General features: G+C 51.1%; 16 protein-coding genes and 14 pseudogenes across 16 annotated transcripts; 16 read left to right on the plus strand and 14 right to left on the minus strand.

The window, feature by feature from the left end:
* The first annotated feature begins 16,763 nt into the window (after positions 1-16,763).
* On the plus strand, positions 16,764-17,069 carry LOC129132177 (feather beta keratin-like). The gene has a single exon (XM_054651204.2). The coding sequence runs from the start codon at positions 16,764-16,766 to the stop codon at positions 17,067-17,069; it is 306 nt and encodes a 101-aa protein (XP_054507179.1).
* A 1,773-nt stretch (positions 17,070-18,842) lies between these two features.
* Positions 18,843-19,722, minus strand: LOC129132176 (feather keratin 1). The gene is made up of 2 exons (XM_077191944.1): positions 19,637-19,722; positions 18,843-19,202 (listed from the first exon to the last, which is right to left on the minus strand). Exon 2 carries the CDS (start codon positions 19,180-19,182, stop codon positions 18,877-18,879), a length of 306 nt encoding a protein of 101 aa, XP_077048059.1. The 5' UTR covers positions 19,183-19,202; positions 19,637-19,722; the 3' UTR covers positions 18,843-18,876.
* Positions 19,723-22,150: 2,428 nt separating this feature from the next.
* LOC129132181 (feather beta keratin-like) lies at positions 22,151-22,990 on the minus strand (annotated as a pseudogene).
* Positions 22,991-25,190: 2,200 nt separating this feature from the next.
* LOC129132215 (feather keratin 1-like) lies at positions 25,191-25,961 on the minus strand. Its single transcript, XM_054651248.2, has 2 exons — positions 25,814-25,961; positions 25,191-25,516 (listed from the first exon to the last, which is right to left on the minus strand). Exons 1-2 carry the CDS (start codon positions 25,959-25,961, stop codon positions 25,191-25,193), a joined length of 474 nt encoding a protein of 157 aa, XP_054507223.2.
* A 1,395-nt stretch (positions 25,962-27,356) lies between these two features.
* LOC129132165 (feather keratin 1) lies at positions 27,357-27,665 on the plus strand. Its single transcript, XM_054651190.2, has one exon. The coding sequence runs from the start codon at positions 27,360-27,362 to the stop codon at positions 27,663-27,665; it is 306 nt and encodes a 101-aa protein (XP_054507165.1). The 5' UTR covers positions 27,357-27,359.
* A 5,029-nt stretch (positions 27,666-32,694) lies between these two features.
* Positions 32,695-33,060, plus strand: LOC129132213 (feather beta keratin-like). Its single transcript, XM_054651246.2, has one exon. The coding sequence runs from the start codon at positions 32,695-32,697 to the stop codon at positions 33,058-33,060; it is 366 nt and encodes a 121-aa protein (XP_054507221.2).
* A 5,737-nt stretch (positions 33,061-38,797) lies between these two features.
* Positions 38,798-39,160, plus strand: KRTAP13-1 (keratin associated protein 13-1). Its single transcript, XM_054651228.2, has one exon. It carries the CDS (start codon positions 38,798-38,800, stop codon positions 39,158-39,160), a length of 363 nt encoding a protein of 120 aa, XP_054507203.1.
* A 5,292-nt stretch (positions 39,161-44,452) lies between these two features.
* LOC143696225 (feather beta keratin-like) lies at positions 44,453-44,909 on the plus strand. The gene has a single exon (XM_077191943.1). It carries the CDS (start codon positions 44,466-44,468, stop codon positions 44,796-44,798), a length of 333 nt encoding a protein of 110 aa, XP_077048058.1. The 5' UTR covers positions 44,453-44,465; the 3' UTR covers positions 44,799-44,909.
* Positions 44,910-46,407: 1,498 nt separating this feature from the next.
* Positions 46,408-47,864, minus strand: LOC143696203 (uncharacterized). Its single transcript, XM_077191898.1, has 3 exons — positions 47,792-47,864; positions 47,016-47,297; positions 46,408-46,826 (listed from the first exon to the last, which is right to left on the minus strand). The coding sequence occupies exons 1-3, from the start codon at positions 47,862-47,864 to the stop codon at positions 46,408-46,410; spliced, it is 774 nt and encodes a 257-aa protein (XP_077048013.1).
* Positions 47,865-50,329: 2,465 nt separating this feature from the next.
* LOC129132153 (uncharacterized) lies at positions 50,330-51,112 on the plus strand. Its single transcript, XM_077191899.1, has 2 exons — positions 50,330-50,594; positions 50,658-51,112. Exons 1-2 carry the CDS (start codon positions 50,330-50,332, stop codon positions 51,110-51,112), a joined length of 720 nt encoding a protein of 239 aa, XP_077048014.1.
* Positions 51,113-51,827: 715 nt separating this feature from the next.
* LOC129132154 (scale keratin-like) lies at positions 51,828-52,193 on the minus strand. Its single transcript, XM_054651167.2, has one exon. The coding sequence runs from the start codon at positions 52,191-52,193 to the stop codon at positions 51,828-51,830; it is 366 nt and encodes a 121-aa protein (XP_054507142.1).
* Positions 52,194-56,050: 3,857 nt separating this feature from the next.
* Positions 56,051-56,702, minus strand: LOC129132124 (feather keratin pseudogene; annotated as a pseudogene).
* Positions 56,703-57,500: 798 nt separating this feature from the next.
* On the plus strand, positions 57,501-57,937 carry LOC129132122 (feather keratin pseudogene; annotated as a pseudogene).
* Positions 57,938-59,278: 1,341 nt separating this feature from the next.
* LOC129132121 (feather keratin pseudogene) lies at positions 59,279-59,715 on the minus strand (annotated as a pseudogene).
* Positions 59,716-60,740: 1,025 nt separating this feature from the next.
* On the plus strand, positions 60,741-61,177 carry LOC129132282 (feather keratin pseudogene; annotated as a pseudogene).
* A 1,747-nt stretch (positions 61,178-62,924) lies between these two features.
* On the minus strand, positions 62,925-63,361 carry LOC129132120 (feather keratin pseudogene; annotated as a pseudogene).
* A 1,029-nt stretch (positions 63,362-64,390) lies between these two features.
* LOC129132119 (feather keratin pseudogene) lies at positions 64,391-64,827 on the plus strand (annotated as a pseudogene).
* A 1,341-nt stretch (positions 64,828-66,168) lies between these two features.
* On the minus strand, positions 66,169-66,605 carry LOC129132118 (feather keratin pseudogene; annotated as a pseudogene).
* A 1,021-nt stretch (positions 66,606-67,626) lies between these two features.
* LOC129132117 (feather keratin pseudogene) lies at positions 67,627-68,063 on the plus strand (annotated as a pseudogene).
* Positions 68,064-69,504: 1,441 nt separating this feature from the next.
* Positions 69,505-69,870, minus strand: LOC129132281 (scale keratin-like). Its single transcript, XM_054651327.2, has one exon. The coding sequence runs from the start codon at positions 69,868-69,870 to the stop codon at positions 69,505-69,507; it is 366 nt and encodes a 121-aa protein (XP_054507302.1).
* Positions 69,871-70,974: 1,104 nt separating this feature from the next.
* On the plus strand, positions 70,975-71,367 carry LOC129132305 (feather keratin 4-like). Its single transcript, XM_054651361.2, has one exon. It carries the CDS (start codon positions 70,975-70,977, stop codon positions 71,365-71,367), a length of 393 nt encoding a protein of 130 aa, XP_054507336.2.
* Positions 71,368-72,784: 1,417 nt separating this feature from the next.
* On the minus strand, positions 72,785-73,150 carry LOC129132307 (scale keratin-like). Its single transcript, XM_077192049.1, has one exon. It carries the CDS (start codon positions 73,148-73,150, stop codon positions 72,785-72,787), a length of 366 nt encoding a protein of 121 aa, XP_077048164.1.
* Positions 73,151-73,999: 849 nt separating this feature from the next.
* On the plus strand, positions 74,000-74,656 carry LOC129132116 (feather keratin pseudogene; annotated as a pseudogene).
* Positions 74,657-76,024: 1,368 nt separating this feature from the next.
* On the minus strand, positions 76,025-76,461 carry LOC129132265 (feather keratin pseudogene; annotated as a pseudogene).
* Positions 76,462-77,465: 1,004 nt separating this feature from the next.
* LOC129132115 (feather keratin pseudogene) lies at positions 77,466-77,902 on the plus strand (annotated as a pseudogene).
* A 1,566-nt stretch (positions 77,903-79,468) lies between these two features.
* LOC129132114 (feather keratin 3-like) lies at positions 79,469-79,905 on the minus strand (annotated as a pseudogene).
* Positions 79,906-80,344: 439 nt separating this feature from the next.
* On the plus strand, positions 80,345-81,359 carry LOC129132113 (feather keratin 3-like; annotated as a pseudogene).
* An 11,145-nt stretch (positions 81,360-92,504) lies between these two features.
* Positions 92,505-92,996, minus strand: LOC129132254 (scale keratin-like). Its single transcript, XM_054651294.2, has one exon. It carries the CDS (start codon positions 92,994-92,996, stop codon positions 92,505-92,507), a length of 492 nt encoding a protein of 163 aa, XP_054507269.1.
* Positions 92,997-96,829: 3,833 nt separating this feature from the next.
* Positions 96,830-97,321, plus strand: LOC129132246 (scale keratin-like). Its single transcript, XM_054651287.2, has one exon. The coding sequence runs from the start codon at positions 96,830-96,832 to the stop codon at positions 97,319-97,321; it is 492 nt and encodes a 163-aa protein (XP_054507262.1).
* Positions 97,322-100,789: 3,468 nt separating this feature from the next.
* On the plus strand, positions 100,790-102,832 carry LOC129132283 (uncharacterized). The gene is made up of 2 exons (XM_054651329.2): positions 100,790-100,910; positions 102,041-102,832. The coding sequence occupies exon 2, from the start codon at positions 102,064-102,066 to the stop codon at positions 102,430-102,432; it is 369 nt and encodes a 122-aa protein (XP_054507304.1). The 5' UTR covers positions 100,790-100,910; positions 102,041-102,063; the 3' UTR covers positions 102,433-102,832.
* Positions 102,833-136,112: the final 33,280 nt, after the last annotated feature.

Below are 136,112 nucleotides of genomic sequence, written 5' to 3' on the forward strand. Positions count from 1 at the left end.
TAGTACCGGTTAATTCGGTTTTTGTGCCCGAACCGGTTCGGCGGGGCTGCAGAGCCGCGGGGTTCGCTGCTGAGGCTGAGTCGGGAGGCTCTGCCTGACCGAGGAATCATCAAAGAGAGGATTTGGGGTGGGAGCGGCGCTGCCGGAGCTTCGCAGCCCTCGCTGCCCCCGCTTCAAAGCGTCTCCGCCCGCTGACATCAGCGGCACCAAGCTCGCATCAGCAACAATTCCGCCCATCGGGTAATTAACGGCAATTAACGCCTCGCTCCCCGCGCGTTCTGCTCTATCAGGAGTTCTGATTTCGCAGGGAAAGCCCGAGAATCCCAGAATCCAGGCGGTGACCCCCGGTCCGCTCAGGGCAGGGAGTGACCTCGGTTGCTCTTGGGTGGTTGCCCAAGAGGCGGCGGCTCCTGGGTGGGGAAAAATTCCCAAATCCGCCCAGGGAAGGATTCTGGGATTGGTGGGACCCGGAGAACACCCAGGGAAGGGTTCTGGGGTTGGTGGGACCCGGAGAACACTCTGAGAAGGGTTCCGGGGTTGGAGGAGTCCAGAGCACGCTGGGGAAGGGGTTTTGGGGTTGGTGGAACACGGAGAACACCCGGGGAAGGGGTTTTGGGATTGGTGGAACCCAGAGCACGTCCTGGGAAGAGTTTTGGGGTTGGAGGAACCCACAGAACGCTCAGGGAAGGGTTCTGGGGTTAGAGGAACCTGGAGAACACCCAGGGAAGGGGTTCTGGGGTTGGTGGAACCCGGAGAACACCCTGGGAAGGGTTCTGGGGTTAGAGGAACCTGGAGAACACCCAGGGAAGGGTTCTGGGGTTGGAGGAACCCACAGAACGCTCAGGGAAGGGTTTTGGGGTTGGTGGAACCCAGAGAACTCTTAGGGAAGGGTTCTGGGGTTGGAGGAATCCAGAGCACGCTGGGGAAGGGGTTTTGGGGTTGGTGGAACTCGGAGAACCCTCAGGAAAGGGTTCTGGGGTTAGAGGAACCTGGAGAACACTCAGGGAAAGGTTCTGGGGTTGGTGGAACCCAGAGAACTCTTAGGGAAGGGTTTCTGGTGTTGGAGGAACCCAGGTCCTGCCCAGGGAAAGGTTCTGGTGTTGGAGGAACCCAGGTCCTGCCAGGGAAGGGTTCTGGGGTTGGTGGAACCCGGAGCATGCTGTGTTTTGGTGTTTTGTTTTTATTTTTTTTTTAATTTATCCAGGCTTTTGGTATTTTTGTTTTTATTTTTTTGATTAATCCGGGTTTTTGGTGCTTGGGTGGAGCCCCAGATCCGAGTTCCCTCAGTGACTCCGTGTCTCCCTCTGCTTGTCCCGGGTGGCATTGCACAACCTGCCTCAGTTTCCCCATAAAGCCCGGGATTTTTCCGCTCGATTTTAGAATTATTCCCACTCGATTCTGGAATTTTTCCCACTCGGTTTTGGAGTTATTGTCCCTTGATTTTGGAATTATTCCCACTTGATTTTGGGGTTATTCCCACTTGATTTTGGAATTATTCCCACTCGATTTTGGGATTATTCCCACTTGATTTTGAGGTTATTCCCACTTGATTTTGGAATTATTCCCACTCGATTTTGGGATTATTCCCACTCGATTTTGGAATTTTACCCACTCAATTTTGGGATTATTCTCACTCGATTTTGGAATATTTCCTGCTCCATTTTGGGATTTTTCCCACTCCATTTTGGGATTTTCCCCACTCCATTTTATGATTTTTCCCACTCCATTTTGGGGTTATTTCCACCCGCCTCCCAGCAGGATGGATCCCTCCATCCCCCCCGGAGGAAAATCCCACATTTTCAGGAGGGTTTAGGGCAGGGAATTGTTTAATGGGAGCAAACCACAGGAATGTAAACATGCGGGAGCAGGAGGAGCCGGGTATTTTTAGCAACCCCTGGGCGCGGCAGATGCTCGGAGTCACCTTGGTCCTCCCGGGGTGGCTCCAGGGTGACAAATTCCGGCCAGCACCGGCCTCAGCTGCCACCAACCTGCCCCGGGGGCTGAATTTAATGGGAATCCGATCCCTCGGGGGCTGGAGTATTAACGAAGCGTCATTAATGAAGTTTTGTGCTTAATTGAGTGATGTTATCACCGGATATCCGAACATTTGAGGCTGATAAGATGCGGTTTGATTCATCCTTTTTAGTTCCGATGTTTAGCGTAGGAAAAGCAAAAATAGCTTAAAGATGAGGATTTGGGATTCGTTTGTTCTAAACACCTGTAAATGTCCCTGCTAGGAAGTTCCTTGAGTCTGTCCAAGGCACTCAAAATTCCCAAATATCCCAAATATTCACCCCGGAATTAATTTCTGCCAATTCCTTCGCCCTGCCCCGGGGCGCGCTGGAGCTGATTCACCGAAAATCCAAACCAGCTCCTGCCCCAAAAAATACTGAAATAACGATCCCGAAAAATGCCGCTCCCAACTCCCATCCTCGGGTTGCTAAAGTGCAGCTGTTGCCCAACATCTGGATGTCCAAATCCGAATCTTCGTGTCGCAAGGCTTGTGTACAAAGATAATTAATGTTTGTGGAGCGCTCCCAACGCCTGTCATTAGGGGAAGGATCACCCGGGAGCCGATTTGTGGAAAAAGCAGATTTGCAGATTTCCTTTGCGGATTAGACGAAATTAAAGTGGATTGGTGTGGACAGAAAACCTCCGGCGAGGGGGAGTGGGGGAGGATTTTGGAAATGAGATTCCCCGGAAATTCCAGCTCGTTAATTCCCAGCTTGATCACTCATTACTTCAAGCTATTACCAAATATTGGCTAATATATACATAATATTTACATTTATTTCTTTTATACATTTTAGGCTGCACGTCCCCACGTTGCAGATAGTCCTTGCCTATAATATTTATATTTATATGTATATTTATATGTATATTTATATTTATATGTATATGTATATCTATACGTATATTGTTTATATTTATATTTATATTTATATTTATATTTATATTTATATTTATTTCACACATTGCAGATTGTCCTTGCCCAGAATATATAATATTTATGTTTATTTATTTCGCATGTTGCAAATGGTCCTGGCCCACAATATATATTTATATTTATTTCTTTCACATTTTAAGCTGCATGTCCCCCTGCTGCAGATCGTCCTTGCTCATAATATATAGTATTTATATAATATTTATATTTATTTCTTTCACACGTTGCGTATTGTCCTTGCCTATAATATATAATATTTATATTTATTTCTTTCACATTTTAAACTGCACATCCCCATGTTCAGATTGGGCCTTGCCCACAATATATAATATTCATATTTATTTCTTTCACACGTTGCAGATCATCCTTGCCCAACTTGTCCTAGCCTGGTGCCCCAGGGAGTGTGACAGTGCCCAGCTCCTGCCTGAACACGCTTGGCCCAGGATTTTTGTCCTATTTTTGGGGAGCAGCCTCACGAGTCAGCTGGAAAATTCATTCCAGGGCTTCAATTAATTAAACAAACAAAAAAAATCTGCATTTTTGTGCTGGGCCCAGCCAGCACCCACAGGCAGCAGAATTTCACCCCAAAATCCAGGCTGGATGAACTCTGGGAAAAGGCAAAATCTCCTCAGTTTTGTGTGGTGGTTCGGTTAATGCTGATGTGGGGGGTGTTGAGCCTCAGGAAAAGTCCCAAAGTCACTTCTGGGACCAAAAAGGGTCAAAATTAAATGTAGAGGAGAGTTTTCCATCAGAATGGGAGTGACTGGACAGAGGAGGGGGTTCAGACTGAAAAACGGGAAATTTTCTTGGGATTTGGGTTGGAATTGTTCCTTGTGAGGGTCCCAGGTTATTCCATGGATTTCCCATCCTTGGAAGTGCCCAAAGCCAGGTTGGACCCACCTGGGATAGGGGAAGGTCCCTGCCCATGGAATTGGGGTGGGATTTTTTGGGATTTCAGGTTCCTTTCCATCCCAAACCATTCCAGAATTCCCTTGGATGGGATTTTAGGGATAAATCCTGCCCTGGCCCAGGTGATTCCATGGATTCTCCGTCCCTGGGAGTGCCCAAGGCCAGGTTGGACCCACCTGGGGTAGGGGAATGTCCCTGCCCATGGCAGGCGTTGGCGCTGGATGATTTCTTGGGGTCCCTTCCACCCCAAACCATCCTAAAAAAGCAAAACCCAAAAGTGCATCTGCATGACAGCATTTAATGGGAACGAGAAGCTCAATTCACAAGTGCAAAACTCACTGGAAAGGATAAAATCAAAGAATTCCAGGAGGGTCCACAACAAATCCCCACTCCCATGATTTTCATAGATTTTAGCAGAAGGATTTTGCAAAGAGATTTGCTCTTACAATTGCTGTAAATATTTTGATTTTGGCTTTTTTTTCCTTGCATTAAATGAGACGAAGGCAGGAAAAGAAGCTGGGAGAGCGTTACATGGTGAGGCTAAGCAGAAATAAAGCACAGCAAGGAACTACAAATTCCTAATTTTCAGAAATGCCAAGTAGAACCGATTTATTTCTTTCTTTTTTTTTTTTTTTTTTTTTTAATGCTGGTTCAGCAAAATTTGCAAATGAAGAGGAATTTGGGAAAATTTTCATTTTGGAACCCAAGATTTTCAGTCATATCGTTTGGGTGGATTTTGTAATTTTTTATTTTGAGAGAAATTGATAATAAAACGTCCGTGTTGGCATAAAAACGAATTTATTGACACACAGCTTTTAGCAAACCAAAAAAAAAAAAAAAAAGAAAAAAAAAAAGGAGATCTGTATTTTTTTAAAATCTGGTTTCTTGGAAAATTCTGGGCTTTGGTTTGTCCTAATTTGGAATGAGGTAAATAGAGAAATTTCAGTTTTTTCGTAGTTTGGAAATTCTAGTCCTCAGGCAGGTCTAGTGCCAGGAATCCCTGGATTTATGGACTCCATGGGAACCTCGGGAGCTCGGCACTTCTACAATCCATTATCCATAAACTTTAGTCGGGCTCTGTCTGACTGCTCAGTTGTGCTTTTTCAGTCTATCCACAGATATCCAGGCAGGGTTTAGGTTGGCCTGCAAGTTCCACAAAAATACTGGGTTGAGTGAGAAGGAAAAGGATTAAAAATCCCCAAAGCGCCCCGGAGAGAGGCGCCCACACCTGAGCCCAAAGCGCACCTACCCCCAAACCCAAGGAATCCCTGGGAGCCCAGGAAGTTCCTGATGTCCAGCAGGGCCGTGGAGCCCACCAGGGTCTGCTGGGGGAAGGTGGTCAGCGTGGGCCCGGGGTAGATGACGGAGTAGGGGGGAAAGTCGGGCTCCACGATGTCCACCACGGTGTCGGGGTACTTGATGACGCAGGTGTCGCTGCGGGTCACGGCGAAGGGCTCGGGGCACGCCAGGCCCGGGGGCAGGCAGCACTCGTGGAAAGGAGACATGGGACAGGGCAGAGCTGGAAAGGAGCAGGGAAAGAGGGAAAAATGAGAAAAAAAAAACCCCAATCCTTGGTGTGGCGGGAAATATCCGGGATAAATAGCGGGTTTGGGTGATGCGGTGATGGGGGTTTACAGAAAATTGGGAATTACAAAGAACTCAGGTGGGAGTTGAATTTGGCAGGGCAGACCTGGAAATGAGCAGAAAAAGAGGGAAAAATGAGAAAAAATAATCCTTGGTGTGGTGGGAGATAGCTGGGATAAATAGCGGGTTTCTGGTAATGTGGTTATGGGGATTTACAGGAAATTGGGAATTACAAAGAACTCAGATGGCAGTTGAATTTGGCAGGGCAGACCTGGAAATGAGCAGAAAAAGAGGGAAAAATGAGAAAAAAATCCTTGGTGTGACGGGAAATATCTGGGATAAATAGCGGGTTTGGGTGACGCGGTTATGGGGATTTATGGGAAATTGGGAGCTCAGGTGGGAGCTGAGTTTGGCAGGGCAGACCTGGAAATGAGCAGAAAAAGAGGGAAAAATGAGAAAAAATAATCCTTGGTGTGACGGGAAATATCTGGGATAAATAGCGGGTTTGGGTGACGTGGTTATGGGGGTTTATGGGAAATTGGGAATTACAAAGAACTCAGGTGGGAGTTGAATTTGGCAGGGCAAAGCCGGAAAGGAGTAGGGAAAGAGGGAAAAATGAGAAAAAGCATCCTCGGTGTGGTGGGAAATATCCGGGATAAATAGCGGCGTTTTGGCAACGTGGTTATGGGGATTTACGGGAAATTGGGAATTCCAAAGAGCTCAGGTTGGAGCTGAATTTGTCCAGTTTAGTTTTCCAACCAGGAGCTCTTTTCCTTCCTCGTTGAACTTCCTGCTTTTCAATATAATGATATTTTTCAGACCATCACCATTTTAACCCCAAGAATCTTTTATCCCATTGCTTTTCTTCCTGGGATTTTCGCTGTGTCCGTCCCACTCCTTTTTCCAGCAGAAAACCACGACTCCCAATTCAATCCCAGATTTCAAACTCGGGTTTTAATCCTCATTTAAATCCCCAGTGTGGAGGTTGGAGCCTGTGTCCTCCTCCCACCTTGTTCCAAGTGGAACAGTGAGATCCAGGCTGGAGATCCACCCATTTTTTATGGGTCTCATTAGGGATCAGCTGAATATTTGAAATCCCAGAGCACTTTAAACCCAGCCTGATATCGAGGCCAGATTTTCCCTGGGCATGGTTTAATTATGGATTGAAGGCCATGCTTGCCCTGGATTGTGCCCACACGGATTGGGCAAGGAAAACACGGAGGGAGAAGGGATAATTTTCCTCATTTTCCTCATTTTAGCTCTGTGGAGCTGCTGGGGGAGAAATTAAGGGCTGGCAAAGGGGGGCTTGAAGTGATTTCCTAAATAAATCCCCACTTCACCCCAGGAATCTGTGGGGGAGACAAAATCCAGGGGGGATTTCTCACGTCTCCACCTGAACATCCCATTTTAACCTTCCCGAGTTCAAAATTCTGAGTTTTTTCCCAATTAATTCAAATCCACTCTCCTTAGACTTGAAGGTGAGGAGAAGGCAACCACAGGGTATTTTTCCAGCTGAAAAGCTGGATCTGGAATAGCTGATTTCGGCTTTAGGAAAAGAAGATTGGTCTGGGGATCTTCAGTGGTTCCACATGATTTGTAAAAGCTCATCCCAGAACTCCTGAAAGGAGGTTGAAAAAACTGGGATGCTCCTGCTACGTTTGGAATTCAAAACTAGAAATACATTTTAACCGAAGCCGGCAGTAAAGTGGATTTTGAGCAAGGAAAATCTGTGTTCTGCTCTCTGCAGGACTGGGAAAATATTTAGGGCGAGTTCTCCAACTTAAAAGACACCGGAGCCTCCTGGAAGACAGCTGAGGGTGAGAACATCGTAGAAATTAAATTTTAAATGATAATTTCTTTAATGACACCGACTCTTTGGAATATGAAAAGAGCACCATGGAATTATTGAGGCTCTTCAGGATTCAGAGGGAGTTTTCTGTGCCCTCCCTGCTTTCCTGAGCTCTCCCCTCTGAAATGTAAAACTTCAATTAACTCCAAACTAAAGGATAATAAAAAGGCTCTTTCTGCTAAAACACCCCCTTGTCCTTTCACGAGCTCGCCCTGTCATTTGAGATTCAGATAGCGACAATAACAATAGCAATAATAAAAATAATAATTGATTTAAAATTCAATAATTGATTCAAAATTGACTTACCAGGATCACCCAAGGAGGAGAGGAAAAGAAAAGTGATTAGGGAGGCTTCTACGTAGCAAATGCTTTTATACACGTCCCCGAAGCGCCTGGAGGATGTGACACCCTCTTTGCATGAAGTCTTAATTAGTTGCAAAACAAACTTTGCTGCCTGCATAACTTCTGCGAGTAATGAAACTGTTTTGCTCCCTGTTTGTGTTTGTTCCCTCCCGGAGCTTCCCAGAGCGTGCTACGCCCTCCGGGCAGGATTCACTTTGCCCTTTCAAGGGCCAAAAATAGGGCTCGATCTGCTTCTAATTAACCACATTTCAGTTATTTCGGGGCCTGATCAAGGGTTCTTTTGTTGGCATTGGGTTTTCCCTCTCGGGTTCTGTGAAAGGGAGCTGCAGTGGCATCATTGCCCAGCAGGGAACTGAATTATTTTTATAATTTCCCGGTGCGGGTGGGATTCTTTTTATTCCCGAAACCACTCCCGAGGGCATCAATTGTACCCCTACATCCACGGATAAGGAGAAAAAAATAAATTCGCCATTCCAGAATTCTCAAGAAATCCCACGAATTCTCAAGAAATCTTTAATTTCACGGTGTCAGTGACCCCGTGGAGAAAGCTCGGCCTTATCTCCCATCCTTTCCTTGCAAATCTTGGGATGGGGTTTAAGTGGAGCAGGTGGATTTGCTCCTGGGCTTTGTGGGGTTTGACCCCAGTGCAATTAAAGGCACCCAAATCCCACCCACGGTTCTGGCTCCTGACTCAAGGTGAAGTCACTGAGCCTTACATGGCCTTGGTTTTGTTTGTTGTTTTTTTTTTTTTTTCCTCCCTTTTCCCCCAGTTTTTGGGTTGGAAGGGATAAAACTGTGGGAAAGGGAAGGTTGGAACCATCCAGGTTTTCTGGGACAGAATTAAGCGGGGGTAAAGTAGGCGAGAAATTGTTCTGTCCTGATGAAAACTTAGTTTAGCACAAATTATATAGAACCATTAAAATATTGGTTGGTAGAAAATGATGGTGGGTAGTTGTAGAAATTTATCAACATTTTTGAGCGAGCCAGACATGGATTGAAAATGTTTTTATTGAGATTTTAAAGAGGAAATCAACAACAGAATAATCATAATAAAGACACAAATCAGGATTCCCTCAAAAAGAGATTTGTGAGGGAGCCACCAGTTGGGTAGACTGGAATGTTTTGGGATAACAGTCCCCAGACAATTTCATTTATTTACTACATAAAAACTGTCCTTAATTGAAATCCTATTGGAATACTGGGATGGGGCTCATTTTAATATTCGGGAACACCCTTAAAAGCAGAATTCCACCTCCGTGTTTCATCCCTGATGCCCAAATCTGCATAAATCCCTTGGGATCAACCCAAACCCTTTTGTTCCCGAGTGCCCACAAATGCTTTTGCCTTAGGACCCCTCTCAGGCTGCAGGTAATTTATGCTGGGAGGGAAAATTGAGAGTAAATAATAATTAGGAACAAAGGGAGGCAGCTCAACTTCCTGGCACCTCGCTTGGGATGTGAATCCTGGGAAAGAGGAATGAGAATTGTGGATATCCCATCCCTGGAAGTGTCCGAGGCAGGTGGGAACGTCCCAAGATTAACTTCTAATTAACCAGCCTAAGGTTATATGAAAGCTGTTCCATAGGATTAATTCAGCTGAAATTTCATTTATGAAGATATAAAAGGACACTAATGCATATTTTTGTTTTCATATTTATGTCTATATTTTAAAATATCTATATTTATATTTTTATATTAATATATTAATTTATTATATTTTATAGTTATATTTTATGTATATATGTGTGTATTTATATATTTACATTTATTACTATATTTATATATCTATATATTTATATTTCTATATGTTTATTTCTGTATTCCTTTATTTTTGCTTTTTTATATTTTTATATTTGATTTTCTTTCAGAATCCACATACTAAGATTTGCTTCTTGCCATTTAACCACTTGACACTCTTTTTAAAGACATTAATTAATTGTATTTATATAAAATTCACACAATGTGCTGCCAAGTGCAGATAAACCTTAAACCTGAAGGTTTATCCATCAGAGGTTGGATTTGATGATCTTGGAGCTGGGATTCTATGAACACTCCCCTTTTCCCAGCCTCTTGTGCTGCAGAACATTCTGGAACTCGCGGGGATTTCTGCTCCCTCTGCATTTCTGGTCCCTCTATAAAAAAATCTCCTGGGCCCTTCCCTCTCAGGCGGATTTTCCGTTGCCTTTGGCAGATTTTAATTCCAGTTATTATCTGGGTGTAGGGAAGCACAGGAGGCAAATGAATCCTCCGAGGTCACCCCGGGAGCAGCCGGAGGAACCCGCAGTGAACCGGGCTGCCATTTATTTCAATTTATTTCAATTCCAGATTTGAATTCCCGTGGCTCCTCCAGGCCTCAGCTGCGGTTCCAGGGATCCGTGGGGGGAAGGAGAACCCCCAAATTCCGGGATCAGCTGGGAATGAAGGACTGGGAGCTCCAAACCCTGGAAGGGATTTAGGGAAGGGCTGGGAGCGCTTTTGGACATGTCCTGAAACGGCTTTTCCAGTTGGGGCCTGGAAACCTGCGCCAGTAAACACAGCCCTGGGTTTTATTTTAATAAATTATTCCCTTTTCAAGGTGCTCTGCATAGTCACGTTCTCCTGGTGTGTTGTTTTGTGGAGTCATGAAATGGTTTAAAGGAGGAGCTTTAAAAGTTATTTAATTCCAAGCCCTCCCAGGAGCACAGGCCGCATCCAGCCAGGTCTTGGGCGCTTCCAGGGATGGGGAATCCATAATTCCCTACAAAACCTCCCCACAGAAAATTTTATCCTGAATTTCTCCCTCAGAATGAGCAGTGAATTTTGATTTTTTTTCCATTTTCCCCTCATAAAAGGTGCTGAGTTTCCCGAAGCTGCATAAGGCCTTCAAGGCCTGATCCCTAATTAAAACCCTGGCCTTTGTTTATGTCTTTCGAAACCTGAAGCTGCCACTTAAGAAATCTGCAATTAGTGGGGCCTTCAAATTGCTGCCTTGGATGGGGTAATGATCCCCAGGCAGAAAATAATTCCTTTTTAATGAAAATCCCGCCTCAAAAATCACCCCTTAGGAAACGCCGCGCTGCCAAGGAATTATCGTATCAGCACGGGTTTATCGGCTTTTAACAGTTAAAGAGGGGCGAAACCATGCAAATAAATAATAATAATAATAATAATAATAACAATAATAACAAACACGAGGGTGAAGCTGTTGGAATTTTCTCCAAGTAGTTGAAATATTAACAAAGCCTTTTGTGTGTATGTGTGAGGTGTTAATTAATTCCAGGTTAATTTTTCAGGGCTGAGTTCTGCATTCTCTCCTTGTGGGTCACACTGGCCCTGTTTGCATTTATGACCTTCCTGTTCCTTCCTTAGGGCTGTTTTTTATCCCAGAATTCCAGAAGATTTGGGGGGTTTTGGTTTTTTTGGTCTTTTTTAGTTTTTTGAGGTTTTTTTGTTTGGTTGGTTTTGTTGTTTTGTTTTTTTTTTTCCTGAGACTGCGAGGCTCAGAATTAAACTGAAAAATAAATTGTTTTTCTCAATTCCTTCCCCGGACAAGCCCCACATTTTTATTAAATCTTAATCAAAGTTCTTTACTTGTTATTCCTTTATCAATACAAAAAATTCAGCTCTGAGCCCCTTCCCCTAAATCCAAAATTAACCAGGAATGATCTCCACATTTTGATTTAACAATTATTCCCTGCTTGTGTAATTCCTGAGGAATCAGTGTTGTCCAATGTCAAGGTTTTCTCTGCAACAAATTCCAGCATTTGCCTGTTCTGAGAAATCTGGCAGAAGTAAAAAACCAAAGTTTTTAAAACAAAAACAAACCAGAGAAAATATTTATAATTATTAATATGATAATTATAACAAGAAACATGATTATATATTGATTTATGAATTTATAATAAAGTAATATTTATGATAAATATAATGAATATTTATACTTTATTATATGTATAACATTATAACATTAATTATAAATATACAATAGATTTAATGTTTATTTATATGTGTATAATTATATATATAAACATTTAAATATATTAATATACAATATACAATATATTTAATACTTTTATCTTTATTTTATATTTTATTATAGATTTATTTTGCTATTATATATTTAGACAATATATTTTATATATTGTATTATTTTATTTAATTAATTAATTAATTAATTAATTTATTTGTTTTATTATGTATTTTAAAAATGTCTATTTATGACCAGAGAATGCGCATTTCCAACATTGCCACGTCCTTCCGGGTGACTTTGCGACTCTCTTTGTGATCCTGCAATCCTGCTGCATCCCTAAAAGCTGCTAATGAGTGTTTTACATGAATAAATCATTCATGAGAGTTTGCAAAGGGCTTTGAAATCCTTTAATCTGAAACTTCCCGGGCTGTTCCCGGGGGCTGGCGTTGCCTTGGGAACTTTGCAGAGTCACCCATTTTTGCAGGAATAATTCCAGAGAGGAATGGGATGAATTATTAAAAAAAGGGGAAATAGGAATAAAAATGGGAAATTTAATGATTGTCAGGGAGGGAGCATGAGCCCTTTTCCTACTGAAATCTTGGGTCCCAATATTCCAATTATTTCGGATATATATATTTTATATATAATAAATTATATATATTTTTTCACATCTATATAGTTGCATATATAATTTTATATATAATTTATAGATATATTTATTATATAAAAAATATATACGCATATATATATAAATATATACACATACATATATGTGTATATATGTATATAAATATATAACGATAACAATAACTATAAATATAAATATAAATATGTATATATTTTTATATATAAATATATTCCCCAAGAGGATGGAGGAAAGGCTGAGGGAATTGTTCTGCCCACACAGAAATTGAGATTTTATTCCTTTTTCTTTAATAAAGGACATTTCTGGGCACCCTCGTTGTGCTCTGTGACTCTTTGAGCATCACCCCTATTCAAGGGCCAAGGGCCCGGGGGCTGACAAAAAACCTCATTCCCGACCTCATTTTGGGGTCATTTTACCAAAACCTGCAGCTTTCAGCCCAGGGAACGAGGCAGGGAAAGTGCCCGGTGTCCCCTGAGCTCTGCCCTTCCCTACAGCCAGATTTGTGTTTTACCTGCTCCTTGTTTGCTCCTTTAATACAGCAGCAATTTTTATTTTTTTTTTCCCTCTTTAAATCCCTCTTAAATGACGAGGTGGGATGGGGAGAGCCCCGAGGCAGCGACTCTGATCCCCAAAGTGCCCTCCCAGGTGCTCATTAATGGTTTGCACATCCCTGTGTCATTATCCCCAGCACGGAATTGGCTTCAGCCACCCATGGGTTGAGCAATAAAAGCCCTCAAAGATAAACAGATCAGAGCTCAGCTGTCATTCCAGTCATCGGCTCCTAATCAGGTCAGGATTCTTCGCCTTGTAAGGCTTTTTAAAATTTTATTATTTCCTATGCTGCGTGCATTTTAAAGCCTAATAGTGGAATAAATGAAATCCCAACAGTGGAATAAATTAAATACCAGTAGTGGAATAAAGGAAATCCCAATAGTGGAATAAAGTAAATCCCAATAATGGTGTAAATTAAATCCCAGTAGTGGAATAAATTAAATCCCAATAGTGGAATAAATTAAATCCCAAAAGTGGAATAATTAAATCCCAAGAATGGAATAAATTAAACCCCATGAAGGGAGTAAATTCAATGGAATAAATTCCATTATAATAAATGGAATAACCTGGATCCAGGGAGAAGCAAATAAACTCCTTTCCCTGGGTTTCACAAATCCATTCCCTGGGTTTGTGTTGTGATTCCCTGTCGGTTTCCCAGGAAATCATGGAATGCTTTGGGATGGAAAGCATTCATTCCCTGCCATGGACAGGGACATTCCCACCATCCCTGCCTGCTCCAGACTGGCCTTGGACACTTCCAAGGATGGAGAATCCATGGGATAACCCCTGCTGGGACCTCCCCACCCTCCCAGGGAGTAATTCCTCCCCAAAATCCCACCTAAATTTCCTTTCTGTTTGTGTGAACCTTCCCAAAATCCCACCTAAATTTCCTTTCTGTTTGTGTGAACCTTCCCAAAATCCCATCTAAATTTCCACCCTGTCAGTCTGAACCCTTTCCCCCTTGTCCTGGCACGCCATCCCTTGGGAATTTTCTCTCCCCCTGTTCCTTGTTGCCCCTTCAGGTCCTGCAAGTCCATGACTGGGTCACCGCAAAGCTTCTCCAGGCTGAGCATCCCCAGTTCTCCCAGCAGAGCTGCTCCATCCCTCTGCTCCCATCCTGGAGCCTCCTCTGGGCTCTCTCCAGCAGCTCCAGGGCAGCTCTGCAGGTGAGGTCTCACCTGAGCAGGGCCCTGCTGGACCCCCTTTCCCCATCCCCACCTCGTTTTGTTCCCAGTGCTGCTGCCTGAAATTTGTCACAAGAATCCCAAGCAGCCTTGGATCCGCTCCAGAGGCTCCGTGGGAGGTTATTATGACACGCAAAATGACTTTTTAATGAAAAAATTAATAACCCTGGGTTCTGACGCTGTCAAATGCTGTCTGCCCGGGGAGTAACCAAATTTCGGGTGACGTTGTTGCCCAAGTGACAAAACCATCCCAATTTTGCATGGTAGCTGCAATATTTCCATGGCTGATGCACTCTGTGTGTCTCAACCATTTAATGAATATTTGGGATTGGCTTTGAAGTTCTTCCCTTTCAAGAAGCTGAAGAGCTTCAGTTGTTCTGCAGACAGACACCTCCGAGGCTTTGGGATGTGGGACGAAGGTAAATGAGAGATGGAGGTTCTGATACTGCTGGGAGGGAGCTTCCAGTGAAATGTCCTTTTTTTTTTTTTGTTTAATTAAAAAAATGCTTCCTAAAAAAAATTCCTTTTTTTTTTTAAATTAAAAAAATACTTCCTTTTGAAGTATTGAAATGTCCTTTTTTTTAAATTAAAAAAAATACTTCCTAATAATTACACTTCGAGTGAAATGTCCTTTTTTTTTGATTAAAAAAATACTTCCTAAAATAATTCATGTTTTTAAATTTAAAAAAAAAACAAAAAACAAACTCTTAAAGAAATTCCCATCAGTTGTGGAGTCACAGAATGGTTTGGGGTGGAAGGGACCTTAAAGATCACCTTGTCCCAACCCCTTCCATGGGCAGGGCCACCTCCCACTGGGTCAGGTTGCTCAATACCCCATCCAGCCCGGCCTGGAATGGATCACATCCTGGAATTGATCATTTCTTCAGCCTCAATCACCACAGGAAGCATTCCCAAGTAATTTGGTCCTTCTCTGAACTGAAATCTTCAAATAATTCTAAAAATAAAACCCCCAGTCTGGGGATTGAATAATTTTATCCCTTCACGGTCAGTTTAATTCTTGTTTTGCTGCAATCATGATGTGGAAAGCTTTTTTTTAATGAATAAAATGAAACTTTACTCTCCTCACAAATGTTTTGGGGAGGAAAAATTGAAGCTGGAGACGTCCTCCCCTTGGTTAGCCAAAATTACCTGCTCAAATTATCCGAGTTGAGCTGAAATGATTGTTGGCTGCACCACCTGAATGAAGCGTTTGGGGTTCTGGCTTTGGGGATGGCCATAAATAAACCAAAATTAGGTGTCCCAGCAATTGCAGGGATGCCACCAGCCCTGTGTTCCCAATTGCTCCCATTCCTGTCCTGCAGCAGGGCTGTCAGGATGTCACCAGTGGCCACCCTGGCCTCCAAACTCTGGTGCCAGGACATCAAACCTGAGCTCATTCCAGCCCTAATTAGGCCAGGGAGGCAACTTGCCCAGTAGCCCATAGCCAACACCAGCTGCTGAATGTTTTATTTCCACTGAAAAACAGAATTCAGCTCCTTGTTGGAAAAAGGGAAAGAAAAACTACTCCTGGAGACTTTGCAGAAGTTGCTCTGAGGATCAAGGGGGAATTATTCCCCCTTAAAGTGTGAAGTTTACTTGGAAAAAAACCACATTTTAAAAAATTCAGATTTTGGTTCTTAAATACACTTGGAGGTTCTACACAAAATGAAGGTAGTGACACAATAAACTACAAACCATGAAGTGATTTCTGGAATAAAATGCTGAATGTTGACCGAAAAACTAAAAAAAAAAAATTAGTGCCAAGCCAGGTTTGTGACCTAATTAGGCTCTCACCTAAAGCAGGGCTTCATTCTCAATGAGAGATTCAAACCAGACATGTGGCACAATCGGAAAACACAGGGAAAAATAGCTGCAATTACATTTATGCAAAACATGCAAATGCTGTGTGAATCTGGAGCTATCTGGGATGAGTCTGGCATGGTTTTAATTTGGAAATGGCCATGAGACAGGCGAGGCAGTGACTAAACTGCCAGACAGAGGAGGAAAAACATGTTGCTTTCCAAGGAGATGGCCACAAAGGCCTGAATTGTCTGAATCAACAATGCTGGCCAGGAGAGGCCTTTGATCTCTAATTAAGTCACATAAAACGAGGATCCAGCGTGGAATGGGGATGCCAGCAGCAAGGAAACGGGGAAGGAGCGTTGCAGCCCCAAATCAAAGGTTGGTGCTGGAGGAAGGGAGTGTTTTCCATGCAGGATGAGCTTGGGAAACACATCCCATGAGCAAAGGCTGGCCCTGGGGCTGTCCAGGATGGTATAAAACCCACTCTGAGCACAGGATCCCTCATCCACCTCTCCTGCCTTCTCCTCAGTGACACAGGTGAGCTGAAAAGGTCTTTGCCGTCCTCTTCTCCTTCTCCTTCTCCTTCTCCTTCTCCTTCTCCTTCTCCTTCTCCTTCTCCTTCTCCTTCTCCTTCTCCTTCTCCTTCTCCTTCTCCTTCTCCTTCTCCTTCTCCTTCTCCTTCTCCTTCTCCTTCTCCTTCTCCTTCTCCTTCTCCTTCTCCTCTTTGTCTCTGCCTCCATCCCTGGCCTTGCTGCTGTGCTGCTCAGAACTTTGCTCCCAGATCCTGCTCCCAGCCTCTGCTCACTGCGAGGAGCTGGGAGAAGCTCTTGGGCTCTTTGCAGGAGGCCCTGGGGATGGAGCTCCTGATCCTTTCTTCCTCCCTGTTCCCCGTCCCTTCCCTCGGCCTCTTCTCCTCCTGCTGCTGAGGCCGTGCCTGACGTTCTGCCCGTGCCTTCTGCAGGTTCTCCTCCAGCCCCAGCCATGTCCTGCTACGACCTGTGCCGGCCCTGCGGCCCCACCCCGCTGGCCAACAGCTGCAACGAGCCCTGTGTGCGCCAGTGCCAGGACTCGCGGGTCATCATCGAGCCGTCCCCCGTGGTGGTCACCCTGCCCGGGCCCATCCTCAGCTCCTTCCCCCAGAACACCGCCGTGGGATCCTCCACCTCCGCTGCCGTGGGCAGCATCCTCAGCGAGTCCGGGGTCCCCATCAACTCGGGGGGCTTTGGGCTCTCGGGGCTCTCCGGCCTCGGTGGCCGCTACTGCGGCCGCAGGTGCCTGCCCTGCTAGAGCCGGGCCACGCGTCCAGCGAGTGCCTCCCCAGGCCAAGTGTCCCCTGGAGCTGCTGGCCAGCCTTTCCAGAGGCCTCGGGGCCCCTCCTGCCAAGGCGGGAGGCAAACGTGCCCACCTGAGGCTTCTGCTTGTCCTGCTTTCTCCTGCGCCTCCCCGGGCCCTGCCGTGCCCTGCTCTGCTGGCCCAGGGGCTCAGCCCCGGCCCAGCCCGGCCCCGGGGTCCTGCTGCTCCCGCTGGCCCCGTGCCCAGGCCAGGCAGACCCGTGTGCCACTGCTGGCCAGGCCTGCCTGCCCACCCCTGCTTTGGTTCTGTCTTCACACTCAATAAAGTTCACTCTGCATTGGAACTGGAGTCTCCTGGACTTCCTTCCGCTTTGGGATCCCCAGCTCAAGCTGCTCCATGGGTGGGGGTGATACCCTGCGGGTGTTTGGGTGGTTAAAGGCCATGGATGGACCTTTCTCACACCTGGGCAAGGTGAGAACCTCCAAGGCTGCAGTCACTGGAAGGGCCATGGTGCAGTGGAGGGTGTGTGGCCTGGTGTGAGTGTGCACAGGGTGACCAGGAGATGCCCCAGGGGACATCTGAACCAGGTTGAGGTTGGGGACGAGCTGAGGGTGCGTGTGTGACGTGGACATGGAACGGGATGGGCACACAGGGACCATGATCCCTCCTCTGAGGGTGTGTGGCCTGGTGTGAGTGTGCACAGGGTGACCAGGAGATGCCCCAGAGGACATCTGAGGTTGGGGACATGCTGAGGTGGGTGTGTAACATGGACATGGGACAGGGATGGACACACAGGGACCATGATCCCTCCTCTGAGCGAGGGCAGCAGTGATGGTGACAAGGCCTGGGCCTGTACCCAGGCCTAGAAGGGAGCTGTGGATCCATCTTATCCCCCACCCAAGCTGTCCTGTGGTCGGGAGCTGTAATTGCTGTGGGCTCATTCCGTGTGTCACCGTGTCCTGAAGGAGCAGGAGTCTGGAGCAGACCTGCAGAACTCTGCTGTCTACACTGGCCACTTGATCTTGGAACTTTTTTCCATCCTTGAGGACTCTGGGATTCCTCCACAAGAGTGACCCATCCTCAGTCCATTTCCACTGTGCCAACACCTGGCACAGGACTCACATTTCTCTTTGCACACCTGCCCTGGGTGCCACATGTCACCTCAGAACCTAGGGTTCTCCCTGTGCCCCAGGGTTTGGATGCTGTGCTTGGATGCAGGCAAGGAAAACAACCACTCATAGCTAGAAATGCACAATAAAGGCTTTGTGAAGGTGCCGCACACAAATCTCTTTGTAAATCCGCACACAAATCTCTTCTGGAAGGTCAATGTTTTGCTGGAACGCAAGGTCCAACCTCCCTCCTGAGTCAAATGTCCTCTGGAGCACCTCCTGTGACCAATGACGAGGCCACACTCCCTCCAATCCCACCCAAACACCCCCAGGGCATCACTCCCACCCATGGAGCAGCTTTAGCTGGGGATCCTAAACGAAAGGAACTCCAGGAGACTCCAGTTCCAATGCAGAGTGAACTTTATTGAGTGTGAAGACAGAACCAAAGCAGGGGTGGGCAGGCCCTGGGCCAGGCTGGCCCAGCAGCAGGGCCGGGCACGGGGCCCTGGCCAGCAGTGGGACAAACGCCTGCCTGGCCCGGGCACAGAGGAAAGCAGGACAAGCAGAAGCCTCAGGTGGGCACCCTCCTTGTCAGGAGGGCAGGAGGGGCCCCGAGGCCTCTGGAAAGGCTGGCCAGCAGCTCCAGGGGACACTTGGCCTGCGGAGGCACTCGCTGGACGCGCGGCCCGGCTCTAGCAGGGCAGGCACCTGCGGCCGCAGTAGCGGCCACCGAGGCCGGAGAGCCCCGAGAGGCCAAAGCCCCCCGAGTTGATGGGCACTCCCTCCTCGCTGAGGATGCTGCCCACGGCGGCGGAGGTGGAGGATCCCACGGCGGTGTTCTGCGGGAAGGAGCTGAGGATGGGCCCGGGCAGGGTGACCACCACGGGCGAGGGCTGGATGACCACGCGGGAGTCCTGGCACTGGCGCACACAGGGCTCGTTGCAGCTGTTGGCCAGCGGGGTGGGGCCGCAGGGCCGGCACAGGTCGTAGCAGGACATGGCTGGGGCTGGAGGAGAACCTGCAGAAGGTAGGGAAAGCACCCACGGGCTGTGAGACACACAGGGAGATGCTGCTCACAGGAGGAAACACAGCCTGGGCAGAAGGGACAGCCTGGAGAGGGAGCAAGGGAGGAACCCAACGGCCCTGAGCCCAAAGAGTTCCCTGCAAAGAAATCCCAACATCTCCCACCTCTCCCCAGCAAAAAACAACCACAAAAACCTGCGGAGAGCAGGATCAAGGAGAAAGACTCTCAGAGAGCACTGTGGAGAGGCAAAGATTCCATTGAGGGTCAAGGCAGAAGAGAAGAGAAGAGAAGAGAAGAGAAGAGAAGAGAAGAGAAGAGAAGAGAAGAGAAGAGAAGAGAAGAGAAGAGAAGAGAAGAGAAGAGAAGAGAAGAGAAGAGAAGAGAAGAGAAGAGAAGAGAAGAGGGAGGCAAAGGCCCTTGCAGCTCACCTGTGTCACAGAGGAGGACAAGGCAGGAGAGGTGGATGAGGGATCCTCACTTGCTCTGCCTTTTATACTGTCCCACACAGCCCCGGGCCCGACGCGCCCCTGCACAGGGAATGTGTTTACCAACAAGCTCATATTTTATGCAAAGCATCCCCAATTAAGTAAACTGGAGGTTGTTTACGCTCCCTTCGAGGCTGCCTTTTCATTTCCCTGTGCAGGACATGCCCATTCAGCCAAACTGGCTCCTTTCAAGTGCCAGCATTAGAGGACAAAATGTTTTTAGGGTATTTTTCAGCCAGAACCAGGCTGATGTTTCAGCCAGCTGGGTGGAGTGGTGCTGTATTTCCAGGTGATGTCAGCATCTTCCCCTCCTGAGGCAGCTCTGAGCCTTTGGAGTGATAAATGCAGTTTTTTTTATTATGAACTCAGGATTAAAGGGCTGGCTTTGGCGGGGACTGGCCGTAGACATTGCTCCCTGTGACTCCAAGGCCTTTCAAGCCTTCTTTAGACATCATTTATTCATCAGAGAGACTACATGGGTTGGTTTTGAACTTTCTTTGGGATCTCACATTGCCTTTGGAAAAAATTATCTCGTTTCTCCTGCCTTTCACCTCTTTCAGCATTGCCTGGAGGTCTCCGATCAGCAGAACAGGACAGTTCCAGAAGGAAGGACGCTGCTTTCCCAACAAATATTATTTCCTAACAAATATTAGTCAGGGTCATTGTCTTGCAGAAAACACTCCCTAATGAGAACATCTGACTTCAAAACTCTTCCTTCTCCCATTCCTCACGGCCATCCCTCCACTCCTTTTTCCTCCCTGCCTCTGACCAGACCCTACACCCTGTCCCAAACACTCAGGAATGTTTCCAAGCAGGACACAGGGAGCAGCTGAGGGCTGGCAGTGCCCACAAACCCAGCCTGGGCAGCAACAGGGGCCAGGATGTCCCCGGAGATGGGCAGGGGAAGGATTCCTCACTCTGAGCTGCATTTCCTGGGGCAAGGGCAGAGCTGGTGTCCCCAGGAGTGGTGACAGCCCTGCCCGGGCACCACCGTGACACCCCTTGGGGCAAATGGGGCAAAACTCCTGTCCCAGCAAGGCTGGGGCTCTATCAGAGACAGAAAAATCTTAAATCCCAGAGGTCCAAGCCGGATTCCTCATCCAGGAGGATGAAGGGAGCTCTCAGGTTGACAGGAGAAGCTTCTCGAAACAAACACATTCAGGAGAGAACCCCAGGTGTGACAGGGCAGATCTAACAGAGAGATTTCCTTCAAAACTCACACACACCATGTTTCCATCTGGGCATTTCCACTTAAATCCCTTCTAGAGGCAAAACACTGAGTGCAACAAAGGCATTTGCAGCCCTCTCTCCTTCTCCCTCACCCAGCCCTCCTCACTGAGGGGCTCCATGAAGCCCTGGGTGTCCTCACCCACCCCAGTCTCTCAGGGGTGTCCTGGGGCTGTTGTCTCCCTTCCCTGGTTCCCATTTTGTCGCTCCAATGTCCCCTCCTGGCTCAGGCAAGGACAGGAGGGCATTTCCACAGCAGATAAAGAGACAGAGGATTTGGCAGGATGGATTTATTTCAGACACTGAAGCCCCCAATAGGGCAGAGGAGCAGCCTTTGACTGTCACCAGATGGCTGCAGGGCCAGGAACACCCAATTCCCTGGGGAGAAGAACTCCACAGAATGCAGGAAAACAAAACTGGGCATCACGTTGACTTTGGCAGTTGGGCACATGTCCCTTCAACTCGTTTGGGACTCCCTCTGCATCCAGGACTAGGGAGAAGGGCTGGAGGAGGGAAGGCAAAGGCCTAGGGGTAGGTGGCAAAAAACAACCATGGCCTTGGGCAGGTGGGTGAAACTGGCACAGAAAATCGGGTCAGTGGCTTGACGCATCAGCTGGAAGTTGTCCAACCTCAAGCTGGCTCAGATGTCCCCTGGGGCACCTCCTGGTCACCCTGTGCACACTCACACCAGGCCACACACACCCTCCACTGCCCCATGGCCCTTCCAGTGACTGCGGCCTTGGAGGTTCTCACCTTGCCCAGGTGTGAGAAAGGTCCATCCATGGCCTTTAACCACCCAAACACCCGCCGGGCATCACCCCCACCCATGGAGCAGCTTGAGCTGGGGATCCCAAAGCGGAAGGAACTCCAGGAGACTCCAGTTCCAATGCAGAGTGAACTTTATTGCGTGTGAAGACAGAACCAAAGCAGGGGTGGGCAGGCAGGCCTGGCCAGCAGTGGCACACGGGTCTGCCTGGCCCGGGCACGGGGCCAGAGGGAGCAGCAGGACCCCGGGGCCGGGCTGGGCCGGGGCTGAGCCCCTGGGCCAGCAGAGCAGGGCACGGCAGGGCCCGGGGAGGCGCAGGAGAAAGCAGGACAAGCAGAAGCCTCAGGTGGGCACGTTTGCCTCCCGCCTTGGCAGGAGGGGCCCCGAGGCCTCTGGAAAGGCTGGCCAGCAGCTCCAGGGGACACTTGGCCTGGGGAGGCACTCGCTGGACGCGTGGCCCGGCTCTAGCAGGGCAGGCACCTGCGGCCACAGTAGCGGCCACCGAGGCCGGAGAGCCCCGAGAGGCCAAAGCCCCCCGAGTTGATGGGGACCCCGGACTCGCTGAGGATGCTGCCCACGGCGGCGGAGGTGGAGGATCCCACGGCGGTGTTCTGGGGGAAGGAGCTGAGGATGGGCCCGGGCAGGGTGACCACCACGGGGGACGGCTCGATGATGACCCGCGAGTCCTGGCACTGGCGCACACAGGGCTCGTTGCAGCTGTTGGCCAGCGGGGTGGGGCCGCAGGGCCGGCACAGGTCGTAGCAGGACATGGCTGGGGCTGGAGGAGAACCTGCAGAAGGCACGGGCAGAACGTCAGGCACGGCCTCAGCAGCAGGAGGAACAGAGACCGAGGGAAGGGCCAGGGAACAGGGAGGAAGAAAGGATCAGGAGCTCCATCCCCAGGGCCTCCTGCAAAGAGCCCAAGAGCTTCTCCCAGCTCCTCGCAGTGAGCAGAGGCTGGGAGCAAAGTTCTCAGCAGCACAGCAGCAAGGCCAGGGATGGAGGCAGAGACAAAGAGGAGAAGGAGGAGAAGGAGAAGGAGAAGGAGAAGGAGAAGGAGAAGGAGAAGGAGAAGGAGAAGGAGAAGGAGAAGGAGAAGGAGAAGGAGAAGGAGAAGGAGAAGGAGAAGGAGTGAGGCAAAGGCCCTTGCAGCTCACCTGTGTCACCGAGAAGGACAAGGCAGGAGAAGTGGATGAGGGATCCTCACTTGCTCTGCCTTTTATACTGTCCCACATAGCCCCAGGCCCACGGGCACCCTCGGCACATGGAACGTGTTTACCAAGCTCATATTTTATGCAAAACATCCCCATTAGAGAAATGGGGACACTGCAATGCTGCTTTTTCATTTCCCTGTGCAGGACATGCCCAGTCAGCCTCCCAGGCTCCTTTCAAGTGCCAGCATTAGAGGCCAAAACGTGTCTGGGGGCAGTGCCACGTCAGCAGGGCCGGGTGATGCAGCCGCGGTTGGGGACTGTCCTATTTCACCAGGGCACTCCAGGCCCTTTGCCCTCCAGGGCCTCACTTTAGGACTCCCAGAATGGTCAGGGCACTTTTTCTGGCATCCCTAAAATAACAAGCCATGCTTTAAAATGTGTTTTCTGTGTCAGGAGTCACCTCATCTGCTGGGTAACCAAATACTCGAGTCCAGCAGGGCTGGGTGTAAACTTCCCTGCCACCTTGGACACTCTGAAGAACCAGGGATTTCACATCCTGACAAATCCATGTGCTCTTTGCCCTTCCGTGCCTTTGTGGAGAGCCCCCAGCATCCTCGAGTCAACAGGAGGATGTTTGAAAAGCAGAAAATCCTCTCCAACACACCCTAACTCTGCTCCCACCAGTTCCACCCAGCAACAAGCGTCCACGTTGGGCCTTTCCCACTGCTCCTTCTCCATCCCCAAATCTCCAAAACCCTTCCGGGAGCCTACACCCGAATGGTGGAAAGAGCCTGCAGAGCTCTCCAAGGAGACATCAAAAAACATCAGAAGGAGTCATGGTCTGGGAATGTCAGCAGGAAAACACTGGAGGCAAGCAGACAGCAAGATCATGGGCTCCTCTTCCATCCTATCAGCACACTCAGCACACTGGCCTGGCCTCGTCCCGTGGTCAGCACTGAGGGGTTGCCCTTAATGGTCTTTGAGACCTCCATTCCCTGCCCTCCATCCCTGGAATGGTCTCTGACCCCTCCATTCTTCTGCTCCAGGTGGAGTGAAGGTCACTTGTGTTTGGACAACGCTCTCAGGCACAGGATGGGATTTTGGGGTGTCAGTGCAGGGCCAGGAGTTGGATTTGATGATTTCTGGGTCCCTTACAATCTGGATATTCCACGATTCTGTGATTCCCTGAATGACAGGGAGTAGAGGATGTGGGAGGAAGCAGGAGCACCTTGTCCTCCTCTGCATCACCACTCACACAATTCAACACCCCAGCAATGTTCTCCCCATGTCCAATGTGTCCCTGTGGCCTCCTGAGCTGTGCCTGCAGCCCTGAGCCCTCCGGGAGGGACAGGAGGGAGCAGGGGATGCTGTGGTGGCAGAAGAGAAGGGTGACAACTCCTTGGGATTCTGTTGCATGAAGGACATTGTAGATGAGATGGTCACGACACAAAGCAACCCTCCATTTTCAGAAGGCTTCAAACCTGGTTTTATTATAGCATGAATGCGTTTTTAGACATTCTTACAAAGCTCATAAATTTACCCATTGGTTAGGAAAGACAAAGTGTTTATTGCAATAGGCAGTTGCAGGTTTCTCTTATTTCTCCTTGTTTCTTTCTTGGTTTCTGTGTCAAGGACCTTGGTAGGAAATTCTTTCAGGGGTGAACATGGCTCCTCTTCTCAAACTTCTCTCTGGCTCACAGAAGTCACTGTAAAACCTCTCCCACAGGACACGAACCATGGAAGGTGTCCCAGGAAATGTTTTCTACTGACTGATGGAACACATGGACCAGGAAGGTTATTATGGGGTGTCCATCCTTGGAGAGATCGAGAAGCCATTGGCATCTAAAGCAACTCCCTCAAGGCTATCCCACCTGAGCAAGGGTTGGGCCACGTAACCTCTGGAAGGGTATTCCAACCCCAAAAACTGTGACTTTGTGACCTCCCCCATGAAACAGCTTTATCTGGGGATCCCAAAAGGGAAGGAACTCCAGGAGACTCCAGTTCCAATGCAGAGTGAACTTTATTGCGTGTGAAGACAGAACCAAAGCAGGGGTGGGCAGGCAGGCCTGGCCAGCAGTGGCACACGGGTCTGCCTGGCCCGGGCACGGGGCCAGCAGGAGCAGCAGGACCCCGGGGCCGGGCTGGGCCGGGGCTGAGCCCCTGGGCCATCAGAGCAGGGCACGGCAGGGCCCGGGGAGGCGCAGGAGAAAGCAGGACAAGCAGAAGCCTCAGGTGGGCACGTTTGCCTCCCGCCTTGGCAGGAGGGGCCCCGAGGCCTCTGGAAAGGCTGGCCAGCAGCTCCAGGGGACACTTGGCCTGGGGAGGCACTCGCTGGACGCGCGGCCCGGCTCTAGCAGGGCAGGCACCTGCGGCCGCAGTAGCGGCCACCGAGGCCGGAGAGCCCCGAGAGGCCAAAGCCCCCCGAGTTGATGGGGACCCCGGACTCGCTGAGGATGCTGCCCACGGCGGCGGAGGTGGAGGATCCCACGGCGGTGTTCTGGGGGAAGGAGCTGAGGATGGGCCCAGGCAGGGTGACCACCACGGGCGAGGGCTGGATGACCACGCGGGAGTCCTGGCACTGGCGCACACAGGGCTCGTTGCAGCTGTTGGCCAGCGGGGTGGGGCCGCAGGGCCGGCACAGGTCGTAGCAGGACATGGCTGGGGCTGGAGGAGAACCTGAGGAAGGCAGGGAAAGCACCCACGGGCTGTGAGACACACAGGGAGATGCTGCTGGGCAGGAGAAAGAGCAGAGAGTGGGCAGAAAGGACAGCCTGGAGAGGGTGATAGAAAGGACAAGGAATTGCAGTCCCCAAGAGGGGCCTAAAAACACAGACAAGACCTTCTCCCACCTCCCTCCAGTGTGGCACAGAGAGTGGAGATGTCCACCAACTGTCCCAACAAAACTGAGGCGAAGCCCCAGTGGGAGCCAGAAGAGACAGAGGAAAAGAAATGGAAACAGAGGAAAGCACTCACCTGTGTCACTGAGGAGGAGAAGGCAGGAGAAGTGGATGAGGGATCCCGCACTTGCTCTGCCTTTTATAGTGTCCCACACAGCCCCGGGCCCAGGGACAGTCTTTGCACAGGGAATGTGTTTACCAAGCTCATCTCGCATGCAAAACATCCCAATTACAAAAATTAGTGTTTTTATTTTTGCCCTGCAACGCTGCCTTTTCATTTCCCTGTGCTGGACGTGCCCAGTCAGCCTCCCAGGCTCCTTTCAAGTGCCAAGATTAGAGGCCAAAATATTTCCAGGGAAAATGATTTGTCAGCAGGGCCAGGTGAAGCAGCCAGGGCTGAGAAGTGTCCCACTGACCATCTGGTGGCAGCCCCTGGCCCTCCAGGGCAGGACTTTCAAGTGCAGAGGCAGCCCCATATCCCCTGCTGGACATTGGCATCACGGGGCTGGACTGGGGCTGGTCCCTCACCTGAGGGGACCCCTGGGATTGGAAAAGCTCTCCCAGAACATCAAGTCCCACCTGGGATCCATCTCCACTTTGTCACAGAGCCCAGAGCACACAGTGCCATGTCCAGTTTCCCCTTGGACACATCCAGGGATGGCGACCCCAAACCCCCCTGGGCCACCCCGGCCAAGGCCAGAACAGCAGTGCCCAGCCTGGACAGGGACAGACATGAGGGACAGAGCTGACCCTTGCAGGGGAATGGCCAGGCTGGAGCCTCAGGGCCCTGAGGAGCCCAGCCCCATCATCAGGAAACACTTTAAAGTCCTGCCCTGGAGGGCCAGGACTGGAATTATTTGGGATGTCGGACACTCCTCAGCACCAGCTGCATCACCTGGCCCTGCTGACGTGGCACTGCCCCCAGACACGTTTTGGCCTCTAATGCTGGCACTTGAAAGGAGCCTGGGAGGCTGACTGGGCATGTCCTGCACAGGGAAATGAAAAAGCAGCATTGCAGTGTCCCCATTTCTCTAATGGGGATGTTTTGCATAAAATATGAGCTTGGTAAACACGTTCCATGTGCCGAGGGTGCCCGTGGGCCTGGGGCTGTGTGGGACAGTATAAAAGGCAGAGCAAGTGAGGATCCCTCATCCACTTCTCCTGCCTTCTCCTCCTTGGTGACACAGGTGAGCTGCAAGGGCCTTTGCCTCCTTCTCTTCTCTTCTCTTCTCTTCTCTTCTCTTCTCTTCTCTTCTCTTCTCTTCTCTTCTCTTCTCTTCTCTTCTCTTCTCTTCTCTTCTCTTCTCTTCTCTTCTCTTCTCTTCTCTTCTCTTCTCCTTGACCCTCAATGGAATCCACAGGGCTCTCTGAGAGTCTTTCTCCTTGATCCTGCTCTCCGCAGGTTTTTGTGGTTGTTTTTTGCTGGGGAGAGGTGGGAGATGTTGGGATTTCTTTGCAGGGAACTCTTTGGGCTCAGGGCTGTTGGGTTCCTCCCTTGCTCCCTCTCCAGGCTGTCCCTTCTGCCCAGGCTGTGTTTCCTCCTGTGAGCAGCATCTCCGTGTGTGCCTCACAGCCCGTGGGTGCTTTCCCTGCCTTCCGCAGGTTCTCCTCCAGCCCCAGCCATGTCCTGCTACGACCTGTGCCGGCCCTGCGGCCCCACCCCGCTGGCCAACAGCTGCAACGAGCCCTGTGTGCGCCAGTGCCAGGACTCCCGCGTGGTCATCCAGCCCTCGCCCGTGGTGGTCACCCTGCCCGGGCCCATCCTCAGCTCCTTCCCCCAGAACACCGCCGTGGGATCCTCCACCTCTGCCGCCGTGGGCAGCATCCTCAGCGAGGAGGGAGTGCCCATCAACTCGGGGGGCTTTGGGCTCTCGGGGCTCTCCGGCCTCGGTGGCCGCTACTGCGGCCGCAGGTGCCTGCCCTGCTAGAGCCGGGCCGCGCGTCCAGCGAGTGCCTCCCCAGGCCAAGTGTCCCCTGGAGCTGCTGGCCAGCCTTTCCAGAGGCCTCGGGGCCCCTCCTGCCCTCCTGACAAGGAGGGAAGGAGGGAGGTGCTGTCTGGTCTCGTGGCCAGCCTGTTTCAGCCTTGAAAATCCTGCTTTGGAAGAGTTTCCTTGTCTCTGATTTTGCATTTCACGGTGGTTTGATGCTGTGATTGCCAACAGTCAGTGGAGGGGTTTTATTCAGGAATTAAGGAAAGGTGGAGTCTTGCTTTCTGTCTCTCAGTTGGAATGGTTTCTTTTCCCTTCATAAATATATATTTTCCCTTTGTTTTTGCTGAATGCTACTTGACTGTTTGTCAGTAAACTGATGTTGCATCTGATTTTGAGTTTCGTTGTGGTTTTTCTCTCCTTTTTACCTCCCCTTGGGGCAGAATTATGTGAAAATCTATGCAAGGATTTCACAGAGGAAAATGTGCGTCCAAAAGTCACCACAACTCATCTGATAAAAATAATTTCATTGGTTTTTATACTCTTGAGAAGCACTGAACAGGTTCTCAAATCTATTTCTCCTTCTAGGATGTTTTCCCCCAGTTTGTTTATCCCACCTCTGTATTTAAAAGTACAATTGTGGTGTTTAAGCTTGAGAGATTTTAGATCTTGTCCCCTATTTGGCATCTCTGAAACTCCTGAGAATCTGAATGAATATTAATATGGCAGAAGCAACACTTGCCACTGTGGCAACCAAAAAAGATCCAAGAAAAATAAAACCACCAAATAAAATCTATTTGAAAATTAAATAATCCTGGAGCTGAGATATAAATATTTGAGGAGCTCAAGGGAATGTTCTTGACATTCAGGTGTGGAGCCAGTCCAAATGTCCACACAACAGGCAAAAGAGGTGGGGTTTTATATTAAAATGTTTTATGCTTTGTTTAAAGTTTATTAAAAATTATTTACTTGCAAATTTACAAATTTGGGAGGAGAAGAGTTCAGCAAAAAGATGGAATGGAATCCTAAAATATCCTCATTGGAAGGGGATCTAATCCAGCTCCTGGTCCTGCACAGTCACCTCAAAATCCCAAAACATCCCTGGGAGCGCCACCCAAACACTCCTGGAGCAGCCCCGGTGCCGTGCCCATTCCCTGGGGAGCCTGGGCAGTGTCCAGCACCCTCTGGGGGAGGAATTTTCCAGAAGAATCCAGCCCAAACCTCCCTGGCACGGCTCCAGCCATTCCCTGGTCATGAGGGGCAGAGGAGCTTTGCTGGGGCCCCTTCCTGCCTGCGGCTCAAGGCAGAAACGCCAAAAAAATGAAAGCTGGGGAATGAAAATGTCCCAGACCGAGAGGAGCCTGGGCTGGAAAAGAGGTTTCCATGGGTAAATTTTCCAAACAATTAACCAGAGAGACTGGTGGGATAAGCTGTTCCCTGGGATCCGTGAGGAACCCAAGGGCGGCGGCATTCCGCGCCGCAGAACAGCTGCAGTTGTATTTATGATCAGACTGATTTTTCTAGTTTTTTTAATATAAAAATGACCTCGTGGTCAGCTTAAGTGACACCCCAGATATGGCACTTGCTGATAAAAATGTTACGTATAATGTTTCTGTGCTATCACAATTTTATTATGGTGTGAAATTGATGCAATATCAATTAAAAATATGGGGTTTAAAAGCCAGTTAAAAACTGTTTTTATTGAAACATATGTAAGGCATTTGTATTCTGTATCTACCATCAACAGACTATGTAATCTATTCAATCTATTTAATCCATTTAATCTATTTAAAGTATTCAATCTATTCAATCTATTTTATCTATACTATCTATTTTATCTATTCTATCTATTTTATCTATTCAATCTATTCTATCTATTCAATCTATTTTATCTATTCTATCTATTTTATCTTTTAATCCTGCAATGCAAATGGACACGGAGCAGGAGGGGTGGAGGAAGGGAATTTGGGAGAGTGAAGAGTCTGGGAAAGGGGAAATAAACCCCAAAATTTCCCCTTGCTAACCTAAAGGGAAAAAAAAAGGGAAAAAAGCCACATTCCAGAACCTTCCCAGCCCAGCACAGCAGGGCAGTTGTGCAGGATGTTGAAGTTTTTATTAAATGGAGACGCTCAGCTCAATTTCAAGCAGAATTTTGTACCTTTGATGGTCTGATCCATCACTTGCAATAACTGAAATCACTGGAGAAACAATTTCTGAAGAATGTGAACGTGGTTTGGAAGCCATGTCCCCCTTGGATGTTCAGGTTGAAAAATGGGCGTGATAACTCCATAGATATTTTTGACTTTATGGGGTTATTGAAGCATCTTTAATTAGTTCCCACACATATTTTTGCAAGTGGGACCTTTCCTTTCCCTGATAAAGGAATTGTCCTGCTTTTGTTTCCCAGTCTAAGTTTAGGCTGGCATTGCGTGAGAAGCATCATCCACCCATTAAAAAATTCTTTCATCTTCCCAAATTATGGGTACTTTTAATTTCTGGTACTTTTAGACCGACTCTAATAATGTCAACCTGAAATTACTTCAAGCACAGTCTAATAAAGACAATTTTTTTTCCAGCTCCTCAGCAATTTGTTCACTTGTGGCCACCTTGGGATCCAAGATCAAATCCAAGAGGAGCCAAAACTCTTTGTGTGCCAAAATTCCCAGTCTGACCCAGTTACAAACAATTGTCAATTAAAACGTTCACATCTCCTAAAAAAACCTCTGAGGACCTTTCCAAGCTTGGTGAAGCTTTGGGGTGACCTCATTGTGGCCTTCCAGGACCTGAGGGAGCCAACAAGAAACATGAGGAGTGGATTTCCAAAGGGCCTTGAATGACAGGACAAAGGGGAAAAGTGGTAAAACTGAAAGAGGGGAAATTTAGGTTGGATTTGGGAAGGAATTCTTCCCTGTGGGGGTGGTGAGCCCCTGGCACAGGTGGTTCCAAGGATTTCCCACCTCTGGAAGTGTCCCAGGACAGGTTGGACGAGGCTTGGAGCAGCCTGGGATCATGGGAGGTGTCCCTGCACATGGATTGGCACAGGATGAGCTTTGAGGTCCCTTCCCACCCAAACCATTCCATGATTCCATGGTTCTGACTGGTGTTTGTGAGCTGAGGTGGAACAGGAGGGGTTTAGAGGTCTCCTTTGCAGAAGAACTGATAAATCAGGATTAAATGTCCCCTTGTTCTTCCAGCTGTGCCTCAAACTGTGTTACCCAGATTTAACGCCATAAGACCACCTGAAATCAATGTGATAAAGTGGCAATTTGTCTCTGAATTCCACAATTCTGGCACTTCCTTCCTTCTGTGGGATTTCAGGGCTGGATGTACTCTTGAGGCAGGGCCTTGCCCAAACCTGGAATTGAGATTGTTCCGGCGCCCGGCTGGAGGCAGAACTTGGTGAGCATTGCTGGAGACAGGAATTTATTAAAGATTTACACTCATACCCTTAATAAAAGAACGCCTTGGAATGATGAATTATGTATTATAGACATTCTTAGTATTTTTCTTTATGACTAAAGTCAAACGTACGCCGGAGTCTGGATTTTGTTGTGACTGAAAGGTGGCCCTGGAATAAATTTGATCCCTAATTCCCGAGATGAGAGAAACCTGCGGGACGGAATCTGTCTGTCAGAAGATAAGGAGGAAACAAAAACAAAGTAAATAAGCAGTGAGGAAAGGAACATTTAATCAGGTGGAACATTTGACATTCAGGACATACTCGTTGGGAATTAATTCCAGGTACAAAGGCTGTCTGTGGTCCCCAGGCCATCAGGGCTGAGGTATAAAAACCAACTCAGCCCAACTCCTTCCTACCACTTCTCTTTCCTCTTTTGTGAGCAAGGTTAGTTCAAATCCACTTCTCTTTCTCTGTTTGTTGAGTCCTTGCCTTTTAATAATCTGGGATTTTTTTTTCCCCACAGTGTTCTGCTGCTTGCTGGATTCTTTTTTTTTTGGGGGAGGGAGATTTTTTCTGTTTAAAAAGTTGGGGTTTGATGTTGGAATCGTGGAATTTCTGGAGTCCCAACTTGGCTATAGAGATCCTTGAATTGGTGATAGAAATTTATTCAAACGCGGGGTTTCAGACATGTTAAGTGACATAGAAAATATTAGAACTAATAAAGATTAATGAATTACATGGGTGGAGTAACTCTGCAAGGGGTTGGAATTCTCGGATCTTTAAACTCCAACTATTTATTAAAACAGAAAATTCAGGAGCTCAATTGTTGTATTTCAGCAGCATTTTATATCTTGGAGCGTCTTTTCCATCCTGGAATGTCAGCTGGGTCACCAAGTGTGGAAATTTTGTTCCAGAGTGCAAAGGCATCTCCTGGAATGTTGGGGAGTGGGATCAGGGATTGTGGAGCGGAAGGGAAAGAAGGGGGAAAACTGGAGCTGAGCTGAGCGCCCCGTAGAAATCAGAGAATTTTGGTTTTATTGCTGTGGTGTAGATAGAACCCCTGGAATTCCTGCTTCTTCTCCCATCCATGGACGAGTTGCCTGGGAAAAAATTCCAAAGACCTCTTCTTCAAGGCTGCTTAATGACGCTGAAATTTGTCATTGAAATTTGTACCTCTTTGTAGGCAAAGCTGGAGCCTTGAAATGAATCCTCCCTTTTCATTTTTCCAGCTGCCTGTGGACCTCTCTCCACAGGTACATTTGTGGTTGGGTTTCACTCCTAATTGCTGCTCCCCCAATGCTCTGGGTGCGTGGAGCTGGGTCTCTCCAGACATGCAATCAAAATCCTACAATTAAATTAATGACACAGGTTTGTTTCTTTTGTTCTGCTGCCAGTTCTTGCCCGGATCACCGACAGCCCAGAGGACATTTCAGCCTCTGTCTCTCTTTATTTAAGAGTTTGGTTTCCTCCTCAGCTCCTGGCTCTGTTCCTAAAAGGCCCCTTGGAAAGTCTCTGTCCCGATAACCGAACTAAAATGAGTAAATGAACTAAGCTGAGTAAACGCGGGTGTGACGCAGCTCCTGCCTTGCCCTCAGGTGTGCTCCTGTATTCCAGACCTCATCCCGAGCCATGTCCTGCTACGAGCGATGTCCCCCCACCTCCTGCGGCCCCACTCCGCTGGCCAACAGCTGCAACGAGCCCTGCGTCCGGCAGTGCCAGGACTCCACCGTGGTCATCCAGCCCTCGCCCGTGGTGGTCACCCTGCCCGGGCCCATCCTCAGCTCCTTCCCCCAGAACACCACCGTGGGATCCTCGGCGTCCGCGGCCGTCGGGAGCGCTCTGAGCACCGAGGGCGTCCCCATCAACTCGGGGGGCAGCTCCTTGGGTTTTGGGGGCTTTGGGGGCTTTGGCTCAGTTCCTGGGCTGGGCAGTGGCTACAGCCGGCCCTACCGGCGCTACAACGCCTCCCGCAGCGGCTTCTATGGGCCCTGCTAAGGAGGGAGGAGAAGACCAGGAATGCTGAGCCCCGACCCTTCCCTGGAGCAGGACTGAGCTCACGGTGTCCAAAGCGGGGTCAGATCCCCATGGCTCCGCCTGAATGGAGTCCATCAGGCCCTGGAATGAGGCCACTGCTCCTGTTTTACTCCTGGGTGTTTCTGGTCCTGTTTGTAGCTCTGCTGCTCAGTGTATTTGGTACTACCCGGTGTAAAGTTTTAAATTTAGGTTGTAGGCGGGACGTGGCTCTCAGGGTGCTCTGGAAGAAGAGCTCTGCCTTGGGAACACGTCCCCCTGAGCTGAGCCTTTCCTCCCACACCAACCCCCGGTGCTTTGCAGGGCTTTAATCCTCTTGTTGGGATTAATAAAATGATGCTTTTATCATAATCTCCTGAGTCTCCTGTTGGTTTTTTCCCTCCCCTCCTGTTCTTATTTGAAACTTTTTCAGTTTCATTTTTTTAGGTGAAATTTATCACTGATTAGCTCATCAATTGTCTGGGAGAGTTGGGAATGTGGGGAATGTTCAGCCTGGAGAGTGGAGAACTCAGAGCACCTCCAGGATCTGATTTAGATTTACAACAGCCACCGAAGGCACTAAACCAGTCCATTTTGGGGGGAAAAAAGGGAAGAAATTCTCTTGTTGGGAAGGTTTGGGGCATTCCAATAAACCAGTTATACAAATAATGTCTGCAGCAGGTTGAGCTGTCCCCAGGAGTTAAACTGCTCATGGTTTATGTCCCAGCCTGGCATGAGATGAAAAACCTCCCTCAAAGAGCTTCTTTCGTCTCCGGGACCCGGCGTTCATTTCAACCCTTTGTTCCATCACACCCAGGGCTCCAGAGCCAGCACAACACTACAAATTTCAATTCACGCAGTAATTTGTCAACCCTTTGGTGCCTCACCTGTCCCGGGAGCTCCAAAGGCGTTAATTGAGTGTGGGGAGTGCCAAACTCCACCAGCCGGGGTTGGTGTGTCCTGGTTCTCCATCCAAGGGCTCCCAACCTCTTGGATGAACTCCGGGGGTTAATTAGGGAGCTGGAATCCCTGCCAGGCTGTTAATGAGGCTGTTCCCAAAATGGGATCTCCCCTCCAAGAGCAGAAGTTTCTGTGCCTGGAGGGGAGGATGAGGAGGAAGAAGCGTTCCTGGGTTATCTCAGTTTTACCGATGAAAAGGAAGTGAATTTTCCTTGGGAGGGATCTCTACTAGAAGGAGTGGATTTTGTAACATATTGAAAAAGATTCTGGGCTGTTGGATTGTGGAGAGTTTGAGGAGAAGGAGGAGAAAGACTCTCCTTTTCTCCTTTTCTCCTTTTCTCCTTTTCTCCTTTTCTCCTTTTCTCCTTTTGTAGAAAAACCTTTCTGTAGAACAGACTCTAAAAAGAAGAGAATCTTCTTGTGGCGAAAATAGGAGGAGTTAAAGAATTTTAAGGAGATGAAGATTTGTCTTAATTTTATTTTTTTAAATATAAATGATAGAAAAGTTTAATAAAATAATTAAAGTTTTTGAAGGTGTTTAACTTGAATTAGGTGAAGTCCTTTGAGTTCTCCTGACTCACCGATTTTGATTGAAGTTTTTACCCAGGGGTTGCAGGCGCCCAGATCCCCCACAACCTCGGGGGAGCCAAAACTTTGCATATTTGAGCCATTAGCAAGAAATGGCAACTTTGAAGTCCTTTATTCCTCTGAAGTCCAAGCCCAGTCTTTGTACAAAGCCTCCTCATTTGGAGTTAATTCCTATCTTTTGCTGACTTCTCCCCATCCCTGTTTTTTGCATCCTTTTCGTGCAGGAATTTCCAGCAGGGACAAATCGAGCTGTGATAAATGGGATGAAGACTCGGGTGCAGCTTCTCCTGACACCGCACAGCCTCTAACCCTCAAAATTTGAATTAATCTCCAACATCCAGATTTGTGTTTAATTTGTCGTGAAAATTGCTGCACATCCTGGTGACTTCCTGGGATTTCGGGCAGAAACAGGGGTGACTCGGGCATGGAAATTATACTAAAAATTTATGTTTGGGTAAAGAAAATGCAGGATTGTGGGCGTTTGGATTGGCTGTGGCTTGGAGAGGGACTTTGGGCAAGGGCAGGGGGTGACAGGACAAGAGGAGGTGGGTCCAGAATGACAGAAAGGGCGTTCAGATGGAAAAAAAACCCACTTTGTGCATGGGGTTTATTGTGAACTATTCCTGGCAAATCCTGGCTCCCAGAGGATGGATCAGAACACCCAATTCACCAGCCTGGGTGGCACCAAACCTTGTTCTGTGAGGAAGGTGGAGCTGGAACCCAGGGCAGCGCTAATTGCACTCGTCCAATTTGAAACGTAATTAAAATCTGCATTTGAAAGCTTACGCAAAAAACAGGTCTGAAAAACAAACAAAACCCTCCCATTCTGGGTGTGTTGTTTTGCAGAGGTTCTGGTGAGTAAATAATTTCTACCCTCGAGTGTGAATTAATTTTTGGAGCTGTTTTGTGCTGTTCCCAGCAGAATTCCAGCTGGGAATTCCACGCTGCCCCGGCTCCCTGCAGGAATTCTCCGCAGATCCATCCAGGAGTGAGTGACATTAATTTTTGGACAAAACCAGAAATCAAAACAGAAATTGTTGAAGTTTATTAGCCCAGAGTAAGACGCCAAAGCAAACCCCAAACCTGAGTGATTTTAAAGTTGTTCGTGACAGAATCTGAATAAAATTAACAAGGAAATGAGCTCCAGTCGGGTGTGAAAATGGAGGATTTCACATCTCCCTGTGCCTTCAGGGGGGTTCTTCGAGGAGGGGTGAGGTCCCAGGTTCTGCCTACCCCAAAAACCATCTCAGATCACACATCCACAGCTTCATCTGCCTGGGCAGGGCAGTAAATTCCAGCCAGGAACAGGGGGTGGCTGCAAAAACCCCAAAATTCCAGGCAGACATGGCCAGAGGGGCTGAATGAAGCACCTTAAACCACAGGAACACCTTGAGGTTCAAACAATTCCCAATCCATGGGGAGCTGGACAGGCTGGAGGGGCAGGACTTGGCCAAACCCAAGGGTGAAGTCCAAACCCAGGTCGGGGCAACCCCAAGAATCCAGGGAGGGGATTCTGCCCCTCTGCTCTGCTCTGCTCTGGGGAGATTCCACCTGAAATTCTGCCCAGCTTTGGAATCATGTCCAGTTCTGGAATTGTGTCCACAATTTTAGAACCATGTCCAGTTCTGGAATCGTGTCCAATTCTGGAATCATGTCCAGTTCTAGAACCGTGTCCAGCTCTGGAATCATGTCCAGTTCTTGAACTGACCTGAATTGTGGTGGGAACCTCAAATGGCTCCACAGAGTCCTCATGAGCTCTGTCCAGAATTACTGAGAGAAAAGCAAAACCCAGCACAGGAGGGAACTCAGGAGCTGCAAGGATTTTACACAGGCTCCAAACCTTTGAGGAACTAATTCTTCATAATGAGCTAATTAATTACAATTCAAAACGAATTGCAGATGCTGCTCTTGCCAGGGAAATTCCCTCTGTTTCTCCATGGATTTTGGGGTCACCTCTGTGCCCAGAGACTTTACCCAGGGATGACTGTGAGTAACCTCCCAGTTCCATTTTGATTAAAGATCTCTTTTTTCAGAGGTTCAGTCACTCACAGGTGTCTCAGGAGGATGTTCTCACATTATGCAAAAAGTCTTAATTATAATCTGAATATTTAGGTCTGGCCTTGATGACAAAAATCTGTGAACTCTTAATTTGCTCACTTTAATTCATCTCAAAATCAGGCCATTAAGTCATTCTGAGAGTACAATAAAATAAAGGCTTTAGTTGGAACAATATTTATTGTAATTGCTTACAAGGAAGTCTCCAAACAGATCTGAAGTGTTGCCAGATCTGTTTTTAAATTCACAACTGGATTTAAAACATGCTTTGTGTTTTCCAAGCAAAGCTTGGATGAAGGAGGAATAAAAAGAATGAAGAAAATTTTTTAAAAGATGAAAGAAACTGTGGATGGTGTTATGCAAGTTAATTCCTCAACTAACTCCTGGAAATATTGGGAATAATAGGAAATATTTTTAAATACAGCCGCTAATTCCTTAAAATATGGACAAATAGTGGGGAACGCACTGCTAAAAACAGCCAAGGAATTTTTTTTGAGAATCCTCCTGAAATATGAGATGGCGCGAGCCGAACTTTGAACTTTTCCTTTTTGATCTAAAATAAAGCAGCTGTAATTCCTGCAGATAGAAACAATGGCATCAATTTCACAGCCCAATTACTGCCCTGCACCCCCAAATCTTCGTAACATCTTATTAAATAAAATACAAGAATTCAGATCTAGGTCAGGGATCTGAAATGTGCCCAGGATGGGACATTTGCATGGTGGCACTCCAATAAAGCTGCTGATAAACTTTGAAGTCCCCAGGAAGCTCTGCCCAAGCCAAACGAGTTTCTGTTCCCAGGGGATCCCCACAGAGACAGCCCTAATTTAAATGTGATTTGCGTGTCTCGGGAGTGGATGTGCCAGCAGAGCGAGAACCTCAGGGTTATTCCCTGCATCCAGGACTGCTCATGGATTTGGGGTTGGAAAAGATCTCCAGGATCACCAATCCCAACCTGTGATGGATCCCCTGATGTCCCCTCATTCCTGGGACACCTCCAGGGATGGGGACTCCAAACCTCCCTGGGCAGCCTCTTCCATGGAAAAATTCCTTCTTCCATTCCCAGAGAGCCTCTCCACGCCCAGAGGTGCCCAAGGAATGAGCGGACCTTGGGCTGGTGACCAGGCTGGGGTTGGGAACGCCTTGGATTCGATGGTCCTGGAGGTCTTCTCCAACCTCATGGATCCTGTGGAAAGCAGCTGGAAATACTCATGGCCTGCCTTCCAAAACCTGCAATTCTCCGTGAATTCCCCCAGGATTTACCTTGCAGAGGAGGGCGCTGCATTATGCAAATGAGGCCTAATCTCCTTTAATGACACCAAGCAGATCCCAAAGGGGTTTGAAGGCTGAATAAATCCCGCTGAATTAATCCCTGCAGTGTTCCCAGAAATGAACCCGGCCTGGAATATTTTAAGATGAAAGCACCCTGTGGTCAGATAGACAAACCACAAGATAAGGAAGTGAAGCAAGTAAAAAACACAAATACTGAGGCAAAAAACCCTGTAATCAGTCGTGGCCCATAAATCACGTCTTGCACAAAGAGTGGCCCAAGTCGTTGGGCAACTCAAAACTCGGTATAAAAACCTGAGCAACTCCTGGCTCTCCCAGCCACTTCTCTTCCCTCCTTTGCCTTCGTGAGTAAGGTGAGTTTGAACCTATTTATTCTCTTTCTAAAGCCTTGATTTTGTAGCTTTTCCCTCACTCCTCTTGCCGCAGTTTCTTCTCAGAGGGAAGAAGGGGTTTTATACCAGAGAGGGAGTTTTGTGTTGGTGGCGACTTATAAAAATCATTAATTAGCCACATTAGCTAAATGGCTATGGGTTATTTATTAAATGGGTTATTTATTAAAGGGGTTATTTATTCAGTTTTGGGATCCAAGACAGTTTTAAGGTTGTACAGCTGCACTTTAATATCAGCAGTGAATTCTCGGGCCTGATGAGTCGCATGACTGCGTCCCACCACAGCCCAAGCAGGGAATTCACCTGAGGCCAGAACACGAACCACACTAAAAATCCAATTTCCTTCCCAATTCCCAACCCTGAAAGGACCCCTGGAAAGCTGCTGATAAATGTGGGTGTAACTCAGCTCCTGTATTCCAGAACTCCCTCCGGCCACAGCCATGTCCTGCTACGACCTCTGTGCCCCCACCTCCTGCGGCCCCACCCCGCTGGCCAACAGCTGCAACGAGCCCTGTGTGCGGCAGTGCCAGGACTCCACCGTGGTCATCCAGCCCTCGCCCGTGGTGGTCACCCTGCCCGGGCCCATCCTCAGCTCCTTCCCCCAGAACACCACCGTGGGATCCTCGGCGTCCGCGGCCGTCGGGAGCGCTCTGAGCGCCGGGGGCGTCCCCATCAACTCGGGGGGCAGCTCCTTGGGTTTTGGGGGCTTTGGGGGCTTTGGCTACCCCGGGCTGGGCAGTGGCTACAGCCGGCCCTACCGGCGCTACAACGCCTCCCGCAGCGGCTTCTACGGGCCCTGCTAAGGAGGGAGGAGAAGACCAGGAATGCTGAGCCCCGACCCGTCCCTGGAGCAGGACTGAGCTCAAGGCCACGGTTTTTGGATGCCACGTGAGATGCCCCCAGCCTGGAGTTAAAGGAGCTGTGGGAGTTTGGCATCTCCCCAAACCAGGCCTTTGCTTGTCTTTTGTTGTGCTTTACTTCATGTTTCTGATCAAATGTCTTGTCCTGCTTTTTTTTGGTTTGGTTTGGTTTTTTTTTTTGTATTTGATAATAGGCAAAATATTAATTGCTGGCAACTGTTGTGCATGGCTGGATTTTCACGGGTCGTTCATCGATGAAGAAGGAAGGTTTCCACTAAATGAGTGTGTCTGAGTGGGTTCTGTCCTTAGTGAACCATGGAAATGTATTCCTGACTTTTTCGTTGCTTCCTTCCCTTCCTCAACCCATTAAATTCGTGCTGCATCACCCTCCGAGTCTGCCTGGCCTTCTTTGCTCTCCCAGCCCCTTTTCCAGTGCCTTTGGAAGTCCTCACTTCCAGAAAACACCATGCAAATAATTTCAAAGGAGAAGGAGTCAGATTCCGGTGGTGGAAAATGTTTGAACCCGAGCCTGAGACCCCTTATTAAAGGCAGAAAGGGACCCTGCAATGGGTGCCTCCTGCTGGGACATAAACAGGGAATTTTTAAAGATGTGATACTTGGGAAAAGTGTTTTAAAAGAAGGGAGCTCAGCTGAGGTTTCTCAGGGAAATGTGGAGGGAGAGAAGCAGCAATTGGGGCATCCTTTTTTGGGGTGCAGCATCTCCTGGCAGCTGAGCTCAGCCCCTGGTGAGTCGGGGAGGGGAAGCACAGAAGGATGGGGAGTGTTTCTCCCTTTGGAATTTGCTGGGTTGGGAAGCAAGTCTGGGACAGAGAGATTAAAGGACTAAAATTTAAAGAATTTTTAGTTCCAACCCTCTCTTTAGGGTGTTTTAAGACAAAGCTGAGCTTTATCAGGCACGGCTTTGCTCCTCCTGGATTGGGACGAAGGTGTGGTTTAGACACCCTGAAGGAAGAAGGTTTGGAAAACTTCCCCTGAGGGCTCCAGATGACTCAACCTCCTGTCACCCCTTAAAACTCCTGACATCTCTGAAAAGTCTCGCTTGGAGTCTTTGTCTGCCTGTCCAGAATGAGGCTGAGCTGTAATTAAAGATGCTGATGAGGTTCTGCCGACTGCAGTCATTAGTGGAATGAAATTAAAGGAGGTAAATGAAAGAATTAATAATTTTAAAGAGGAGGGTTTTTTTTAATAAACACCAGAAGACAGTGGAAAGCTGGCAGTTTGATGTTCTATTACAGGACGAGCTTGGTCTGGATTAAATGTTCAATTTAATATTTTTTGCCATCTCAACTGAAGCTATTCCCTGATCAAAGGTGATGAATTCCAAAAAGTCCAATGGCTCCAAAGGGCTGTGACTGAGGCACTGCTGAGAAGGTGCCTTGGACAGGTTCAGGTGGATATTTCTCATAGCAAAATTAATTTCCTTACCCTTGTAGTTCCCTTCTCATTAATTGAACCAAATCCTTTCCCAGATTGCAAAAAAAACTCCCCTCAAAGTTGGGATGTTTCCTCCAAGCATTCAGAAATCACATCAGAATAAAATATGACCCTCAGGTACCACTTCCCCCCTTCATTCCTGTCCCAAACGGCCTTTTTGGGTTAAAACTTGGTGTGGCAACCAGTAAAGCGCAATTCTGAGGATAAAAGGGAAATCTGGGTGGGTTTGCAGCCAGTTAGAAAGTGATTTATTCACTGCTGCAGAAAATGAATGGGAATATTGTGTTGGAATGTTTTCCGCAGGGAAGGATTTCTCCTGAAGACCTTGGTCCCACAGAAATAAAAAATACCAATATTTTTGGCAGAAATACTTGTTGTCAGCGAAAATCCCTTTCAGCACCAAATCCTGCAGAGCTGAGGCCAGAGCTGCAGCATCTCCTGGGTTTATGGGGAGAAGGGAAGAGGCAGGAAGGCTCTCCAGAGCTTTTACGGCTTCCTGGGGCTGCCTGGAGGATCCCAGACATTCCTGCACCTTTTATTACCCAGTCCCCGCAGGAGCTGTGGGTTTGCTTTGCATTTGGCCGGGTTCCCAGCAGGGAAATTGGTTTGTTTACTGTTTATGTTCATGATGGTTTACCCTGGCCGCGGATGAAACCCACGACCCGCGAGGCCGCTTTCATCTCCCTGCTTTGCATCCATTAAATATTCCCGGCTCCATCGCGCCAACTCCACCTCCCAAAGTGGGGATGAGTCAAAATCCCATTTGTTTAGGACTTCTGGTATTTTGGGCACACACTTGGGAGCAGCCCCTGGTGTGGCAGTGGGTTTTAGTTGGAGTCCTGAGTGTGCAATTCCAGCCGTGATAAGTGCCCAGGAGATTTCGGATCGCTGCTCCTTGTAATCTTCCCATGAGCAACATCGCAAAAGCTCTCGGCTGCTGGGAGGAGAAGATGGAGCCACCCAGACAAGCTGGACTGAGGATCACCTTCAAAAGTGGAATTTGGGCGCTTTTCTATCTTCTCTGTGGCTTTGGATGAGTTGGCCTTGCAAACCACAAGCTGCTCTTAGAGTTGATAGATAATTATTGTTATTAAGGAAAGTCAGGGAATCATGGGATGGTTTGGGTGGGAAGGGGGCCTTAAAAATCATCTAAACCATGGGCAGGGACACCTTCCACTATCCCAGGCTGCTCCAAGCCCTGTCCAACCCGGCCTTGGGCACTTCCAGGGATAGGGCAGCCACAGCTTCTCTGGACAAACAATTTTTTAACATTTCTGTGCATGCAGGGAGAACTTTGGGAAGGTCTGGTCAGTCTCGAGGGACAGAAGAGTTTCCATCCATCGTGTCATCATTCTGGGTCATCCCAAACTGGGGACATCCAGTGACTGAGTTGATGCAAATTCTTATTTGTGTTTCAAGGACAAGGTGGAAGGATTGGAGCTGGTGGGGAAGTTTTGTGGAATCCATCAGGAATCTTGGCCACCCCTTTGAACCCCTGGTCATGTTCAAAGAGTCCTTCCCTGCCCATTTGCTGATCGTCCCCCGTTTGCATGTCTGAGTGGTCCAGGGAAATGTTTGGGGAACTTTGAAGGCTTCTGCTCTTCAGAAGTCTCCAACCAGCGTTTATTTCCCAGGAGATGTTGGGGCAGATACTCCCAGTTCGGGGCTGATTTGCCTGTCTCTGCCTCGGAGATTAAACACCACGAGAGGCTGGAAATGCTCGGCCCTGCCCTCCAGTCTGCTCCGGCATTGTCTGCGATTACTTTTTAATCTGGAAATTGCCTTTGAAAAGGAACTGGAATTGCTGCACGCTGAGGTGATCTGTGAGACGTGCAGATTGGCTTTCAAAGAAGGAAAAAAGGAACAGGAACATTACAAACATCTCTAAATAACTGCTATTAATTTGGGGAACGATTTTGCATAATGGTGCGAAGCCCAGCAGGGGAAAGTAATAATTTAGTGGCAGATGTAAAAGGGTTTGGCGTCTTTGATGACCCCAAAGATGAGCTTGGGCAAGGCTTTGAGCAGCCCCAAATTCCCAGGCATCCTCCAGCTGACCTCAGTCGCTGTCCTGGTTTAATGTAGGGAGAAAACCCAACCTGGAGACTCCTGAGATGAAGGACTTGGACACTCAGTTCCTAAATTGTGTCTCAGATTCCATCATGGGAGCGTGGTGGTTTAATAATAATAAAGGAATAGATCAGATGCTGATCCTCCTTCATGCTCTCTGCTGAGTCAAGAAAATAAAATCTGTTCCCTCAAATAATCCATTTCCCAGTACCTTCGAGAGTGGGGGAGCTTAATCAGTTCTAAATGCCTTCTAACGATTTTATTTCCTTTATTTTTGTGCATCTCCCTCTGTTTGAGAGGAATTTGGTGAAACACTGAGGCAGAAATAGGAATTTATGCCCTTCTCAGAGCGAGGTGCGCCAAAAACTTGTGCCCTCCGTGCAGGGGGAAAGGGATTTCACAGGGAAGGTCACTGCACCTTTCCCGATGGTTTCATTCATCCGTGTCATGGTTCCTTGGGATGCAAAACAATTTCCTGAGTAACCCAGATGAATCAGCCTCTGATCAGGAATTAACCGGGCTCGTAAGATTTGAGGATAAAAGAAACCTCTCCGGAGGAATGCATACATTACAGGGAGGAAACGAAATCCAGGCAAGAAACACAAACAGAGAGGAAAAGTAAATCCCCAGCCAGGGGTGCTTTGCATATGAGGAATCGTTAGCAATTGGCTGCTAATGAGCTACACGCACAATTTGTGTCCCAGGTCCTCGGGCTCTCTGGGCCAGGGTATAAAACCAGCCCGGTCGGAGGACCTACAACCACTCCTGGCTTTCTTCTCCTTGGAGAAAAGGGTAAGTCTCGATCTGCTTCCCATTTTCTTTGGATGGTTGCTGTCTTTGTGCTTTATTTTTCTGCTGTTCGTCTTTAGCAGCCCGAGGTCTGCGCTCTTTAGAATTGCTGGGGAAACCTCCAAGCGGCTTTTTCTCCAGGGAGGGACATTCTGTGAAGGGTGGAGATCGTTCCTGTGCTGATCGTTCCTGTGCTGATTTTTTTCATTTGTGTCGCCCGAATCTTTCTGTTCCAAGAAGTCCCGAGCTCTGCCTGAGCATTGCCCAGCAGCTGGGAGCGGATTTGGGGTATCCGCGCAGAGCTTTTGTCTCTCGGGATGGAATCACAAAATATTCGGGGTTGGAAGGGACCTCTGGAGATCTCCTGGGGCAGGTGACACAGGAAAGCCTCCAAGCGGGTTTGGAATGACTCTGGAGAGAGGGACACTCCTGGGCACGAGGGTCTGAACGTCTCCAGAGCGAGATTCCCTGAACTCCCTTGATCAGACCCATCTGGGCCAAGGCCTCACCGTGAAATTTCTGCTGAGGAGTTTGTTGGGGCTATTTTTTTTTTTTTTTGGTCTTGGTTTTTTTTTTTTTTTTAAATTTTAAAATTTTATAATTTTTATTTTTTATTTTTCCCTCTGTTTTGGGGCACAGTTTCTCCTTGCTTTCCTGACCGCCTGCTCCCTCACCTCCCCACTTATTTCAGGGCTGCAGGAGGAGCGTGGTGGGGAAGGAGCGCTCAGTAGGAGCTGGAGCTGCCCTTTGCAGAGTGTGTGGAGAGCTCTGAGCTTCACTGAAATCCCCTTTCAACCCCAGACCCAACCCCTCCTTCCCTTCCCCACTCACTCCTCGCGCTCTCCATCACCACAGCAGCTTCATTACGCGGCTAATTACACCTGGTTCCTTGCATTCCAGAGCTCCCTGCCTTCCAGACTCTCACCCCACAGCCATGTCCTGCTACGACCTCTGCGCCCCCACCTCCTGCGGCCCCACGCCGCTGGCCAACAGCTGCAACGAGCCCTGTGTCCGGCAGTGCCAGGACTCCACCTACGTGATCCAGCCCTCGCCCGTGGTGGTCACCCTGCCCGGGCCCATCCTCAGCTCCTTCCCGCAGAACACCGCCGTGGGATCCTCGGCGTCCGCGGCCGTCGGGGATGCTCTGAGCGCCGGGGGCGTCCCCATCAACTCGGGCAGCTCCTCGGGGCTCGGCAGTTTGGGGTACTCGGGTTTGGGGGGGCTCTACGGGAGGTCCTACAGGCGCTCCAACCGCTGCGGGCCCTGAGGGAGCCGCGGGAAGGGACGAGCAGGAGATGGAAACGCGATTGGATGCAGGAAAGCGCGATCGGATGCAGGAAAGCGTGATCGGATGCAGGACTGAGCCCGTGCCCACCCGCTTGCTGACCCCCTCGGCTTTGCCCCGAGCTCCCGGCGCTGCAGGAGCTTGGCTTTCCCCATTTGATGCCTTTCTGTGCAATCAGGGAGGTGAAAAATGTCACTCGATTGTCGCTGGGTGTCCAGCTGTAAAGCACTGCCTGGAAATGGGTGATGAATTTTAATCCCTTATCCAATCCTTCTGTATTCAACCCTTCTGCTTTCTTTTGCTGTATTTTTTTTTAATTCCACTTCTTGCTCATTAAATAGATGGCGCATCACAATTTGTGGTTTGCAATGTTCCTTCTCTCTCTTTCTCTTTGGAGCCTTCTCTGGCAGAAATTTGCCTGTGCATTTAAATTGTGAGTACCAAGCAGATCTGCATTTAAGTTACACCACGCTAATCACTGAGGAGTTAGAGAAATATAAACAATGAGTAATATCCTTTTTTGGGGGGGAATGTTTTCCCTTCTGCTCATTTCTGAAAGATCAATATGAAATAATCACTCCTGGTTAGCAAGAAATGGGGGGGAAATGGTGGGAAATCTAAAGCATCTTTACGGACAAAACTTTATTTAATTTATTCCCAGTATCCCATCTAAACCTCCTCTCCATAAATTTGAACACGCTCCCCCTCGTCCTGTCCCTCCAGGCCTTTGGAAATAATTTCTCCCCGTATTTCTTGTCGGCTCCTTGAGACACTGGAAGGTGAAATGAAGTCACCCCGGATTTTCTCTTCCTCAGGCTGAACAAACCCAGGCAGAACTTTCAAAACCCAACGTACACAAAATGAAAACTTAGGTCTCGTCCTTCCCTTGTCGTCCTGCTAGCTTAGGAACGCTGCAATTATGTCTTAATTGTTTGCTAAGCGATGTGGTGATTGAGGGGCCTGGGGTGTCACCAGGAGTCCTCAGAGCAAGAACAATTACTCAGAACCTCGGGGAAGTTAATGACGGGCAAATTGCTAAACAAACATTCCTCAACATCGTGTTAAATACCCCAATTAAACTCCCATTCCACATTTCAAACACGGGGAGCAGAGTAGATCCTGTGATAAGGAACTCTCAGCACGCCGGGGAGTTCTGCTCCCGGAGGAAAAAATAAAGGGCAAATAAAAACCAGAGAGGCTTTTGTGCAACACCAACAGGGCTTTAATGTCAGAGAGAAGAGCAACAACCAAGGGCAGAGAATCCAAAAGATCCCAGGGGCAGCAGGGGTTGCAGAATTCGTGCTCTGGGAGCAGGGACCAGCTCAGGACCAGGATAAGCCAGGGATGGAGGGGTCCGGGCACAGAGAGGGGATGAAGGGCTCAGGGAATCCCGAGGGGATGGAGGGCTCAGGGAATCCTGAGGGGATGGAGGGCTCAGGGAATCCAGAGGGGATGGAGGGCTCAGGGCGCACCCAGGGCTGCTGGGCACACTCAGCTGCCACTGCCAGCGCCTCCTGCCCGGTGTCCCCATGGCCCGGGCCAGGCTCCCGGGCTGGCGCTGCCTCTGGGGCCTGGCACTGCCTGGGGGGCTTTAGAAAACCCCACAGCTCCCGCGGCGGGACCTGCCCCATCTCTGGGAGCCAGGCAGGGAATAGCCCAGGCCCCGTGAGGAGAAGCCGGAGCTGTAGGACCTCCCGCAATTGCCAAAGGAGCCCCCATAGCCCCCAAGGGAGCCCCCATAGCCCCCAAAGGAGCCCCCATAGCCCCCAAAGGAGCCCCCATAGCCAGTGTCACCTCCATAGCCCAGGGAACGGCCGTAGCCAAGGGAGCCCCCATATCCCAGGGAGTCCCCATAGCCCTGGGAGCCCCCATAGCCCCCACAGCTTCCCAGGCCAAAGGAGCCCCCATAGCCCCGGGACCCCCCATATCCAAGGGAGCCCCCATAGCCTGAGAAACCCCCATAGCCCCGGGAGCTCCCATAGCCCCCATAGCCCAGGGAGCCCCCATAACCTCCAGACCCAAAGGAGCCCCTATAGCCACGGGAGCCTCCTAAACCAAAGGAGCCCCCATAGCCTTGGGAACCTCCATAAGGTCCCCGCCCAAAGGAGCTCCAATTCCCCTGGGAGCCCCCATAACCTCCAGACCCAAAGGAGCCCCCACAGCCAGAGGAGCCCCCCAAGGCCAGGGGGCCCCCATAACCCCCAGATCCTCCCAGCCCAAAGGAGCCCCCGTAGCCCTGGGAGCTGCGGGAACTGAAGGAACGCCCCAGCAAGGCTGGGCCCGACGATCCCACAACGCTCTCCTGGGGGCAGGTGCTGAGCACGGGGCCTGGGATGGTCACCACCACCGGCGGGGGCAGGATCAGGGCTCTGGACTCGGGGCACTGCTGCACACACGGCTCGTTGGAGCTCTCGGCGATGGGCTGGGGGCAGCTGACGCCACAGGACTCGCTGGAGTAGGACATCCTTCTCTGCTGGGAGGCTGCAACGCACAGCAGAAAGGACTTTAAAGCTAAACTGGCTGAGGAGAATCGAAATTAAACTCTGCGTGTGAAATATCAGAGGGAAACAGATACATTCAAAGAAATCTCATTATTGTATTAGCCCTCGTCTCACCATGATCATCCTTGCAAGAGAAATTCTGTGCTGGATAAATTAAACAAACTTGTAGCAACTCAGTCAAAGGTGTATGGCCAGTGAGAAAGAAGCCAAGAGGAAGAGGAAAGAAGCAACATTGACTTTATGCAGTAATTCAGATTTTATGGGGATCAGTGCCGCCGCTTACCTTGTTCGCTGCAGGGATGGGAACAGGAGCAGTGGATGAAGGGCTGTGGGTGATGTGAGCTTTTATATCCTCCTCAAAGCCACTCTCTGAGCCTCCCATCCTCGTTTATTACAAAACCAACGCCACAGTGGGTGCTTCCATTCTGTCACCTCAGCAATGTCCCTCCCAAACTCGTGTGGCTGTGACACAACCGCTGATGGCAATCAGCTCCCTCTGAGGGCGATCCGAGGGGATTTGGGGAACTTGGGGCTGCAGGGTGGTCATGGGGTCATTGGTTAAAGCCGGTCCTGCTTCAGTCCAATTTTAATGTCCCGTTAAATTGGGACATTTTAATGGCCACGGTAACCATGGTGTGGAGCCCTTTGTGGTGCCACCTTCACCAGGTGGAGTTCACCCAACTGGACCTAAAATCGTGGCTCTGAGAGGACATGAATTCTCCTGGTAGCTGAGTAGAGACCTGTAAAAGTTGTTCCCAAAGAGGCAGAAATTGGTACAGCCAGAGGAGGCCTCGGCCTTAAGCTAATTCCAAATATTTCATTATTTCATTTGAAATCTCAGCTTCCAGAAGTTCAGTTTGAAATACATTAAAAATCTTAATTTTCTTTCCTCTCAACCCTGAAGTACTGACCACTACAGAAAAAAAAGAATTTAATAAAGTAGTAATAAAATAAAAATATATTGTAGTAATAAAATAAAAATATATTTCATTAGGGTGAGTCTGGGACATCCTGCAGTTATTTATTTTCTTTCCTCTTGCAATTGTTTTCTAATTTTATGACATTGCAAAAGCGAGGCAATAAATTACCTCTAAATTGTAAAATAGCTCTGTTTGTGAAGTGTCATCAGGATTTGCTGATAATAATGAGAGGTACTGGAGGATAATGACTTTAAGCTGCCTCACAAATACTCATTAATAGTCAGTGCTTGCAATTTCTGTTATTATCCCATTAAATGGAGGCTGGGAGTTATGAGGATTTGTTCTGAGTTAGGAGCTCCCTTGTTATGAAACGGCATCATTTAAAAATATCAATCAATGTCACTCCTCTTGATTCCTTAATCAGCATTTGATTAATAATTTCAGTGCTGGCAATGATTTAATTTTCATTCCTGAGGTCAAATTCTTTATTTTATTACCTGTTAACATGTTTGGGATGACTGTGACAAGTACATCATCTGCCATATCAAGTGCAGCTTCTTCTTAATTTATGAGGCAGCATTTTGCTGAAATATCTTAAATTTTAAGGGAGAAATTAAAGCCTGACTGCAAATTATCTGAGTTTTCAGGCTTAACTATCAATGTTCTGCAAAAAAGGGGTCTCAAACTGATGTTCTAAAGTCTCAGTTCTTGGAGTTTCACCTGTAAATATTTTGTCCATGAAATTGTGCCTCATGACACAGAGCGCTCAGCTCACGCGTCTCTGAACTGACGCTCCTGCCCCACTTTTGGGCGCTGACATTTCCGTGTTCGTGCCTAACACACCAAATATGAATTTCCTGTGGGCGCTGACAAAGCCCCTGATGGTCCTGGAAGGATCTGGAACATCCCCCAAGTGTCGCTGCCTCCGTGACATTCCAAAGCCAGCAGGCGACGGAGCAATGGAGCCCAACTTGGAATAGTTGAGTGATTAATGGCATTTGAGCTGCAAACACAGATAAAAACCCCTCACATTCCTAAAGCATTTGGAGATAATTGATATTTTCTTCATTTTTCTTATCCGTCTCCCTCTTTTTGTGCAGCTCCCGTGGATTTTTCACGGGATTCACTTGAATTTTAAAAGACGAAGTTAATTAATCTGAACTCATCGAACCCAAAGACGGCTCTCGTGATGGGGATTATTACCTCATCTTTCACCAGCTCGATGCCCTCAAGTCTGTCCTGACATGGCCTCACGCCCGTTTTTTGCGCGTGGGGAGTGGCAGTGCAAAGCCAGCAGAATTAAATCCCTCCATGTGAGGGTTGTTCTGTGTGGGACCGGAGGCACAGAGGGCGTTTTGTCCTTGTAAGCACTTTGGGAAATGTATAAAAGCTGCCACCACTCCGAGCCTCTCCATCCGCATCTCCTGAGTTATTCACCTTGGTGAACAGGGTAAGTCCGATTTGAGCTCCTCTATCCTTCTCTATCCTTCTATTTCCCCATCCAATTCTTTGATGTTATGGATTGGCAGATTTAAAAATTGTGGATCTGACAAGGCTGCTGTAGAATAAAATGTGAATTTTCACTATGCCACTTGGAATATCCATTTCCAGGCATTTTAGGTGCAATGCGTGGCTGCAAAATTTAAAAATATCCGAGTGATCATTCCCACTTTGTGGGAATATAAGGGAAAATGTTCTGGTTTGGAAGCTGAGGGCTACTTGGGAAAGGATATGAAATTACAGAAACTGCTGCTTTGTATCTGACAATTCTTAACTTCCTATAGATACATTGCTAGATTTCAGTCGGACTTAATAAATTTATAAAGAGAAAAAACCAGTTTTCCCACAGTGTAAGAAGTGTCACCCAGAGATGACACCAGATGTTTTCATCTGTGCGTGACATCTTGGGGACCTTGACAGCAGCCAGAGTCTAGAATGTGATTTTTGTGCTCAGATGAGGGTCAGATTTAGAAAGCAACAAACTCCGGGCTCTCTCACATTTTCCAAGGCAAAGCACAGGCAGAGTCAGGTAGAAATTTCTGGATCTGAAACCTTTCTCCTGCTGTGCGTTGCAGCCTCCCAGCAGAGAAGGATGTCCTACTCCAGCGAGTCCTGCGGCGTCAGCTGCCCCCGGCCCATCGCCGAGAGCTCCAACGAGCCGTGTGTGCAGCAGTGCCCCGAGTCCAGAGCCCTGATCCTGCCCCCGCCGGTGGTGGTGACCATCCCAGGCCCCGTGCTCAGCACCTGCCCCCAGGAGAGCGTTGTGGGATCGTCGGGCCCAGCCTTGCTGGGGCGTTCCTTCAGTTCCCGCAGCTCCCAGGGCTACGGGGGCTCCTTTGGGCTGGGAGGATCTGGGGGTTATGGGGGCCCCCTGGCCTTGGGGGGTTCCTCTGGCTATGGGGGCTCCTTTGGGTCTGGAGGTTATGGGGGCTCCCTGGGCTATGGGGGCTATGGGAGCTCCCGGGGCTATGGGAGTTTCTCAGGCTATGGGGGCTCCCTTGGATATGGGGGCTCCCGGGGTTATGGGGGCTCCTTTGGCCTGGGAAGCTGTGGAAGCTATGGGGGCTCCCAGGGCTATGGGGACTCCCTGGGATATGGGGGCTCCCAGGGCTATGGGGACTCCCTGGGATATGGGGGCTCCCTTGGCTACGGCCGTTCCCTGGGCTATGGAGGTGACACTGGCTATGGGGGCTCCTTTGGGGGCTATGGGGGCTCCTTTGGGGGCTATGGGGGCTCCCTTGGGGGCTATGGGGGCTCCTTTGGCAATTGCGGGAGGTCCTACAGCTCCGGCTTCTCCTCACGGGGCCTGGGCTATTCCCTGCCTGGCTCCCAGAGATGGGGCAGGTCCCGCCGCGGGAGCTGTGGGGTTTTCTAAAGCCCCCCAGGCAGTGCCAGGCCCCAGAGGCAGCGCCAGCCCGGGAGCCTGGCCCGGGCCATGGGGACACCGGGCAGGAGGCGCTGACAGTGGCAGCTGAGCATGCCCAGCAGCCCTGGGGGTGCCCTGAGCCCTCCATGCCCTCAGGATTCCCTGAGCCTTCCATCCCCGTGGGATTCCCTGAGCCCTCCATTCCCTCGGGATTCCCTGAGCCCTTCATCCCCTCTCTGTGCCCAGACCCCTCCATCCCTGGCTTATCCTGGTTCTGAGCTGGTCCCTGCTCCCAGAACCCAAGTTCTGCAACCCCTGCTGCCCCTGGGATCGCTTGGATTCCCTGCCCTTGTTTGTTGTTCTTCCCTCTGACATTAAAGCCCTGTTGGTGTAGTACAAAAGTCTCTCTGTTTTTTATTTGTCCTTGTTTTCCTCTGGGGGGATATTCCCTCTTGTGCAGGGAGGAGAGGCCAGGAGTTCCTCACTTGGCCAAGGCCCTTGGGTCTTTGTCATTTGGAAAAAGGAGGCAAAGAGACAGGGATTGGATGCAGGAAAACTTTATTGTAGCAAGGAGGGCAGGAGAGGCAGGGAGAGGGAGGGTGGGCAGGCCGGAGGCAGGCCGGGTGTCACGGGCTGCAGGAGGCCAGGGCAGCTTGTGCAGAGCTCAAGGTGTCCATGCTGGGCTGAGGCAGCAGCAGGGCCTTGGGGGCTGTTGCTGGTGGCTCTAGCAGGGCCCGCAGGTGTCCCAGAGCTTCTTGCTGTAGCGGGGCAGGGCGCAAGGGCTGCAGGCGGGAGCAGCGTAGGCTCTGCCAAAGGTGCAGAGGCCCCCCGAGGCCTGGGTGGCGCCGGCGCCGTAGAGGCCGCCCAGCCCCAGGGAGCCGCCAAAGGCCGGTGCTCCGGAGGAGCCCACCACGGCCTGCTGGGGGAAGGAGCTGAGGATGGGGCCGGGGAAGGTGACCACCACGGGCGGGGGCTGGATGAAGGCAGAGGAGTCGGGGCACTGGCGGGCGCACAGCTCGTTGCAGCTCTCAGCGATGGGCTGGGGCACAGCCACGCTGGTCCTGGGTGGGCACAGGTCATAGCAGGACATCTTGGAGTGAGAGAGATGAGGCTGAAAGGGAATTCAGAAAAACACGGGTTAGAACAGACAGGGTGATCTCCCAATTCAGCAGTGGCCTGCTCGCAGACTTGCCACAAACCCTGAGTGACCAAAGTCACACAGCCTTGCCCACCCTGCCCAGCACTGCCCCTGTGCCCTGCAGCCCCCTCAGAGCCCTGACCCCCACATCCCCAGTCCTCACAATCCCTGACCCAGTCCCTGTGCCCAGCCTGGCTCTGTCTGTCCTGGCCAAGGGGCCATAGCAGGACATCCTCCCGGGCTCAGGGTTGGTTTGCAACAGATAGAGACGTAAAAACTATAAAAACTGAGAAGATGATGAGAGAAATTTTCAACATGAGCGAAATGACTGTATTGTGATTTATGTTCAGCCTTGATCGTCATGGTCAACACCCACTGAGCACCTCAATAAAAAAATTCCTGTGTAAAACCATCCTCAGAATGACCAGACGTCATAGGCTGATCTTTGTTTGGCCTCACATGGTTGTGTCATTCAGCTTTTGGAAATGTCTACCCTGAAGAACAATATAAAAACCCCAATCCCATCTCCCATTAACTTCCCTAAAGTTGGGAAGTTAGGAAGATCTGGGAACTCCCAAATCCCACATTTCCCACTGTTTTCATTAAGAGTGATTCCAGACAGAAATGATGTAAAGCTGTTCTAAATCTCAGCATTCCTAGAGGAATCTTCCACAACTGCTCTGGTACAGGGTCTGATTAAATAAATATAAAGAAATTAAAAATTCATACTCACTTAGCTCCTCAAGGCGAATGAGCTGTGAGAAGTGTCTGGATGGACCCAGGCACTGGAGCTTATATAGAGGATCCCAACATTCCAGAGGGCTTGGAATCTTGCTTGGACTGGGGGTTCTGCCTGAAATAAATTGTTTACCAGCTTTGAGTCACAAAAGTTTGGAGTTTGTGGCAGTTCTGATTTCATTCACATTCTCCTATCGTGTGATGTCGGAGTTTCACCACCCTGATTACTTTAATCTTGGGTCTTAATTGGTGCTGGCAACTCCTGGCATCATTACAGTGACCTCACCTCTAATAGTGAATTACCATGTTCATTAAGCTGACTCCACATGTTGCTTCTTCCTTTACAATCTTGTCATGAGCTTGTCTGCTCCAAGATTTTGTAAGACTCATCTTTGGCTGACATGGACATTTTTCCTTAACAGCCCTTTAAAATTATCTGATAAATTAATTAGAAGCAGAAACCAGCTTATTCCAGAACTACCCAGGAATAAATGTGTTTTCCAGCCCTAATTAAAGAGACTTTGTTGGTCAGAGATGGATTTGAGGGGTCATGAATATCTGCTGAGATCATCCAGGGCACTCAGCAATTCCCCAATAATTTTCCATTGAGAGGAAGGCTTGGAATCAATCCCACATAAAAATCACTTTGTTTAACTAAGAAGGTGTTAGTGGAAAATTAAATTCAGCTTTAAAAGGGTCAATGGTGCTGAATGTTCCCATATCAAGTCCTGTGATTCCAATTTTGAGGAAAAACCAAAGAGGCAGCTCAAGGTTGTTCTTTAATGTCCTGGGTGCAATCTCTTATCAAGAGTGTTCTGGCCCTTCTTGAGAAAAACACTTTGTAATGATTTCACAAACATTCATTATCTGCTGTTCAACCCAGCTAATGTTCGGTGTTGTATGACATGAGTGATTTAGACATTTCACTCTTACACAACCCCAGCTGCTTTAATGTGCAGGAAACAAGGTGGTGCCTGCCATTACTTTAATTAAATCATTATTTGTGCCATTGGAAGTCAAGGGTTAATGATTAATGCAGCTCTTCTTTTCCTTCTTTAAAAAAGAATCCTGTCCATATCTGTGGTTGAATCCTCTGTGAGTTTAAGATTCCACCTTTGCTGTATTTCCCTAATTTCAAGCTATATTTTCCATTAAAAAATAAATATTTGTGTTTTTATACCTTTTTTGGGTGATTTTTCAGAGCACAACTTTTAGGTCTTCACCTGCATCCAGTGCATTTTACAGACCCTTCTTGTAATTCCTGAGAAATCTCCCCAGAAATCTGCTCTGAATTCCTATCCTGAAAACTGGTCGTTGTGGTCCAAATATTGGTTTCACGCAAATATTTTCATTTCCTCTGCAGGTGAAAAAGGATTTGGGTTTAGGTTTGTGTTTTGTTTGTTGCCCCAACAAGTTCCCCTGTATTTTCTGCAGGGGAAGGAAAAAAATTATTCTCCAAGCACAGAAAGGGATTGAGTGGTTCCCACATCTCCCAGCCTGGGGGGGATTTCCTTGCCTTGATTTATATTTTATGAAAATCTGACAGTCAGAGCAAGTTGTGCCTCATCCCTGGCACAAACTCCCTTCAAATCCAAGCCCTTTTGATGGGCTGCATCAAAACCCCTGTGGGCAGCAGGGGAGGGGAGATTCTGCCCTGCTCAGGTGAGACCTCACCTGCAGAGCTGCTCCAGCCCTGGATCCCAGCCCAGGGAGGAGCTGGAGCTGCTGGAGAGAGCCCAGAGGAGGCTCCGGGATGATCTGAGGGATGGAGCAGCTCTGCTGGGAGGAAAGGCTGAGAGAACTGGGATTATTCTGTTGGGAGAAGGGGAAGCTCTGAGGCGACCTCACTGTGGCCTTGCAGGACCTGAAGGAGCTACAAGAAACATGGGGAGAGACAATTCCCATGGGATGGGGTGACAGGAAAAGGGGGAATGTATTCAGAGGGACAGGGAGGAGGTGTAGATGGGATCTGGGGGATAAATTCTTCCCTGAGAGTGTGGGGAGGCCCTGGCACAGGATATTCCATGGCTGTCCCATCCCTGGCAGTGTCCAAGGTCAGGCTGGACAGGGCTTGCAGCAACCTGGGCTGGTGGAAGCTGTGCCTGCCCATGTTAGGGCGTGGAACGAGATGATTTTAAGATCCCTTCCCACCCCAACCATTCCATGATTCTGTGATTACCTCTCTCCACTTTGTATTAAAAACACCACGATTTCAGCATTCTCTGGACTTCAAAATTTATTTGGAAGATTCTTGTGAGGAAAAAAAACCCTCTAAGTGCAGACTTTCTGAGGAACAAGGGTTGCGAGAGCACTTGGGAAGCACTGAGCAATGATCTCTGCTCGCTGTTTTGTAGCCCTTGCATGTCCCAGGGCTGATTAACAGCACCCAAAGCAGGGAGGAGCTGCCAGGCACCTCAGCCCTGATCAGATCGTTCGTAGACGCTGGGTTTGGCCAGGCCAGGCCCTGCCCTGCCATTACTTTCCCTTTTGTGTCATCCAGGGCAGGCTGCTCCTCTCAGAGTGGCTCCAGCACTCCCAGGCCCTCTCCAGTGGCCCTCCAGACACTTAAACAACCAGAAATGGTCAAGCTGAATAGCTCTGTTATGAGCACGTAAGGCCTCAAGTGAGTACTCAGCATATTTTAAAATGACTAAAGATGAAAACGCAAAAGTTCGATGCATAAAAGATTTATTGCAGGAACAACTTGAATAAATCACAGAGAGTACAAAAGAAACCATCGGAAAAGGAGAGGTACAAAGACAATTGAAAAAATAAAGATAAATCTATTAAGTCATTCAGTTGTCAAGAAGCAGAGCTGAATAAATGCAAATATGACATGAGGTTGACATAGGCAATAAAGGTCAAAGATAGGTAAAGAACAATGAAATTTTTATACATAATAAATTCACAAAAGACATCATTAGAGATTAGACCTTCACACGGGAGACAAAGTAAAATACTAAACATAGGAAAAGACAACTTTAAAAGGAAACAGTAATGGCGGAAAAATGGAGATTAACAACTTCTAGATTCTTCCATTGCTGACAGATAAAAAAGAGGCCAGGATGAGTCTAGCAGGGCCCGCAGGTGTCCCAGAGCTTCTTGCTGTAGCGGGGCAGGGCGCAAGGGCTGCAGGCGGGAGCAGCGTAGGCTCTGCCAAAGGTGCAGAGGCCGCCCGAGGCCTGGGTGGCGCCGGCGCCGTAGAGGCCGCCCAGCCCCAGGGAGCCGCCAAAGGCCGGTGCTCCGGAGGAGCCCACCACGGCCTGCTGGGGGAAGGAGCTGAGGATGGGGCCGGGGAAGGTGACCACCACAGGCGGGGGCTGGATGAAGGCAGAGGAGTCGGGGCACTGGCGGGCGCACAGCTCGTTGCAGCTCTCAGCGATGGGCTGGGGCACAGCCACGCTGGTCCTGGGCGGGCACAGCTCCGTGCTGCTCCTGGGTGGGCACAGGTCGTAGCAGGACATCTTGCAGTGGGATGCGAGGGTGCTCTGCAAGAGAGGGCAGCCATGGCAGGAGAGCAGCCCAGGGCAGCACTCAAAGGGGCCACAGGGGCTGGAGCAGGGAGCCGCCAGCAGAAGCGCTGGCACACTTACCCTTGTTCCCGAGCAGGAGAAGGTGGCCAGGGCACTGCTTGGTGCAGTCTGGCCCAGGCAGGGCTTTTATAGCAGCCCTGGCATTGCTCAGCTCCAGCCTGGCCAATCTGCACAGGGGACACTCCCTCATGCTGCTGCTGCTGCTGCTGCTGCTGCTGCTGACACCACGGCTGTGCGGCCCCTGCCCCTCCCTGAGTCAGCATCCCCCAGGTGCCAGCCCAGCACATCCCGCTGCCCAACTGATCTTGTCCTTCGTGCCATGTCAGATCCTTGATAGCAGGGATGGCACCCAGCAATGGGTTAGAGGAACACCTGTCAGGGGCTGGAGCATGAGGCACAGGAGTGGCAGGAACCTTCACCTGTGCTGTGAGTGGCATCACAGCACAGCCCAGCAGAACCAGACCCCATCTGCGTGGAGTCAGTGCCCAGGGGCTTCCAGGACACTGGGAACAAAGATGACTCCTTCATAGGCCAAAGAGCAGAGATGTCCATCTGGCCCAGGCTGATTCCAGCCCTGCCCCACCCATTTGGACCATTAAAATTCTTCCTGCAGCCCATTGCTGGGTGCCATCCCAGCTATCAAGGATCTGACGTGGCAGGAAGGACAAGATGGCTGGGGCAGTGGGATGTGCTGGGCTGGCACCTGGGGGATGCTGACTCAGGGAGGGGCAGGGGCCGCACAGCCCTGGTGTCAGCAGCAGCAGCAGCAGCAGCATGAGGGAGTGTCCCCTGTGCAGATTGGCCAGGCTGGAGCTGAGCAATGCCGGGGCTGCTATAAAAGCCCTGCCTGGGCCAGACTGGAGCAAGCAGTGCCCTGGCCACCTTCTCCTCTCCAGGAACAAGGGTAAGTGTGCCAGCGCTTCTGCTGGCGGCTCCCTGCTCCAGCCCCTGTGGCCCCTTGGGCGCTGCCCTGGGCTGCTCTCCTGCCATGGCTGCCCTCTCTTGCAGAGCACCCTCGCATCCCACTGCAAGATGTCCTGCTACGACCTGTGCCCACCCAGGACCAGCGCGGAGCTGTGCCCGCCCAGGACCAGCGTGGCTGTGCCCCAGCCCATCGCTGAGAGCTGCAACGAGCTGTGCGCCCGCCAGTGCCCCGACTCCTCTGCCTTCATCCAGCCCCCGCCCGTGGTGGTCACCTTCCCCGGCCCCATCCTCAGCTCCTTCCCCCAGCAGGCCGTGGTGGGCTCCTCTGGAGCACCGGCCTTTGGCGGCTCCCTGGGGCTGGGCGGCCTCTACGGCGCCGGCGCCACCCAGGCCTCGGGGGGCCTCTGCACCTTTGGCAGAGCCTACGCTGCTCCCGCCTGCAGCCCTTGCGCCCTGCCCCGCTACAGCAAGAAGCTCTGGGACACCTGCGGGCCCTGCTAGAGCCACCAGCAACAGCCCCCAAGGCCCTGACGCCGCCTCAGCCCAGCATGGACACCTTGAGCTCTGCACAAGCTGCCCTGGCCTCCTGCAGCCCGTGACACCCGGCCTGCCTCTGGCGTGCCCACCCTCCCTCTCCCTGCCTCTCCTGCCCTTCTTGCTGCAATAAAGTTTTCCTGCATCCAATCTCTGTCTCTTTGCCTCCTTTCCTGGAGTCATGGATATCCCTGGGGGAAGGGGGAATTCTGTGAGTGGGAAGGGAAATGGTGTTGGGGAATGATCGGGGCTGTGGAAAATGGAAGGGGATGGGGATGGAAAGGACAAATTGGAAGATGACAGAGGATTGTGACCTAGAGAAGAAAATGAAATCGAACGGGAAAGCGAATCAGAAGATAAAGTACCGTTGGAAGGCTTTGGCCTAGAGGGAGGACGAAAAGGAGAAGGAGAAAGAGAAAATGAGACAGAATGTGACAAAGAAGTATAAAAAAACAACAAGAGCAAGAAGTAGAGAAAGAGAAAGAGAGCGAGAAAGAAAGAGAAAGAAAGAAGAAACTGATGATGGGGAAATTTTATGTATAGAGTGTAGGGATGGGCAAGTTTCTTTCTGATTTCAGGCCATGCTCATTTAGCAAAGCCAAGATCGATACAGAGGGGCTGGAGCTCTGACAGCCTCTTCCCCTGGATGACTCCCAGCTCTGGGAACAGTCCTACTCTTTGCCAGCATGGCAGCAGGTCTGGAAAGGCCCCTGGTGTCATGGCCTGCAAGAGTGTATTTGTATGTTTTGAGGCAGAATGCTCAGAGCTCCTTGTCCTTGTCTTTGGCCTCGGCCTCGGCCTTGTCCTTGTCCTTGTCCTTGTCCTTGTCCTTGTCCTTGTCCTTGTCCTTGTCCTTCACCTTCTCCTTCTCCTTTTCCTTCCTCTTCTTCTTCTTAAACTTATGTGACACATTCCCACTAGTCTCCTTCATATCGATCCACTTCTACTTTGATGACATTTCCTTTTCAAATCTAACTGCCAATAAAATATTCCCTCTTCTATTTTACGGTTGCTGTTCACTTCCATTTTCAGTTTGCCCAGGAACACCATTTCCCCTCCCACTCCCAGAATTCCCCATTCCCAAGTGTCTTCATGACTCCTGACAAAGAGGCAAAGAGACAGAGATTGGATGCAGGAAAACTTTATTGCAGCAAGAAGGGCAGGAGAGGCAGGGAGAGAGAGGGTGGGCAGGCCGGAGGCAGGCCGGGTGTCACGGGCTGCAGGAGGCCAGGGCAGCTTGTGCAGAGCTCAAGGTGTCCATGCTGGGCCGAGGCGGCGTCAGGGCCTTGGGGGCTGTTGCTGGTGGCTCTAGCAGGGCCCGCAGGTGTCCCAGAGCTTCTTGCTGTAGCGGGGCAGGGCGCAAGGGCTGCAGGCGGGAGCAGCGTAGGCTCTGCCAAAGGTGCAGAGGCCCCCCGAGGCCTGGGTGGCGCCGGCGCCGTAGAGGCCGCCCAGCCCCAGGGAGCCGCCAAAGGCCGGTGCTCCGGAGGAGCCCACCACGGCCTGCTGGGGGAAGGAGCTGAGGATGGGGCCGGGGAAGGTGACCACCACGGGCGGGGGCTGGATGAAGGCAGAGGAGTCGGGGCACTGGCGGGCGCACAGCTCGTTGCAGCTCTCAGCGATGGGCTGGGGCACAGCCACGCTGGTCCTGGGCGGGCACAGCTCCGCGCTGGTCCTGGGTGGGCACAGGTCGTAGCAGGACATCTTGCAGTGGGATGCGAGGGTGCTCTGCAAGAGAGGGCAGCCATGGCAGGAGAGCAGCCCCGGGCAGCGCCCAAGGGGCCACAGGGGCTGGAGCAGGGAGCCGCCAGCAGAAGCGCTGGCACACTTACCCTTGTTCCTGGAGAGGAGAAGGTGGCCAGGGCACTGCTTGCTCCAGTCTGGCCCAGGCAGGGCTTTTATAGCAGCCCCGGCATTGCTCAGCTCCAGCCTGGCCAATCTGCACAGGGGACACTCCCTCATGCTGCTGCTGCTGACACCAGGGCTGTGCGGCCCCTGCCCCTCCCTGAGTCAGCATCCCCCAGGTGCCAGCCCAGCACATCCCGCTGCCCCAGCCATCTTGTCCTTCCTGCCACGTCAGATCCTTGATAGCAGGGATGGCACCCAGCAATGGGCTCCAGGAAGAACTTTGAAGGTCCAAATGGGTGGGGCAGGGCTGGAATCAGCCTGGGCCAGATGGACATCTCTGCTCTTTGGCCTATGAAGATCAAGCCTGACAGGAGCAGTCTTTGTTCCCAGTGTCCTGGAAGCCCCTGGGCACTGACTCCACGCAGATGGGGTCTGGTTCTGCTGGGCTGTGCTGTGATGCACAGATGCCCTCCATGGTGAAGGTTCCTGCCACTCCTGTGCCTCATGCTCCAGCCTCTGACAGGTGTTCCTCTAACCCATTGCTGGGTGCCATCCCTGCTATCAAGGATCTGATGTGGCAGGAAGGACAGGATGGCTGGGGCAGTGGGATGTGCTGGGCTGGTACCTGGGGGATGCTGACTCAGGGAGGGGCAGGGGCCGCACAGCCGTGGTGTCAGCAGCAGCAGCAGCAGCAGCAGCAGCAGCATGAGGGAGTGTCCCCTGTGCAGATTGGCCAGGCTGGAGCTGAGCAATGCCGGGGCTGCTATAAAAGCCCTGCCTGGGCCAGACTGGAGCAAGCAGTGCCCTGGCCACCTTCTCCTCTCCAGGAACAAGGGTAAGTGTGCCAGCGCTTCTGCTGGCGGCTCCCTGCTCCAGCCCCGGCCCCTGTGGCCCCTTGGGTGCTGCCCGGGGCTGCTCTCCTGCCATGGCTGCCCTCTCTTGCAGAGCACCCTCGCATCCCACTGCAAGATGTCCTGCTACGACCTGTGCCCACCAAGGAGCAGCACGGAGCTGTGCCCACCCAGGACCAGCGTGGCTGTGCCCCAGCCCATCGCTGAGAGCTGCAACGAGCTGTGCGCCCGCCAGTGCCCCGACTCCTCTGCCTTCATCCAGCCCCCGCCCGTGGTGGTCACCTTCCCCGGCCCCATCCTCAGCTCCTTCCCCCAGCAGGCCGTGGTGGGCTCCTCCGGAGCACCGGCCTTTGGCGGCTCCCTGGGGCTGGGCGGCCTCTATGGCGCCGGCGCCACCCAGGCCTCGGGGGGCCTCTGCACCTTTGGCAGAGCCTACGCTGCTCCCGCCTGCAGCCCTTGCGCCCTGCCCCGCTACAGCAAGAAGCTCTGGGACACCTGCGGGCCCTGCTAGAGCCACCAGCAACAGCCTCCAAGGCCCTGACGCCGCCTCAGCCCAGCATGGACACCTTGAGCTCTGCACAAGCTGCCCTGGCCTCCTGCAGCCCGTGACACCCGGCCTGCCTCCGGCCTGCCCACCCGCTCTCTCCCTGCCTCTCCTGCCCTCCTTGGTACAATAAAGTTTTCCTGCATCCAATCCCTGTCTCTTTGCCTCCTTTGCTGGAGTCATGGATATCCCTGGGGAAGGGGGAATTCCAAGAGTGGGAGGGGAAATGGTGTTGGGGATGGTTGGGGCAATGGAAGACTGAAGGGGAAGGGGAAAGAGATGGAGGACAGGGTCCGAGGAGAGGAATTTGGGCAAGAAATGGAATCAAAATGGAGTCCGAATCAAAAGATAGCTAATCTTTGGAAGCGGTTTGTTTCGGAGAAGGAGGAGAAGGAGAAGGGGAAGGAGAAGTAGGATGAAGAGAAGACGAAGAAAGAGAAAGAAGAAGGAAAGAAAGAAAGAAAGAAAGAAAGAAAGAAAGAAAGAAAGAAAGAAAGAAAGAAAGAAAGAAAGAAAGAAAGAAAGAAAGAAAGAAAGAAAGAAAGAAAGAAAGAAAGAAAGAAAGAAAGAAAGAAAGAAAGAAAGAAAGAAAGAAAGAAAGAAAGAAAGAAAGAAAGAAAGAAAGAAAGAAAGAAAGAAAGAAAGAAAGAAAGAAAGAAAGAAAGAAAGAAAGAAAGAAAGTAGGACAAGAAGAACAAAAAGGTTGAGAAGGAGAAAGGGAATGAGAAGTAGGATGAAGAGAAGAAGAAGAAAGAGGAGAAGGAGGATAAGAAGAGGAAAGGGAATTCAAAGAAGAAAGACAAGATGAAGTAGAAGGAGAAGAAGAAAGAGAAGATGGGAAAGAAGGATTTGGACAAATATTAAGATGACAGGCTAAGACGTAGCAGGGGGAGGAGAAGGATTAGAAGAGAAGAAAATTTAATGTACAGGGAAGAGTAATGGGGAAGTCTCTCTTTGACTTCAGGCCCAGATCCTTTAGCAGAGCCATGGTGGCTCAGACGGGCTGGAGCTCTGGTAGCCTTTACCCGGGAATGGCTCCAAGCTCCATTGCCAACCCCACTCTTGGCCAACACAACTGCACATGGGTAAGAGCTCCTGGTCTCATGGCCAGCAAGTTGGGGGATCTGTCTCTCTTCAGGCAGAATGCTCAGAATTCCTTGTGCTTGTGCTTTTCCTTGTCCTTGACCTTGTTGTTGTCGTTGTCCTTCACCTTCTCCTCCTCGTCTCCTTCTCCTCCTTCTCCCTCTATTTCTCATCCTGTGTCTAATTCTCCTTCTCCTAGTTCTCTCTCTTCTAACATCTCTGTTTCCCAAAGTTCTCCTTCATATGCTTCCACTTCCACTCTGATTTCAATTTCATCTCCACTTCAACCTCCGATGACCATTCACATTTTCTGTATAACTTAACCATTCCTCTTAGATTTTCCATTCCCTGTGGCCATCCCAGCATCAGCAATTCCCCTCCAGCACTTGAAAACGTCCCATTCCATGTGGCCTTTGTGACTTGGCAAAAGGAGGCCAAGAGACAGAGATTGGATGCAGGAAAAGTTTATTGTAGCAAGAAGGGCAGGAGAGGCAGGGAGAGGGAGGGTGGGCAGGCCGGAGGCAGGCCGGGTGTCACGGGCTGCAGGAGGCCAGGGCAGCTTGTGCAGAGCTCAAGGTGTCCATGCTGGGCTGAGGCAGCGTCAGGGCCTTGGGGGCTGTTGCTGGTGGCTCTAGCAGGGCCCGCAGGTGTCCCAGAGCTTCTTGCTGTAGCGGGGCAGGGCGCAAGGGCTGCAGGCGGGAGCAGCGTAGGCTCTGCCAAAGGTGCAGAGGCCCCCCGAGGCCTGGGTGGCGCCGGCGCCGTAGAGGCCGCCCAGCCCCAGGGAGCCGCCAAAGGCCGGTGCTCCGGAGGAGCCCACCACGGCCTGCTGGGGGAAGGAGCTGAGGATGGGGCCGGGGAAGGTGACCACCACGGGCGGGGGCTGGATGAAGGCAGAGGAGTCGGGGCACTGGCGGGCGCACAGCTCGTTGCAGCTCTCAGCGATGGGCTGGGGCACAGCCACGCTGGTCCTGGGCGGGCACAGCTCCGCGCTGGTCCTGGGTGGGCACAGGTCGTAGCAGGACATCTTGCAGTGGGATGCGAGGGTGCTCTGCAAGAGAGGGCAGCCATGGCAGGAGAGCAGCCCAGGGCAGCGCCCAAGGGGCCACAGGGGCTGGAGCAGGGAGCCGCCAGCAGAAGCGCTGGCACACTTACCCTTGTTCCTGGAGAGGAGAAGGTGGCCAGGGCACTGCTTGCTCCAGTCTGGCCCAGGCAGGGCTTTTATAGCAGCCCCGGCATTGCTCAGCTCCAGCCTGGCCAATCTGCACAGGGGACACTCCCTGATGCTGCTGCTGCTGCTGCTGCTGCTGACACCAAGGCTGTGCGGCCCCTGCCCCTCCCTGAGTCAGCATCCCCCAGGTGCCAGCCCAGCACATCCCGCTGCCCCGGCCATCTTGTCCTTCCTGCCACGTCAGATCCTTGATAGCAGGGATGGCACAAAGCAATGGACTCTGGCAACTCCTGAAAAGGCCTGGAGAATCTTGGGCAGGAATTTCAGGTGTCTTCTCCATGGAGGGCATCTCCGCATCACAGAAAAGCCCAGCAGAACCCGACCACATATCCTGCAATCAGTCAGCCCAGGGGCTTCCATGCGGTTTGGAACAAAAACTACTCCTGTCAGGCCTGATCATCATAGGGCAAAAAGTCGAGGTGTCCATCTGGCCCAAGCTGATTCCAGCCCTGCCCCACCCATTGGGACCATTACAGGTGCTCCTGCAGCCCATTGCTGGGTGCCATCCCTGCTATCAAGGATCTGACGTGGCAGGAAGGACAAGATGGCTGGGGCAGCGGGATGTGCTGGGCTGGCACCTGGGGGATGTTGACTCAGGGAGGGGCAGGGGCCGCACAGCCCTGGTGTCAGCAGCAGCAGCAGCAGCAGCAGCAGCATGAGGGAGTGTCCCCTGTGCAGATTGGCCAGGCTGGAGCTGAGCAATGCCGGGGCTGTTATAAAAGCCCTGCCTGGGCCAGACTGGAGCAAGCAGTGCCCTGGCCACCTTCTCCTCTCCAGGAACAAGGGTAAGTGTGCCAGCGCTTCTGCTGGCGGCTCCCTGCTCCAGCCCCTGTGGCCCCTTGGGCGCTGCCCTGGGCTGCTCTCCTGCCATGGCTGCCCTCTCTTGCAGAGCACCCTCGCATCCCACTGCAAGATGTCCTGCTACGACCTGTGCCCACCCAGGACCAGCGCGGAGCTGTGCCCGCCCAGGACCAGCGTGGCTGTGCCCCAGCCCATCGCTGAGAGCTGCAACGAGCTGTGCGCCCGCCAGTGCCCCGACTCCTCTGCCTTCATCCAGCCCCCGCCCGTGGTGGTCACCTTCCCCGGCCCCATCCTCAGCTCCTTCCCCCAGCAGGCCGTGGTGGGCTCCTCCGGAGCACCGGCCTTTGGCGGCTCCCTGGGGCTGGGCGGCCTCTACGGTGCCGGCGCCACCCAGGCCTCGGGGGGCCTCTGCACCTTTGGCAGAGCCTACGCTGCTCCCGCCTGCAGCCCTTGCGCCCTGCCCCGCTACAGCAAGAAGCTCTGGGACACCTGCGGGCCCTGCTAGAGCCACCAGCAACAGCCTCCAAGGCCCTGACGCCGCCTCAGCCCAGCATGGACACCTTGAGCTCTGCACAAGCTGCCCTGGCCTCCTGCAGCCCGTGACACCCGGCCTGCCTCCAGCCTGCCCACCCTCCCTCTCCCTGCCTCTCCTGCCCTCCTTGGTACAATAAAGTTTTCCTGCATCCAATCTCTGTCTCTTTGCCTCTTTGTCAGGAGTCATGAAGACACTTGGGAATGGGGAATTCTGGGAGTGGGAGGGGAAATGGTGTTCCTGGGCAAACTGAAAATGGAAGTGAACAGCAACCGTAAAATAGAAGAGGGAATATTTTATTGGCAGTTAGATTTGAAAAGGAAATGTCATCAAAGTAGAAGTGGATCGATATGAAGGAGACTAGTGGGAATGTGTCACATAAGTTTAAGAAGAAGAAGAGGAAGGAAAAGGAGAAGGAGAAGGTGAAGGACAAGGACAAGGACAAGGACAAGGACAAGGACAAGGACAAGGACAAGGACAAGGCCGAGGCCGAGGCCAAAGACAAGGACAAGGAGCTCTGAGCATTCTGCCTCAAAACATACAAATACACTCTTGCAGGCCATGACACCAGGGGCCTTTCCAGACCTGCTGCCATGCTGGCAAAGAGTAGGACTGTTCCCAGAGCTGGGAGTCATCCAGGGGAAGAGGCTGTCAGAGCTCCAGCCCCTCTGTATCGATCTTGGCTTTGCTAAATGAGCATGGCCTGAAATCAGAAAGAAACTTGCCCATCCCTACACTCTATACATAAAATTTCCCCATCATCAGTTTCTTCTTTCTTTCTCTTTCTTTCTCGCTCTCTTTCTCTTTCTCTACTTCTTGCTCTTGTTGTTTTTTTATACTTCTTTGTCACATTCTGTCTCATTTTCTCTTTCTCCTTCTCCTTTTCGTCCTCCCTCTAGGCCAAAGCCTTCCAACGGTACTTTATCTTCTGATTCGCTTTCCCGTTCGATTTCATTTTCTTCTCTAGGTCACAATCCTCTGTCATCTTCCAATTTGTCCTTTCCATCCCCATCCCCTTCCATTTTCCACAGCCCCGATCATTCCCCAACACCATTTCCCTTCCCACTCACAGAATTCCCCCTTCCCCCAGGGATATCCATGACTCCAGGAAAGGAGGCAAAGAGACAGAGATTGGATGCAGGAAAACTTTATTGCAGCAAGAAGGGCAGGAGAGGCAGGGAGAGGGAGGGTGGGCACGCCAGAGGCAGGCCGGGTGTCACGGGCTGCAGGAGGCCAGGGCAGCTTGTGCAGAGCTCAAGGTGTCCATGCTGGGCTGAGGCGGCGTCAGGGCCTTGGAGGCTGTTGCTGGTGGCTCTAGCAGGGCCCGCAGGTGTCCCAGAGCTTCTTGCTGTAGCGGGGCAGGGCGCAAGGGCTGCAGGCGGGAGCAGCGTAGGCTCTGCCAAAGGTGCAGAGGCCCCCCGAGGCCTGGGTGGCGCCGGCGCCGTAGAGGCCGCCCAGCCCCAGGGAGCCGCCAAAGGCCGGTGCTCCAGAGGAGCCCACCACGGCCTGCTGGGGGAAGGAGCTGAGGATGGGGCCGGGGAAGGTGACCACCACGGGCGGGGGCTGGATGAAGGCAGAGGAGTCGGGGCACTGGCGGGCGCACAGCTCGTTGCAGCTCTCAGCGATGGGCTGGGGCACAGCCACGCTGGTCCTGGGTGGGCACAGCTCCGTGCTGCTCCTTGGTGGGCACAGGTCGTAGCAGGACATCTTGCAGTGGGATGCGAGGGTGCTCTGCAAGAGAGGGCAGCCATGGCAGGAGAGCAGCCCAGGGCAGCGCCCAAGGGGCCACAGGGGCTGGAGCAGGGAGCCGCCAGCAGAAGCGCTGGCACACTTACCCTTGTTCCTGGAGAGGAGAAGGTGGCCAGGGCACTGCTTGCTCCAGTCTGGCCCAGGCAGGGCTTTTATAGCAGCCCCGGCATTGCTCAGCTCCAGCCTGGCCAATCTGCACAGGGGACACTCCCTCATGCTGCTGCTGCTGCTGCTGCTGCTGACACCAAGGCTGTGCGGCCCCTGCCCCTTCCTGAGTCAGCATCCCCCAGGTGCCAGCCCAGCACATCCCCCTGCCCCAGCCATCTTGTCCTTCCTGCCACGTCAGATCCTTGATAGCAGGGATGGCACCCAGCAATGGGCTGCAGGAGCACCTGTAATGGTCCCAATGGGTGGGGCAGGGCTGGAATCAGCCTGGGCCAGATGGACATCTCTGCTCTTTGGCCTATGAAGATCAAGACAGGAGCAGTCTTTGTTCCCAGTGTCCTGGAAGCCCCTGGGCACTGACTCCACGCAGATGGGGTCTGGTTCTGCTGGGCTGTGCTGTGATGCACAGATGCCCTCCATGGTGAAGGTTCCTGCCACTCCTGTGCCTCATGCTCCAGCCTCTGACAGGTGTTCCTGTAACGCATTGCTGGGTGCCATCCCTGCTATCAACGATCTGATGTGGCAGGAAGGACAAGATGGTTGGGGCAGCGGGATGTGCTGGGCTGGCACCTGGGGGATGCTGACTCAGGGAGGGGCAGGGGCAACACAGCCCTGGTGTCAGCAGCAGCAGCAGCAGCAGCAGCATGAGGGAGTGTCCCCTGTGCAGATTGGCCAGGCTGGAGCTGAGCAATGCCGGGGCTGCTATAAAAGCCCTGCCTGGGCCAGACTGGAGCAAGCAGTGCCCTGGCCACCTTCTCCTCTCCAGGAACAAGGGTAAGTGTGCCAGCGCTTCTGCTGGCGGCTCCCTGCTCCAGCCCCTGTGGCCCCTTGGGCGCTGCCCTGGGCTGCTCTCCTGCCATGGCTGCCCTCTCTTGCAGAGCACCCTCGCATCCCACTGCAAGATGTCCTGCTACGACCTGTGCCCACCAAGGAGCAGCACGGAGCTGTGCCCGCCCAGGACCAGCGTGGCTGTGCCCCAGCCCATCGCTGAGAGCTGCAACGAGCTGTGCGCCCGCCAGTGCCCCGACTCCTCTGCCTTCATCCAGCCCCCGCCCGTGGTGGTCACCTTCCCCGGCCCCATCCTCAGCTCCTTCCCCCAGCAGGCCGTGGTGGGCTCCTCCGGAGCACCGGCCTTTGGCGGCTCCCTGGGGCTGGGCGGCCTCTACGGCGCCGGCGCCACCCAGGCCTCGGGGGGCCTCTGCACCTTTGGCAGAGCCTACGCTGCTCCCGCCTGCAGCCCTTGCGCCCTGCCCCGCTACAGCAAGAAGCTCTGGGACACCTGCGGGCCCTGCTAGAGCCACCGGCAACAGCCCCCAAGGCCGTGACGCCGCCTCAGCCCAGCATGGACACCTTGAGCTCTGCACAAGCTGCCCTGGCCTCCTGCAGCCCATGACACCCGGCCTGCCTCCAGCCTGCCCACCCTCCCTCTCCCTGCCTCTCCTGCCCTCCTTGGTACAATAAAGTTTTCCTGCATCCAATCTCTGTCTCTTGGCCTCCTTTTGCCAATTCATGAAGACTCCTTGGAATGGAACTTTTTTCAAGTGCGGGAGGGGAATTGCTGATGCTGGGATGGCCACAGGGAATGGAAAATCTAAGAGGAATGGTTAAGTTATACAGAAAATGTGAATGGTCATCGGAGGTTGAAGTGGAGATGAAATTGAAATCAGAGTGGAAGTGGAAGCATATGAAGGAGAACTTTGGGAAACAGAGATGTTAGAAGAGAGAGAACTAGGAGAAGGAGAATTAGACACAGGATGAGAAATAGAGGGAGAAGGAGAAGAAGGAGAAGGAGGAGGAGAAGGTGAAGGAGAAAGTGAAGGACAAGGACAAGGAAAAGCACAAGCACAAGCACAAGCACAAGCACAAGGAACTCTGAGCATTCTGCCTGAAGGGAGACAGATCCCCCAACTTGCTGGCCATGAGACCAGGAGCTCTTACCCATGTGCAGTTCTGTTGGCCAAGAGTGGGGTTGGCAATGGAGCTTGGAGCCATTCCCGGGTAAAGGCTACCAGAGCTCCAGCCCGTCTGAGCCACCATGGCTCTGCTAAAGGATCTGGGCCTGAAGTCAAAGAGAGACTTCCCCATTACTCTTCCCTGTACATTAAATTTTCTTGTCTTCTAATCCTTCTCCTCCCCCTGCTACGTCTTAGTCTGTCATCTTAATATTTGTCCAAATCCTTCTTTCCCATCTTCTCTTTCTTCTTCTCCTTCTACTTCATCTTGTCTTTCTTTGAATCCTCTTTCCTCTTCTTATCCTCCTTCTCTTTCTTCTTCTTCTTCTCTTCATCCTACTTCTCCTTCTCCTTCTCCTTCTCCTCCTTCTCCTCCTTCACCTAAACAAACTAGATTAGCTATCTTTTGATTCGGACTCCATTTTGATTCCATTTCTTGCCCAAATTCCTCTCCTCGGTCCCTGTCCTCCATCTCTTTCCCCTTCCCCTTCAGTCTTCCATTGCCCCAACCATCCCCAACACCATTTCCCCTCCCACTCTTGGAATTCCCCCTTCCCCAGGGATATCCATGACTCCAGCAAAGGAGGCAAAGAGACAGGGATTGGATGCAGGAAAACTTTATTGTACCAAGGCGGGCAGGAGAGGCAGGGAGAGAGCGGGTGGGCAGGCCGGAGGCAGGCCGGGTGTCACGGGCTGCAGGAGGCCAGGGCAGCTTGTGCAGAGCACATGGTGTCCATGCTGGGCCAAGGCAGCAGCAGGGCCTTGGGGGCTGTTGCTGGTGGCTCTAGCAGGGCCCGCAGGTGTCCCAGAGCTTCTTGCTGTAGCGGGGCAGGGCGCAAGGGCTGCAGGCGGGAGCAGCGTAGGCTCTGCCAAAGGTGCAGAGGCCCCCCGAGGCCTGGGTGGCGCCGGCGCCGTAGAGGCCGCCCAGCCCCAGGGAGCCGCCAAAGGCCGGTGCTCCGGAGGAGCCCACCACGGCCTGCTGGGGGAAGGAGCTGAGGATGGGGCCGGGGAAGGTGACCACCACGGGCGGGGGCTGGATGAAGGCAGAGGAGTCGGGGCACTGGCGGGCGCACAGCTCGTTGCAGCTCTCAGCGATGGGCTGGGGCACAGCCACGCTGGTCCTGGGTGGGCACAGGTCGTAGCAGGACATCTTGCAGTGGGATGCGAGGGTGCTCTGCAAGAGAGGGCAGCCATGGCAGGAGAGCAGCCCAGGGCAGCACCCAAGGGGCCACAGGGGCTGGAGCAGGGAGCCGCCAGCAGAAGCGCTGGCACACTTACCCTTGTTCCTGGAGAGGAGAAGGTGGCCAGGGCACTGCTTGGTGCAGTCTGGCCCAGGCAGGGCTTTTATAGCAGCCCCGGCATTGCTCAGCTCCAGCCTGGCCAATCTGCACAGGGGACACTCCCTCATGCTGCTGCTGCTGCTGCTGCTGACACCAAGGCTGTGCGGCCCCTGCCCCTCCCTGAGTCAGCATCCCCCAGGTACCAGCCCAGCACATCCCGCTGCCCCAGCCATCTTCTCCTTCCTGACACCTCAGACACTTCAGAGCCAGGATGGAACCGAGGAATCGGCTCCAGGAACATCTGTAAAGGGCTAGAGCATCTAGGGTAGCGGTAGCAGGAGCCTTCACTGTGGAAGGCATTTGTGCATGACCAGGCAGTCCAAGTGAACCAGACCACATCTGCCGACCTGCAGTGTCCAAGGGCTTCCACGAGGCTGGGAACAAAAACATTACCTGATCTTCATAGTGTGAGGATGAGAGATGTCCATCTGGCCCAGGCTGATTCCAGCCCTGCCCCACCCATTTGGACCATTACAGGTGTTCCTGCAGCCCATTGCTGGGTGCCATCCCTGCTATCAAGGATCTGACGTGGCAGGAAGGACAAGATGGCTGGGGCAGCGGGATGTGCTGGGCTGGCACCTGGGGGATGCTGACTCAGGGAGGGGCAGGGGCCACACAGCCCTGGTGTCAGCAGCAGCAGCAGCAGCAGCAGCAGCATCAGGGAGTGTCCCCTGTGCAGATTGGCCAGGCTGGAGCTGAGCAATGCCGGGGCTGCTATAAAAGCCCTGCCTGGGCCAGACTGGAGCAAGCAGTGCCCTGGCCACCTTCTCCTCTCCAGGAACAAGGGTAAGTGTGCCAGCGCTTCTGCTGGCGGCTCCCTGCTCCAGCCCCTGTGGCCCCTTGGGCGCTGCCCTGGGCTGCTCTCCTGCCATGGCTGCCCTCTCTTGCAGAGCACCCTCGCATCCCACTGCAAGATGTCCTGCTACGACCTGTGCCCACCAAGGAGCAGCACGGAGCTGTGCCCACCCAGGACCAGCGTGGCTGTGCCCCAGCCCATCGCTGAGAGCTGCAACGAGCTGTGCGCCCGCCAGTGCCCCGACTCCTCTGCCTTGATCCAGCCCCCGCCCGTGGTGGTCACCTTCCCCGGCCCCATCCTCAGCTCCTTCCCCCAGCAGGCCGTGGTGGGCTCCTCCGGAGCACCGGCCTTTGGCGGCTCCCTGGGGCTGGGCGGCCTCTATGGCGCCGGCGCCACCCAGGCCTCGGGGGGCCTCTGCACCTTTGGCAGAGCCTACGCTGCTCCCGCCTGCAGCCCTTGCGCCCTGCCCCGCTACAGCAAGAAGCTCTGGGACACCTGTGGGCCCTGCTAGAGCCACCAGCAACAGCCCCCAAGGCCCTGACGCCGCCTCGGCCCAGCATGGACACCTTGAGCTCTGCACAAGCTGCCCTGGCTTCCTGCAGCCCGTGACACCCGGCCTGCCTCCGGCCTGCCCACCCTCCCTCTCCCTGCCTCTCTTGCCCTTCTTGCTACAATAAAGTTTTCCTGCATCCAATCCCTGTCTCTTTGCCTCCTTTTCTGGAGTCATGGATATCCCTGGGGAAGCGGGAATTCCAAGACGGTGAGGGGAAATGGTGTTGGGGAATAATCGGGGCTATGGAAAATGGAAGGGGAAGGGGATGGAAAAGACCAATTGGAAGAGGACAGATTGTGATCTAGAGAGGAAAATGAAATCAAACGGGGCTGCGAATCAGAAGATAAGGTACTGTTGGATGGGTTTGGCCTAGAGAGAGGATGAAAATAAGAAGGAGAAGGAGATGGAGAAAATGAGACAGAATGTGACAAAGAAATATTAAAAAAGAAGAAGAGCAAGAAGTAGAGAAAGAGAGAAAGAGAGAGAGAAAGAAAGAGAAGAAAGAGAAAGAAAGAGAAAGAACGAGAAAGAAATAAAAAGAGAAAGATAGAGAAAGAACTAAAAAGAGAAAGAAAGAGAAAGAAAGAAGAAACTGATGATGGGGAAATTTCATGTATAGAGTGTAGTGATGGGCAAGTTTCTTTCTGATTTCAGGCCATGCTCATTTAACAAAGCCAAGATTGATCCAGAGGCGCTGGAGCTCTGACAGCCTCTTCCCCTGGATGACTCCTAGCTCTGGGAACAGTCCTACTCTTTGCCAGCATGGCAGCAGGTCTGTAAAGGCCCCTGGTGTCATGGCCTGCAAGAGCGTGTTTGTATGTTTTGAGGCAGAATGCTCAGAGATCCTTGTCCTTGTCTTTGGCCTTGTCTTTATCCTTGGCCTTGTCCTTGTCGTTCCCCTTCTCCTTCTCCTTCTCCTTCTCCTTCTCCTTCTCCTTCTCCTTCTCCTTCTCCTTCTCCTTCAACTTATTTGACACATTCCCACTAGTCTCCTTCATATCGATCCACTTCTACTTTGAAGCCATTTCCTTTTCAACTTTAACTGCCAATAAAATATTCCCTCTTCTCTTTTACAGTTGCTGTCCCGTTCCATTTTCAGTTTGCCCAGGATCACCATTTCCCCTCCCACTCCCAGAATTCCCCATTCCCAAGTGTCATCATGATTCCAGAAAAAGAGGCAAAGAAACAGAGATTGGATGCAGGAAAACTTTATTGTAGCAAGAAGGGCAGGAGAGGCAGGGAGAGAGAGGGTGGGCAGGCCAGAGGCAGGCCGGGTGTCACGGGCTGCAGGAGGCCAGGGCAGCTTGTGCAGAGCTCAAGTTGTCCATGCTGGGCCGAGGCGGCGTCAGGGCCTTGGGGGCTGTTGCTGGTGGCTCTAGCAGGGCCCGCAGGTGTCCCAGAGCTTCTTGCTGTAGCGGGGCAGGGCGCAAGGGCTGCAGGCGGGAGCAGCGTAGGCTCTGCCAAAGGTGCAGAGGCCCCCCGAGGCCTGGGTGGCGCCGGCGCCGTAGAGGCCGCCCAGCCCCAGGGAGCCGCCAAAGGCCGGTGCTCCGGAGGAGCCCACCACGGCCTGCTGGGGGAAGGAGCTGAGGATGGGGCCGGGGAAGGTGACCACCACGGGCGGGGGCTGGATGAAGGCAGAGGAGTCGGGGCACTGGCGGGCGCACAGCTCGTTGCAGCTCTCAGCGATGGGCTGGGGCACAGCCACGCTGGTCCTGGGTGGGCACAGGTCGTAGCAGGACATCTTGCAGTGGGATGCGAGGGTGCTCTGCAAGAGAGGGCAGCCATGGCAGGAGAGCAGCCCAGGGCAGCGCCCAAGGGGCCACAGGGGCTGGAGCAGGGAGCCGCCAGCAGAAGCGCTGGCACACTTACCCTTGTTCCTGGAGAGGAGAAGGTGGCCAGGGCACTGCTTGCTCCAGTCTGGCCCAGGCAGGGCTTTTATAGCAGCCCTGGCATTGCTCAGCTCCAGCCTGGCCAATCTGCACAGGGGACACTCCCTGATGCTGCTGCTGCTGCTGACACCAGGGCTGTGCGGCCCCTGCCCCTCCCTGAGTCAGCATCCCCCAGGTGCCAGCCCAGCACATCCCGCTGCCCCAGCCATCTTGTCCTTCCTGCCACGTCAGATCCTTGATAGCAGGGATGGCACCCAGCAATGGGCTGCAGGAAGAACTTTGATGGTCCAAATGGGTGGGGCAGCGTTGGAATCAGCCTGGGCCAGATGGACATCTCTGCTCTTTGGCCTATGAAGATCAAGCCTGACAGGAGCAGTCTTTGTTCCCAGTGTCCTGGAAGCCCCTGGGCTCTGACTCCACGCAGATGGGGTCTGGTTCTGCTGGGCTGTGCTGTGATGCACAGATGCCCTCCATGGTGAAGGTTCCTGCCACTCCTGCACCTCATGCTCCAACCCCTGTCAGGTATTCCTCTAATGTACTCCTGGGTGCCATCCCTGCTATCAAGGATCTGACGTGGCAGGAAGGAGAAGATGGCTGGGGCAGCGGGATGTGCTGGGCTGGCACCTGGGGGATGCTGACTCAGGAAGGGGCAGGGGCCGCACAGCCCTGGTGTCAGCAGCAGCAGCAGCAGCAGCAGCAGCATGAGGGAGTGTCCCCTGTGCAGATTGGCCAGGCTGGAGCTGAGCAATGCCGGGGCTGCTATAAAAGCCCTGCCTGGGCCAGACTGGAGCAAGCAGTGCCCTGGTCACCTTCTCCTGCTCGGGAACAAGGGTAAGTGTGCCAGCGCTTCTGCTGGCGGCTCCCTGCTCCAGCCCCGGCCCCTGTGGCCCCTTGGGCGCTGCCCTGGGCTGCTCTCCTGCCATGGCTGCCCTCTCTTGCAGAGCACCCTCGCATCCCACTGCAAGATGTCCTGCTACGACCTGTGCCCACCCAGGAGCAGCACGGAGCTGTGCCCGCCCAGGACCAGCGTGGCTGTGCCCCAGCCCATCGCTGAGAGCTGCAACGAGCTGTGCGCCCGCCAGTGCCCCGACTCCTCTGCCTTCATCCAGCCCCCGCCCGTGGTGGTCACCTTCCCCGGCCCCATCCTCAGCTCCTTCCCCCAGCAGGCCGTGGTGGGCTCCTCCGGAGCACCGGCCTTTGGCGGCTCCCTGGGGCTGGGCGGCCTCTACGGCGCCGGCGCCACCCAGGCCTCGGGGGGCCTCTGCACCTTTGGCAGAGCCTACGCTGCTCCCGCCTGCAGCCCTTGCGCCCTGCCCCGCTACAGCAAGAAGCTCTGGGACACCTGCGGGCCCTGCTAGAGCCACCAGCAACAGCCCCCAAGGCCCTGACGCCGCCTCAGCCCAGCATGGACACCTTGAGCTCTGCACAAGCTGCCCTGGCCTCCTGCAGCCCGTGACACCCGGCCTGCCTTCGGCCTGCCCACCCTTCCTCTCCCTGCCTCTCCTGCCCTTCTTGCTACAATAAAGTTTTCCTGCATCCAATCCCTGTTTCTTTGCCTCCTTTGCTGGAATCACGAAGACCCCGGGGACTGGGGAAATTTGGGAGTGGAAGGGAATCGGTCTTCCTGGGTAAACTGCAATTGGAAGTTAACAGCAACAGTACAATAGAATTGTGAATGTAACACTGGAGGTGAAAGTGGAGAAGAGAATGAAATCAAAGGGGAAGTGGATGGATATTAAGGAGAGAAGTGGGAATGTGTCCGAGATGAGGGAGAAGGAGAACGGGAAGGACAAGGAGAAGGACAACGAGAAGGAGAAGGATAAGGACAATGAGAAGGAGAAGGATATGGACAAGGACAAGGATAGGAATAAGGAGCTGCAAGGAGTCTGCCTGAAGACGGACACAGGTCATGACACCAGAGGCCTTTACAGGTCTGCTGCCATGCTGGCAATGAGTAGGACTGTCCCCAGAGCAAAGGCTGTCAGAGCTCCAGCACCTCTCTATCAACCTTGCCTTCAGCTAAAGTACCAGGAACTGAAATCAGAGAGAAACTTGGCTATTACTAAGACAAATATGTTCGATTTCCTTGCCATCAGCTCCTTCTTCCTCTTTCTCATTCTCTTACTCTTTTTCTTTCCCTTTTTTGAAATTTCTTTGTCACCTTGTGTCTCACGCCCTTCTCCTTCTCCTTCTCCTTCTCCTTCTCCTTCTCCTTCTCCTTCTCCTTCTCCTTCTCCTTCTCCTTCTCCTTCTCCTTCTCCTTCTCCTTCTCCTCCTTCTCCTTCTCTTCCACCTCCTTGGTGTCCTAACTCCACCAGTTCCCACAGCTATCCTTTGTATCCGTCCACTTGCACAGTGATTTCATTTTCCTTTCCACTTTAACCACCAGTGTAACAACCCCGCCTCTGTATAGCCTTGGTCTTCCTCTTCCATACTCCATTTCCCTTGGCTATCCCAGCATCACCAATTCCCCTCACACTCTTGGAACTCCCTCATCCCAAGGGGTATTCATGACTCCAGCAAAGGAGGCAAAGAGACAGGGATTGGATGCAGGAAAACTTTATTGTAGCAAGGAGGGCAGGAGAGGAAGGGAGAGAGACGGTGGGCAGGCCGGAGGCAGACCGGGTGTCACGGGCTGCAGGAGGCCAGGGCAGCTTGTGCAGAGCTCAAGGTGTCCATGCTGGGCTGAGGCGGCAGCAGGGCCTTGGGGGCTGTTGCTGGTGGCTCTAGCAGGGCCCGCAGGTGTCCCAGAGCTTCTTGCTGTAGCGGGGCAGGGCGCAAGGGCTGCAGGCGGGAGCAGCGTAGGCTCTGCCAAAGGTGCAGAGGCCGCCCGAGGCCTGGGTGGCGCCGGCGCCGTAGAGGCCGCCCAGCCCCAGGGAGCCGCCAAAGGCCGGTGCTCCGGAGGAGCCCACCACGGCCTGCTGGGGGAAGGAGCTGAGGATGGGGCCGGGGAAGGTGACCACCACGGGCGGGGGCTGGATGAAGGCAGAGGAGTCGGGGCACTGGCGGGCGCACAGCTCGTTGCAGCTCTCAGCGATGGGCTGGGGCACAGCCACGCTGGTCCTGGGCGGGCACAGCTCCGCGCTGCTCCTGGGTGGGCACAGGTCGTAGCAGGACATCTTGCAGTGGGATGCGAGGGTGCTCTGCAAGAGAGGGCAGCCATGGCAGGAGAGCAGCCCAGGGCAGTGCCCAAGGGGCCACAGGGGCTGGAGCAGGGAGCCGCCAGCAGAAGCGCTGGCACACTTACCCTTGTTCCTGGAGAGGAGAAGGTGGCCAGGGCACTGCTTGCTCCAGTCTGGCCCAGGCAGGGCTTTTATAGCAGCCCCGGCATTGCTCAGCTCCAGCCTGGCCAATCTGCACAGGGGACACTCCCTCATGCTGCTGCTGCTGACACCAGGGCTGTGCGGCCCCTGCCCCTTCCTGAGTCAGCATCCCCCAGGTGCCAGCCCAGCACATCCCGCTGCCCCAGCCATCTTGTCCTTCCTGCCACGTCAGATCCTTGATAGCAGGGATGGCACCCAGCAATGGGCTGCAGGAACACCTGTAATAGTCCAAATGGGTGGGGCAGGGCTGGAATCAGCCTGGGTCAGATGGACATGTCTGATCCTCAGACTGTGAAGATCAGGTAATGTTTTTGTTCCCAGCCTTGTGGAAGCCCTTGGACACTGCAGGTAGGCAGATGTGGTCTGGTTCACTTGGACTGCCTGGTCATGCACAAATGCCTTCCACAATGAAGGCTCCTGCCACCCCTACCCAAGATGCTCTAGCCCTTTACAGTTGTTCCTAGAGCTGATTCCTCGGTTCTATGCTGGCTCTGAAGCGTCTGAGGTATCAGGAAGGAGAAGATGGCTGGGGCAGCGGGATGTGCTGGGCTGGCACCTGGGGGATGCTGACTCAGGGAGGGGCAGGGGCCGCACAGCCCTGGTGTCAGCAGCAGCAGCAGCAGCAGCAGCATGAGGGAGTGTCCCCTGTGCAGATTGGCCAGGCTGGAGCTGAGCAATGCCGGGGCTGCTATAAAAGCCCTGCCTGGGCCAGACTGGAGCAAGCAGTGCCCTGGCCACCTTCTCCTCTCCAGGAACAAGGGTAAGTGTGCCAGCACTTCTGCTGGCGGCTCCCTGCTCCAGCCCCTGTGGCCCTTTGAGTGCTGCCCTGGGCTGCTCTCCTGCCATGGCTGCCCTCTCTTGCAGAGCACCCTCGCATCCCACTGCAAGATGTCCTGCTACGACCTGTGCCCACCAAGGAGCAGCACGGAGCTGTGCCCGCCCAGGACCAGCGTGGCTGTGCCCCAGCCCATCGCTGAGAGCTGCAACGAGCTGTGCGCCCGCCAGTGCCCCGACTCCTCTGCCTTCATCCAGCCCCCGCCCGTGGTGGTCACCTTCCCCGGCCCCATCCTCAGCTCCTTCCCCCAGCAGGCCGTGGTGGGCTCCTCCGGAGCACCGGCCTTTGGCGGCTCCCTGGGGCTGGGCGGCCTCTACGGCGCCGGCGCCACCCAGGCCTCGGGGGGCCTCTGCACCTTTGGCAGAGCCTACGCTGCTCCCGCCTGCAGCCCTTGCGCCCTGCCCCGCTACAGCAAGAAGCTCTGGGACACCTGCGGGCCCTGCTAGAGCCACCAGCAACAGCCCCCAAGGCCCTGCTGCCGCCTCAGCCCAGCATGGACACCTTGAGCTCTGCACAAGCTGCCCTGGCCTCCTGCAGCCCGTGACACCCGGCCTGCCTCCGGCCTGCCCACCCTCCCTCTCCCTGCCTCTCCTGCCCTCCTTGCTGCAATAAAGTTTTCCTGCATCCAATCCCTGTCTCTTTGCCTCCTTTGCTGGAGTCATGGATATCCCTGGCGGAGGCAGAATTCCAAGAGTGGGAGGAGAAATGGTGTTGGGGATGGTTGTGGCAATGGAAAACTGAAGGGGAAGGGGAAAGAGATGGAGGACAGGGACCGAGGAGAGGAATTTGGGCAAGAAATGGAATCAAAATGGAGTCAGAATCAAGATAGCTAATCTTTGGAAGGGGTTTGTTTCGGTGAAGGAGGAGAAGGAGGAGAAGGAGAAGGGGAAGGAGAAGTAGGATGAAGAGAAGAAGAAGAAGAAGAAAGAGAAAGAAGAAAGAAAAAAGAAATTAGGACAAGAAGAACAAAAAGGCTGAGACGGAGAAAGGAGAAAGGGAATGAGAAGTAGGATGAAGAGAAGAAGAAGAAAGAGGAGAAGGAGGATAAGAAGAGGAAAGGGAATTCAAAGAAGAAAGACAAGATGAAGTAGAAGGAGAAGAAGAAAGAGAAGATGGGAAAGAAGGATTTGGACAAATATTAAGATGACAGACTAAGACGTAGCAGGGGGAGGAGAAGGATTAGAAGACAAGAAAATTTAATGTACAGGGAAGAGTAATGGGGAAGTCTCTCTTTGACTTCAGGCCCAGATCCTTTAGCAGAGCCATGGTGGCTCAGACGGGCTGGAGCTCTGGTAGCCTTTACCCGGGAATGGCTCCAAGCTCCATTGCCAACCCCACTCTTGGCCAACACAACTGCACATGGGTAAGAGCTCCTGGTCTCATGGCCAGCAAGTTGGGGGATCTGTCTCCCTTCAGGCAGAATGCTCAGAGTTCCTTGTGCTTGTGCTTGTGCTTGTGCTTTTCCTTGTCCTTGTCCTTGTCCATGTCCTTCACCTTCTCCTTCACCTTCTCCTCCTCCTTCTCCTTCTTCTCCTTCTCCCTCTATTTCTCATCCTGTGTCTAATTCTCCTTCTCCTAGTTCTCTCTCTTCTAACATCTCTGTTTCCCAAAGTTCTCCTTCATATGCTTCCACTTCCACTCGGATTTCAACTTCATCTCCACATCAAACTCTGATGACCCATGACATTTTCTGTATAACTTAACCATTCCTCTAAGATTTTCCATTCCCTGTGGCCATCTGAGCATCATCAATTCCCCTCCTGCACTTGAAAAAAGTTCCATTCCAAGGAGTCTTCATGACTCGGCAAAAGGAGGCAAAGAGACAAGAATTGGATGCAGGAAAACTTTATTGTAGCAAGGAGGGCAGGAGAGGAAGGGAGAGGGAGGGTGGGCAGGCCGGAGGCAGACCGGGTGTCACGGGCTGCAGGAGGCCAGGGCAGCTTGTGCAGAGCTCAAGGTGTCCATGCTGGGCCGAGGCGGCGTCAGGGCCTTGGGGGCTGTTGCTGGTGGCTCTAGCAGGGCCCGCAGGTGTCCCAGAGCTTCTTGCTGTAGCGGGGCAGGGCGCAAGGGCTGCAGGCGGGAGCAGCGTAGGCTCTGCCAAAGGTGCAGAGGCCCCCCGAGGCCTGGGTGGCGCCGGCGCTGTAGAGGCCGCCCAGCCCCAGGGAGCCGCCAAAGGCCGGTGCTCCGGAGGAGCCCACCACGGCCTGCTGGGGGAAGGAGCTGAGGATGGGGCCGGGGAAGGTGACCACCACGGGCGGGGGCTGGATCAAGGCAGAGGAGTCGGGGCACTGGCGGGCGCACAGCTCGTTGCAGCTCTCAGCGATGGGCTGGGGCACAGCCACGCTGGTCCTGGGCGGGCACAGCTCCGTGCTGCTCCTGGGTGGGCACAGGTCGTAGCAGGACATCTTGCAGTGGGATGCGAGGGTGCTCTGCAAGAGAGGGCAGCCATGGCAGGAGAGCAGCCCAGGGCAGCACTCAAAGGGCCACAGGGGCTGGAGCAGGGAGCCGCCAGCAGAAGCGCTGGCACACTTACCCTTGTTCCTGGAGAGGAGAAGGTGGCCAGGGCACTGCTTGGTGCAGTCTGGCCCAGGCAGGGCTTTTATAGCAGCCCCGGCATTGCTCAGCTCCAGCCTGGCCAATCTGCACAGGGGACACTCCCTGCTGCTGCTGCTGCTGCTGCTGCTGCTGACACCAGGGCTGTGCGGCCCCTGCCCCTCCCTGAGTCAGCATCCCCCAGGTGCCAGCCCAGCACATCCCGCTGCCCCAGCCATCTTGTCCTTCCTGCCACGTCAGATCCTTGATAGCAGGGATGGCACCCAGCAATGGGCTGCAGGAACACCTGTAATAGTCCAAATGGGTGGGGCAGGGCTGGAATCAGCCTGGGTCAGATGGACATGTCTGATCCTCAGACTGTGAAGATCAGGTAATGTTTTTGTTCCCAGCCTTGTGGAAGCCCTTGGACACTGCAGGTAGGCAGATGTGGTCTGGTTCACTTGGACTGCCTGGTCATGCACAAATGCCTTCCACAGTGAAGGCTCCTGCCACCCCTACCCAAGGCTCTAGCCCTTTACAGTTGTTCCTGGAGCTGATTCCTCGGTTCTATGCTGGCTCTGAAGCGTCTGAGGTGTCAGGAAGGAGAAGATGGCTGGGGCAGCGGGATGTGCTGGGCTGGCACCTGGGGGATGCTGACTCAGGGAGGGGCAGGGGCCGCACAGCCTTGGTGTCAGCAGCAGCAGCAGCAGCAGCAGCAGCATGAGGGAGTGTCCCCTGTGCAGATTGGCCAGGCTGGAGCTGAGCAATGCCGGGGCTGCTATAAAAGCCCTGCCTGGGCCAGACTGGAGCAAGCAGTGCCCTGGCCACCTTCTCCTGCTCGGGAACAAGGGTAAGTGTGCCAGCGCTTCTGCTGGCGGCTCCCTGCTCCAGCCCCTGTGGCCCCTTGGGCGCTGCCCTGGGCTGCTCTCCTGCCATGGCTGCCCTCTCTTGCAGAGCACCCTCGCATCCCACTGCAAGATGTCCTGCTACGACCTGTGCCCACCCAGGAGCAGCACGGAGCTGTGCCCGCCCAGGACCAGCGTGGCTGTGCCCCAGCCCATCGCTGAGAGCTGCAACGAGCTGTGCGCCCGCCAGTGCCCCGACTCCTCTGCCTTCATCCAGCCCCCGCCCGTGGTGGTCACCTTCCCCGGCCCCATCCTCAGCTCCTTCCCCCAGCAGGCCGTGGTGGGCTCCTCTGGAGCACCGGCCTTTGGCGGCTCCCTGGGGCTGGGCGGCCTCTACGGCACCGGCGCCACCCAGGCCTCGGGGGGCCTCTGCACCTTTGGCAGAGCCTACGCTGCTCCCGCCTGCAGCCCTTGCGCCCTGCCCCGCTACAGCAAGAAGCTCTGGGACACCTGTGGGCCCTGCTAGAGCCACCAGCAACAGCCCCCAAGGCCCTGCTGCCGCCTCAGCCCAGCATGGACACCTTGAGCTCTGCACAAGCTGCCCTGGCCTCCTGCAGCCCGTGACACCCGGTCTGCCTCCGGCCTGCCCACCCTCCCTCTCCCTGCCTCTCCTGCCCTTCTTGCTGCAATAAAGTTTTCCTGCATCCAATCCCTGTCTCTCTGTGTATTTTTCTGGAATGTTTTTCCATCATCAGCTTGAGGATAGGTTTTGCTCCCTCCGTTTTTCACCAGGGCCTCTCATATGGGTTTTACCTCTTTGAGAATTCAGGTGATTTCCGCTTTGTTCATATCACTTCATGTTCTACCCTTTGGTTTACTCAGGATTAATTCCAATATTTTTTCCTGGATTCACTCTGTCTGTCAGACAGGCCGGGGCATGTTTGCAGTGAAAGGGAAATTGGGTGTGCTCTTTCCCTTGGTTTTACAGCTTCTGCTTATGTTATGATGTCTCTTGGTATTTTATGCTTTCAGTGTATTCACTACAGAGCATGTAAAGGTCACAGGGATCTCTGGCACACTCATGGTCACAGCAGGAACTGATGTCTCCAGGCTTTGAGGGTACAAAATCCCAACGTGCCCTTTGTTTGTCCCTCCTTGGAGGTGCCATCTTGAGCTGTTTTGCTGGTTTTGTGCCATGATTAAATTATTTTCACCATGTCGGGGTCTGAGTCTCTGCTTGGAAAACCTGCGGTCAAGGAAGTGAGAAATCCTTGTGTGACCGTGACTGTGAGAAGTGTGGGGACTCAAGTAGAGGTCACTGGAACTGATGGTCACTGGAACCAGTGGTGGATCAGATGGTTCAACTGCATGTGACCTTCTGTGCCCTGGGCTGGTTAACAATGTGGGGATTGGTCCTGGGTTGGACTTGATGATGTTGGAGGTGTTTTCCTGGTTCCTGGGATGCTGAGGTGGCTCCTGGAAGGTGGCACAGGAAGGTTTCCTTGCCATTGCAGCACCTCCTTTCCCCACAGTCAGCAGGTACCCGGCTCTGCCCCATCCCATGATGGTCACTCCGTTACTGCTGCTCCCAGCAGTTCAGCCACCCCGTTTTTCCAGTCTGAAACTCTGATTCCCTCGGGCTCAGTGCCACTCAGCTTCCTGTTATCAGGGCTCCCAAAAGATGTGCCAATGCCAGGAACGCAGATGAATAATTAGAGGTTTTTCGGGATCCTTGAGTAACGAATGGGGTGAACTCCCTCCACCCCGTAACTCCCGAGTAGACACTGAGAGAAAGGTCAGCCCTTTGCTGGATTTTGCAATCAGACATGAGCTCACTTTGAGCAGGCATCCAGCCCAAATTAAAGCTGTGTAATCGTTGTTCCCTAAGTGCTAATGGCTTTCTTCAGGGGCGTTATCTTGGGCTGAGCACTTGTCTGACACAACAGCTGATTAAGCTGCTACCTGCCTGGCACTGCCGGGCTGAGAGGATCAGGTGAAATTTGCCAGTCGCAGCTCGGGTGTTCGGCTGGGCTCATGATTTACACCCAAGCACCTCTTGGAGGCTGCAGGTGGAAGCAAAGATCAGAAGAGAAACGGAGGGAAAAGCATCGGCGTTTTGGAAAGTTGTTCCAGGAGCTGGATGAGAGGAAAGGGGACAGGGGGGATGAAGCAGGGAGAGAGAGGAGATCCTGCCAGGGGAGAGATTTGGGATGTTCAGGTTGGACATGGGAATTTCCTCCTGGAAAGGGCAGTCAGGCCTTGGAAGGGGCTCAGGAAGGTTTGGAATTCTCATCCCTTGAGATATCCAAGGAATTCCTGGATGTTGGACTTGGTGACCTGGTGGGTATCCAGCACAGCTTGGATGATCTCAGAGGTCTTTTCCAACCTAAACAATTCTGTGGGTTTTTTTGGTCAAAATATTCACAAATAAATGTTTGTTTACCCATAAAAATTAAGTCTTGTTTTGTGAAAATAAAAGCAGCATTCGCAGGTACCATGGACTAATTTCCATTTCAATTTACTACTTAGGGCCATCTGACAGATCCAGTCCAATACAAGGAAGAGTACTGAAATTACCTGTGAAAAATAAGATTTGCTGTTCCTTGACACTGATCAAGATAATTTCTTTGAAATAGTCCTGGTGAAGGAAGAGGTAAATCCTCTCTAATGCATCAGTTCATGTTCTTTTTGCCTCACCTGCTGACAGGTTCAGCCAAACCTTCCCCGAGGCAACTTTATCACAGCAGTGATTAACGAAAAAAGAGAAGGTAGTGCCTCATCTTTGCTCATCAGATACCTATCTCAAAAATTGTTTCCCTTTGTTCACCTTCCTCCTATCATTCCTTTTCAGAACATGCTTTGGCAGAACTTCAGGCGGTGTTTTTTAGCTCTGTCTTTGAAGGCAGTTGGATGATTTCTAACCCATCGCCCGGAAGATGTAAAATTAAAAGGAATTCCAGCACTAAATTAACGACTTAAAAAAAAGAACCATGGAATATCCTGGGCTGGAAGGGCCACACAGGGATTGAGTCCAACTCCTGGCCCTGCACAGGCACCCCAGGAATCCCACCCTGTGCCTGGGAGCGTTGTCCTTGAGCTCTGGCAGCCTTGGGGATTTGACAGCTCCCTGTCCCAGCCCCAAACTGGATGGAAATAATTGGAATAACTACTGGAAGTCTGAGAACTGGAATAATCAGTGTAAGGCAGAGAGGACTCTCAGCTGCAGGTCTGACCAAAAGAATCTCAAGCCTGGTTCTAACAGGGAGGAATCCCACTCTGGAAAATTTGAATTTTCAGAAAAAAACAAAGGCAGGTGTTGGATGCAGGATTTTTTTATTGCAAGGGCAGGGAAGATGCCACTGGACAAGGGCATGGGAGGCAAAGACAAGCAGGTTGTCCCTCACTAGAGCTGCTCCCTCAGCCTTGTGGCAGGAGGCCGCAGTTTCAGGGAGAGGCCAGTGAATGGTGGAGCCGCACATTTGGCCACTGGAAGGGGCGGGGAAGAGGAGACCGAACAAAGGAAGGCGGAAACAAAAAGGAGAATTTCTAGAGGGGTTCTGTCTCCATGATCTGAAGTGAAGTTCTGAATCTCAGCCCCTTCCTCAGGAGCTCAGGTGAGGATCCACTGGTGTTGTTTGCCGAGTCGAGGGATTTTCCCCTCGGGTTTAGCAGGAGCCGCAGCTGCCGCGGCGGTAGCGGCCGAAGCGGGAGGACCAAGGGCCGCAGGAGCCAAAGGATCTCCCAAAACCATACAGACCCCGGTAACCCAGGGAGGAGCCCCCACAGGAGCCCAGACCCCCATAGCCCAGGGAGGAGCCCCCATAGCCCCACAGGCCCCCATAGCCCAGGGATCCGTAACCCCCATAGCCCAGGGATCCGTAACCCCCATAGCCCAGGGACCCGTAGCCTCCACTGCCCAGGGAGGCCCCGGAGGCTGCAAGGACGGGAGCTCCAGCAGATCCCACCACGGAATCCTGCGGGAAGGAGCTGAGGATGGGCCCGGGGAAGGTGACCACCACGGCGGGAGGCTGGATCACGGTGGTGGAGTCGGGGCACTGGCGGACGCACGGCTCGTTCCCGCTGTCAGCCAGGGGCTGGGGCCGGAGGGCGCCGCAGGCACCGATGAGGCCGGAGCCACCAAAGAGGCCGGAGCCGCCGATGAGGCCGGAGCCACCCATGGAGCACAGGTCGTAGCAGGACATCTTGCAGGGATGGAGGTTAATCTGTGGGAAGTGTTAATTTGTATTAATTTGAAAAGGAATAGCAAACTTTAGGCTGTGCTGAAGCAGTCCAATGGTATCAGTTATAAATCTGGGAAGTAAATTTATTTCCTTGTCTTCTTTTTTCCTATGGCTGTGATTGCCAGGCTACTTTTGACTTCAGTGCAACACAGTCTGTGCTCTTCAGTTGTATCTTTGAATTTCCAGACCAGATAATTTCATCAGTATTACATTACTCTCAGTTGATGATTTCTACTCAGATTTTATCTTTCCTGTTACAAACTCAGCAAAACTCTGAGTTTTGTGGCTACAGGACATCTTGCAGGGATGGAGGTTAATCTGCAAGAGTTGATTGGAGCAAGTACAAGATGTTATTTACAAAGAGAAAAAGTCTCTGGCGCTGACTGCTTTTCCCCAGGCAGGAGAGCTTTGAAGCGCTGGAATTTCCCCATGTCTCTTAAAGATGAAAATTGGATAAGAACAATTATTTGTTCTTAAATTGTAAGAACAAAAATGATTTGCTGGGGCACTTTGGTGAGTCAGGGGATCAACAAGGAGTGGGACTCCACTCTAGGAGTAGAGTGTGTTGTTATTCAGGATTTCATGACTCTGGCTCCTCATTCCCACTGATCTCCTTTGTGCTGATCCTTGTCTAAACAGGGATTATAACTCATTGTCTGTTCAGATTTGCTCAGTAGCTTCTTGGATGAGACCATTACAAGGGAATCGCAAAGATGATTGTCCCAAATTTCCAAACATTGAATCAGGGCTTTGAGAGCCCTACAATGAGCTTAACATCCCAGAATTTTGATTTTGAGCCACAAACTATTGAAAAATTCTCACACCAAACCACTTGCCCTCATTAACCTGGAAAAACCCAGTGCTCCACGTTTCAGCTCCTTAAGTTCCCTTCAGGATCCCTTTTAATCTTAAATAAATCTAATACAGAGCATTTTAAACAGTTCTCAATTATTCTCTGTGTCCTACTCCAAGCCAGGGTGTTCATGCCCATTTATCTTGAATTAAAAGCATTTCAGTTGATTTGGAATAGAACAAACTGCATCTAATGGCAGGTTTGCCTCCAAACTCAACATTTCCCTGTGAACCAGGAAGATTTAAACTTTCCAGATAATTCCCAGTCACCCATTTAGCCAAACAGAGGATAGGAATAAACACTGAACCTTTCACATTATAGATACAACTGGTGAAGGCAACCCAATATCCAACAGAATTTTCTGATAAGGAATTTTCGGTTTGGTTTGGAACAGAGCTCTAGCCCCGAGAGCAGAGAGCAGCCTTCCGTAAAGTTTTTGCAAGGTTTATCTCATCACCTAAAATTTTGCCTACGAGTTCCCAGTGGAAAAGAGCACCCCGGATGAATCGTACAGCAAAGAGAGATTCCAAAAGCAGCAAAGAGCAATTCCAGAAGCAGCAAAGAGCAGCTCCAGACTTACCAAGTCGTTGAGAAGAACGAGTGAAGGGAAGACGTTTGGGACAACCCCAAGTGGAGACGGCTTTTATACAGTTCAGACTTGCCTCAGGGCTCAGAGGAGCTCATTAGTTGACACAGAACATTTCTTTGTATTGATTGCTCCTCAAAGTGACGAAATTGCCGCTCTTTGTGTTTATTCTTGATCTCAAATGTTGCCTTACGTCACACGAGGTCCTTTGAGCCGGAACGCTGATGGATGAAACTGGTGCATCTTTCATCCTAAAACATGATTCATGAATTTGTGTCAGTTTTTTGGGGTGACACCGTGTGCTGAGCCATTTACACGCAAATATTTTTGTCCTGTCTTATAAGACAATTATGCCCAGACATTTACAGAAATTATGGAACTCTTAGAATGGTTTGGGGACACAAATATCCAGAACAGTCTTATGTTTTTTCCAACCCTTAAGCCACAGTTTAAACCTGAGTTTAGTTCTGAAGGGAGAGATATTTATGATTTTAAGGATTAGAGCAGAAAGCTCAAAATAATCAGAGTGTACATTGAATTAATAATGAAATTTATGTTTTATTGAGATGGTTCCATCTCTGGAAGTGTTCAAGGCTGGTTTGGATCAGCCTGGGACTGTCGAAGCTGTCCTGCCCATGGCAGGGGTTGGAACAAGAGGGTCTTTGAGGTCCCTGCCAATTTTAAACCATTTCATGATTCTATATAGGAGAAATCCCAAATTTAGCTGTAGTGGAAACCCTTTGTTTTTAGAGAGGATCTTGCACCTAATGCCATCCTTGTTGTGTCTTTCAGCACAGAGTAATTACGAGCTGGAAATCTGCTGGGAAAAGCAAATGTTAGATTTGCTGAGGTTTCTCTCTCTGTTTACACCACGATCGTCCTACTCTATCATTATCATCGTTATCATAATCACCCACATGGTTATCTTCACACCGTGTATTATTTATAAATTATGAGCTTTTTCAAATCTGAAGATAGACATGGGGAGTTCCTGAGCCATTATCCTGGAAAAAAAAAGTCACATTGAAGTTTTACAAGAACATTCCAAGGGATTTTCAAGCACCTCTTGAACACCCATTACTGACTTATTCCTACTGTGTCAGAGTTATATAAAATCTGCGCCTGGGTGTAAACACCCCACAATTATAAGATTATCTCATTAAAATGCATAAATTGAGGCCACTTGAGTTTTTCCCATAATCAGCTCTTGGTTTATAACACTGACCTTCCTGTCTTTGACCTTAAGAATAAAATTATTTTTCTTTTTTATTTAATACACAGAATGTTGTGTCTCTAACATGTAAAAATAGGAGGGGAAAACATGAGGAAGGAAAGGAAAGGAAAGCTCGATGAAACAACTCAGAAAACTCAATTTCCATGGAATTGTGGCTGCCAGGTGAAATATTTCTCTGTTTCCAGGGACTGAAAGAGAACCAGAGGAGAGTTTAAAAAAGAACACGGGGAGAGATTTCTTCTAAGGGTTGAATTGGCAGGAAAAGAGGGATTGGATTAAAACTGACAGAGAGGAGGTTTAGATGGGATGTTGGGTGGGAGTTGTTCCCAGTGAGGGTGGGGAGACCCTGGCGCAGGATATTCCATGGATTCCCCATCCCTGGAAGTGTCCAAGGCCAGGATGGAGCACCCTGGTCTATGGACAGTGTCCCTGGATGATCTTGAAGGTCTTTTTCAACCCAAACCATTCCATGATAGCATTTTATGGTATAAAGTCCATTCAAAGATGCTCCTGACTGTCGTGTTTGCCTTGCCTTGAGTGGGTGGAGGGAGAAATGCTGAGCCTGCAGAACCAGTGTTTTTCCCTTTGTTATTTGTCCCCAGTCCTCATCTGAGTCCCTAAAAGAAACTCCATTGTCTCCGTGTCTCCAGTTGATCTCACTCAGGGACCTTTGCCTGGAGAAAACCATGAGTGTCCTTCAGTCATCCTAATTATGAGGCATTCATAAATAAATCAAGTCAGCTTTATTTCCTCCCCCAACGCTAAGGAAAGCAATGGGATCACAAAAAATAATTCCCCGCATAAAGCCCGGAGACAATAGAGGTCTGGGGTGGAATGTGCAGCTCACGCTATGTGTGGGTTTGGAGTGCACCAGCAATGAGCAAAGACAATTTCAGCACTTTGGGGAATTATGTGGCCTGCAATTTGGGGCTGGGACCTAATTATGAGCTGGTGCATCAGGTGCCCAGTGCCCTGTGGGCAAGCAGGGAGCTGTATAAAAGGTGCCTGCACCAGGTCCTTCCATCCACTTCTCTCACCTGTTCAGCCTTCGTGAACCAGGTAAGACACTTCTGTCTCAAACTTCTCTAAACTGAACTTTCGGTCAAGAAATCTGGTTGGGGTCAGGCTGCTGCTGCTCTGTAGGATATTTGGTGTTTAATTTCTCATTTATCTCTATGTCTTTTAAGACAGAGAGTCACTGAGTGGTACTGAACCCCGAACTTGTATTATTTTAGCACTCCAAAGGGTTCCTTGGCTGTATTTTAGGAGATAAAGAATAACCTGTATATGTGGCTACATTTGGTAGCCACAAAACTCAGAGTTTTGCTGAGTTTGTAACAGGAAAGATAAAATCTGAGTAGAAATCATCAACTGAGAGTAATGTAATACTGATGAAATTATCTGGTCTGGAAATTCAAAGATACAACTGAAGAGCACAGACTGTGTTGCACTGAAGTCAAAAGTAGCCTGGCGATCACAGCCATAGGAAAAAAGAAGACAAGGAAATAAATTTACTTCCCAGATTTATAACTGATACCCTTGGACTGCTTCAGCACAGCCTAAAGTTTGCTATTCCTTTTCAAATTAATACAAATTAACACTTCCCACAGCTTAACCTCCATCCCTGCAAGATGTCCTGCTACGACCTGTGCTCCATGGGTGGCTCCGGCCTCATCGGTGGCTCCGGCCTCTTTGGTGGCTCCGGCCTCATCGGTGGCTCCGGCGTCCTCCGGCCCCAGCCCCTGGCTGACAGCGGGAACGAGCCGTGCGTCCGCCAGTGCCCCGACTCCACCACCGTGATCCAGCCTCCCGCCGTGGTGGTCACCTTCCCCGGGCCCATCCTCAGCTCCTTCCCGCAGGATTCCGTGGTGGGATCTGCTGGAGCTCCCGTCCTTGCAGCCTCCGGGGCCTCCCTGGGCAGTGGGGGCTTTGGCTCCCTGGGCTATGGGGGTTACGGATCCCTGGGCTATGGGGGTTACGGATCCCTGGGCTACGGGGGCCTGTGGGGCTATGGGGGCTCCTCCCTGGGCTATGGGGGTCTGGGCTCCTGTGGGGGCTCCTCCCTGGGTTACCGGGGTCTGTATGGTTTTGGGAGATCCTTTGGCTCCTGCGGCCCTTGGTCCTCCCGCTTCGGCCGCTACCGCCGCGGCAGCTGCGGCTCCTGCTAAACCCGAGGGGAAAATCCCAAGAGAGGTCTCGCCAACAGATGAAATGTGATGGTTTCACAGCCAAAGAGCTTGGAACTACTGCTGCTCCATCTCAACACCACGAATTTGTAGCTGTTCAGCCCCTTTTGGATTTCTCCTCTTTCAGCTTCTGCCATAATGCTTCTCCTGCCCCATTTCTGTGTTGCCTGGGGTAAATATGGAACAAAAGGGCTCAAAATGGGTCCTGTTTGCTCACATCAACAGCTGGGATTTGGAAGAGAGTCCCAAACAATCACATGTGAATTTGCCTCTGGCTGGAGAAGAGCTTCTTGCTTCTTGGAGACTCTGCGAATGCATTGCTTTGCTTGCTTTCAATAAAAGTTTATTGAATCAAAGTTGCCATGTTCTGGTGGTCTTTTCTCCCATTTTCACCATTGTTATTTGCCTTTGGAGAAGCCTCGCCTGTGCAGGTGTCAGTAACAGCCTAAAATATCCTGGAATCATGGAATGTTTGGTGTAAGAGTCGAAAATAGGGATGCGGGACTCCAGGCAGCTCTCCAAAATGCAGTTTATTACATCTAAGACATTAGGGTAGCCCATGGGTGACAGAGCTGTGCCTACCGCTGTCAGCTCCAGCTGCAGGCAGGTCTGGAGACCCTTTAGTTTTGGTTGCATTGCATTATATATTTTATAATGCATTAGTTTTGGTTACATTGCATTATATACTCTTCTTTGCTGAGCGTCTTAATACAGCAGAACCAACCTATACCTTAACTATTATCTGCAGCCTATCATAACTGCTGTAATTACCATATTCATGTTGCTGTCCTCCAATCACTCAAAGTCAGTACATTACAGTTTAAGCTAGAAGTTGTTTTTCGGTTTTCTTGCAGTGGAAAGTTCTGAGACCTTTTTTCTACTTACAACATCTGCTGCCCTGTTTGCCTGTGCTCTCTGCTTGGTAAAAACATCTTCTTGTTTGGAGTGGGTTTATCCTTTGTTCCAAGTCATAAAACCCCTTCTAACTATCACACCCTCTGCCACCTTGGTTATCCAGCGAGACTGGCTCAGCAATTCTTTTCATCTATATCAAAACTTGCTTCCATCTCCATTCCTTCTTCAGATTCTAGATTCAAAAATCTTTCTGCCAAGCACACGTATCTGTGAGACTTTCTTGTCAAACTTTCATCCTTCCCAACAGTTTGGGCTGGGAGGGATCTTAAAGCTCATGTCATTCCACACCCTGCCACGGGCAGGGACACCTCCCACTGGCCCAGGTGGCTCAGAGCTTCATCCAGTCTGTCCCCACACCATGGAGATAAATGTCCTGCCCCCAAAAAAACAGGGAAAATTAAATTTCTGTATGAATTTCTTCCAGGTAAAGCTTTAATCTCTTTGAGCTTTGTGTTCTGACTCAAAGATTTCCTCAGTCAAATATTTAAACTCTGTCCTCAGGAACAGCCTTGGCAAAAAGTTAAATCAATTTCCTGTCAAATCTTTAAATAAAGTTTTCTGGGCCACAGAGTGGAGCTTTGAAATCTGAAATCTTTCTGAATAATCATGAAATCTAAGGTGTTGGATGGCTTTTGACAGAAAAACATCTCCTTCAAGGATTCATTCACTCCAGCAAGAAAAGCCAGAGCAGAGAGAGCTTGGAAAATGATTCCTGGAAAAATTAAAAGGCAGAAAATGCCTTAACCTGTGAGCAAATCCAGCCTTCTTCTTGCTCTGGTGACATTCCACCTTCCAGGATCTACAGGGAAGCTGGAGAGGGATTTTTCATTGGGAACTGGAGTGACAGGACAAGGGAGAATGGATTCAAACTGACAGAGGGCAAATTTAGAGTGGATATTGGGAAGAAATCTTTCCTTGTGATGGTGGATAGGTCCTGGCCCAGGTTTTCCTGGGAATCTCTGGTTGCCCCATCCCTGGAAGTGTCCAATGCCAGGCTGGAGCAACCTGGTCTAGCAGGAGGGGTCTCTGCCCATGGTCGGGGGTGGAAGGAGAAGATCTTTGGGGTCCTTCCAATCCAACCCATTCCACGAGTCCATGACTCTGTAATGTTATTATTCCTGCTCCCAAATTCTGGATCAAGGAACAGGCAGCTGGCTTCACTCCCAGCTGAGACATTCCAGGTGGTCTTGAAGTCTGAACCTCAGCCTATTGTGAGGATTTGTATTCACCCCCTGCCCCCCCTCTGCAGAGAGAAGTGTTGCAAACCCGCAGCCAGAGAAATTGAAACTAAAACTTCATTTGTATTTTTGCAGAACAGAATCACTTTAATGAGAAAAAAAGCATTCACAGGAAAGCATTGCAGAGTATGAAGAATATCAGGTCACAGGCAACTCCTTCCGGGGTTGCTCTTCTCCAGTTGGACAGTGAAGTTGCATTTTAGAAGAAGATAAACTATTGTTTCATCCCACATATTGCACACACAGAGTCAAGAAAAAAGCCCAGAAGACAACAAGTAGAAGGTGAACAAATCAAGGAGGAGTTGTGTGCTTCCAGCTCCACTGGAGTGGGGTGGCCGTGGTCACAGCACCTCCTCTGGGGCCAGGATTGCATCTCTCCATTGCCGGCGATTCCTTCTCCGGGATGCTTCCATAGGGTTTAGCAGGAGCCCCAGTAGCCGCGGCCGTAGCGGCCATACCAGGAGGAGTAGGGGCTGCAATAGCCAGAGCCAAAGCCTCTGCCAGAGCCATACAGGCCCCGGTAGCCCCCACAGGACCCCAGGCCCCCATAGCCCCACAGGCCCCCGTAGCCCAGGGATCCATAACCCCCATAGCCATAGAGACCCCCGTAGCCCAGGGATCCGTAACCCCCATATCCATAGAGACCCCCGTAGCCCAGGGAGCCGTAGCCCCCATAGCCCAGGGAGGCCCCGGAGGCTGCAAGGACGGGAGCTCCAGCAGATCCCACCACGGAATCCTGCGGGAAGGAGCTGAGGATGGGCCCGGGGAAGGTGACCACCACGGCGGGAGGCTGGATCACGGTGGTGGAGTCGGGGCACTGGCGGACGCACGGCTCGTTCCCGCTGTCAGCCAGGGGCTGGGGCCGGAGGGCGCCGCAGGCAGCCGAGGGGTACAGGTCGTAGCAGGCCATCTTGTAAGGGGTTGGAGGTCAACACAGGCTAAAAAAGAAGGCAAGGAGTTCAAAATTCAGCAATTTAAATTAAAATAACAAGTGGAGTGTTCTGAGAACTTCGCAATCTCAGTGCTGTCTTTTTCTCAAAAAGGGTTTTTTTTTCAAAAATTCTCTAAAGGGTGTCCACACACAAGAGCAAGTGGGGAATGTCCTAAAAGCCTTGTCCCTTGTAACATCCTGCAGAGATCTATGAATGATTCCTCCACATTAAACTGAAACCTGGGAAGCAAAGGCAGTGAGAGAAAAGTGACTTTGTCCAAGGTCATTGGATGAGTCATTAGGAAAACTGAGATTTGGGTTCAGCAGGTTTGCATGAGATGGAGCTTATAGAGAACTTAATTACAGTAGCTTCATCTTCCCACTCATCCCAATTTTGCTGAGAGTCAAGGGAACAAAAGATTATAGGATTGTGAGCACCTGGCTTTCCCAGAAAGGCATTTGACAAGACAATAAAGAACAAATCTCCAAGGATGTTCTGTAAATCCTCAACAGAGTTCTGAGGAGAGACTTGAAAGCGAGAAGGTGAAGGAGAGCCTAAGGACTTGTGGTAGCAAGACACAAATGGCTTTATCACGTGTGAACGGCTGCAGGGGTGGCACCCTTGTCAAACCCTGAACCTTTTATGCAAATGTTGAGATGGGTTAAACGTATCAAAATGAGGATCAGAGAATCCCAGGCTTCCTCAAGCTGGAAGCGACTCAAAAGGCTCAAGTCCAACTCCCTGCTCTTTGCAGGTTATTTAGAGCTAAACAGAGAAGCTTGGAATTGCCTGGTTTGGAAGAGACCCTTAAGATCATCCAGTCCCACCCCCTCCATGGGCAGGGACACCTCCCACTATCCCAGGTTGCTTCAAGCCCCATCCCAACTGACTTTGGACACTCCTGGGGATGGAGAATCCATGGAGTATCCAGTGTGAGGGCCTCCCCACCGTCACAGGGAAATATTTCTTCCCAATATCCAACCTGAATTTCCCCTCTCAGTCTGACCCCATTCCCCGTGTCCTGTCCCTGCAGCTCCTGAGGAAAGTCCCTCTCCAGCTTCCCTGGAACCCCAGCACATCCTGAGGTCTCCACACAACCTCCATTCCTCCTGGCTGAACATTCCCAGCTCTCCCAGCCTGGCTCCATATGGGAGGGGATCCAGTCAACTCAGTTGACCCCGAGCACTGTCCAGTTGCTCCAAGGTCCGCAGTTCCTGACACCAAGAACTCCACACACCAAAAAGACAGAAAGGTCCTTGATCTTCCCCAAGCCCATGCAGATGCACCCAACAGAAAGGACGTTGGACATCAACTCAAGTTGAAACCAACAATAAAAAATACACCAAGAGCAATGGAGAAGATTCAGACTTACCCAAGTCTCCGAGAAGTCAAGGGAAGCGTTTGGAGGAGCGAGGAGAGACGGGAGCTTTTATATCAGCTGGAGGTACCAGATCAGCATCTCTTGCCCGCCCCAATTTCAAATTCATGCAACCATCAGGATGATGAAATTGTTGGTTTCATTATTGGCTTTTATGAGGCCTTTCAAATTTGTTTGTAATAATGATCTAAGCATCACCTGAGATTATAGAGAATTCTTTCATCTTGTGACGAATTGGGGGGAGATTAACGCGCGGCATTATTCCTGTCACTTCCTTGGAATTACATCAGGAATCACCAAGCCAGCTCCTCTTGGTATGAACTGAATACCTGGAGAGTGGCTCATGGGTTCATCGGAATCACAAATTCCACCGGAATTTAATTCTAAGCAGGAAAAACAGTGAAATCCTTAATTTTGGCCACTTCCACAGAGTTCCATGGAGGAGACCGGGAGGAACCTTTGTCCTCCTGAGGCTTGTTTGGGTTTGGGAGATGATACAAGGAATGAATTCACAAAATTAACAAAAACCACAAAGGGATTGGAGGTCCTGAAGAGACTTTTCTCTGGTGTTGAGGGTCCGATGTTTTCTGGACAAAGGTGGCACCTGAGAGCATTGAACGGGCCTGAGAAAATGTGGGATTTTCTAGGAAAAAATGGATCCTCTGGTGCAAAAGTCAAAAAGTGACGCAATGCTTTGAATTATTGCCTCGTGTTCTTAGGAATTCATGAGCTCCTGTGATACACAAGTCATAAACCCCAAAAAGGGCTGAGCTGGAAATTTCTGGGGTGAGGGAACAATCAGGAATTTGGAACGTGCGACACAAAGGCTCCTTCTTGCCTTGTTTATGGGTGGGCCATTTTAATATCGCAGACTCCACGCCACAGGTGATCCCTAAATGTTGAGGTGGCGTTCTCAGCCTTTGGGGGGCAGGGGCTTTTGGACAATAATATTTTCAAGCTTCCAGGGAGCAAGTCCATGCAGATCCTATTGATGATCCAGTAGATTAAAGGCGCAGAGCTGGATTTAGGTGCCTCACAATTACGGAATGACATCACATTCAAACACCTCAGTCAAGATACTTGCGTCCTTGGTATCATCAGTTCAAGGGCAAATACTGGAGGTTTATGCCCCGTCAGGTTTTTTCCCAATGAAAAAGAATTTGAAATAAAAGATTCTGAATAAATCCCGGAAATCCATGAACCGTATTTTATTCAGAAACAATTCCAGGGATGGGGCAACCACGGGCTCTGGTCCCAGGGAACAAGGGACAGGAGAACAGGGAATGACCTTGGGTGAAGGTCGGCCACAGCTTGGACTTGATGGCCTTGGAGGGCTTTTCCAACTGAAATAATTCCAAGACTCTGTAGCAAAAACCTTTTAAGGACCACAGGATGATTTCCATGCCTTCCTTTGGGTTCCGTGTTGTCCTCCCATTAAGCAGAGAGTAATAATAATAAAAATTACCACCCCAAAGTTGCCCTAAATCATTTTTTCTCCAGGCATTTTGGTTTTTTAATGGAAAAATCTCTGCATGCGAGGTGACCCCAAGCGAGCAGACAGGTTTTGCCATTAACAATGGAGAAGCTCTGGAGGAGCGTTGGGATAATTCCTGCTGTAACGCCAGGGCTGTGAATGGAATGATAACAGGAATGAGGATGACTTGTCACCATTCCAGATGAAAGAGTGCTCTGTGATGAAACACACCTATCACATTTCACGAGACTTCGGACCAGCAAATAAACAAAGAGTCAGCAGAACTTTGAGGACCTACGTGTCACATTCATTTGGGGTTTGTCCCAATTATGCACATCCCCAAATTGCACCTTAGATGTTCCCCAGGATCTTGGGAATGGTATAAAAGCTCTCCCAACCCGGGGCTCTTCACTTCGCCTTCCTCGCTTCATTCAGCTCCGTGAGAAAGGTAAGCACCATTCTCAGGGATCTCTTCCCTTGGAATTCCAGTCTCTCTTTTCTGCTGGTCTTAATCAAGGTTGGGAGCATCCATAAGGATTCTAAGATTCTTAATAATTGGGTTATTTTGTGATGGTTTTATTTTTAGTCGGTGCTGGACATTTGTAAGTTCGAAATGGTGAAATCATTCTTTCTTCTTAGTAGAGATTAGAAAAATTTAGAATTAGAAACCAAACCAGCTTCCAAACCTTGCAGAAGGTTTGTTCAGCCAATAAGAATTTTCTGTGGGTTTTCTATGGCGGGAATGAAGTACAAGAAATTTGGAATGAGACCCCAGGAGAGATGAGAGTGAGCTCAGAGGGTGAGCGATTCACAAAAACACTGATGAGAAGGAAGGACCACCAAGACTTGAGGCATAACAATTCTTTTCATCCACATCTCCTACTGTGAAATATTTTAACCACTGAATTTCTGCCTTTTGCTCACTCCCCAGCATCCGCTGACCTCCAACCCCTTACAAGATGGCCTGCTACGACCTGTACCCCTCGGCTGCCTGCGGCGCCCTCCGGCCCCAGCCCCTGGCTGACAGCGGGAACGAGCCGTGCGTCCGCCAGTGCCCCGACTCCACCACCGTGATCCAGCCTCCCGCCGTGGTGGTCACCTTCCCCGGGCCCATCCTCAGCTCCTTCCCGCAGGATTCCGTGGTGGGATCTGCTGGAGCTCCCGTCCTTGCAGCCTCCGGGGCCTCCCTGGGCTATGGGGGCTACGGCTCCCTGGGCTATGGGGGTCTCTATGGATATGGGGGTTACGGATCCCTGGGCTACGGGGGTCTCTATGGCTATGGGGGTTATGGATCCCTGGGCTACGGGGGCCTGTGGGGCTATGGGGGTCTGGGGTCCTGTGGGGGCTACCGGGGCCTGTATGGCTCTGGCAGAGGCTTTGGCTCCGGCTATTGCAGCCCCTACTCCTCCTGGTATGGCCGCTACGGCCGCGGCTACTGGGGCTCCTGCTAAACGCTAGGGAAAACCCTCTGGATGATGTAGAAGGGCAAAGCAAAATGCAGAATTTTCTTCCCTTCAGTTTCTGTCCTGATACCTTCGTGAGTTCAACTCCTTGTTATCTTCTTTATCACCCCTGTGGCTGAGTGCAGTGACAGACTGAAATGTCTTTCAAGCTCTGCCTGCATTTACAACCCTGATGTTTACCATGTTGTTTGTGTTCTTTTCATTCTCATTAAAACTGTTGCATCACTGAAAATCCTCGTGTTGAGCTTTTGCGTCCTCACCCACCCTGAGTTTGCCAACCTCTGCTGGGTAAAGCTCCCTGCTCTGCATGAGGCTGCAAAAACATTGAGCAAACCCTGCCCAGAGGGGAAAGTCTCTATGAAGAGCCTTCCATGGGGCCAGTTTGTACCCATGAATTTACAATTTCAGTAAATTCACATTTACGGAATTACAGTGTGCTCACAGCATGGTGGCCAAAGGTGATCAGAAGTTTTCTCTCCATGTTGAGCCCCATGTGCAGAGGGAACTTCTTTAAATCCACCACAAGGACCTCATGAGTGGTCACAGAATCGCTGAGTTGCGTTGGAAGAGCCTTGAAGATCGTCAAGAACATTGGTTTAATTTATTTATATATTAAATAGAAATAGAACTTGTGTCCGTATTTTATAAGTAGCCTAAAACCCAACAAAAGCACTGCGCCATAAATGTCATTATCTTCTTATGTCATCAGCAAAGCACAAAGCCACCTCCTGATTCAGGCAGATCCTTATCTCACAGGGAGTTTTCCTCATCTGGTTCAGCTGCCAAAAGATCTCAGGGTACACATTTTCCCGCAGCAAAAGGATTTGTTGAACATCACCATGTTTAGAGAACTTCTGACCAGAAAACTGAAGGGAAAACACGAATTAAAAAAAGGCAAAACCTGCTGCAAAATTGAATGACTCCCGGCAGAACCCAGGGCTTCCCCAGTGGTATCCAAATGACAGGCGGAGGGGATGTTCTACCTCCTGCCAGGACCTGAAAAATCAGTCTGAAAATCTGTCTACATCCTGGCAGGACCTGATAAATCAGTCAGAAAAATTTGTCTACCTCCTGCTAGGACCTGATAAATCAGTCAGAAAATCTCTACCTCCTGCCAGGACCTGATAAATCAGTCAGAAAATCTCTACCTCCTGCCAGGACCTGAAAAATCTGCCAGAGAACCTGTGGTGGTGAAGAGCAGGGTAAGAAAAGCTCAGGTTACAAAAGGAGCCCTTAAGCAGGGTTTAGGGCAGGCTCTAACGGAGATCCCGCGGTGCTTCCGGAGGGAAGGGACAAAGGATCCGTGTGGTGACAGTGGATGGTGGCTGAGCCACCACCCTCGGGTCAGGGAAATCCTGGAGTTGGTCATCAGGAAATGCGATGGTCAGCAGGTGACGCGAGCGTGGCCATCACCCGGCAGAACCTGCTGAAGAACAAGGGGAAAACCTGGAAATCTGATGGAAATGGGAAAATCGAGTGTCCAGTTCTGGGCCCCTCATGGCAAGGGGGACATTGAGGGGATGGAGAATGTCCCGGGATGGGAACGGGGCTGGAGCAGCTGGAGAAGGGAATGGAGAATCCTGAGGGAGCTGGAGAGGCTCAGTCTGGAGAAAAGGGGGATCCAGGGGGAATTTGGGATCTGCCAGGGGGGATTTGGGATCTGATCCCAGGGAGCAGGCACAGGACAAGAGGGAACGGCCTCGAGCTGTGCCAGGGTTGAAAATTTGGGAAAATTCCTCCTGGAAAGGCCTTGGAAGGGGCTGCCCGGGGAGGGCTGGGGTTGCCATCCCTGGCAGTGTCCAAGGAATTCCTGGACATTGGTGTGGATGAACAGGTACGGGGTGATCCCAGCTGGACTCGGTGACCTCAGAACTCTTTTCCAACTAAAATAACTCCGTGATTCTGTGAAACTCCAGGCGGTTTCGAGGAGGGGCTTTTGACACGTCCTCTGAGCCGCTGGAGACCGCGAGGCTCCCATTAACGCGTTTATCACACCTGGGTCACCTCGCGAGGTGACGAAAGGGTTTTGCTCAATGTTTCTGTTTATGAGTTGATTCAAATTCTGACGCCGCACGAAACGCAAATTACAACCCAAAGATTTCTTTCATCTCAGCACTTTAATTGGCCGAGTTTCACGCCTGGTAACGTTCCATGAAATGCATTCAGAATGACAGCGCGCAGATTCTGCTGCTTCATTTATTCTCCTCTCATTAGCTGGCATAATGATGCTGGCTTAGGTGTTAATCATCATTTTCATCTGCTTGGAGGTGCAAGATTTTTTCCTTTCTTCTTCACCCATGGTAGATAAAAAATTGATGAGAGCCTCGGTGCCTTCCTTGTGAAATCAGCAGCTTTTATGTGTTGTTGGAATTTGGATTTGGACAAAACCATTCAGAACTTTTCAGAGGAAATTACAGATATTTTTTAAACCATCCAGATCTGTATTTTGTCTCACAGATGTTCAGGCTACAAACAGAGAAAACGTGAGTTAAAACATCAGCACTGAAGAAGAAACTCACCCAAATAAATGAAAACTTAAATTAGATAAGAAAATCCACTTAGGTGAGAAGCCATGAGCTGGTGAAGGGAACAGGAAGAGTTCACTTTGACAATTTTTTTTTTTAAGTTTTATTTTTAATAATAATTTTAAGACTAATTTTAATTACGTTTCAAAATGCTGGGCTGTTAGAACACAACCCCATATTTACATTGCAATAATCACACCACATTTCAAGCATAAACTATTAAGGAGGGTTTGGGAATTGCTTAAAAACACACCCAAAAAAATATTTGGACACTTTTTGGGGGGAAATTATTCCTGTAATCCCCTGGGGACATCCGGAAGTTTGGTGGAAAGAACCTCCCACTTTCAGTGTAACTTTGGTGGGAATGTGTTTATTTAATAACTCATCCACAGCAAATGAGAGGTTTTGAGGTGGGACCTGGCGATGTTCATCTGTGAAAGAAACACTGAAATCCCTCCAGAAAAAAAAAACAAAAAACCAAAAAAAACCCAACAAACTTTGATTTAAGCCCTGTTTTAGGTACTAAAATATTGTGGGTTTTGCATTGAGGAAAATCGGGAATTCCCAATCCCAGCGAGCAAAGCCACGATTCCCACAACGACCTGAGGTTCGTGGCTGCGGGTGCAAAACCTTGCACCTCTCCAAGCATTCCATTGCAAAATCCGGGAGCAGAAGTGACGAGAGCCAAGATCCGGAGCCGCAAATCCCAAACCTGTGCACGGCAGCAGGTTCTGACTCTGATTAAAATCATTACCGAAGATAATGAAGGAAGGGCTCAGCAAATGGGATTTAATTCCCGCTGGGAGGGATGGAGCTGCTCCGTCAGGATCCGAGATGAAAGGGAGCCGGCAGCTGGAATGTGCTGGGCAGAGGTTCAGGGTGGTTTTGCAAAGCCGGCAGAGTTTCGTCACTTTGGGGAGTGATTTGGGCTCGTCCGAGGTGGCGACTCCCGGGCTCGGCGTGTTCAGCCCCGAGGCATCCCGGGGTTTGTATAAAAGCAGCAGCTCTGCGGAGCTTTTCCATCCTTCTCCTGCTTTTCTCCTCTCCATCAGGTAAGTCCGATACCTTTTCATTCCTCTCTCAGCTCCAGAATGCCTTTGCTTTTTTTATTTTTTATTCCACTTGCTGTTTGCAACTATTGCATTAATTTTCAGGGCTTTATTTTTCATGTGTTCTTCTTTTTATTCTTTAAATCTTCATTTTTGCAGTATCCTGACAAGTATTTTACTGCAAGGCTTTAGGAGCCAAATCCATGTGAGGCATTTTTTATTTAGGAAATTTTTTTTTAGCCATTCTTGGACTGACAGTAGAATGAAAATTCAGGATCGCACAAGCTTTAAAATGGTGAATTTTCCTGGATTTCGCTCCACAACTGGATCAGGGAAATTTGTCCGTGTCCTGAGCTATCCAGCTGAAGAAAGGGTTTATTTTAATTCCTCATTTATATATATAAAAATATTTAATTGTTTAGTTATTTTCAGCCCAGCCAAAATGAAGGAAAGTAGACTTGTGCTCTGACCCAGTGAATAAAATAATATTTATACTTTTTTTACTGGAAAAAAACATTAAACCAAAGGCTTTTATGGCCAGATATCCAGGTGGAAAAAACGTTTTAAATCCATATTTTTATCTGATGAAGGAATTGTGCTCCTTCCATCCCATCCCATCCCATCCCATCTCCATCCTATCCAGTCTCCATCCCACCCCACTCTTTCCTATCCCATCTCCATCTTGTTCCATTCTGCTCCATCCCATTTCCATCCTGCCCCATTTCCATCCCGTCCCATCTCCATCCCACTCCATTTTCATTTCCGTCCCATCCCATTTCCATCTCCCATCCCATCACATCCCATCTCCATCCCATCACATCTCATCCCATCTCCATCCCATCCCATCCCATCCCATCCCATCCCATCCCATCCCATCCCATCCCATCCCATCCCATCCCATCCCATCCCATCCCATTTCCATCCCATCCCATCCCATCCCATCCCATCCCATCCCATCCCATCCCATCCCATCCCATCCCATCCCACCCCACCTCTCCCAACCCCAAACCTGCTCCTATCCCACCCCAATTTTTCCCCTGGGGATGCCTTCCCCCATTTCCCAGCTTCCCCAAACCCCCACCTGCCCTTTCCATGGCTCCTCAGTTTTCAGCAGCTCCTTCTCTGCCTTCCAGGACCCCTCCACCCCTGCCAGGAAATGTCCTGCTACGACCTCTGCCCCACCACCGGCGGCATCTCCTGCCCGCAGCCCGTGGCCAACAGCTGCAACGAGCCCTGCGTCCGGCAGTGTCCGGACTCCACCGCCCTCATCCAGCCGCCCCCAGTGGTGGTCACCTTCCCCGGCCCCATCCTCAGCTCCTTCCCGCAGCAGGCCGTGGTGGGATCTGCCGGAGCCCCAGTTTTTGGCGGCTCCCAGGGTTTTGGGAGTCTCTACGGCTCCGCGGCTTTCCCAGGATACGGCGCTCGCTCTGGGTACAGGATCTCGGCGCTGGCCGGTGGCTCCTGCGGCCCCTCCGTGTCGCGCCGCTTCAGCCGCCTCCTCCGCGGCTCCTGCGGGCCCTGCTGAGGGCACCGGAGCCTCCAGGGTATCCCAGGAGTGCCCAAATCCACGCACATGAGGGGTCGGCGTTTCCGCGGCCCTCTTCGCATTCCCGATCTTTCTCCCACTTCTTGTTCGGCACCTCCTCGTTGTTTGCTCTTGCTGCTTGTCCCGACATTCCCGATTTATTGGACTTGTGTGGGATAGCCCATTCCTGATTTATTGGACCAGCATGGAAGACCCCGTTCCCTGTTCCAGCATTCCCAATTTATTGGACCAGCATGGGACAGCCCATTCCCAATTTATTGGACCAGCATGGAAGAGCCCATTCCCTGTTCCAGCATTCCTGATTTATTGGACCGGTGTAGGACAGCCCATTCCCTATGGATTTCACCCACAATGACCAATATCCTCGGACAACAGCCAGGAGAAGCCGGCTGAGGACATCTCGGAGCAGGACTTTGGTTGGACTTTCCCCAAAATTATCTGGGAATGGATTTTCCACCTTCTGTGATCTCTGGCTTTGCAAAGGGGCATTTCTTGCTCATTAAAACTTTGTTGCATCACACAGCAGCCTCCTGGCTTCCTTTTTTCCCCCTTTTCCCCCTTTTTCTCCCGTTTTTTCCCATCATCCACTGATCTGCCCACAGGCAGGTCCAGGCTGCTCCCCGAGGAGGAGCACAGCCTGAGTTTACTTGGTTTTCCAAATGCTTTCCATCCTTTGAAGGTTAAAAAAAAAAATATTAAAATAACAGAATTCCAGTGTCATTAAAGTTGGAAAAGGCCATGGGCAAAACTGACAGGACATGGGGAATTTATCAGGTAGAATTATTCAGTTTTTTTTTTTTAATTTAACAAGGAATTATGGAATCAGGGAATGATTTGGATTGGGAAGGACCTCCAAACGTCATCCAGTCCAACCCCACTGGTTTTCTCTCAGCAGATTAGGTTGCTCAAAGCCCCTTGAACATTGCAAAAAGATCAAAGATTCCAGACATTCCTATTTAATTAATTAAAAAAAAAAAAAGAAAAAGGGGGAGGGAACGAGCTAAAAAAGAAGATTTTCTTCAATGTGCCTGATGGAGAATTTCATTTAAAACACCTGAAAAAATGGAAGTGCAGCTCCTCCAATTGCAAAATGAGAAAAACGGCAAATCCTCCCTTTGCCAATCCCATGGGAATCTGGCCCTGGAAGGACGCTGGAATCCCTGGGCCTTTGTACCTGCAGGGAAATTGCCAGCCTGGAGCACCTAAAATCCCATTAAATAAAGATTTTTGCCAGCCTGCAGCACCTAAAACCCCAGTAAATATTTTGCCAGCCCACAGCACCTAAAATCCCATTAAATAACGATTTTTGCCAGCCTGCAGCACCTAAAACCCCATTAAATATTTTGCCAGCCCACAGCACCTAAAACCCCATTAAATAACGATTTTGCCAGCTCGGAGCACCTAACAACCACTAAATAAACATTTTACCCATTAAATAAATTTAGGAAATCAAACACGAGAGGTTTAATTGCCATCGGGATCTGCCCCGAGCTGGGATTCGGCGTTTGAAACGCCTTTAATGAGTCAGCTGCTGATTGCATCTCAATTAACAGCTCTTCCCTTGTCCTGGGACTGAGCGCGGGGTAAGACAAGGGTGCAGTGACCTCTGGGGTTCAGAGCAGAGTTTTACTCATCCTCGGAGTTTTCTCCCTGCTTCCGGGAACTCCCTGGTTGGGTGGCAGGTGGATCAGGGGCCTCAGTTGCTGCCATCGGAATTTTTCTGTCTTGTTCCTCTTCAAATTGTGCCCCAGAACTTCAGGAATTGCCACGGGCACATCCCAATGTCGCAGCGGCCAGAAAATGATTTTTCTATCGAATTGGCTCCATAATCACGGGTCACAGGACCAGAAGCTGCTCCAAAACGGAGACAGAAAAAGGAGGAGAAAACGCCCTAAGATTTGAGCCATTTTTTGATCTTTTCCCCGTGTTTCTTTCTTTTCCTTCCAAGCCCAGGGAGAATTAAGGAATTAAAGGTTAAAGAATTGTCCTTTGGGGCTTCATAGAACCAGAAAATGGTTTGGGTTGGAAGGGACCTTGAAGATCTTTGATTTATGGGCAGGGACTCCTTCCCCCATCCCAGGTTGCTCCAACTTGTTCTTGGACAATTCCAGGGATGGGGGCAGCCAGAAATTCCCTGGAAAAGAGAATTTCCCCACCCTCCCAGGGGAGAGTGGGCTGCTCCAACAACTCTTTCATTTATTTTAATTTATTTATGGGAAAGTTCAAGGAACTCACAGAATTCCACCAAAAATTTGCCTTTCAGGTAAATATTCCAGTGGGAATTTCTAAGGGAAGTTTTCCAAGGAAAGTTTTTCCCCCCCAGGCTGTTTTTAAACAATTTAAAAAAAACTGTAAAATTACCGCGTGGGGATGTAATTACATCGCAGCCCGGGGCAGGTATTGAGACACAAAATAATCCGAGTCACCCGTGCTTGACTCTCATTGGGAACAGGGAACAGCCACGCCTGCCCCGAGGGAAGATCCGAATGGGATTGGGAGAGTTCCAAAACCTCTTTATCCCTCTTGGAATGACTTTGCGTCGCCGCCGAAAGGACCCGGGCACCTTCCGGGTGTGGGAAAGGCACCAGGAGCTGCCACGCTCACCCAGACTGGCAGAAACCCCCCAAAATTATGGATAAAAACCACAGGAAAACTCTGGATTTTGATGCGCAATGGTTTAATGAGAAAGGAGGAAGCGAAATATCACGGCGGGGATGGAAAATCCTGGGAGAAATGAAGGAAAGAATCGCTCCAGGGCTGGGCATTCCACACGGATGACTCCTGGGTTTTTGGGCGGGGGAAGGTGACACGACCTCATCCCACTTTCAGCCAGCCAGGGATCATGGATGGGACGGTTCTGAGGTCGGGTTTTTTTTGCAGGAGCGGCGGGGGGGGAAAAAAAAGAAAAAGAAAAGGGAATTTGCATAAAAGCGCGGGGCAGAGGATGCCCCGGGAAGTGCCGCCGGGATTTGGGGCTGAGGATGCTCCGGGAAGTGCCGGGATTTGGGGCTAAGGATGCTTCAGGATCTGCCGGGATTTGGGGCTGAGGGTGCTCCGGGATCTTCCAGGATTTATGGAGGCTCCGTGGTGGCTCTTGGCTCCTTCCTGCTCATTCCTGAGATGTTTAACAGGGTCTGCAGCTCCCAGAGGATCCATAGGATGAGTAGGACCTCCCGTAACTGTAGGAGCCGTAGGAGCCCCCGGATCCCAGGAAGTTTCCGGATCCCAGGAAGTTTCCAGATCCCAGGAAGTTTGAGGGTGCTGAGGAGCCCACGATGCTCTCCTGGGGGCAGGAGCTGAGGATGGGGCCAGGGAAGGTGATGACCACGGGCGGTGGGTGGATGACGGCCCGGGAGTCCCCACAGGAGGTGACGCAGGGCTGGTTCCAGGTGTCGGCACAGGGCTGGGGACAGGAGATCCCACAGGGGGTCAGGCAGCGGGAGCTGGAGCTCTGTCTGTAGGAAAACATCTTCTGGGATTGGGGATGGGTCTGGAACCACGGAGCTGAGGCAGCAGGAAGGTCAGAGACCGATCGAATGGAGGCTGGGCTGGGAGGAGAAAGAACGGACGGCAAAGAGGTCACAAAAAGGCTCAAAATTTGGGGTTTTCCATCTTCTCATGTCTTTTTCTCCTGTGCCTCCTGACTCTTAATTATTTGAGTCAATTTGACACAAAAATATCCCCCACAATGAACAGCAAACCCCAAAATGAACAGCAAACCCCAAAATGAACAGTAAAACCCAAAGTGAACAGTTACCTCCAAATTAACAATAACCTCTAAAATGAACAGTAAATCCCAAAATGAACAGTAACCCCCAAAATTACCACTAAACCCCAAACCCTGCCCTGGCCCTGGTGGCCCCACAATCCTGGATCCAAGCAAAGCTCAGTTCAGATCCCAACAGTTCCAGGGACAATTCCAGGCTCGGACTTACCCTGTGGAGCTCGGAGCGAGTCGGGAGGGTTTGCTGGAGCAGCCCAGGGCTGAGAGGGTTTTTATACCTTTTCTTGGGCAATCAGCTGGAGCTGAAACATCGACGGCTGATGAATGATCCAAGAAAAATTCCCTCCACCTCTCATGGCCCAGATAAAGCGATTATTTTGCTCAGCAATTATTACTGTTGTTGTTACATCCACGGCATTACTCAGGCACAGTAATGATTTATTTTTCTTAATTTTCCTTGTTGCTTTTTCTTACTTCTGGGATTGCCTCACGATTGCTCAGAGCTTGATCCATCAGCACGAGGTGCTGACATAGCTCGGCTCCCACCCCGCTTTTTCCGAGGAAAAATTGTGCAATTTCTGCCATTATTGACCCACAGTGACTCCGGTGACTCCGACTCGGGGCACGTTCATCCACAGACACCTTCCTGTGGAATTTGGGAATGGGAAGAGCTCCTTCCCACCCTCCTGGTCACGGAACACCCCCAGCTTCATGAAATGTCCATGGGGAGTAACTGGGGAGTTTTCCGGGAGAAATCCACGTCCACTTTTTAGGGAATCTGTGGGATCAGCACTGCTAGGGGAGGAGGATTCGTGGACTGGGGTGAGCCAGGTCAGGGAGGGGATCCTGCATCACCCCTGGAAAACCTGGGAATGGCCAGGTGCAGCTGAGGCAGAGGTCTGGCTGCCACTTCAGCAGATTCGTTCCTCAGATTTCCCCCTCCCCAGTCATTCACGGATTACATTTCCTGCTGTGTCTCCATTTTCCATACCCAACATTATTCCCATATTTCCTCAAGAAATCAGCTTTTTCCCCCCCCAGAATCCCTCCTGTTTATGGAGTTATAAACTGAACAGTGGGGGTTTTAGTGGCCCTGAGAATTCTGTCCCAAAATGTCCATTTTATTCCATTTTTTTCCCATTGGTAACCATTAGGGTAGGAAGCCTGAGGGAGCCTTTCCTGGGGTTTCCCTGAGTTTTCCCAACCCTTGGAATTTACATTTAAGAGGATTCACCCAAACCAGAACCAGGACTAGGAGAAACCTGGGAAGGAGAAATTGTGGGGCCACAACCCCCGGGAGTTGCTGGAAATCCCTGTCCCAACATCCCCATCCTCCTAAAAGGGCAAAAAGAGAAACCCAGTGGGATCAACCCAAATAAACCCTAAAATTCTTCCTTTTGGCTCCTGGTGTTTGATTCTCCCTCTCTGCTCTGCTGTGCTGAGATCCCACCAGGAATTCTGTGCCCTGTTCTGGTGTCCCCAAGCCGTGAAGCTGCTCAGGGGACCGGAGCCTCTCCCTGATGGATCCAGGCTGGGAATGTTTGGAATGTTGAGCCCCCAGAGCCCCTCCAGGATCTGCAGGGGCTCCAGGGAAGCTGCAGAGGGATTTTTCCTCAGGAACTGCAGGGACAGGACACAGGGAGTGGGGTCAGGGGGAATTTGGGTGGGATTTTGGGGAGGAATTGTTCCCTGTGAGGGGCTGTCCCAGGGAATTCCATGGATTTCCCAGCCCGGGAAGTGTCCAAGGCCAGGCTGGTCTATGGAAGCTGCCCCTGCCTGTGGAGCAATTCCACCAAAAGAAAAAAAATAAATAAAATTCATCCCTCAACATTTTTCCCAACTTTGCAAAATCAGCAAAAACGTTGCAGGAAGTGAAACCGCTTCCAAAAAAACTGAAGGAAGAAACTGGAGGGTGTTGGGAGAAACTGATAATTGCTTTGAGGCGGATAAAACAACCCGAGCCCGGGCAGGGATCGCCTCCCGAGGGTTGGGAAACTCCAGGGATGGCTCAACGCCCCCAGGCGATCCTGGGATGGGATAAAAAGCTCTCGGCTCCCAATTCCTCCCATCCCAGCTCTGAATTCCTGAGATTTCAGCTCCTCGGGCTTCTCCTCTTCGGGTTCTGAGTGAGTCTGGGGGATGCTTTGGGCATGGTCGGGGCGGGAGCTGCTCCTTGGGGAGACTGGGAGAGCCCTGGGGAGCAAAGGAGGGAAAGGGAGAGGGAGAAGGGAAAAAGAGAGGAAAATCTGGAGGTTTTGGAGAGGGAGTTACTTGGGAAGGAGGGAGGAAAGGAGAAGGACAAGGAGATGGATAGGGAGAAGGGAAAGAGGGAGAAAAATGTGAGTTTTTGGAGAAAAGCTGTTTGGGAAGGAGGGAGGAAAGGAGGAGAGGGATGGGGAGAAGGGAAATAGGGAGAAAAATCTGAGTTTTTCCAGAGCAGGTGCTTGGGAGGGAGGGAGGGAGGGAGGAGAGAAGGACAGGGATAAGGGAAAAGGAAAGTACAGGAATAAGGGGAAAAGAGGAAAAATCTGAGCTTTTGGAAAAAAAGGTGCCTGGAAGAGAGGGAAGGAGGCAGGGAGGGAGAGAAAGAGGGAGAGGGACAGGGAGAAGGGGAAAAAGAGAGAAAAATCTGAGTTTTAACAGAGCAGGTACTTAGGGAGGGAAGGATGGAGGGAGAATGGGAGAGGGATAGGGAGAAGAGAGAAAGAGAAAAATCTGAGATTTTGGAGAGCTTTTTGAAGGAGGGAAGGAAGGAGAGAAGGAGGGAGGAGGAGAGGGACAGGGAGAAGGGAAAGAGAACAACACGGGCAGGGGCTCTGCGGTGCTGATCTCCAACCCTGCCTCCTCCCCTGCCTGCCTCCCCTTCCCGCAGCAGTTCCAGCTCTCTCCCGCCGGGATGTCCTTCTCCAGCCAGCTCAGCTCCCGCTGCTCCGCGCCCTGCGCCATCTCCTGCCCCCAGCCCTGCGCCGACACCTGGAACCAGCCCTGCGTCACCTCCTGCGGGGACTCGCGGGCCGTCATCCACCCGCCGCCCGTGGTCATCACCTTCCCGGGGCCCATCCTCAGCTCCTGCCCCCAGGAGAGCATCGTGGGCTCGGCGCTCCCGGCGGGAATGGAGCGCCCCGGGGGCCTGCAGGGCTCCCTGCTCTATGGGGGCTTCTTCTCCTCCTCCAGGGGCGCCTGGGGCCAGCGCTCCGGGGGCTGCGGGCCCTGCTGAGCCGGGAGAGGGATGGGGACACCGCGGGGAGAGGCAGCAGGAGCTGGGGCAGGGGCTGAGCGGCTCGGTGGGGCTGGGAGTGGGTCAGGATTCATGGGAAAGGTTCAGGATCCCATGGGAGCTGTTCAGGATCCGTGGGAACTGCTCAGGATTCACCAAAGCTGCTCAGAATCCATGGGCATCGTTCAGAACCTGTGGGAACTGCTCAGAATCCATGGAAAGATGTTCAGGATCCATGGGAACTGTTCAGGATCCATGGGAACTGTTCAGAATCCATGGGAGCTGCTCAGAATCCATGGAAAATGTTCAGGATCCATGGGAGCTGTTCAGGATCCATGGGAGCTGCTCAGAATCCATGGGAATTGTTCAGGATCCATGGGAATTGTTCTGGACCCATAGGAACTGCTCAGAATCCATGGAAACTGCTCAGAATCCATGGAAAATGTTCAGGATCCATGGGAACTGCTCAGACTCCATGGGAACTGCTCAGAATCCATGGGAAATGCTCGACATCCATGCAAACCCCTCAGCACCCCTGGGAGCTGCTCTTCCTCTCCCCCTTCCTGTTTTTAATGTCACTTTTCTCCAAATTTGCCTCTCCCTTCCTCAAACCCTGAATTGTTTGCCCACTTTTATCCCAATAAATTTCTGTGTTTGCATTCAAATCTCTTGCATTTCTTCTCTTTTTTATAAAATCTCTGCAAACCCACGGGACCGAACTATCTCATTATCCCAGAGAATTTGGGAGGAGGGTTTGGCTCCTCCAGGGAATGTCTTTATGGATTCACCCATCAGAAAATTCCCATTTCACCTTCCCAGGGAACCACATGGGACAAAAAATTCCACGAAAAATTTACGTGTCCACTCCAGAACTGCTCCAAGAGCTCATCCCACCCGAACAGAAAACTCCAAATTGTGATGCAGAAAGGATTTTATTGGGGCCAAGCAATGGGATTCATCCCGCCACAGCAGCGCCACCCGGAATTCCAGGGGAATTCAGAGGGAATTCCAGAGGAATTGGGGCAAATTCACAGCAAAGCAGAATTGATGGGAATTGCGAGCGGGGATCTGATCCAGAGGGAATCACGGGGCTGGGATCGCTCCTGGGAACATTCCTGGGGTCGTTCCTGGGATCATTCCCGGATCGTTCCTGGGTTCAATCCTGGGATCGCTCCTGGGGTCATTCCTGGACCATTCCTGGGATGGTTCCTGGAATCGTTCCTGGGGTCATTCCTGGATCGTTCCTGGGATTGTTCCTGGGATCATTCCTGGGATCATTCCTGGGATCGTTCCTGGAGTCATTCCTGGATCATTCCTGGGATCACTCCTGGGATTGTTCCTGGGATGAAGGAGCAGCCCCGGCCCCTCTCGGAGCTCTCCCCTCGCTCACAATTTGTGGATTTATTTCTCTTTCTGCTGCTTTTGGTCGTGCGGGGATCCTTTGCTGGGCTTGGGAGGGTGAGGGTGGGAGGGGAAGGGGTTTTGGGGGTGGGAAGGGAAGGGTTTTTGGGGGTGGGAAGGGAAAGGTTTTTGGGGGTGGGAGGGGAAAGGTTTTTGGGGGTGGGAAGGGAAGGGTTTTTGGGGGTGGGAAGGGAAGGGTTTTTGGGGGTGGGAGGGGAAAGGTTTTTGGGGGTGGGAAGGGAAAGGTTTTTGGGGGTGGGAAGGGAAAGGTTTTGGGGGGTAAGAAGGGAAGGGAATTCCAGGATAGCAGGAGGAGGAGGAGACACCTCCCGACTCGAAGGAATTTCCCATTCCCAGTGGGAACGGGGAGCCCACGATGCTCTCCTGGGGGCAGGAGCTGAGGATGGGCCCCGGGAAGGTGATGAGCACGGGCGGGGGGTGGATGATGGCCTGGGAGTCCCCGCAGGTGGTGACGCAGGGATCGCTCCAGGCGCTGGCCATGGGCTGGGGACAGGACACGGCGCAGAGCGACTGGGAGGACATCGCGGGCTGGAGGAGACAGAGAGGGGACAAGGTGAGGGGACAGAGCAAAGGGGAACCCTCATTTATTTATTATTTATTATTTATTATTTATTATTTATTATTTTTATTATTTATTATTTATTATTTATTATTTATTATTTATATTCATTATTTTTTCATTATTTAGCATTTATCATTTATTATTTACTAATTATATTTATTATTTATTATTTATTATTGCTATTTTTATTTGCTATTAATTATACTTTCTATTTATTTTTATTTATTATTTGTTATATTTATTCAGTATTTATTAGAACCCCTATTTATTTATTTATTTATTTGTTTGAATATTCATAGTCCCAATGTTCGTATATTCCAATACTCACATTTCCAGTTTTGATATTTTCCGTGTTCATAGTTCCAATGTTCATATTTCTAATACTCATATTTCTTATCTTCGTATTTCAAATATTCATTTATTTTAAAATTCATCTTTTCAAAATTCATATTTCCAATGTTCGTGTTTCTAATTTTCATTCATTCGTTCATCCATCAATTCAAATATTCATCTTTTCAATATTCATATTTTCATTATTAATATTTTCAACTTTCATATTTATAATACTAATACTTCTTATATTCATATTTCTTATATGCATTTATTAAATCAATCTCTGAATTAACGCCATTTTATTTTATTAACGCAAATTTTACCCCATTTATTTCCGACTGTTCTGCTCCCAAATCTTGAACCATCTCCCACCACTCCATGTGAATTATTTAGAGGTAAAAATTCTCAATTTTTACAATTTCCGAACTCAAACCCTGCCCGACCCCCAGACCTGACTTACGCTGTGGCACAGCAGGAGATGGGATGAGAATCGCAGAAAAATGATTTAAAATCTCTCTGCAGGAGCTTTTATAGAGCCTCACTTCGCCCCGGGGGGAGGGAACCACTCCTGTCCTCTTTGTCCCCATCGTCCCTCAAATGCCTTTTGCTGTTTTTGCTTTTGTCTCTCAATCCAGGTATTTGTGGCCATTGTTTCTCCCAAAACTCCACCTGGCGTTCCCTTAAATCCCGGAGATTTTGGGATGTCAGACAGGGAGGGCGATTCCCACCCTTGGCGCAACTCCCGAGATTAAGACTTCTTTTGCTGTGAGCTTCCATATCGCTTTTTTTTTCCCCAAAAAAATTGTCCCCAAATCCCCCAGTTCAATATCCCCGCGCGGGCCGGCCTCTCCATCTCCTGTTTTTGTTTTCTCCAAACAAAGAATTCCTGGCTCGGAGCCGGCGCAGGAGATGAAAGGAGCGAGGCCCCGGGCTCCTCCCTGGATCTCCCTCCCCTCTGAATCAACAGCCGGGGCTGGGATTTCACCTCAGACTTTTTAATAATCCCCGTGAGGAAATCGGCCCCGAAAATTGCCCAATTCCCTCGGGGTGCCGGGAAAACCAGGGGCTGGGTGTGAAAAACAAGGGTTTGGCATCGTCCCGAGATCAGAGAGCAGAGAGATTAAAATTAAAATTAAAATTAAATTGTTTTGGCAGCCGCTCCAGCCGGTGCCATCGCAGGGGAAACGCGATTTCCAGGGAAGGAGGCACGCAGAAATCCAGGGATCATTCCCAGCCCCTGAGGAGGAGGAGGAGGAGGAGGAGGAGGAGGAAGGCTTTGGGGTGAGGATGAAGAAGGGCAAACAATGATTCAGGAATCTGGAGACGTTTCTGACAGGGATCTTTGCCTCTCCCATGGTCACTCCTGACTCAGGACCCCGCGCCCGCCCCAGACTTCCCCCAGGAGCTGCTGAGCCCACAGAAAACCCTGCTTGATTAAGCATTAATTAGCAATAATCACCTTTTCCCTTGCACTTTCCAGGCCCGCACCTCCCACGCCAGACGGGGAATCACGGGAGGCTCCGCTGATGGTTTTTATTTTTAATTTTTTTTTTTAGTTTTTTTTCTGGTGGAGATGATGAAGACAAACCCAGAGGATTTATAAAAACATCCCGAGGCAATGCGGGGAACCTCTGGGAGGAGATCTCGGGCACGGCCGGGACTTGTCAGCGAGATTAATGTCATTAAAATTTCATTATCCCCTGGAATTTTTTTTTTTTTTTCTGGCACTGAAGGGCCCAAATTCCCATTTTTCAAAATTACCCAGAACTTGTGGCTGGGAGGAAACCACCGTGGGCGATTCCTGGAAATCAAACGGAGCATCTGGGAGAGAAATGAGGAATCCCAGGAGGAAGAGAGAGGTGGAATAACCCCAGGGCAGGGCGGTGCAGAAAATGGTTTTTAATGGACACGAGAAGCAGAACCGGCACTCACAACAACACAAAATTAGCAGGGACACCTTTAATATCCCGAATTCCCACCAGAATTCCCACTTTTCTCACAATTCAGCCCCTCATCCTTGGAAGCGAACCCTCTGGAAGTTTTCACCAGGGGCCACAACTTCCTTTTTTTTTAAATTTTTTTTTTCCCCCCCCAAATAGATTTTTCCAGTCTTAGGGCACGTAACCCAAATAAGAGCTGATTAACATAAAATTAACATTCCAGGTCCAGGCGTAATCCAGCCTGGGAGTGTTTGGGAAGCGTTCTGGCTCCCTTTGTTGTGCGGAAGCCCTGGGATATTTTGGGGCGGGGGTAATTGCGGGGAATGACCCGGAATTCCAGCTCCAACGTGGCCATTAGGGAAGAATGAACCGAACATGGTCTTTAGGATAAAAACAGCGCCCGGAATGGCTCGGAATGGGATGAGCAGGACACGCCTGGCATCCCAAACTGCCCGGAGGGATCCGCTGCTGGCACCGGCTCCTGGAATTTGGAGCTCCAGGTCCCTCCCTGTCACCGCCAAGAGGTGGAGAAGAGTCCTTGGAAAAGCAGTTCAGGAAAGTTTGGATGCAGAAATGTGGGAAAAAAAAAAGCTTGGGTTTGGCTCAGTTCCCTTTGTTTAGAGGGAAGGAAATCCCCAAACAGAGCTGGGTATGAACAGGAAGCTTAAAAATTCCCATTTTACTTCAATCTGAAGGTTTTATCCTGGAAAATGCAGGGCCAGGTTTTTAGAGGAATAAAATATTTTATCCCAGAAAATGCAGAGCCAGGGTTTATTTTAGGGATAAAATCTCTTATCCCAGAAATTTAACCCTAAATGTTGCTTTTAGTCAAGTTTGGAGCAGTCTGGGAAGAGCCTGGAGGTCACCTGTCCCTCTACCCAAGGCTGAGTGTCCCCAAGAGAGCCCAAGGAGCAGAGGAAAAAGGGAATTCGGAACGAGTTTGATGCAGCAGCCTTTTAATGGGAATGCAAAGTGGAGTCGAACATTTGAAGAGAGAATAATGCAGACAAAGAGGAGCCGACTCCGAGAAAAGCCCAAAATCACCCAAAATCACCCCAAATCACCCAAAAACGCGATTACCTGCTTTAGCCTGACCTCTTCCAGCCTGACACCCCCCTCCCCTCACACTTGCTGAGACCTTCCAATCCCTACCATTCCCCAAATCCCTCGGTTCCGATCCACGCTCGGTGTCGAACTGGGCAGAGAAAAGTCCAAAGCACAGACAGAAGAGGCAAAGCCCCAAGAAGAAAGAAAAGCCCTGAACTAAACTAAAGCTCTATCCTAGACTTAAAACGCATGGTCCTGGTTTCCAGCGGCGCTTCCCTCTCCGGCATCCTTCAGGTCACACATTCCGTATTCCTTCGCTTCTTCCCTCGTTCCTTTCCGTGGTTCTTTCCCTCAAAAACCGCTCAGATCTTCTTGCAGAGGCCCCTCTGGCACGGGTGCTTCCAACGGGTGGAGAAGGTGTAGGAGCGCTCGGGGACGCACTTGGTGGTGCAGGGCGTGGCGCAGGGCGTGGCGCAGGGCGTGGTGCAGGTGGGGACGCACTTGGTCACGCACTTGGTGGGACAGGGCGCGGGGCACGGCGGGGCGCACTTGGTGGCGCACTTGGTGGCACAAGGTGCAGGACAGGGTGGAGGACAGGGTGGGGGACAAGGCGGGGCACAGGGTGGGGCACAGGGCGGGGCACAAGGCGGGGGACAGGGCGGGGCACAGGGCGGGGCACAGGGCGGGGCACATGTGGTGGTGCATGGAGCAGCACACGGGGTGATACAGGGTGGGGCACACGGGGTGACGCACGGGGGGTCACACTTGGCCACGAACTGCGGCACGCCGCAGGACTCCAGGCACTCCAGGCCCTTCTGGCCCGTCCCGATGGGCACGCCCGCCTCCAGAGCCCCGGCCAGCTCGGCCGACTCGGTGGAGCCCACCACGGTCTCCTGCGGGTACGTGGTGAGGATGGGCCCCGGGAAGGTGACGACCACGGGTGGCGGGAAGATGATGACCCGCGAGTCGGGGCAGGCCACCACGCAGGGCTCGTTGCAGGCGGCGGCCCGCGGGTCGGGGCAGGGCTCAGCGCACATGGTTTTCTCGCAGGACATCTTGAGGCTGGGCTGGACCTGGAAGGAGGGGACAAATGTCAATCCCAAGGAGCTGGAGGGATGGGGTCAACCCCTGGAAAGGCACGAGGTGGTGGGTGGGTTGATAACTCTGCTCTGCTTGGCTGGGCTCTTCTTGGTGACCTTCCAGAGTCCTGGGAAGCAAACACCTCCCTGGGGACACCAGAACACCTCTCTGGGGATACCAATCCACCTCTCTGGGGACACCAAACCACCTCTCTGGGGACACCAGAACACCTCTTTGGGGACACTAAACCACCTCTTTTGGGGACACCAAACCACCTCTTTTGGGGACACCAAACAACCTCTTTTAAGAACACCAAACCACTTTTTGGTGGACACCAGAACACCTCTCTGGGAACCCCAAACCACCTCTTTTAGGAACACCAAGCCACTTCTTGGAGGACACCAGAACACCTCTTTGGGGACACCAAACCACCTCTTTTGGGGACACCAAAACACTTCTCTGGGGACACCAGAACACCTCTTTGGGGACACCAAGCCACCTCTTTTGGGGACACCAAACCACCTCTTTGGGAACCCCAAACCACCTCTTTTAGGAACACCAAGCCACTTCTTGGATGACACCAAAACACCACTTTGGGGACACCAAATGACCACTCTGGGGCTGTTGTTTAATTAATATCTGTTTTCTCCTGTGCAATTTGGGCTCCAGAGGTGGAGCTCAGTAAAATGAGGGCAGCACATAAACCACTGTAGGAATGGAGAACACGAGAGGTTTTACTGGACCCAATTTGGACAAAGTCAGGGCTGAGAAGATAAAAATCCAAGGAATGTCATCCCTGTGATGGAATTGATCCAAAAGGATACCAATAATTATGGATTTAGTGCTGTCAGTTCATAAAAGGTGCCTTTGCCACAGGTATTGAGCACAAAACTCACTCAAAAAATTCAATAAAAACCTTTTGCAAGATCATGAGGAAAACCTGAAACACGACAAAAACCTGAGAGCAGCAGATTTAAATTTCAGAGGGATTAAAACTGTTCCCAAACCAGGGCTGAATTCTTTCTGGTTTTGAAATAAATTTAAGGGTGGGGATTTGGAAAACAGTGCAAAAGTCCATTTCAAGTTGTCCTTTCAACCGTACCCAAATTCCACCTCAAAGCCCTGAGCGAAGGAGCCGCTTAATGTGTTGTTGCAGATTAAATTGAATATTTTGGGCTCGGCCCAGGCGATTATTTCTTTTTTAAGCTGCATATTGGAGAAGCCTGGGTGGGGTTGAGTTTGACTCAAGCCATTTTTGTTTTCTTTCCTTGTTCTAAACACGATGCCCAAATGAGCATAATTCACCCAAATTTAAACCCTAATCCAGGTGCTCTCCTGAGCTCCCCACCCTTTAAATCTGCTACAACTCTGAATTCCGTGTCCTTGACTTGACACTGATCAGAGACCAAACCAGAGGAAAGGAATAACTTAAAACCAGACCTAAACACAGAGCACCACACATCCCAAGCAGATTCAAATATTCTCGCTTTGCATAAAACCAAAGCTTTGCATAAACAGAACAAAACCACCCAAAGCAGCTTCCCAAGCTGACACTTTTTGGGTCATTCCCGTATCTTCTGCATAGGAAAACCAGGAATTTTGTACTGCCATATCCGCAGGGATGTTGTGTCCTCATCCACAGGCGACTGCAGCTCTACCCATCTCAATATTTCTAAAACTTGTGTTTAAATTTCCACACCACCTCTGCCCAAAATCAGATAAAAATCAGAAGCCACAAGGGCAGAACCACCCCGCCAGGTGAAAGCTGCTGGCTGAGGTATTTTAAGGTTACCTAAAGGTTGTATCCATTAAATTTCCATAAAGCAATGGAATTAAATGGCTTTAATATTATCTAGATTGCAAATACATTTTTAAACTTTGATCCCGCAGCGCTTCTGGATGAATAATCAAAACTATTTTGATTATTCCATGAAAATAAATGGAATTGCTTTCCAGAACGGCAGAACACGAATCCAAAATTCAGCGCTGAGTTAAACGTAAAGGTTTTTTTTTTAAAATTAGACTCATTTTATTATTTTAGGAAGAAGTTATATCAGAATCCAACTTACTCAGTTCACCGAGGAGAAGCCAACAGGACCCGCTGGAAGCTCCCTGAGTCAGGAATGGTTTTTATATCCCCGGCTGGACCACCAGGCTGATGCAAGAAAATAACGTCATATTTGGGCATTAGGTCCCATTACTCCCCAAACCAAATTTGAGGGGTAATTACAGTAATTGCTTTGCTTTGCTCACTGTTTGTGTTGATTACCCTTTTCTCACCAGCACGTGACCGCCGTTGTTTGGTCCCGGATTCTTCTCATTTCAGAGTTTTGAGGCTAAAATTTATTCCCGCAGCTCTCCCAAGGTGAAAACCTGGGCTGAGCTCGGCTTTGCAGGAGCTCCTGAGCTTTGCAAGGCTCGTCCTTGCAGCTCCTTAATCCCAGGATTTGTTTTCCTGGCCTCCAAGAATGCAGCAGAGCCTAACCCAGCATTAGCCGTGAGTGTTCCTGGCTGCTTCCAAACTTGTTGGGACGTGTTTATGGGAACGGCCGGACTGGAGTGGCCGAGTCGGCTCCCAGAGCCACTCCCCACTGAGCCCGTGGGGCTCTGGCTCCTCGCTTGGTGTCCAAGTCCAGGATCCGACTCATCCTGAGTTCCAAACCTCCAGGAGTTCCACCTCAGCGTGAGGGAGAACTTCCTTCCATGGAGCTGCTGCCCAGGGAGGGCAGAATTGGGATTGTCCCTGTCTAGAGTCATCCCAAACCCACGTGGATGTGTCCCTGTGTCACCTGCTCTGGGACATCTCCAGAGTCCCTGGAGTTCCAACCCCAACAATCCTGGGATTCCGGGATATAAAACAGCACCAGGAGTTGATGTGTCTGGTGGAGCCCTGGTTTAGCACAAAACTTCTCCTCTGCCACAAAACTCGTGCCCGGGAAGAAATCGGAAGTGGGAAAGTCCCTTTTGGGAAAAGTGGGATGGTCAGAGGGATGCTGGTATGGGATAAATCACCCCATCCCCAGTTCCTTTCCTGGTGGTTTTGGTCACCAGAAAAATGTTGGAGCGTGGAGGAGTGTGGGAAACTCGGGGCGAGGGGAGAAGCCACCAAAGGCAATAATTCCCTGTTTAACACAGGGAAAACCAGGAAAAAAACCCCAGGATTTATTTAAGGTCACTCAGGACAACTTTGGATCCAGAGGACAAAGAGTTGCAGCCCCAGCTGGTGCTGGGGCGAAGCAGAAATTCATGGCACGCTGGAAGCTCAGCCCCCGAGGTGAGAGAAGCCCGGTCCCATTTAAATCCCCAAATATGGCCTGACTTGGGAAGGTGAGTGTTTGGCCAAGTGGATTGAAATGGTATCATTAGGATAACAAACACAGGGGCAGGCTTTCAATCCCAAAGAGGCAGAGGGATCCGAATTCCCGAGACTGAGTCAGGGGAATCACGTGGGTGGCCCTGACACATTTGTTTGGAAGGGACGCTATGATTCAGTCCTGCTTTAATACCCGCAGCCTGTCATTAACTTCAGAGAGCCACGGCGCTTTGCATGGGTAAAACATGAGTGGGTGTTTGCAAAACCGTCCCCAAGCATTTCCTCACAGCATTCCCCATCGGTGCTTTTGCCCAGGGGAGCCTCTGGGATCATTCTGTTTCCAGGAGGGAACAGAGAGCATGGAGGTCGTGACAAAAATAAACAAAAAACAAAAAAAACCCAGACAGGAAGGAGGGAAATGAGACCAGGAAATGTTGGGGGTGATCAAAAACAACTGGTTTGGGGTGTCAGGTGCTGGGATTTTGGTGCCAGCGTGATCCAGGGCTCCTCAGCTGAGTGTGACACAAAATTCCGGAGCTGGGAAGCTGGGATGGGCCCCTGGGAGAGGATTTTAAAGGAATCACTGAAATGGGATGGTTTGGGTGGGAAGGGACCTTAAAAATCCCCTCATCCCGTGCCCTGCCATGGGACACCTCTCACCATCCCAGGTTGCTCCACTTCCCATCCTGCCTGGCCTTGGACACTTCCAGGGATGGGGAATGAATGGACCAGGATCAGGATCAGTAGGAGCTGTCAGGGGCTGCTTTCCCTGGAGCAGCCCAACCCAGCAACCTCTGGCAGCTTCGGAAAAGTTTGGAGACGCTGGAATTCCTTTCCAGCTCCTTTCAGCAGTGCCAGCCCTGCCAGGAGGATTCATCCTCCTCCTTCTCCTCCTCTCTCCTTACCGGCAGCAGCCTCCTGCAGCTTTTATCCTGTTTTTGGCTCTCTTGGGGGCATTCCCAGCTCCAGGTCCTCATCCCTTGCCAGGTTCCAGCCCCAGGAATTCCCCAAAATTCCAGCCCCAGGAATTCCAGCCCCTTGGAAGGGAAGAGCCGCTCTGCCCTTTCCTGGCACGAATTCCTTTCCCCAGAGCAGCTCCAGAGGGAGCTTTTGGACCAGCCTGACTTCCACACGCAGGAGTGAATTTCCTCTTCTGCGCGTTTTTATTTATTTACGTGGATAAAGTCAGAGATGAGGAAGTGGTTGTGGAATCCCAGCTGGAAAAGGATTTCAGGCTTCTAAGTGGTGAAGTTACAAAAGGTGTTGAGAGCAGGAAATTTGAATAAATATTAATTGTTTGAGAGGTTTGAGATGGGGAAGGGTTTGGGGAGGTCTGGAGGGAGCTGGGGGGGGCACCAACCATCCCAAATTCCTGAATTAGGCAAAAAGATGAGTCGGGAAAAGGAGCTACAAAGGAGAAAAGAAACCAACAACAGGAATTTGAATGCAACAGAACTTTAATGGCAGGGAAGGGCTGGGGGCACAGTCACACTCAGGGAGCACAAAGGACGATTCCCAAGGCTTTGGGAAGCGATGCAGATCCACAAAGGCTGGAGAAGGCAGTTCCTGGGATGCTCCTGGCTCGCAGCTTCCCCAGGAGCTGAGCCCAGCCCGTGGCTGCTGCCGGGGGAGCCGGGGCTGCCTCAGAATTAATAGAAGCCGCAGTTTCCTCCTCCGAACCTCCTGGAGCTGGAGCTGCCCCCTCCGTAGGATCCCCCTCCGCAGGAGCCGCCCCCAAAGGAGCTGCCCCCGCCGCAGGAGCCCCCAAAGCCGCCACCCGAGGAGCCCCCAAAGGATCTTCTGCCCCCAAAGGATCTGCTCCCCCCGTAGGAGCCCCCGGAGCCAAAGGATCTGCTCCCCCCGTAGGAGCCACCCATGGAACCACCTCCAATGCATCCCCCAATTCCACCCATGGAGCCGCCTCCAATGGAGCCCCCAATTCCACCCATGGAACCGCCTCCGTAGGAGCCACCCATGGAACCACCTCCGTAGGATCCTCCCATGGAACCGCCTCCGTAGGATCCCCCAATTCCACCCATGGAACCGCCTCCGTAGGATCCCCCAATTCCACCCATGGAACCGCCTCCGTAGGATCCCCCAATTCCTCCCATGGAGCCGCTGCTCCCTCCGTAGGATCCCCCAATGGAGCCCCCGGACCCAGAAGATCCCATGGCCCCCATTGGGAAGGAGGTGCCCACGATGCTCTCCTGGGGAAAGGAGCTGAGGATGGGCCCCGGGAAGGTGATGACCACGGGTGGAGGGTAGACCACGGCCCGCGAGTCCCCGCAGGAGGTGACGCAGGGCTGGTTCCAGGCGTCCGCGTAGGGCTGGGGACAGGACACCTCGCACGGGGACGAGCAGCCGCTGCTCATCATCGCTCCTGACGACATTCTTGGGATGGACGGCGACCTGCGGCAGCACAGCGATCAGAACTGCAGCGCCCAAAACTCCAGAGGGAAAAGAAATCCCGCTCTGGTGGCTTCCATGAGCAGGGAAAAAGCGGGGGAAGGAGAGGTTGGGAAGATTCCTGACAAAGTCTTTTGTGGTAGAGGGAGAAGTGCAGCATTGCAGTAAAATTAAAATGTTCAGGGAGATCTGGGCCTTTACACAATCACCAGGATGATAAAAATCTGCAATTTCCTGGTTGAAGGAATTATTGCCCTATAAAAACACGATCTCTTCTCATTTCCCTCCATCCTGAATAAAAGCCAAGCTCAGAGTAGTTAAGTTGTATCTTCCCCATCAAATAATCAGGGTTTAATTGACACTTTCCCTCTGTGGTTGAGAACAGCACAACCTCAGTTCCAGCCACAAAAAGCTTCCCTGCCCATGAGACAGAATTGATAAAACCGAACAATTTGGCTTGGAAAAGAGCCCCAGGTCCACATTCCCGATCATTTCAGAGCTCTGGCATGGAATCATTTCCCGATTCAGCACCCACAGCCGCATCCCAGTTAATGGAGATGGAACCAGAGGCAGAGAACTCACCGGGCTCGCAGGGAAAACCGGACTGAGGAGAAGGTGCTGGAGAACCTGCAGGAAAATCCCGGTTTTTATACCCTTCCCCACGGCTCCTGGGCCGTGCAACACCATTTTGGGACATCACCAGCAACAATTTTTTGCTGTATAAGCGCCTTCTAATTGTAATAATTGCTTTGATAAGTGCTAATAATTCGCAAATCAACTCCTCATCAGCCAATACATGCACACACCCTTTGTCCTCCTTTAATCCTTAAATAATTTTTAGATTATTTTATTACAGCTGCCATTTCCTGACCTGGTTTGACTTGGGAATTGGCTTGGAGGGGTGAAGGATCAGGAATTCCCTCAGCAAGGGCAAAGAATCGGTTTGGCTTTGTCGAGGGAAATATTTTCTGTTCTGCAGAAAATTCCCTGGAAATCCAGAATTGGGAAAACTCACAAATTTTGTGTTTGTAAATCCTCAGTTGGGAAGGGTCATTTTTTATACCTATTTAACCCAGGGAACTCATTAAAAAGGACTTAAATTAATTCCTTGGATGCTCATTATCATCCAAGGAAGCCGTGTGTGAGAGCATTTAATTATTGTAATTCTCCTTTTGTCATCTTAATGATCCTAATTTTGTCCCCGTTTGGGACAGCTGCAATATTCCAAGGAGACACGTGTCCAGGAGACATCATTGGATGAAAAAACCTAAATATTTTTGAGTGCATGAAGCTGATTCCATCTAAAACACAATAAAAGCACCTCAAGACTGGCCAGGATTATTTTTTCAGGGAATTCCTGAATTGCCTGAAAATTCCAACAGAATTCCTGGGTTTGAACCTCGACTGGTGAAAGGCAGAAATGCATAAATAGGAGGAGAGATCTCCAAGGAAAATTCCATTTATCAAACACCAGAAACAGCTAGGAGGGTTTTAGACGTGATGGATATTTTGGGGTGGTTGTCCAAGACAAGAATCTCACACAAACATTGGTGCCATCAAACTGGGGGGATTTTGGTTCTAAATCAAAGTCAGCTGGAGAGATTTGAGATTTGAAATTCGAGGTTTGAGATCTAAGATTTGCGATTTGATACTCTTCAAGATTCGATATTCGAGATCTGATATTTGAGATCGGTGAGCTGAGATTCGAGATTTGAGATGTGATATTTGAGACTCAAGAGCTAAGATCTGAGATTCGAGATTTAAGATTTAAGATTTGAGAAGTAAGATTTGAGATTTGAGATTTGATTCTCAGTTGGAGTTGAGGGAGGGAAGCGGCTCCAGTTTGGAGCTGGAATTTCATCCTGTCTTTCCTGGAAAGGGTGGAAAGGACTCCCTGGAGGTGTCCAAGGAACACCTGGCCATTGTCCTGGGTGACCAGGTGGGGATCAGTCCCAGGCTGGACTCCACGACCTTGGAGCTCTTTTCCAGCCTCAACAGTCCCAAAATTCCACGATCGTCCCATATTTCACATTTCTATCATGACGAAGTTTATTGTCGGTGTTCGCATAACTCCTATCCCCACATTTCTGGTGTTTCCAGACCCGATTGGAAAACAGAGCACGAGGAGCCGATATCGGGGTTAAGATCTTGCAACAGAACCCGAACAAGCCCTGTCAGGCCCTGGTGACATCCCCGGGTTTGACAGCTCTGCCAGTCAGCAATTCCTCCTTGACTCCTCAATTAAGGTGAAACTTTCTGGGTTCCTCCAATTGGGAAATATCAATTTTTACACAGAAAATCCTGGGTTCTGCTGCTGGTTCTCCCATTCCAGCGGCCTCTGGGAAGAGGCAGCACTTCCATCAACTCCCCAAAATCCGGATTTTGGGGGTGGAAAGCAAATATTGTGCACAAACCCGAATTATTCATCAATAAATCCCTCAAATGGACGTAAACTCATTCCAGCTTCAATTCCAGCGAGGCCCAGGGACAGCACCAGCTCCGAGGTGACCTCCTGGGGGTCGGAATGTGGAGCAAATGGGATCAAACCCGAGGGGTGCAGCGCTTGGAACGTGACTTGGGATTAATAATGAATTTATCACGTCACTTAGGAGAACAATTAGGACAATTAATGAAACAATCCAGCCCAGCAAAACACGGTTTGGTAACGCGTGGGAAGCTCTTGCACAAAGTGTGGTTCCCGTCCCACTGGGGGTCAGGAAAAGTATAAAAGAGCTCTTGGAATTCTGCAGTGCCATCCACGGCTGCTCCTCGTCTCCACTTCTCCAGACCCGGTGAGTTGGATCATCTTTGACCCCTGCGTGAATAGGGGAAAATATTTTCTGTCTTTTCTCTCCTTCCCAACAGATGTTTTCTTCCTCTTTCTTTCTCTTTCTTCCTGCTGAGGGAAGGAAGGAATCCTACCAGAGCAGGATTTCTTTTTCCTCTGGAATTTTGGGCATTGTAGTTAGGATTTATCCCCTGCTTCAGGTTCCTCTCCATCCCAAAATGTGTCTCCAGGACACAGAGGTCTTGCTCTCCTGCAGAACCTCTGGTGCCCAGCAATCCCATCTGCCTTTTCCAGGCTTTAAAATCCAGAGTCCCACCCGTGCCTGCATTTGTAGGCACGGGATCAATGAGAGGACTGGAATTTCCCAGGCACTGGGATCAACTCAAGGCTGTTGGTGACCACCACAACTTTATCCTATGGTCCAACAAACTCCTGGGCATGAGCTGCTTCCAAAGGCCCCTGAGCTTGGCTTTGCTCTCCAGGATTCCCAGCACTTCCAGGGCAGCAGGAAACCCTTTAGGAATCAGCAGAGCTCAGCGCAGAAAAACACAGAAAAGGGACAAACCTGACTCTTCCCAACCTCTCCTTCCCCCGCTTTTCCCCTGCTCATGGAAGGCACCAGAGCGGGATTTCTTTTCCCTCTGGAGTTTTGGGCCCTGCAGTTCTGATCGCTGTGCTGCCGCAGGTCACCGTCCATCCCAAGAATGTCGTCAGGAGCGATGATGAGCAGCGGCTGCTCATCCCCGTGCGAGGTGTCCTGTCCCCAGCCCTACGCGGACGCCTGGAACCAGCCCTGCGTCACCTCCTGCGGGGACTCGCGGGCCGTGGTCTACCCTCCACCCGTGGTCATCACCTTCCCGGGGCCCATCCTCAGCTCCTGCCCCCAGGAGAGCATCGTGGGCACCTCCTTCCCAATGGGGGCCATGGGATCTTCTGGGTCCGGGGGCTCCATTGGGGGATCCTACGGAGGGGGCAGCGGCTCCATGGGAGGAATTGGGGGATCCTACGGAGGTGGCTCCATGGGTGGCTCCTACGGAGGCAGCTCCATGGGTGGATCCTACGGAGGCGGCTCCATGGGTGGAATTGGGGGATCCTACGGAGGTGGTTCCATGGGTGGCTCCTACGGGGGGAGCAGATCCTTTGGCTCCGGGGGCTCCTACGGGGGGAGCAGATCCTTTGGGGGCAGAAGATCCTTTGGGGGCTCCTCGGGTGGCGGCTTTGGGGGCTCCTGTGGCGGGGGCAGCTCCTTTGGGGGCGGCTCCTGCGGAGGGGGATCCTACGGAGGGGGCAGCTCCAGCTCCAGGAGGTTCGGAGGAGGAAACTGCGGCTTCTATTAATTCTAAGGCAGCCCCGGCTCCCCCGGCAGCAGCCACGGGCTGGGCTCAGCTCCTGGGGAAGCTGCGAGCCAGGAGCATCCCAGGAACTGCCTTCTCCAGCCTTTGTGGATCTGCATCGCTTCCCAAAGCCTTGGGAATCGTCCTTTGTGCTCCCTGAGTGTGACTGTGCCCCCAGCCCTTCCCTGCCATTAAAGTTCTGTTGCATTCAAATTCCTGTTGTTGGTTTCTTTTTCCTTTTTCCAACTCATCTTTTTGCCTAATTCAGGAATTTGGGAGGGTTGGAGGCTCCTGGATGGGAACCAGGCCCAATTATCCCACTTAGCACTGGGTTTGAGGATGGGGACAACAAATTTTCCACCATCAATATTTCCCATTAAAATTCTTTTATATCCCTATTTCTGCCTGACATTTTCTTTTCCACCTTTTCTCCTACGAATCCTTCGGCTGGAAACCACTTTGCCCAGAGCCAGCTGAAACCCTCCTCTCTAAAATCCTGGAGTAACTTTCAGGCCACTTTAACAGGAATTTGGAGCTCTGGTTTCACCCTGTGACGCATCCTGGGATTTGCTGAACTGGAATTCTGTGGGATTTTTCCTCCTCTCTCCAGAGCTTCACCATGATTGCAAACAAATTATCTAATTGTTTTCCAATTGAGCCTGTTCCTTCAGCCCCATTAAGGTTTTGCTCGGAGCTGATGAATTTATTGGGTGCCATCATTAAATTAATCGCAGATTAAAATTCCTAAACCTCTTTAGGCACACAGGGAATTTAAGCAACTTCAGTCGTGTGTCATCTAATTTTCTATTTACCTCCAGAGCTGTCAGTTCAATTTTTTAAACACACTTTCAGCTTAAACACTGAGCAAAAAATTTCATTTTCCAAGCAGGAATCTCTCATAGGGACAATTTTTTTTTTTTATATTTCCCATATTTCAGTTCATCCTTCTTGATTTAATAAATATTAACGATTCTATAGTGCAATAAAAAGTATTAAAAACATATTTTGAATTTTTTGGGGGGGTCCTGCTCTCCCTCCCATGTTTTACAAGGGAGTAAAGCTGGGTTTTAGGTCATCTTTAGAGCTGGGGCTCGCCCAGGGTTCTCTCTCTGTGTTCCCATCCCGACAGAAAACAACAGCACCAGGCGGGACCCGAGCTCTTGTGTCACTCCTCCCTTGGGAAATCCTCTCTTGCACAGACTGGTGACATTTTGCTGTCATATAAAAGCAGCTCTTTGATGATGCCACAGTCGGGAGGAATTTCTCCACGTCTAGAAGCGTTTGGCACTGCCAGCTCAGAAACCAAGGAGAGCTTCCTTGGTGGATTTACTCTGGCTCCCATCCCCATCCTCACATTTTCGCCTTGGTTCACGTTCTTTGATACTCCCGAAAATGTGTTCAGCTTTCCTGGACCTCAGAATTCTGCAGGGAATCACGACAATTCCCAGAAACTGGTTTTAAATATGGCTGCAGAATGGATGGGGGCCAGGCTCTGCTCCCAGGGAACAGGACCAGGAAAAGAGGGAACGGCCTCGAGCTGTGCCAGGGGAAGCTCAGGGTGGGCAATTTGGGAAAATTTCTCCTGGAAAAGGTGGCCAGGGAGGTTTGGAGTGGTCACCCCTGGAGGTGTCCGAGGAAGAACTGGAAACTGCCATTATTAATGGCACTGGTCTGGTGGGAGGTGGACATTGACCAAGGGTTGGACTCGGTGACCTTGGAGATTTTTTCCAGCCTCAAGGACTGGATTTTATGGTTCCAGGAATGAACAGGAGGGAGGAGCTGAGCTAAACCAGGGTGTAAAATAAAAACCTGTGGCTTTCCAGCCGTCAGCTGACCACATCCCACCCCTCGCACGTTCATCAAAGTTGTCACCTCCAGAGACCCTCGTGCCCCCCCAGAGAACAACTGAACCTTTTTGTGCTTGAATTTTGGCTGCTCATCCAACCCTCCATTTCACAACCCAAATTAATTAAACAATTACGTCCCGATTACCATAAAACCCTATAATTGCTGCTCACAGAGCCAGCTCGAGGAAGCCTAGAGAGGTAGAGGATGGCACCGAAACATCCCTGCAGAGAAAGGAAATCCCAACAAAATGATGATGCAGGAGGATTTTAATAGGATACACTACAAATGACACCAAACAGACACTCCTTCCTTCAGCCCACTGCCCGAGAAGAATCCACCTTCCACCCATTGTTCTTCTCCTGTCAGGGCTGCACTGACAAGCTCCATGCCAGGCCTTTCAAGCTGCTCTGTTTTTCTTCTCTCGGCACAATGGAAAGAAGGAGCTGGTGCTGAAGGGTGATTAACAGAGGCTGTTGTTAATTGAAGACAAAGGGGAGATGCAGGGAAGAGGTGTGGGCCCAGTTCCCAGAGGTCCTGAGCCAGGGTGGCTCCCGTTGATGTTTTTTTTGCCATCTCCGAAAACCGGTCCCAGCTGCGGGTCTGGATCGTGGGGCTCCGTCTCCCTGCGGATCTTCAGCTGCCTCAGTTTCCCAGGCGGGATCCGCGGCTGCTGCTGGTGTAGAACTTCCTGAGGTAGCAGCCCCCCGAGGAGGAGCCCCCACATCCAGAGGAGCCCAACTTCCCCGAAGAGCTCCCACATCCGTAGGAGCCCCCAGATCCGTAGGAGCCCCCAGATCCATAGGAGCCCCCAGATCCGTAGGAGCCCCCAGAGCTATAGGAGCCCCCGGATCCATAGGAGCCCCCAGATCCGTAGGAGCCCCCAGATCCGTAGGAGCCCCCAATTCTGGACAGGCCACCAGAGTAGCCTCCCATCCCTGAGCCATAGGAGGGACCACCAGAGGGCTGGGGCATGGATGATGTCACGATGCTTTCCTGGGGGCAGGAGCTCAGGATGGGGCCAGGGAAGGTGATCCACACGGGTGGGGCATAGACCAGGGCCGTGGAGTCCCCACAGGAGGCCACGCAGGGGCCGAGGCCTCTGCTGTAGGCACAGGGCTCGGGACACGCCACCTCACAGCCGGGCAGGCACCGGGAGCTGATGCAGTTCATGGTTCTCAGGGCTGGAGGAGGAGCTGGGAGAGACAAGATGGAGTCAGGGAATGTATGGACAGCAAATGGGGTTTGTCCTTCCTGCTCAGGGAATTCCAGGAGCCCCAAGGTTGGAAAAGACCTCCAAGAGCATCGAGTCCAAGCTGTTCCCAACCCCTACCTGTCTATTCCTCAGACACCTCCAGGGATGGTCACTCCAAACCTCCCTGAGCCCCTTCCAAGGCCTTTTCCCTTTTCCAGGAGGGATTTTCCCAAATTTCCCACCCTGAGCCTGCCCTGGCACAGCTCGAGGCCGTTCCCCCCTGTCCTGTTCCATTCCCTGGGATCAGATCCCAAATCCCCACTGGAGAAGCCCAAAATCCCCCCTGGATCTCCCTTTTCTCCAGGCTGAGCTGCCCCAGCTCCCTCAGGATTTTCCAGACCCTTCTCCAGCTTCTCCAGGCCCCCCCAATGGCCTTCCTGACTTGGGGGACCCAGAACTGGCCACAGGATCAATGTGTGGCTTCACCTCCTCCCTCAGATCCTCCTGTCCTGGGACACCATTTCTCCCTTCCCTGCAGAAGACACCTCGGGATTTGGGTTTTCAGTAAATTTAAGCTTTAAATTTGTGCCTCAAGCTTTGAAAAGCCACAAGAAAAATTCAAATAACTCCTAAAATTCTATCTTTAAATATCAGATTGATTTCTTCCAAGTGACTGCAGTGAGACTCCAATGAAAAGCAGGGTTTCACCGCCACATCTCCCAGCTAAAATCCCCGAAATCAAGGAACAAGTCATTTTTTAAAACTATCACTACAGAGAATGAGAGAGAGCAAAGATCAGCTTAAATCCAACTCACCTGAAGGTGCAGGAGAAGTCAGAAGATGGTTTGAGGAGACTCCTGAGAGGTTCCTGCTTTTATACATCTTTGGAGGTAGCTCCTGGGGTATGAAACATCCCATAAAATCTCTCAGCCTTACCAAATTCTGATTTTTTTTCCTCTGTGTGACTCCTCTAACGCCTGTAATTATTTTCATAGTTCCCAATTAGCAAATCAACCCTCGACATATACAATCTGACTCTCATATCATAAATTTGGCTTTTTCATTGTGTGGGAATTTTACAGCCCCGGTTCCTGTGCAACATCCCAGGGATGACTGGATTTACAATGGAACCTGACCCCTGCCTGTTATTTTTCGTTAATGATTTAAGTGAGGCCTGGACAAGATCAACCCTGCAAGTCTGCAGTAAGGAACGGCTTGGGTTGATGATGAGATAATTTTGAAGGTCAAACCCATTTGGGAAGAGCTTCAGGAGGAATTTCCTCATGGAAAGGGCTTTGGAAGGGGCTGACCAGGGGGGTTTGGAGTCCCCATTCCTGGAGGTGTCCGAGGAACCAACTGGACATTGGTCTGGGTGACCAGGTGGTGATGGCTCAAATGTTGGACTCGACGACCTTGGAGGGCTTTTCCAACCAAGGTTCCAAGTTTGGGATCCACCTTGGAGCACAAAGGCTCGGTGACCTTGGGCCGTGCCCTTACAGTGGCACTGGTGACATCCTGGTGACAACACTCAGCTCAGCATCACCAAAAATGAGTTTTGATTAAAATTACTCAGAGGTTTCAGGGCTTAGAGGACCTTGCACGTCACTTCAATGCCTTTGAAGTGAGTTTTGGTGTCTCATCCCCTCAATCTGTGGGTGCGCGAAGGGTTGCAAAGAGCCCTGACCCCCATCCGAGGTCGGATGATTCCATTTGGGAGGGATTTCACCCAAATCTGAGGATTACACCCCGGTTGTGTGAGTGACATGAGGGGAGCCACCTTCCTGGGAGTCACTGAGGAAAAATAAACACAGAGATCAGCTCCTGTTTCTTTTGGAACCAGAATGATGCCGAAAGGATTTTCCTCCATGGAGTCTGAGACAAAAGGAGACTTTTGGGTGTTGGGTTTGTGTCACTCAAAGCAGGGCTGGAAATGATCAGCAATTATGAGATGAAATGAAAACAATGGCTAGGCTTAAGAGGATCTTTTTCTTTGTAAGTGATAAGAATTTAGTAAATCATGGGTGACATCACGTCCTCCTCATTGTCTGAAAATGGAATAAAAGGGGAGAGACTTGAGGCATCTCCCATCCTCGCAGCTCCACTGATTTATTCCCTCCAAGACAACGAGGTGAGTCGGACTTCATTGCACTCCTCAATACTTTGAATTTTCTCCTTTTTTTATCTTGCAAAATTACGTGAGTTTTAGAAAAGCTGAGGGAGAGAAGAGTGGATTTAGAATAGCTGGGGGAAAGGGAAGGACAGAGCAAGGAACATTTTCCTTGGGGACTTTCTGAAGGCAAATCTTCCCCTAGATCTGCTTGAAAAGGGAATTAATGGGACGATTTTCCTTGGGGACTTTCTGAAGGCAAATCTTCCTGTAGAACTGCTTGAAAAGGGAATTATTCTGGGCAAGGAATTGTTTAAGGATCAACAGTTCAGCCCCAGAGAAAAGGGGAAGATTTTTTTTTCATTTGAGAGATTCAGAAGGAAAAGAGTTGTGGTGGTAGGAAAGGAAGAACTGAGAAGCCTCAAACAGGTCAGGAAGGAAGGAAATAGCAGGAAAAATGGGAATCTGTGAGGGAGGATTGAACTGGGAGCAGTTGGAGAAGGACAAAGTACAGCTGGTTCATACTGGGAACCCGTGGCCTGGCTGTGCTGCTTCCTTGACCTCACACTTCCTCTCCCAGCTTGATCCCAAATCCCAAGAGATGATGTCCAACGTCAGCTCCGAGTGCCTGCCGGGCTGCGAGGTGGCCTGCACCCAGCCCTGTGCCTACAGCAGGAGCCTGGAGCCCTGCATCGCCTCCTGTGGGGACTCCAAAGCCGTGGTGTTCCCTCCTCCCGTGGTCCTCACCTTCCCGGGCCCCACCATGAGCACCTGCTCCCAGGAGAGTGTGGTGGGAGCATCCCAACCCATGGTTTTGGGCGCTCCCATCGCGAGCATCTCCGATGAGCCCTACGGGGTGGGCAGCTCCTTTGGGGCTGGGGGCATGGCGGGGGCAGGACCCTCCTTCGGATCCGGGGGCTCCTTTGGCTACGGGGGCTCCTCGGGGATGGGGGGTCCCATGGGATATGGGGGTTCCTTTGGTTATGGAATGCAGAGCTCCCGTGGGTCCTGTGGCTACGGGGGCGTGCTGGGGGCCAGGGGTTCCTTTGGGTCTGGGGGTGCCTGCGGCTACGGAGGCTCCCTGGGAATGGGGGGCTCCTCGTACGGCCGGAGGTTCCGCAGCGTCCGCGGCGGGTCCTGCCTGGGGAGCTGGGGCTCATCCTAAGGCCGAACAACCCAGAGGATGAAAACCCAGGATCCAGATCCACTTCCAGGCCTGGAATTCCGAGGCTGATCCCTGAAAACCAGGCCCACATCCCCTCCTGCTGCGCCTCATCTCCAATCAAGCCCCGCTCCGTGGGACGGCGTCTCTCCTGGAACTCTTTAATTGTTCTTGTTCCTGTGTCCTTTCTGGTGGGGCGGGAATGCTTCAGAATTCCATGTGGGGCTTGCTGTAAAGGCCCCGGCTTCACCTTGTGGAGTGGCCGTTGTCACCCACGGGGGTGGCCTGGCTGCCCTGGCACCACCCATGAATTGCTCTGTTTTGTTCTATTTCATTTACTTCACCCTAATAAAAACCTTTCCGGATTGCATTGGCAGCTTCCCGGTTTTCCTTTCCGCAGAATCCCAGGATCATTTGGGCTGGAAAAGACCTCCCAGGTCATCAAGTCCAACCTTTGATGCTCACAAAATGAGGCCACCCCTAAGCATCCCAATCCCCCATTACCCTGGCTCCAAGGGTAAACTGGTTTTAACTGGCAGCTGCACCAGTCCATCCCCAGAGGTTTTTACAACCTATTGGAAATTATTCTGTGTTATTTGTTGGATAGTGTGGAATAGATCAGAAAGGGAAAATAGTTTATTGAGGAATTTCAGACCAATTATATTTGCATTAAAGCAGAATTAATTCCCCTCTGATGAGAGTTAATTGCTGCACAAGGATTCCCTTCTTTCAGGCCAGTTTGTAACTGAAACTGTGGTGAAATAAAAGGCAGAACCCGGGGCTGTGATGCAACAGGGCTTTAATACAAACAAAAAGTGGGATGAGGCAGTGCAGAGACAAAGAACGGAATCTCCATGTCAGCATTCCCATTTCAGCATTCCCAGGTCAGCATTCCCCTTTCAGCATTCCCATGTCAGCATTCCCAGGTCAGCATTCCCATTTCAGCATTCCCAGGTCAGCATTCCCGTTTCAGCATTCCCATTTCAGCATTCCCATGGCAGCCTGGACCCCAGTCCAGCAGTCATTCCAAGACATTCTTTTTCCAGCCGGACACTTTCACAGCCAAGTCCCATGACTGGTTTGACTCTTTGGGTTCAGGGAGTACAAAACACAACAGGAGCGAGGGACAAAGGGAGGGAACATCGGGATCCTAAGCCTTGGATAAAGCACAAACAAGATCCAAACAACCCCGGCTCCGACTGGACCAGCTGGAGCAGAGACGGCTTGGAATTCCTAGCTCTCAACTAACTACCCTGCTTCCTATTTTTCCTTTGGACATTTCCCAGCTTTAAAGGGTTAAAAAGGCCCATAATTCCCGTAGTTCCCGTAGCGATACCTGTAGTACCCTCGGGAGTAATAGGGATAATAATTCCTACCATAGCCTGAGAAATAGGAGCCGCGGTAGAGGCTCCCCAGCCGTGACATCCCACCCCCGCAGGAGGAGCCCCCTCCCATTCCCCCTCCGCAGGTGGAGCCCCCTCCCATTCCCCCTCCGCAGGTGGAGCCCATTCCTCCCCCTCCGGATCCCATTCCTCCCCCTCCAGAGCCCCATCCCGACCCCATCCCACCTCCTCCAGACCCCATCCCTCCTCCAGACCCCATCCCACCACCTCCAGATCCCATCCCTCCTCCAGACCCCATCCCTCCACCTCCAGACCCCATCCCACCACCTCCAGACCCCATCCCACCCCCTCCAGACCCCATTCCCCCGCCGATTTCAGGGATGGACGAGCCAACGATGCTCTCGGTGGGGCAGGAGCTGATGATGGGCCCCGGGAACGTCACGACCACGGGCGGGGCGTAGACGATGGCTCGGGAGTCTCCGCAGGCGGCCACGCAAGGCTCGCTGCAGGCGTCGACGTAGGGCTGGGCGCACGTCACCTCGCAGGGCGAAGCACAGCGGGCGCTGAGCAGTTGGCCATAGGAGGACATCGTTCCAGATGCAACCTGGAAGGATGAGAAGGTCCCAGCGCAATGAAGGCACAGCCTGGGAAGGATGGATTGGAAGGATGGGGAAGAATTCCTCGGTTCTGGGGTTATTTGTGTGTTTAATTATTTAAGCGCTGCCTTTTAGAGGTAAAAAATGTCCCCAGGCTTCTCGATGAGAAAGGGAATCCAGGTGAAGAAAATGTGTCTTGTGTCTTGTCCCTAAATTCTGAGGGACGAGGCTGAGATATCCAGCAGGAAACAGGAGGCGTATGGGGGATTATTGCCTTTGGAATTTGCTGGCTTCCAAAGGGAGCTGGGAATGGGGATCTGCTGGATGGTGTTTGGATGGAGAGGTGCAGCTGTGTGGGATTAAATCATCTGAATAAATGAGTTCATGGTTAAAAAAATTAAAATGATAATTAAAAAAAAAAAGAATCATCATTTCTAAGGCACACTCCGCTTTTCCGTAAATTGCACCAATCAAAGGAAATTAATTGTGGGGAAATGTTTCTGATTCTGCTCCCATCCCTCTCTAGTGCTCCATGGAATCACGGAATGGACCTTGAAAATCCAGTTCCAACCTCTGGCATGGGCAGAGACACTTTCCATAGACCCCCAAACCCTATCCAACCTGGCCTTGGGCAGTTCCAGGGATGGGGCTGCCATGGCTTTCCTGGGAATTCCATTCCAGAGCCTCTCCATGCTCACAGGAGAGGATTTATCCCTAAAATCCCATCCAAACCTCCGGTCCATCAGTGTGAACCCATTGCCCCTTTTCCTGGCACCCCATCCCTTGGAAATTGTCTCTCCCCATGTTCCTTTTGGCTCCTTCAGGTCCTGGAAGGCCACAATTGGGTCACCCCGAAGCTTTTCTGTATTTTTGTCCTGTCTCTATTCCCAGAATGAATTCTGGGAGGAACCTCCCTGTCCTTTTCCCACTTCATTCCCTTCCCTTCTCCCACTTCATTCCCTTTCCTGTTCCTTTTGGGAATCAATCCCACCCTGATCACAGGTTTGGAGTGACCCTACTGCATAAATAAATAAATGCTCAAATCCTAAAAATTCCTCCCATCAACATTTTTAAAACTCCCATTCCTCTCCCCGCTTTTATCCACCTTAATCCCAAGCCCCACTTCCCACGCAAGAACGGGCTTGGAGAATAAACTCTACCCTTGATTTAGGATAGGATATAAAACCTCAGTTCAAAGCTCCCCATAAACCAAATTACCTCTAATTAGGAGCTGATTCAGTTAAATCTGACTTACCCAGTCAGCAAGGAGAACGAGTCAGCAGAGGCAGCTCCAGGGCCACCAGTCAGGAGCACTTTTATATCCTGTCATGGAGAAGGGAAATTGGGAGCCACCTTGACGCAACCCCTTGTGAAATGGAATGTTTTCCCTGCTCCTGCCTCCCCTTGTCGCAACTGTTTTGATAACGCCTTAGGATTAGGAGATAATTCCCAGTCCCACACAGGTGCTTCACCCTTCCTGGGCCTTTGCTGGAAATCTCTCCATCCTGGGTGATGGAGGGGTAAATTTTCCCCTAAAAACTGAGGGGGATTGTCCCCAGAATATTAAGTTTGTGTGTGATTGGTCACTTTGTGTTCATGCCATGGGTTTTTTATGGAATTTCTGGCTTCTAAATTCCCAGGCCCACACAGGGATGTGGGATAATCCCCAGGCCTACAAGTGCTTCACCCTTCCGGGGCCTTTGCTGGGAATCCCACCATCCTCTGAGGGGGATTTTCCCTAAAATATTCACTTTGTGTTCACCCCATGTGTTTTTATGGAATTTCTGTCCTGGGACATAAATTCCCAGCCCCACAAGGGGATGTGGGGTGATCCCCAGGCCTACACAGGGCGCTGCAGGTGCTTCACCCTTCCGGGGCCTTTGTTGGGAATCCCACCGACCTCTGAGGGGGATTTTCCCTAAAATATTCATTTTGTGTGTCCGTGGTCACTTTGTGTTCACCCCATGGGTTTTTATGGAATTTCTGACTTGGAACATGAATTCCCAGGCCCACACAGGCCCAGTCCTACAGGTGCTTCACCCTTCCAGGACCTTTGTTGGGAATCCCTCCATCCATTGAGGGGGATTTGCCCTAAAACAGGGGAATTTTCCCTAAAATATTCACTCTGTGTGTGTGTGCGGTCACTTTGTGTTCACCCCGTGGGTTTTTATGGAATTTCTGTCCCTGGAGCTGTCCTTTGAACAGAGAATTTCCTTTTCACATTCCAAGTAGGAAATTTGAGGTG

The sequence above is a fragment of the Agelaius phoeniceus genome, chromosome 31 (genome assembly GCF_051311805.1).
Source record: "Agelaius phoeniceus isolate bAgePho1 chromosome 31, bAgePho1.hap1, whole genome shotgun sequence".
NCBI lineage: Eukaryota > Metazoa > Chordata > Aves > Passeriformes > Icteridae > Agelaius > Agelaius phoeniceus.

Bases quoted from the DNA above. Each gene is read 5' to 3' on its own strand.
- LOC129132177 (XM_054651204.2), top strand. From the start codon at position 16,764: ATGTCCTGCTACGACCTGTGCCGGCCCTGCGGCCCCACCCCGCTGGCC.
- LOC129132176 (XM_077191944.1), bottom strand. From the start codon at position 19,182: ATGTCCTGCTACGACCTGTGCCGGCCCTGCGGCCCCACCCCGCTGGCC.
- LOC129132215 (XM_054651248.2), bottom strand. From the start codon at position 25,961: ATGTTTTGCATGCGAGATGAGCTTGGTAAACACATTCCCTGTGCAAAG. The intron at 25,517-25,813 runs GTGAGTGCTTTC...TGCCTTCCTCAG, and splicing joins TCTCCTCCTCAGTGACACAG to GTTCTCCTCCAGCCCCAGCC.
- LOC129132165 (XM_054651190.2), top strand. From the start codon at position 27,360: ATGTCCTGCTACGACCTGTGCCGGCCCTGCGGCCCCACCCCGCTGGCC.
- LOC129132213 (XM_054651246.2), top strand. From the start codon at position 32,695: ATGTCCTGCTACGAGCGATGTCCCCCCACCTCCTGCGGCCCCACTCCG.
- KRTAP13-1 (XM_054651228.2), top strand. From the start codon at position 38,798: ATGTCCTGCTACGACCTCTGTGCCCCCACCTCCTGCGGCCCCACCCCG.
- LOC143696225 (XM_077191943.1), top strand. From the start codon at position 44,466: ATGTCCTGCTACGACCTCTGCGCCCCCACCTCCTGCGGCCCCACGCCG.
- LOC143696203 (XM_077191898.1), bottom strand. From the start codon at position 47,864: ATGACCACCCTGCAGCCCCAAGTTCCCCAAATCCCCTCGGATCGCCCT. The intron at 47,298-47,791 runs GTTGTGTCACAG...TGTGCGTTGCAG, and splicing joins GGAGCTGATTGCCATCAGCG to CCTCCCAGCAGAGAAGGATG. The intron at 46,827-47,015 runs GTTATGGGGGCC...TTGGGTCTGGAG, and splicing joins TGGGCTGGGAGGATCTGGGG to GTTATGGGGGCTCCCTGGGC.
- LOC129132153 (XM_077191899.1), top strand. From the start codon at position 50,330: ATGTCCTACTCCAGCGAGTCCTGCGGCGTCAGCTGCCCCCGGCCCATC. The intron at 50,595-50,657 runs GTTATGGGGGCC...TTGGGTCTGGAG, and splicing joins TGGGCTGGGAGGATCTGGGG to GTTATGGGGGCTCCCTGGGC.
- LOC129132154 (XM_054651167.2), bottom strand. From the start codon at position 52,193: ATGTCCTGCTATGACCTGTGCCCACCCAGGACCAGCGTGGCTGTGCCC.
- LOC129132281 (XM_054651327.2), bottom strand. From the start codon at position 69,870: ATGTCCTGCTACGACCTGTGCCCACCCAGGACCAGCGTGGCTGTGCCC.
- LOC129132305 (XM_054651361.2), top strand. From the start codon at position 70,975: ATGTCCTGCTACGACCTGTGCCCACCAAGGAGCAGCACGGAGCTGTGC.
- LOC129132307 (XM_077192049.1), bottom strand. From the start codon at position 73,150: ATGTCCTGCTACGACCTGTGCCCACCCAGGACCAGCGTGGCTGTGCCC.
- LOC129132254 (XM_054651294.2), bottom strand. From the start codon at position 92,996: ATGGCCTGCTACGACCTGTACCCCTCGGCTGCCTGCGGCGCCCTCCGG.
- LOC129132246 (XM_054651287.2), top strand. From the start codon at position 96,830: ATGGCCTGCTACGACCTGTACCCCTCGGCTGCCTGCGGCGCCCTCCGG.
- LOC129132283 (XM_054651329.2), top strand. From the start codon at position 102,064: ATGTCCTGCTACGACCTCTGCCCCACCACCGGCGGCATCTCCTGCCCG.